Consider the following 140114-nt stretch of genomic DNA (forward strand, 5'->3'; position numbering starts at 1 on the left):
GTCTTCTCGGACAGAGCGCAAGGAGGGTCGTCGGTACGGGGTGAAGGCTGGCCTTTCAAGGCCAGGCGGTTGTCGGGGTGTCTGGGTCGGGCCGTATACAGATGCAGGAGAGGAAGCGGAAAGGGGAGAGGAAAGCGACGATGCTGAAGCCGACATATTTGAGGGGCTTTCCTTGGGTGTTGGCGTAGGTGAATTCTTGGGTGACTGGTCGATGCTTGTCGAGGGGTTTGGTGGAACAGTGTCGGTTCCGGATCTGTTGTCGATGGAAATATTCGGGGGTCTGATGGCAAGGGTTTGTCGCGGGGGAGGTGGAGTAGTGAGCTCTGGTGTGGAATCGCTGGGTTCTGTGGTTGCGGTGTCGTTCTTGTAGAGGAGCTATGGTGGTAGCAGATCAACAGTTGATGGCGATTGAAGCGATCTTGAGTCGCTTCTTATACGCCTTCAGCAGCTCCGCTGCGGACTTCAACTCCTTTTCGGGGAGCCACGTTCGTTCGGAGGGTGGGTAGCCTACCCATGACACGAGGTATCGGCGGCGCGCACCGGTACCCTTGTGTTGGAGGATAGCTTCCACTTCGTAGTGTTCCTCCCCGTCGATCAGGTCAGGGGGAGGTTCGGTGAAATTCGGGCCATGCACGTCCGTCTCCTGATAGGAGGAAAGTTCCGAGGCATGGAACGTGGGGTGGATACGCCAGCTGTCAGGCAACTTGAGCTGGAACGTGATGGGGGAGAGGACCTTCTGGATTGGGAAGGGTCCATAGCGTTTCGGGGCGAGTTTCCGAGAAGGGAACCCGGTGATCAGATTCGTGGCAGATAGCCAAACTTTATCACCAACGTTCCATGGCTTGTAACGCTGGCCAAAGGAACGATCAGCCATGCGCTGCTGTGCAAGGCTGTGGCATGCGAGGGCTTCCTCGCGGATCTTGGCAAGGGATTTGACACGTTCTTCGGCGGTCGGTAGGGTAGAGTCGGGGAAGAGATGGGGAATGCCTCGTGGCTCGTATCCCATCATCAGGAAGAAGGGGGAGGCGTTCCTGGCAGAGTGTCTTCGGGAGTTGTGGACAAACTCGGCCATAGGCAAGTGCTTTGCCCATTCGGAGGGGGTTGTCCGGCAGTAGATCCGGAGGTAGGTTTCTAGCTCTTGGTTGAGCCGTTCGGTCTGGCCATCCGTCTGAGGGTGATAGGCGGTGGAGAGTGCGACTTGGTAGTCGAGGAGTCGTCCTAGCTCTTTGCTAGCTTCGAGGCGAATTGGGGGCCTCGGTCCGAGATGATCTTGTCGTAGAGTCCAAAGCGCATGAACACTTTCTTGAAGAAAAGTTCAGCTACACCTTCTGCCGTGATGGTTTTTCTGCAAGGGCAGAGAATTACCCCCTTCGTAAGCCCATGGTCTACCACGACCATGACGGAATCGTAGCCGGCGCTCTCCGGGAGGTCGGTGATCAGGTCGACAGAGACCTGAGAGAAGGGCCGGAGGGAAGTCGAGGGTATGGGGGTCAGGGGGGGAGTCGTCGGGTGGGTGTTAACCTTCATTTGCTGGCACATGGCACAGCCATCCACGTATTTTCGAATAAAGGAGCCCATGCCGGGCCACCAGTAAGCCTTCTTGACGTTCCATTCAGTGACAGAACGGCCGGGATGACCCGAGGTGGGATGATCGTGGTGCAGCGCGAGCACCCGATGCCGGAGGTCGGGAGGGACGTAAGCACGGTCCTTGTAGAAGAGGACACCATCGGTGAACCTCCAATCAGAGAGTGCAGATTTCATGGGGGGTGCGCACACCCCGGAGAGAGCATCCAGAGCTGTTTTCACAGTCTGGTCGGAGGGGTCATCAGAGAGCCGCTGGAATTCGTCAGCGAGCTCTGTGTCGATGAGACGGGTGAAGAGGGTGTCCGGGAGGAGGATGCGATCTTCGTTATCATGGCCAGACTGGTCATGGTCCGGCCGACGGGACAAGGCGTCTGGTGCAGCGAGCTTCGTACCGGGAACATGATGAAGTTCCAGGTCGAAATTGGTGAGCATAAGGTGCCACCAGGCCTGACGTCGGGTGAGTCGCTGAGCAGAGCGGAAGTAGATCAGGTTCTTGTGATCCATGAACACAATGACCGGGTGGGCAGTTCCCTTCCAAGAAGTGCCTCCAGGCTTGGAGGGCACGAATGATGGCGAGGAGTTCCCGATCGTAGATCTCGTAGTTGCGTTCCGCCGCATTCAGAGACTGGAGAAGGTAGCCACAGGGGTGGTAATCCCCGTTGCTATCTGTCTGGAGCAAGTACTGCTCCGGTCGCGAAGAGGGATGCATCAGTTGCAAGCGCAAACTGACGCGAAGAGTCGGGGTTCCGCAGAACCGGTTCCGTGGTGAAGAGCGTCTTCAGATGCTGGAAGGACGCTTCGGTTGAGTCTGACCATGCGAAGGGGACTTCCTTCTTGGTGAGATCCAGAAGAGGTCGTGCGATGTCAGAGTAGTGGGGGATGAAGTGCCGGTAGAAATTGCAGAACCCGAGGAAGGATCGTACGTCCTTGACAGACGAGGGTTGCTGCCATTCGCTGATACCTTTCAGCTTGGCGGGGTCCATGGCGACCTGTCCTGGTCGGATGATCATACCGAGATATTCGACTTCTTGGGAGTCGAAGGTGCATTTCTCGGGTTTGAGGAACAGGGACTCCTTACGGAGTTTGTCCAACACACGACGTGTCCGTTGTCGGTGTTCGTCCAGGTTATCTGAAAAGATGAGGATGTCGTCCATATAGACGATTAACCATCCTTCGTTCAGTTCTTCTGCAAACGTCTGGTTCATGTAAGCTTGGAAAGTCGCAGGAGAGTTGCACAGTCCAAAGAACATTACCTTGGGCTCGAAGAGCCCATATGAGGTGGAGAACGCGGCTTTCCACCTGTCGTCAGGGTGTATCAGGATATTGTTGTATCCTGAGCGTACGTCGACCTTTGTGAACCACTGAGTGTTACAAGTAACATCGGTCATGTGGCCCCCCTTTCATTTTCCCCTCATCCTCGCCCTCACCACCTACCGGCTCGTCCTCCTTTACCGACTCTCCGTTGACCGGATCCTCGGGACCATTCCCATCCCTCGCATCGCCCGCCTCTATGCACGTGCACGCATGTTCCTCCATTGATTCGACCACCAATGTGGTCCCGCACCTATGACTCGGTCTGACTCATGCCACCAATGTGGCTTTCCTCTTTCTGTTTCCCCTGACTGCGGATTCCCGCACGTTGTATTCTTACCGTTGGTTCGTTCCAACGTTTCTCGGTCTCATTCCACATTCGACCATCCATCACTAATCCGGCTATGTTGCCAACGCACCTATACCATTCTTGTATCCCCTTTACCCTTACCTACTGCGTGGTAGCCTTGCCCTTAACCCTCTCCACTTAGTATAAGTAGTCGGTCACCCTGTACTAGATTCTCTAACTTGAATCTACTCAATCTTCCCTGGAACATACTTCCCTCTGAAGCCCCCTCAGCTTCAGTCTCTATTATCTTTTCTTAGTCGCTCATCGCGACTAAGTCTACCTCGATCGACCTCATCATACGGACAAGACTGTCCTTACCTTGAGTGACTTCACAGACATCCGTCTACAAAGTCACGTGACACGCGCGTACTGTGATCGCTGCCGACTCGTCATCGCCAGTCTCACTTGCTATACTGGATCCTTCCGGTTACGTCACGAACGTTAGTGGACGACACCCCTCTTAGGGCTCCGCCTAACAGATCTATTTGAGTGCGTAACACTGAGCCTTGTTGAGTTTCGCAAGCAAGGGTGGGATCAAAGGGAGTGGGTACGCGTTCTTGATTGTCCATTCGTTGATGTACCGATAGTCTTGACAAGGTCGCAGGGAACCGTCTTTCTTGCCGACAAAGAAGAATCCAGCAGCTTGAGGAGACTTCGAGGGCTGGATGAAGTCTTTGGCGAGATGTTCGTCCAAAAAGGCCTTGACTGCGTCGGTTTCCTTCGGGGAGAGCGGATATGCTCTGGAAGACTTCGGGATGAAGCCTTCCTTCATTTCGATTCTGTGGTCAACCCCCGGTCGTGAGGGAGGGAGCTTGTTGAGACCATCTTTCGCAAAGATGTCAGCGAAATCATGAAGATGGGAAGGTACCAGTTCTTCAAATGATTTCTTCTTTTTCTCTTGCGCGTCCTCCATGGCAAATTCTTGAGCCTTGTTGGAGGTCTTCGTGTATTCCTGCTGGCTAGCAAGGATCCACAGGTTCCGGAGGGGTTTCGCCTGTTTTCGCAGGGCTTTTCGGACCTCTTTTTCGGAGGTTCCGTCGAGGGTGAGAGGGAAGTCAAACATGACGTTCTCGATGATCCGGACGGAGGTTCCGTCGGGAGCATATTCCACTAAAATTTTGTCGTCAGCGAGAGGATAGGTGGAAACATCCTTAACTTCATCCGCTGGTTGGGTCTGTCCGACCCAGACATCGTCCATGGTGTCGAAGTTGATATCTTCGAAAGGCTCCGTTTGTGGTGCCGATTTTTTCTTGGCGCGTCTCTTGCGCTTCTTGATTTCCTCAAGGCAATGTTGAGTGCCTTCGGGGAGTCGTTTGAGGGGAGTAAAATCCTCCTCGTCGAGTTCTTCGAGTACGGCTTGCATTGAGATCTTTCTCCACCTCCTTTGACCGCTTGGTCGCAGGCAGGGAGCTCGTGTTCGCCTTCCAGTCGATTTCTGGAGTCATGGCGCTAAGCCAAGGTTTTCCAAAAAGTATATCGTCATGCTTGGAAAGTTTCGTTATGTTGAACTTTCCATACATAAGTCTCTTGTCGAGACGAATGAATAGCATGCAGTAGTGGGTAACCTGCCCTGCCAAGGACTGGCTCCCATCTACCGTAGTGATCCGGAAGGGTTTCTTGAGTAGGTGGGTTCGGATCCCATTTCGCTTGACAAAGTCATAGCTAATGAAGGTCCCACCTGCCCCAGAGTCGATGATCGCGGTCGTTGAAACGGTTTTGGCACTGCAAGAAGAGAATAGTGTCACCGGGACACGAAACTCGTTGGATTTCCCAACAGCTTTAGTATACAATGCGCAGATAGAGGAAATTGACCGTTCGACAATTCCTCGTTTTAAAAATCCTTCTGGTTGACTCGGTTGACCCCCAGGTCTTCCTCATCAGAAGACTCGTCAAGCTGGCGGACGCCAGACTTGCTTGGCTTCTTGCCAGTGTCTTCTTCGTCGTTCTTGTCTCCTCGGCGCACCTTCGGGTGGAACCGGGAGTCGTTCACTCGGTGGCCTTTCTTCTGGCATTTGAAGCAAAGGCCTTGGTCGAAGCAGTCTTGCTTCTCCTTCGGTGTGAGGGTACGATCCACGTCCATGGCGTTAGGGTCACGGTGCTGAACCTGAGGCCTGGGGACGTGCCGGTTACCCGTGGGACGCAGTGGTCAATTGTTGGCAGTAATTGCCTTGCCATGCTTGTAGTTGGACTCAAGCTGTGTGGCTGAAGCGTACCATTTGTCGATGGTGGTGGGGACGGTCTCCTTTGCATAGATAGCGGTGCGAAGGCCAGCCTTTAAACCTCGCTCAAAGAAATGGATGAGCGTGATCTCCTGCTTGATGCTAGCAGTGACGGCGTAGGTTTTGAAGGCTGCGATGTAGGGCGTGACGTCCCCAGTCTGTACGAGGCATTGGATCTTGGTCATGGCCTCGGTCTGTCGGTCGATGGCCTGGAAGGAGGCATTGAACTGGGTCTTGAAGTCCTTGAAGGTGCCGAAGTCCGCCGGCGTCTTTGAAAAGGCTTCCTGGTAGAAGTTGTCCGCCCAGATGCGTGCGTCTCCTCCAGTCATATATTGGAGGGCAACAGCGACTTTGACTTGGTCGGTGTTGTAGATCGTCGGGTTGATTAGGAAGTAGGTCTCCACAGAGTAGAGCCATCTCGCAGCATCATCGATGCTGCCTTCGAAATTCTGGGGCGATCCAGCCTTGATCTCAGGCTTGGTCGTCGTCGTAGTTGGGTGGGGCCTCCAGACATTCTTGTTCTGGGGTTCGAGTTGAGGTTGCCGTACGGATGTTCGTCGGGAAACTCGTCAGAGGACGTGTGGTCTGCTTCTGATTCTTCGGTTTCGGAGTCAGGAGTGTTGGGGTCGCGTTCCCAAGGGTACTTCCTGATCCAGGTAGTCGTGGTGTCTGTTGATCAATGGGGGGCCGCGCGGATGGCGGGGCTTCGAGGTGTAACTTGAATCTTTTGTTACGCACTCAAATAGATCTGTTAGGCGGAGCCCTAAGAGGGGCGTCGTCCGCTAACGTTCGTGACGTAACCGGAAGGATCCGGTATAGCAAGTGAGACTGGCGACGACGAGTCGGCAGCGATCACAGTACGCGCGTGTCACGTGACTTCGTAGACGGATGTCTTAGAAGTCACTCAAGGTCAGGACTGTCTTGTCCGGACGATGAGGTCGATCGAGGTAGACTTAGTCGCGATGAGCGACTAAGAAAAGATACTAGAGACTGAAGCTGAGGGGGCTTCAGAGAGAAGTATGTTCCAGGGAAGATTGAGTAGATTCAAGTTAGAGAATCTAGTACAAGGTGACCGACTACTTATACTAAGTGGAGAGGGTTAAGGGCAAGGCTACCGCACAGTAGGTAAGGGTAAAGGGGATACGAGAATGGTATAGGTGCGTTGGCAACAGAGCCGGATTAGTGGATGGGTGGTCGAATGCGGAATGAGACCGAGAAACGTTGGAACGGACCAACGGTAAGAATACAACGTGCGGGAATCCGCAGTCAGAGGGAACAGAAAGAGGAAACCCACATTGGTGGCACGAGTCAGACCGAGTCACAGGTGCGGGACCACATTGGTGGTCGAATCAGAGGAGGAACGTGCGTACACGTGCATAGAGGCGGGCGATGCGAGGGACGGGAACGGTCCCAAGGATCCGGTCAACGGAAAGTCGGTAAAGGAGGACGAGCCGGTCGATGGTGAGGGCGAGGATGAAGGGAAAATGATAGGGGGGCCACGTGACCGATGTTACTTGTAACAGGGACTGCTGGCTGGGAGTTAAGGTAGTTTTCGATTTCGAGGGCATGGGCTATGGAGAGGATAGTGGTTTCGACAATGATGTCATCCTCGATACTGACAACGTTGTCAGCAAAGGGGGAATCGCTGAGGCTAGTGGTGGAGGCTTTGGATTCAGTGGGAGAGGGGATCTGTTGGGAAGACATGTTTGTTTGTGAAGTGGGAACTGGTCGGCTTAGTTCAACTTGTGCCTCTTCTTATAGGCGGTGAGGAGGTCTACGGCATTTTCCATATTCTCCGCTGGAATCCATTCGTTGCTTCCGGAAGAGTATCCTTTCCAGGATATGAGATAGCATCTTCGTTTACCCGTGCCTTTTTGACTTAGGATGGCTTCGACTTCGTATTCTTCTGTCTGATTGACTATATCTGGCGGTGGTTCTTCGTAGTTCGGTCCGTGGATTTCCGTCTCCTGATAGGAGGATAGTTCGGAAGCGTGGAACGTGGGGTGGACTTTCCACTGTTCAGGAAGTTTCAACGTGAACGTGATTGGTGATAAGACTGCGGTTATGGGGAACGGCCCGTGTCGTTTGGGCGCAAGCTTCCTAGATGGGAGAGTGGTCATGAGATTAGCTGCGGATAGCCAGACCTTATCTCCTATCTTCCATGGCAGGTACTTCTTTTTATGCGTTCTTTCTGCCATTCGCTGCATAGCGATATTGTGACAAGAAATAGCTTCTTCCCTGATCTTCTGCAGGGCACGGACTCTTTCTTCTACGGCAGGTGTATCAGACGATGATAACACATGGGGAATACCGCGAGGTTCATATCCCATCATGAGGAAGAACAGGGATGCGTTCCTTGCTTCGTGTTTCCGATGATTGTGCACAAATTCAGCGAGAGGTAGGTGATCCGACCATTCGTAAGGATTACTCCTGCAGTATATCCTGAGATATGTTTCTATTTCTTGATTGAGTCGTTCCGTCTGTCCATCAGTCTGTGGGTGGTACACCGTGGAGGCGGCGATTTGGTATCCTAGAAGGCGTGCTAATTCTCTTGAGAACTTCGAGATGAATTGGGGACCTCGGTCCGAGATTACTTTCTCGTGAAGTCCGAAACGTTTGAACACGTTTTTGAAAAATAGTTTAGCCACTCCTTCGGAAGAGATGTTTTTGTTACAAGGAGAAATAATCACCCCCTTCGTAAGGCCATGGTCTACCACGACCATGAGGGAGTCAAAACCGTTGGAGACGGGCAGGTCGGTGACTAGGTCAACAGAGACCTGAGAAAAGGGGCGTGTGGCGGAGGAGGGGATGGGAACAAGGGGGGGAGTAACGGGGTGAGTGTCAGCCTTCATCTGCTGACAGAGGGCACACCCAGCGACGTAGGAGCGAATGAAGGTGCCCATGGCGGGCCACCAATAGTCGCGTTTGACGAGTTCTTCAGTTTTAAACTGACCGGGATGACCGGCCGTAGGGTGGTCGTAGTGCCGAAGCAACACCGCTGATCGGTGCGAAGGCAGGACGTAGGCGCGAGCTTTATAATATAGCACCCCGTCAGAGATTTTCCAGTCAGAGAGTGCTGATTTCATTGGCGGCAAACAAAGCCTGTCCAGGGCGTCGCTGGCGGTGGAGAAAACCGGGTCGTCTAGAGAGTTCGTGGCGATGGCAGTGGAAAGCTCATCGTCGAGCAGCCGTATGAACATGGAGTCGGGGAGGAGCACGCGATCTTCATTGTCATGGTCGCCTAGACCGTGATCCGGCTGTCGGGAAAGCGCGTCAGGTGCTGCGAGTTTAGTCCCGGGGACGTGGTGTAATTCTAAGTCATAATTGGACAGAACGAGCTGCCAACATGCTTGTCTACGAGAAAGTTTCTGTGCTTTCGAGAAGTAGAGGAGGTTCAAATGGTCAGTGAAGACAAGGATGGGATGAGGATTCCCTTCCAAATAATGACACCATTCATTGAGAGCGCGAATAATAGCAAGTAGTTCGCAGTCAAAGATCTCATAGTTCCGTTCGGCGGGGTTGAAGGATTGCGAAATGTATTCGCAAGGATGATAAACGCCGTTTTCATCCGTCTGGAGAAGTACTGCTCCAGTCGCTACAAGGGAAGTGTCTGTGGCAAGGGCAAACTGGCGCGTAGGGTCAGGGTTTCGTAGCACAGGCTTTGTCGTGAAACAGTGCTTGAGTTTATCGAAGGAGTCCTGAGATTCGGGAGTCCAAGCGAAGGTTTGATCTTTTCGAGTGAGATTGATAAGTGGCCGGGCGATGTCGGAGTAATGAGATATGAATGCTCTGTAAAAGTTGCAGAATCCAAGGAAAGAATGAACATCTTTTACGGAGGTCGGGGTCAGCCAGTCTTTTATTCCGTCAACCTTGGCGTGTTCCATGGCTACTTCTCCTGGGCGAATAACCATCCCGAGGTACTCCACTTCTTTTGCGTCGAAAGTACACTTTTCCGGTTTTACGAACAGCTGTTCCCTATGAAGAACCTCTAATACTCTTTTGGTTCGTTCGCGATGTTCCGTGAGATCCGAGGAAAAGATGAGTAGATCATCCATGTATATGACGATCCATCCTTCATTTATCTCATTCTGGAAGCGATTATTCATGTAGGACTGAAAAGTGGCAGGGGAGTTTGTTAGTCCGAAGAACATGACAGTTGGTTCGAACAGGCCTTCCTCGGTTGTGAAAGCGGCTTTCCATCTGTCCTCGGGATGAATTCTGATGTTGTTATAACCAGAACGTATATCGATTTTGGTGAAATACTGAGCTTTGTAGAGTCGTTCAATGAGGGTTTTTGGGAGAGGAAGCGGGTATTGGTTGCGCACGGTCCAGTCATTAAGGTATCAGTAGTCCTGGCAGGGGCGAAGTTCGCCGCTCTTCTTTCCTACAAAGAAGAATCCACTGGCTTGTGGGGACTTTGAGGGTATAATGAATCCTTTCTCTGTGTTCTCTTTGATAAATGTTTTCACTGCTTCTCTCTCCTTTCCTGACAGCGGGTAGATTTTGGATGTTCGTGGCAAGAATCCGGGTTTCAGATCAATCCGATGATCTATACCAGGTCGTTCCGGGGGTAGTTTGGGTGGGACGAGTTCTTCGAAAGTTTTCTTCATCTTTTCTTTCTCTCCGGCAACGGCAAATTCTTGAGCTTTATTGCTAGTTTTCGAGTAACTTTGTTCTTGCTTAGAGGTACCATCCCTCGTAAGAGGGGTGTCGAAAGAAATGTCGGAGATTACTCTGACTTGGGAACCATCCGGGGAGTATTTGATTAAGACGTCTTCGTCGTTCAAGGGATAGAGGGAGGGGTCGACGACCGGTGGTGCATAATTTTCCGACCATACGTCTTCCTTGGTATCATAGTCCGGTTCATCTTGATCCGGTACAAGGCGGGGGAGTTCTTCGTCAGTAATTTCCTCCACGGAAGCTCGAGGGTAAACAGGCGTTGCGGAGATTTTCTTCAATTTAGAATTCTTCCACTCGTGAGACGTTTCCTTTTCAATCGGAGTTGCATGAGAGGAAAATAGCGGGGAAAGGCCACGCCGTTTTCTGGATTGATCAATCTTCTCCTCAAGCTGAAGCGATCGCTCGTTCGATGGAAGAGACAGTTCTTTATTCATCCAGTTGATTGTTGGATTTAGTGCTTTTAACCAGGGGAATCTGAGCAAAATTTTATCTTTCTTCGCAAGTTTGGTTATGTTGAATTTCCCTATCATGGTTTGTTCGTCGATTTTGACAGTGAGGATGCAATAGCGGGATATTAGTCCTCCTTTTGCGTCTGATCCGTCAGCGGTTGTGACCGAAAAAGGTTTCGAGAGTTTATGGGTCCTGATCCCATGTAGTTTGCAGAACGCTTCACTGATGAAGGTTCCACTCGCTCCAGAGTCAACGACCATTGAGGTGTCGATGGTTTTCATACGCTTGGTTGAGATGATAGTAGCGGGAACGTGGAGTTCCTTCTTATTTCCAAGTGATTGTACAAGTCGTATAGGGACAGAAGGTTCTGACATTGATACAGTCTTCTGTTTTAAAAATCCATTTCCACGAAGCGTCGGTTGACTTCTTCTTCCTCATCACTGCTCTCCTCTTTTTCCACTTTTCTGCGGATGGGTATTTTCTTTTTATCTTCTCTTGGGTGGAACGTAGTGTCGTTTGCTCGATGACCTGTCTGGTGGCAGTTGAAGCAGCGTCCTTCTTTTAGGTGCCTCTTTACTTCGGACTCGGAGAGTCGGTCTACTTCCATAGCGTCGTTCCTGCGAGGAGTGAAGTGGCAATCACCGTACTTCTTCTTTTTCTGGTGGTAGTGGGCAGGGTTTTCTCGCTTCTGTATTGCTTTCAACCTTTGGAAGGCATTGTCCAGGTTGATGCATGTAGCGATGACGGTTTCGAAGTCATCTAGACTTTCTCCGGTGTGGTAGAGGTTGTTGCGAAGTCCTACATCAAGACCTTCGCAGAAGAACTCTACTTTGGTGACGTTCTCAGTTATCCCTGCTTTGTGGGCTAGGAGGCGATAATTGGAGATGTACGTGTGGAGGTCTCCTTTCATTCCAAGGGCTCGGACTTTAGCCATGGCTGTTCCAGCCGGGTCTATAGCTCCGAAGGCCTCTTTGAATGCGACTTTGAAGTCGTCCCAGGTGCCGTATCCGATGAGGTTTCCGGCAGTATTCTTTCTTTTGGAGTTCTGAGCAGTCTCCATAAAATCTTCTTTCCAAGCAGCTGCATTGCCCTTGGTCATGAACGAGAGTGCGAAGATTACTCTCTTCTTATCACTGTCGTAGATCTTGTCGTTGATGTCTAAGTACGCATTACAGTTCAACATGAACCTGTGCGATTCGTCGCGGTCTCCATCGAATTCGGGGGGAGAACCGATCTTGATTTCTACTTCTTTGGTAGTGGTTGTCATTGCGTTCAACGGTGGTATAGGCGGTAGCGTGCCTAGGTTCAGAGCTCCGATCAAAGGAGTTAACGAAGTCGTGATGTCTGATGACGTTGCAGGTGGCGGCGTCTATGATGGGACTTTAATCTTTTGTTACGACTGGGATATGTCGAGCTGTCTAAGTCCGAGTGGACTGAGATTCAGCGAGACAGACGTGGTTCTTCTCTCAATTGAGAGGTCAAAGGTTTCTGGCTAAGGCGAGTATCGGCGACTCCCTTAGAATAATGGTTCTTAGATAGAAAGGTTGGGGACCTTGCTAAAGGACTATGTTCCAGGTAGAACCCAGTAGATTAAAGTGAAGAATACAAGTGGTACGCTATGTGTCTATATAGCGAGTGTTCAAGCGGAGCTTGTAAATGGCGTATCAAGATAGAAGGCGGACAGCCCGCTTGATAAGAGATAACAGCTATGCATGGTGACGGTTACTGGAACGGAAGGTGAGCTTGGCGATAATATGAGTAAGGGTCTGGAAAGTAATCGGACGCTCAGTAGCAGATATAACAAAGGACCACTGTCTGGTAACAAAGGAAAAGTTAGGGGAATAAGTATACCGTAACAGATGTATGCCGATTGGCCATTGCTGCTTCTCGGATTCCTGGAGGTAGAGTTCGATATGGACTTTATATATGTGGGAACAAAGGGGGGTATTGCTTGTAGATGAACTGTAAATAGTTAGGGGACAGGATGAGGCGATCTTATTTTCATTCCTGGTAAAGGTGGTGAGGAAGAACATAAAAGACCCCCAGATATGTTACTTACTCGCATGGAATGCAAATGCGCTCGCCAGTGTCTGAGTTCTTCCTAAGAAACACTGGACATCAGAAGTAGACTTAAGGCCTCTTTTTCTCGTGGCAAAGGGATCGGTGAGGAGAGTACTAGTCGTTGTCTGTAGTGGGCTCGGGTGTGTGTGGGCATTGACTATGACTTCAGGTGGGTCATCTTCGTCTTCACCGCTGCTGACATTATTGAGGTCGATCCACTCGCTGTTACAGGCATCTGTAACACCTACAGGAGCCTCAGCTCTGCCTATGCCTGCCCCCGCTCTGCTAGACTCCCCGCACGGCGGTGCGCCGCCCGCGCCTAGAAAGACAGCGGTCTGGACCGCTGTGACACCGCCCCTGGCGCTATGACACCGCCCCTGGCCTAGACGGCCTTGTACCTGATCCATGGAGGCTGTACGCCTCATGGTCACCCTAGATCAGCGCATGCATACCGCATGTCGCTTCATGAAGATCCGGAGCGCTCTTGGCGCTTCCTGTACCTATGCACAGTCGCACTTGGCGCTGCATGCTTGATCAGAGGTTAAGCCTCATGTACTTATCTGAACCTCATGTCTTGTTATCATAGATCCTAGATATACTATAGATTACAGACTGAGCTTGAACACTTGTAGTTAGACCCTATAAGTAGACAGATTATTGTACTTGGACTTTACTTTAATCTACTAGGTTCATCCCAGAACTTGTTCAACTAAGCCTCTCAGCTTTCTTGCATAAGACCGCACTTCTAAGTCGCTCCCTTACGACTTAGCACGTATCCGCTAGCCCTGTATCTCGACGAGCGCCGTCTTACCAAGATCACCAGAGGAACCTTTGACGTTCTGTCAAGCCGAGAACCACCCTCAGCTTCAGTAGACTCACTCGAGTCGTCACTGAGAAGACCTATCCTAGTTCGCACACACCGACCGACGGTCAGCGTAACACTCGCCATCGTCCAGATGAGTAGCTGTGTCGTCCTGCCTAAATCTCTGGGGAAGCTTCTGTTGTCTCCTAGGGCGGTGAAGAGCAGTAGCAATTGCAGCAGCTGCAGTGGTAGTTGCAGCAGCAGCAGGAATGACAGGAATGGGAGTGGGAGCAGCAGGAGGGAGAGCAGCAGGAGCAGGGGCGACAGGCTCAGGAGCAGCTTCAACCTGGGGAATTTTAGTGTTTTGTCGACGACGGCCACGACGGTTCATGTTAGTAGCAGTAGTGCTGGAGATAGAACGAGAGACTTGCCTATGTAGTATATATACCTTTGTCCTGGGTCTCCCCAGGAAAATACCGATGTGTACGATGGCATGGAATCACCTGCGTTGCAGGGTCTAAACACGATGATTGATGGTGATACATAATGAAAAGGACATACACATACATTTTGCTTAGCGACTCTCCATAGCATCACAACTTGACCCTACTGTATCGGTCAGATCACAGTGACCGGTTCTTGGATGTAGGTGGGGATCTCCATGAGGAGAATGTGAGGGTTGAATCCTGGGTGAGATCAGTTCATACAGTCATACTTGTGATATTTAATAGTGATACTACCTGGTGTGTTTAGACGGCATTGATATAACCTTGAGTTCATATAGCTGCTAGCATCAGCCGTTGTGATGTAAGGGACAAAACACCTGTGTCTGGAACGTACAAAATAGCATGCTTTGGTGAGAATGCAGTGAGTATGAGGAGGACTTGCAGTGCATGCCAAGACTCTCCAGTTTGCAAGACATGCGTGAATGTATGCCTTAAATCCAGCCATTTCGAAAACTGGGAATATAGTGTTGAATGCTGGGTGCATGGTATGATCGAGATCAAAAATGGAAGAAATGAGGACATACATACATGTTGCTTAATGACTCTGCATAGCATCACAACCAATCCCTACTGTATTGGCCAAATCGCAGTGACCAGTTCTTGTTACAGGGATCTGTAACACCTACTAGAGCCCCAGCTCTCCCTACACCTGCCCCCGCTCTGCTAGATTCCCCGCGCGGCGGTGCGCCGCCTGCGCCTAGAAAGACAGCGGTCTGGACCGCTACGACTCCGCCTCATGGCGCTATGACCCCGCCTGATGCTATGACCCCGCCCCTGGCCTAGACAGCCTTGTACCTGTTCCATGGAGGCTGTACGCCTCATGGACACCCTAGATTAGCGCATGTATACAGCATGTCGCTTCATGAAGATCCGGAGCGCCCTTGGCGCCTCATGTATGAAGACCCGGAGCGCTTGGCGCTTCCTGTGCCTATGCGCAGCTGCCCTTGGCGCAGCATGTATGATCAGAGGTTAAGCCTCATGCACTCTATCTAAAACTCATGTCTGGTTATCTTAGATGTACGATATACTATAGATTACAGACTGAGCTTGAACACCTACATACACTATGTATAAGTAGGCACATTGTTGTAGATTATACTTCACTTTAATCTACTAGGTTCTACCACAGAACTTGCTCATCTAAGCCTAACCAGCTTCCTTGTGTGAGACCGCACTTCAAAGCCGCTCCCATACGACTTTGCACGTATCCGCTAGCCCTGCATCTCGACGAGCACCGTCTTACCGAGATCGCCGGAGGAACCTTGGACGTTCCGTCTAAGCTAGACCACGCTCAGCTTCAGTAGACTCACTCGAGTCGTCGCTGAGAAGACTCATCCTAGTTCGCACACGCCGACCTACAGTCGACGTAACAGTTCTTGAATGTAGGTGGGGATCTCCGTGAGAATGCGAGGGTTGAGTCCTGGGCAAGATCAGTTCATACAGTCGTACTTGTGATAATTAATGGTGATACTCATGAGGACATACATACATGTTTTGTTTAGGAACTCTCCATAGCCGTCCTTACTGTATCAGCCAGACCAGTGACCAGTTCTTGAATGTAGGTGGGGATCTCCATGAGGAGAACATGAGGGTTGGGTCCTGGGTAAGATCAGTCCATACAGTTGTAGCCGCAGAATGATCAAAGAGAAAAGATTGGGCGAAATTGGGGTGGTCATCACTGTGGTGTACTGATGAGAGGGCAGATCAAAGCGTGGGAATCAATATCCGGGAATTACACAGCATATGCACACAGACCATGTGCAATATATATTATATACGTAGATACTATTAAACAATGTCCAGCATGCACAGACGTAGTACAGAAAAAAGAAAAATAACTATACAACTCTTGTCTTTATCTGACACAAGGTGGGAGGTGCAGGCATTAGGGTATCATTGCGTGAATGTAAGCTTGAAAGCAATGAGGTCGTGAGTGCTGTGTGTAAGGATACATGAAATTACTTACAGACGAGTTGATCTGCGAAGAGGTGTTGCCTTTGGCAGACATAGCACTGATTCAGAGGCTTGAGGACGTTGAGGGGAAGGTGCTATGGGATAATCAAAATCCAGGGAGTAAGCAGCTGGTGCAGGCCCTGTGGTGCGAAGATGGTGAAGCAAAGAACGAAGATGATCGTAATCAGGATCCTCTGAGAACGAGAGAGAGCGTGAGTAGACAAGAATATTTGCGAACGCAGTAGGAATTCCATCACATAAATCAGTGATGGTGGTATCTACTTTACACTCGAGTATCCAGGAGCTGGAAAGCCTCTCTTGGTCACCATGTAGCCATGGAAGGGAGCCACGTAATAAATAGATTAACATATAAGCGAGTGATTCAAGATCGTCATGGCGACCCGGCTCCAATCCCAAGTGATTGTTGATTGAGGCAAAGGTGGGGGTGCCTGTGAGATGTCGACCTCGACGAAATAGGATGTGGGATTTGGTTGCAGTATTCCGGTATCTTTTCGTGATACCGAAGTCGATAATATAGGCAGTTTGCCTTGAACTGTCCATCAAAATGTTCTGCGGTTTCATATCACCATGAACATAGTCATGTAAATGAATGTACTCGAGACACGACAGCTGGAAAACAAGTTAGTAACTGCAGTGGCCCACAACAAATTTGAACAAAAATACCAGCTGGTCTCCTAAGTTAAGAATGGTTTGAAGACTAAATTTGTGGTTACATGCAATGAAGAGCTCATGCAACGATGGCCCAAGGAGGTCGAGAGCCAAGGCGTGATGCATTGACTCCCTGCCAAACCAAATGGCACGGGGAATCCCAACTCCACCTTCGAGTTGCTTGAGAATTTGGTGTTCGTGCTCCAGAGAAGATGAATTATTAGTGACTGGTTCAAGTTTGATAGCGACAATATCATCATTGAGGAAATTTTTTGCACGGTATACAACAGCTAGTAATATATATTGAAAACTTGAATGTGAATCCATTGATTATCGAACGTACCATATGAACCTGACCCCAAAATATCTTCCAGCCTGAATCTGCCGTCAATTCGAGTTGGTACCTTATGCATGCTAGAGGACTCAATGTTACAGGGAGAGATTTGACGGTAGGGCACACTGCATGGTGCCCACTGCACACAGTGTGCAGGGTTGTTTAACTCTCACGTGACTAAAGCCAACTGTAGCCAACTTGAACTGGCTTGAGTCAATGTTTCTGGATAAATGGCTCATAGCCGACTCATGCAGTTAACAAGTCGAACCAAGCTGGACAATGCGGTTCAACTTGCCAGTATAGCCAAACTACAGATGTAGCCGGTAAAAGCCGAGCCCGAGCTGGGCCGAGCCGAGCCATGACATAACTACTCACAATAGTATGCATACAGGCTTCTCTATATCAATACTATTGCCAGGGAGCTTCTCAGGATCCTTGTTCCCCCCATTGCACACTTCTTTTGAGAATAGCGCTTCTCACTGCTTATTTAGGATGTACCGCCGGCTTACGCTATCAGTGATGTGCCTTTGTGTACCTTGGTTCGGAATTCTCAGCTCTTGCCATTTACGGCCTTTCCCATCACTCCCTCTCACTACCACTTGACGCCTGGCCACCTTGTCAGGGCACCCTTCCTCGCCCTACAGCAGTTGTCTGCTTCCCTCAGGTATATGTCCTCTTCTCTCTTGCTCCTTTTCTATATACATACACTCACCACATTCGAAGGGGTCAGTGTTCTGTCCTCCATTGTTGGCAGGGGTGGACCTCCCTCTCCATGACCAGCATTGTACACTTCGCGTACTTCCGGTGCTCTCCCTAGCGACGGCATACATTATGCTTCATCCTTTTTTCTGTCCTAATGGTGAGTGGGAGCTGGACCTACAAAGGTGCCTATGCACACTCATTGCACGTTCGCATGGACAGGGTACTGCAAACACTGTATACGCTGTAGAAGGGCTTCACGGTGGTCAAGAAGATTCGTCAGTTTTCTACATTCTTGCAGTCCCGCTTTCCGTGAAAAAGTAAGTCGTCCATGACCAATTGTCTAAGCTCAACTTAAGTGTGCATTGCTCAGTGCATCATACATTCAGGACCACACCTTCTGCATCCACTGTTCCACTGCTTGCTTATGTATACCCTTACATCTATCCGCTCATGTATAGTTTTGTTTTGATGTCCCAGCACTAGTATAGCAATATATATTGATTTTTTTGAAGTACAAAATATCTGTCCTGAAGCGGTGGCTGTGTCGATGTGTGTTGACGTCTTATTCAACCAATATTTGGCTCAGTCTTGACTAGGACTCTCCTCAATCACATCATGTACACATCCTTTATATAAAACTTGAGCCATGGACACCATTACAAATCAATTGACAATGAATGTGCGTTAGTGTGGCCTTTTTTATTCACTCAAACTTACAAGTCCTGCAGCTTTTCAAACAGTTTTAATGTTTTGCTTGTAACACTAACTTTTGCAGAATTACAACTTCGGATGAATTCAATGCTTGTGCGGTGGGAGTGGGAGTGGGAGTTGGGGAGCCATGTACATGGTATGTCCGCCCATCTCAGCTTTAGCCATGCGCTCTGCCTCCCTAATTGCTGCTCATCTCTGCCTTGGTGCATTGTGCTTGCACCATTCACTCCTGGAGCCGTACTTGAGCCTGGAAGTGTTGTTCCTGCACCATTTGATGGTGAACCTCGACACATTGGACCTCCAGCATTTGCTCCTGGAGTTGTTGCTGAGCCTGGAGCTGTTGCCGAGCCTGTTGAGTGTGGGCATTCAACATATTTCCTGCATGGACTGCATGGGCTAATTGGTGTGTGAACTGGACCATATGCATTGGGCGCTTGAACTTGACTACTCCTCTCATTCTCGTGCCTTCTGGCATCATCCACACATTCGAGCCATGTCAACATCTGCTCGCTACCTAATGCTTCGCGGGATATGTTTTTTTCCCGTGATTTTCATGTTTTTTGTTATTATTATTTGATTTACATGTTGTATATTGAGCTATTAATGCAATAAACTAGTACCTAACTATTCCCAGTGGCATAGCGGACATGGGAGCCAAGCAAATGCATGTTTTTACAACTCTCTGTGTTTACCTAATGGAAGTATTTGATGGATGATTTGATGGACAGAAGGCCTGAAAATGATTCAGGGACAGGGAACAGTGAGATCTTTGCCCGATATGTGGGCTGAAAACTATACTAGCACTCCCCAGTTATGTATCAATAAAGAAGCACTTGGGAATCCCCACTGAGTATCAAAAACAGTACTGTTACTATGGCCAAAGAGTATGGATACTCCTGCCAGGGTGTGGTGGTAAGTACTCACCAGGTATTGAAAGGATATCACGTGCAAGTCGAGAGAGGTTCGGAAATTGTGCTTGGCGACCTGCCCACCATTGAATGGGGTCGCAAAGGTCAAAGTCCTCTTGTGGAAGCTTCAGATACTCCTTGAATTCGTCCACTGACAGATTCGACTGCTTCTTATACCTTGCTGTAAAGTTCACCTTTGATGGGGACATTCTGCCATCTGACACATCTGCATGGCGGCCTGTGCTGGTAGATGGTGTGCAGTCCTGTGCAACGGATGTAGCGATATAGTCAGCTTTATATAGGGCATGTAGGTCGTTCTTCAGCAAGTCAATTTGCAACCGTGTACTTTCATCATCGGCAGTGCAGTCGTCACAGAGACCTTCATAAGTGATGCGGGGATCGAGTACTTGAACTAGATTAGCTATCAAACTAGAAATACAAATTGTAGTACAAAACTTACTTGATGCCCAGACATAGTACAGTGAATCATTGATCTTGAAAAAGTAGTCGCTGAGCTTCCGATGTGCATTGATCAATGCCAGTCATATTTTCACTGGTGCTGAATCTGGAAGGTTCGCGAGATCATCCCGAAGTGATTCCTCGAGACCTCGAAATATAGCATGGGCCGAAGAGAGCATTGGGTGCTTGGTCGTTGACATTTGAGTAGTAGCTGACCGGAATGCCTTCAGCCACCCTGTTACTAGTTCAATCGACTGCCAATCGTCATCAGAAAGTTCATATTGGCATAGTTCATGCGTCTTCGCCACAAAGTCGTTGATAGCTTTTCGAAAATCCAATGCATGGCCTGCAAATTTGATTGACACTCAATCACAAATTATAAGACTGTACTTATGAAGCATCTGATGCATTGAAGACCAGCGAGTCTTGACGTCCAGAATAAGCATGAGTGCCACTTGATTGAGAGCATTCTCTGTTTTCTTGAGTGACATTGTCACCTCTGCAAGCCATGCCTTGCATCGCTGTGGGCTTGACTGAACAGAACAAATGATCTTTCGAAGCTGTTGGATGAAAGGATTCATTTGTTAGCGATGTGTTCATTGATTTTGAATGTCTCATTGTTTACCTTGTCAACAGCTGGGAGCAGTAACCGAGTCCTGGTATGCAGACTCTCCACACCTCGAATCTGGCTTGATAGCACCAATACCCTCAAGAAGTTGCATTGCTGATAGGTGTACAATATGGGGTAAGCAACGGATGCGTGCTTTCTTGTGTGAGAAATTGATTCCTTTGGCAGCGCATCGGTTTTCAAAAGATTCGAGCAGGGTATCATTGTTTGTAGCATTATCACATACAACACCCATGATCTACAATATCAGAATGAGTGAATAAATCGTGTAACATGCTGCTTTGTACCCAATCTTTGAGCCCATAAAGTTCAAGTGTATTCCAAACAGCTTCAGCAAGATTTACACTGCTGTGTTCACCAATAATTTCACGAAAATCGATCAAAAGCTCCTCTGGTTGAAATTGAGATGCTAGGTACACAAAATAATAGGACGAACATACCCAACTGCCAGTCGTTAGTCACATAATGCATGACAATTGCAAGGAACACAAATTGGTTGCTTGAGGTCCACGCATCGAGAGAAAGGCTTACTTTTGCCTCGAGTTCCTGTTAATATATGAGAAACGCGAATGCTTTTTTGAATGATTCAACCTACCTGAATCATGTTTTTGATTCCTTCAATAGTCTCATCACCCATCTTTATGATACGTCGCTTGATTGCCATTCGTCCAGGAATATGGAGTGAACCTCAGTGAGTGTACTCTACAAATGCTTTGAACTCTGGTTTTTCAACCTCTTCAAATGGTTGATCACATGCGATGAGCCATTTTGCAAGCAGGTCTTCGAATTTTTCTTGGCTCCAGTCTCCGAACACTTTGTTGACTTGCTTATTGAAGGCATCGACAATATTTGCAGACACTTGCTCGAGTTGCATCAAGTATGCTGCTGCTGTGTCCAGATCGAGAACTTTGTCACCTTGTGCTAATTTGAGCTCGTCTTCAGTTGGAGGTGTCCCACGAGACTTCATGACTAGGTATAACTGATACATAGGTGGAAAATGTGTCTTAAGATGCCCAATCAAACCTAATAGTTATATTGTATTAGCCAAAACATATGCTAGTGATGATACTACTTACCATTCAGACTGCTTTTCATTGCCCGTGTGATGGTGAGGACCTTTTGATTACCCAAATCACACTTATAGTGTTTGTCTCCTGCGTCACCAGCCTGACCCACAGCATTCAGCTGTACAACCTCATAGAAATAATATATTGGGTTCTGCTTGGCAGCCTGATGATATCGTAAGTAATGAACTCTACGGGACAGCAAATGACTATACCTTGGCAGTGAGGACAGCAGGTATGACATCTTCTTCAATGAGACTATCTTGTATAGCTGCTGTAGTGATAGCGGCTGAAACCCCACTGTTGGTGGGTGCCTGAGTGGTCTGAGTCGACCTTTTGGCCAAGAGCTTGCGCTTGTTGTGCCTGTTTGGGTGTTCCGGAACCGTTTTTGAAGGTAACAAGTGAGCGATCTTGTTTTGCATAAGGTTGAGCACACATAATGTTCTAGAGCCATATTGAACTTACCTCTTCATTTGTGATTTCGATGACATCACTTTCTTGATCAGAGTCTGATGTACTAGTATCTGACTGCGAGCTTGAAGGACTAGTATAGTCACCCCCTTCATCATCCAAGTCACCCTCAACGGTAAGACCATTGAAGCGATTCTGGGTGGTTTTTGACTTCTTGCTTCTCCGTGGCTTGGACTTCGCAGCAGGAACATCTTGACTACCTTCCAATTCCGCCATGATACTCTCAGTCAGGCATGCAGTATTTTTGACACGGTGCCCATGACCGAGGACAGTCTGGAATTGTGGCTCGTTGGCAGGTGAGGACATTGTGGGCAGAAAGGCGAGCTTAGGATACAAAAAACAAGTAGTAACTAGGAAAGTTTCAGTAAATATTGTAACAAACATACTGACAGTGATGCTTCCATTAGTGTAAAGCACATGCAGAAAGCCATCAGACTCATCGCTGTCATTGTCGTTGGTGGTGCAGGGCATGGCGGTTCAGGGCAAGAAGCTACCGGGTAAACCGGCACCCTGTTCCGACCGTATAAGCCATAAAGGTACCGTTGACAGCCATATGGAAGACAGTTTGTACAGTGTACGGCTTGGCCGTACACCGTACCTGTCTGCCTCCCTTTGCAGACCCGCCGGTATGGCAACCGTATCCGTCGACAGTCACCATACAAACCGTCTATTATGGTGACGGTGTGCAGCCCTAGTTTTACCGCAATCCAGACTGCGAGACATAGTGTGAGGACCTCCCAAAATATGTAGAGTATTTAAGTAACAGGATTGAGAACTAGGGTATCTCCTGTATAACCAATCGTGCACTGGTAGGTGCCGGAGAGAATGAGTTCCTCTGGTATCCATCAATGAGCCCTATGCATGTTCAGTTTCATCCATGATTAAGTGTACCTCCTGAAGTATGCATCGTCATCAGTACGACATTCACTCCATCATAAGTGTTGATCGCCAGGAAGGTGACAATGAGAAATATCAGTATCTTTCTGTCTCGTCGATACATGGCATGCAACCAAGTGATGATGATGACTTGCAGGATATCTTAGTCATTCCAATATCACTGAGGTCTCTCAGGTGCAAAGCTCACCCCACAGCATCGCAAATACCACAACACTTGTCCAATTCCATATAGTGTACATCATCCAGCCTGCACAACATCCTGTGGGAATAATGCATTACAATTGTAATTACAAGACACATGTATAATAATAACTATTAATTTTAGTTAGAGGTTGGGGGTTAGATGTTAGAGGTTTTCTTGGTTAGTTAGAGGTTAGAAGTTAGTGGTTAGTAGCTAGTAGTTAGCTAGTAGTTAGTTAGAGTTAGTTAGAGGTTAGTTAGGGTCAGCTATGATTATATTCTGTCTTGGAGAATGTCAAATATTAAATTAAATGTTAAATTAAAGGCACATTTAATTTAAAGGCTGGTGTACTGATAGTTACAATAGTTAATGCAATATCTTTGGATGATGCTCTTGACACCATTTGTGGGGAACTTATGTTAGATAAATTTGAATTCTATCCTCATGCAGAGTTTACAGGAGCGTAGGGATGATGGACTAAGACAACGGGTGAGAGCGCGAAGCGCTATCCGGCCCCGAATGAGGATCTGCCCAACAAGAGGTGAGCTGCGAATCCCCCGAGAATTTAGGAGTCCCCGACGACACATTGCAGCGAAGCCGAAGATCCCCAGTGTGGTAGGAGGAGGGAAGGACTCACGGCTTTGGTCAACGTTTAGTGCATCCTTGGCATTGAGAAGCGGAGAAAGTCTTCGTGCAGAGATGGAACAGCTTGCATGTATGGTGCCATTATTTGAGCGTGCTTGCGGAGGTACAATTGGAACGTGTCGCTGGCCCAGTGTCCTTTTGTCTTCATGACCTCGAATGGAATGTTTCGCAGCAGGTACTCGAGTGTCAAGCCAATGCGGATGCCATGGCCTTGAAGCGGATCTGAACCGGCAGCTCTGGCTGCTTATGCTAACCGACCTATGAATTTCTGTTTTGTTAAGGGCCTGTGGCCATTTTTGAAGCGGTACGAAAACAGTGCACTTCCGGGCAAAGGGTTGTTAATTCTAAGGTGATTGAGTAGAGCTTCTTCAGGGTCTGATGGCCCCATCTGACGAGCAAACGAAACATCTTCCCCTTCTCTGGAGGTTTTCGTCTTTGGGATGTGGAAAACCCTCATTACGAGGTTGTTGTGGTCGCGTTCGATCCGCATGTCTGATGGCTTGACGTGGGAGTCTGGGTCGAACGACGAAAGGGAGGGAATCGTGAATTCTCCGACCCGTGCAGTACAATAAAATGCTGCTGTGAGGCAGCTAAACACAGCAGCATCAAGAGGTGATTCTAAGTTAAGATGGTCGCATAGTGAACATAGGAAGTCGACAGTGTACGGACGGCGCTTCTTGCGCTTCGAGGAGTGTGGAGTGAGGTTCTCTGAGGCTTTCAGTAGCATGTCAATTTGAACGTTGTCTAGGGACCATTCCACACCATGGAGGATGTGCCATGCTCGCACGCCGAAAATGTAATTCGCGATGGTCTTACCAGAGTATGAACCGGCTGCGAAGGTGATGAATGCAGAAATGAGGATGGAGGATGCTGGGGCACGGTCTGATTCTGGGATTGCGCGGGCGTCACAGTAGACATGGAAGACAAGGAGACCCGAGCCGTAGGATTTGTGGGTGCTATTGGCTCAGGCGTGGCACATCACGTCTTGGATGCGTGCCATGTCACTTGCGGTTAAGGTGTTTGGTTTGGGACGAGCTGTGAGCGGGAGCCATAAGCGAAGGCATTGTTTGGCAGGACAGTGGGGATGCAGAGAGGAAGGTAGTGGACTGAGGTCAGCAGGGTAAGCTAAGAGATTGTCAGCGTGAGTCGCGGGACGTCTAAGGTAGAGGTAGCCATAGGGAACCTACTATATTTCCGACGCTTGATAGAGCTCCTCTCCTTGCCGTTCGAGAATCCAGTTCTCAAGGGCACAGTTGGTGTCGTCAAGTCTGGAACAGGTTTTTGGGGAACCGAGAACCGAGACTGACTTGGACAGCGCTCTGCACTCATTTGCATGAAGAGGGGCGTCAAAGTCGACAATGAAGTCCCGGATGCAGGAAGGGATAGGAATGGGGGGCAGTAAAGGGAGCGGTGAGGGTATTTCCCTCGTGATGCATCATCTGCGGGTGTTACAGTAACATGGCATGAGTCCCCCGCCAGCAGAGAGCCCTCTGCCACCCGCACGGCTATAGACGACACCAGAGCCTCACCAGCTCTATAGACGATACCGGAGCCTCACTAGCTCTGTGACGACAGATGATGATAGATGACGATAGATGACGATAGACGATAAGCGGCAACTGCCGGCTTAGATAAGCGGTCTGGACCGCACGTGACGATACATGACGACATAGGTCTAGAAGACCTATTAATGTTATCAAGATAGAAGGCAAGCCTTGTGTTGCCTCATGGACTGATAGAAGATAGAAGGCAAGCCTCGCGCTGCCTCATGTACTGATAGAAGGGTACCGCATGGACCCTATCTACGATAGAAGCCCGCCTCATGGACGCTATCTCTGACTCATGTAGATAAGCAGATTAGAACCCAGCTTTAGGCTGAGCTTAGATACGAAGAGTAGCCTTATATAAGGTCGAAGATTAAAGTAGACGTTCCTTACTTTAATCTTACTAGGTTTACCCTTGAACTCCTTGTCCCGCTAAAGCTACCTGCTCGACATCGACTCGTACCTTCAGTGACGCCTCTCACTGTCTGTAAACCCTGCTATCATCTCAGTGTAACCCCTCGTTAACCACCACGAGCTATGTTTGAGTACGCAACCTTTGCTTGTCTGTAAAGGCCGACGACTCTCAGCACTCGGTACCACTGTCGTGGTTGTCGCTGTTTAGATCATCCTAGTCGCACACGACCGTTTGTCATATCAGCGGGGTTAAGAGCGCTAGGGACATAGCATTGTAGGGATTCATTTCTGGCTGGGCTTGCAGAGACTGTTTTTACCTTAGTGTTATGTTTGCACTTTTGTAGCTTACATAATCAAGTTACCTTTTCACCAGTTACCAGTATGAGTCTGAGAATTCAGCAAGTTCCTATCATATTTCCTCTCCTCTGAGCCTTGAGCCTGGTCCAGAAACCCTTTAGGGTCGAATAGCAGCTAGGTTCTGCAAGACCCAACATTGTTCAGACTCACCATCTGAATTGTTGTACCTTCAGCATGTGAGGATGATGCAGGCAGCGGATTCAGCGGCACTGTGAATGCGCTTGAAGACAGCATTGGTGGGATGGTTGAGGCTGCGACCCTTCCACCAGCCTTCCACAACTCCTCGGTTGTCTCCGTAAACCTTGAAGCAAGGGAAAGGGCGGGGTTGGGAGTTTTGGATGATGCTGAGGATGAGGAACTTGAAGCCAATGGCTTTGGCCCAGCCAATGTCGCGGGTGTCTGCCTTCCATCCTGGGACGAGATGCCATGCGCGCCACCACCCATTGACCCAAATTGTGATTCCCATGCCTGAGCTAGCATCAGAGAAGGCATTTGCATCGACGATGGAGCATGGACCTGGGATGATTCTGCTAACGGATTGTTGGTGGAAGCATGCGGACCACCACCTGAGATCTGCAGCGCAGTTCTTAGGTGGGGTGTGAGGTACAAGAGGACGGTCACCAAAGATGGAGAGCATGGCTTCCAGCTCGGTGATGTAGGCTCGGCCAGCAGGAACCACGCGAGATGCATGCAGCAGCTTTCCATGTAGCTTTTGGACTTCGAGGAGGGAATGACGGCCTTGTGCTTCCCACGTTGCGATGGCTGCCAAATATTTCTCTTTCTTGCTCCTTGGGATCTCGAGCGTGCGAGAATCGAGGTTCCAAGTGAAGCCGGTAAAAGGCGGGTTATAGCAGAATTGGATGTCCTTGGAAAGTTGCCACGGAGTTCCGTTTTGGCGGGAGAGAGAGTCAATATCAGCCATGCAGTACAAAAACTTTTCGTCTTCGAGGGAGCGGGGGGAGTTCTGTGAGAGGTCGAGAAGGGGAAATGAACAGTCTTCATCATACTCCTCCGGCTGGTCGTCTGGTAGCGTCGCGCTGCGATACCATTTTCGGCCGCTGTCTTTTCGAAGACCACCCTGGTCTTGGATGCTGCTGGCCCAGTGTTTCCATTCCTCGTTGTACCTTTCCAGGTGTTCTCGCAGGATGCGAATGAAGAAATGGTCATCGACCCATTTTGATAATGGGCCGATGCCTTCACTGCGAAAGATATCAGCACCGGCGTCAGCAAGGCCTCCATAAGAGCCGGCTGCTGAAGAGCAGCCAAAGCAGAAGCTGGTGTCGATTGCGAAGAGGTCTTTGCCTGTATGCACGACGAGACCGGGATATTGGGAGGGGTGGAGAGGAATGGTGCGGTACATGTCTGCGACGTCCCGCGTAGCACCTTGCGATCCAGGAGGAAGTCGCCAGACAAGTAGACAGATGGTAGAAAAGGTGCCATAGGTGCACGGATAAAGATTCGAGTCGATGGAAGAATTGATGGAAGATATGGGGTGAATGAGCAACGAGGAGCTGTGGGACAGGTTTTGGATAAGGTGTTAAGAACGTGCTCAAGGGTCGGATCCGAAGGGCTTGGCTTCAGCTCATGCACTGCGCCCCTAACTTCCAAGGGCTGTTGGACGATGTCCGAAGGTTGTCAGACGAGTCCGGAGTCCGATGTCCGATGCGCGGGAATTCCGGCGGACGTTCAGGAACAAAGGATAAGACTAATCCGGACGATGTCCGAACTAGAAAGGAAACAGCGGAGGACTACCAGAGGTAGAGGCAGAGGTGAGAAGTCTATAGGAATCGATCCTAAGACTAGCGGAGGACGACGAGAGGAGAAACTCAAGTCGGACGGAGAAGGGAATGAGCAGAGTCTAAGATAATATTTGAACTAAGGAAGTACAAAGATTCTACAGGGTTTATATACTACTGAGGACTTAACAGAGAATCAGTCTGTGCAGTCTGAAGCTATGTGAGGCTGTGGACGGAGCATATAGAAAAGTCAAACACTAGTCTATCGGAAAATAGTAAATGAAGACGGAGATGAAGACATAGGAAAATAAGGGCGGAGATGAAACGAGGTATGGAAAATGAGTATAGTCTAACTGGAGAAGGAACGTACAAAGGGATAAGGCACAGAAGTTAGACGCGGGTCGGATCCGGACAATGGATAGACGTCGGCCGGATCCGGAAGTCCGGAAATGATGTGTGTGGTTGGTCCGGGTCCGGAACGCGGGATATGACATAAGGCGGAATTGTCCAGGCTTTCCAGGCTTCGGAATGATGGAAAGTGGAGCCATTTGGAATGGTCCGATGAGGCTTTCCATTTCGGCTTTTGATAAGGGTCCGAGGTAACGTCCTGTGCCAAATTCTCGATTAAGGATGGTGGTGAAAGTGTTGCTGTGCTCGTTGACAGAGGAACTATTAAAAGGGGTATACATGTAGGTAATGGGAGGGATACTTCCAGTGAAACCGAGCTGTAAAGATTGAGGTATGTGCGGGTAGATATGTATGAGTCCGGATTTATTAAGTAAATGGTGCCATATGTCGGCGTGATAAGGAGTGAGAGCATTACGCTTCCTGGCCTCGAGGACATTTTTGAGTGCCGTGATCTGTGATGCTGCATCCGGAACACTCATGGACGTGGTCCTTGCCAGTACTCGTGCAGCCATTTGGATGTTGCCAGTCGTAACAGAGCTGTAGCCCTTGTGCATTGATGAGTCGACTGTCGCTGTTCCTTTGGCATGATGCTGGAGTCTTGCTGTCCCATAAGAATTCGCTTTTGCACTTGTGGACGTTGTGTGTGAATCGGCCAAGGCATACAGCGCAGGCATGGAGGCCAGGTGATGCTGCCCTGTTCTGAAAAGGGCATTTTTCATTGGAGGAACGTTTAGGCTCATGGCGAGGCCAGTTGCGATTGGGAGACATGGTTCGAGGTGGCAATTGCCCTGGCAAATTTTGTGCAGGGGAACGCGAGCGAGAACGATTGGAGTGCATGGATGAATGGGCTTGGTTGCGTTGGGAAGGGGTCTGGGTTTCGCAGTTACTGCTCTTCAATGAGGTTGTGAGTTGGAGCTGAGTTTAGGGAAGAGGAAGCGTATGGGAGCAAGTAGCGAGTGGCGGGAGCGTAGTGATTTGGAAGCGGAAGCGAGTGGGTGGTAGCGTGGTAGCAGGAAGCATTTTATGGTGGTAGCGTGAAGCAAGTAAGGACACGAATTGAGACAGAATATTAGTATCAGGACGTTGCAGGTTAAGGGAGGAGAACAAACCTCGGCTAAGCTTTCAAAATGGACTTTGTTCCAAACTTCTTCAGCGAGGTTCTTTAAGAGCGTCGAATTGAAGATGCTGATGTCGAACGCATTGTCGAGGGTGAGAGTGTCATGCCAATCTCTGCGCACTCGTGCAGCATAGAGCAGAAGCGCTCGTTTGCCGAGGGGTTCAGCTCGTTGAGGATGGGATACAATGTTCATGAAGAACATTGTGATGGCGCGCTGGTGTTTCTCGGGCCAGCCTAATCTGTTGATTTGGAGGAGGAAGCAATTTTTGGCCATGTCGAATTGCCACCACTCAAGGCTATGGTCCTGGATTACTTTCCAGGAGGGTTTGAAGGAAGCTATTGGTTTCAAAGTGACGAAATCATCGACCTTTGTGAAGCTGTAGGTGTTGTCAGCCGAGGATTTTGCTTCGTCAGCCGTTTCCTTACAGCCGTCTGGACTGAAATACCATAGCTCTACGTACTTGTAGGACTTGAGCTTATGGATGGCATACTGGGAGGGGTGATGAGTAAGAGAGTCACCAACAGAAGTACCCGCCTTAAAATCATTGATTTTTGGCTTTTTCTTCTCTGTCTCCCATTGTTCTCTTGCTCGAGGTTGAGCCTTTCCTGTTATATCCGATTGTGTTCTGTCTGTGCTGCTTCAGCTGCCAGCTGCACTTCTTCGTTGGACTGCACGGTCCAAGCTGCTAAGTGGATGTCATGGTCTTGCCTCCAGCCGTCGGCCAGTTCGTTGGCTGCTTCTTTGTGGGTTAATTGTGAATTTCCAATGATTTGATTGCGAATTGCTTCGAAGGTAGCAGATGTAAAATTCAGTTCGATGTCCATTGCTGGATCTGATGCGATGCGAGCCATGTTGGTTTGAGAAGATGAATTAAATTTGTTTTAAAGTGAAATATAGTGTTACTGGGCTTTGAGAGATAGTGTGGGGTAGCGAGAGAAAGAAAAGAGGTTGACGCTGTACTCGTCGACGATCTTACTGGTGGAAGAGTGAGAAGAAGAAGCGCCGGCTTCTTCTGCTCTTCCAAAGACGAAACTCTAAGACTACGCTCATGCCTCACTGCATCATAGAGCGGCAACATTTGTCTTGTAACTATCATTCAATTAATGCATTAATATGACAGGATGGCCTGTGTGGCAGCCATTAGTGGACTGAGAAGTCAGCAAAGAAACACACCCACTGCTACAGATCACCACAGTTAATTTGAGGGGAATGGCAGGCATTTGTACAGAAGACTCACTGTATCTGTCAGCGAGATGGTCGGAACACCGCCTGAATACCGTTGATCAGAAGAAGTAAAGATAGTGAATGAACTAAGGAGACATACTCAGAATAGCCAGGCTGATTAAGAGACAGACGATTAGCACAACACCAATTGTTTAGCCTTCCGAACATACGCAGCAACTAGGATTCCAAGGTAGCGCACCTAGGATATTTTCAAGTCAGCACACAATGGCACCTACGACAAACAAGCTACATACACTGAGATACATCACTGTCATTAGGGACCAGTGTTGCCTCTGTAAATAAGTGTATTCTCATGCGTGTTCCCTCTGCCATGAGACTCTACTCACCCAGATGAGTTCGACCTATAAAAGGATTCTTAGCGAGATGGCTGCTCCGGTCGACTCATGGCCCATCGACATACCTCTTGTCCAATTGTGAGCACTGAAAATACTTGTAAGATATCAGCAGTCCTTTAATGTTATCATGCTCACCCCAATTGTATGTTACTCCAACAAGGGTGGCAACTGCAAAACTGTAGCCAAGGTCAGGTTGAGACATCAGCTTCAACATCCGACTGCTCCACAAACCTACAAAATAGCTGGAAAAACGATACGCACTGATGGACGGTGTAGCACTCGAGCTCACGCTAGGCTCGTATTCAGCTATTTTCCCATGCATGTCAAACACACGAATTACTTCCAATGTTATCCAACACTCATCCGCTCAATCTGATGTTTATCCGCTAAACCCGACGCTAATCTGATGGACCCGACGTTTCCCGCGCATCGGACCCGATATTTTCCCGCGCACTTGTCCTCCCTATGTCTTGTCCTGTCGTATCTATCCCCACTAGGTGCGCAGTTACTTGTTTTCACATTGCTAACATTGTAGAACGTGTTATTACATGTCCGCAGTACATCATGTCTTATTACATAGGACACCGGACCCGAAAATCAGCGCTACTACTTTTGCCTATAGCACTCCGAAATCCTACATAGATACTATATATTTCGCATACCTCCTACCTATTTACTTTACCTTTCTACCTCCGAGTAGGAGGAGGTCATTCGATATTCGTAGTTCTTAGTTGGATTCTGCAATATCATTCTTTCTTTATCCGAAACATCAGACAGTAACCCGCCGTTCACTACCCCCGACATTCGCTATATTCCCGATGCAAACCTGACGCAAACCCGATGCAACCCGACGCAAACCCGCTAACCTAAAAACATCGGACCCGACATTTTTGACATCGGACTCGTAATTATACCTTCGGACTTTGTTTCCCGCTGTAGGGATTCATTTCTGGCTGGGCTTGTAGAGACTGTTTTTACCTTACCTTATGTTGGCACTTTTGTAGCTTACATAATCAAGTTACCTTTTCACCAGTTACCAGTATGAGTCAGAGTACTCAGCAAGTTTCTATCATATTTCCTCTCCTCTGAGCCTTGAGTCTGGTCCAGAAACCCTTTAGGGTCGAATAGCAGCTAGGTTCTGCAAGACCCAACATTGTTCAGACTCACCATCTGAATTGTTGTACCTTCACCGCACTTCGGACTATCTTCCTTTTGATATAACTGATTATTCTAATACCATACAGCAAACCCCTTGGGTCGAACGCACTTGTCTTGCAAGTATAAGCAGACTAGGCTGTGCACAACCACAACATTTTTATATTGCTGAACACTTACTTCATGTGGTGTCTAGCAATTGTTGTATCTCTACAACGGCCACCAAGTGGGATCATTTGAGACTATAGTCATATTGTTAGAGAATGGGTGTGAGTGAGAGGTGAACTTAGTAAATGTATAGCGGTGACATCCGCGCTATATGTACGTATAGTGCTCACTATAGTTTGGTAACCAGGATATCAATAAGATCAGGGTGAATATTTGTGCACTCCATATAATAGAGTTAACTGGTTCTTGTATTCCTTATATAGAAAATTGATGAACTTTGTTCCCTGGAAGCTCCGTCTGTGGCTAGGTTGGGCTGTGCCTATAGAGTGTTACATGAATAGTTGACTCTTCGCAAGCAGACGACCCCGACATCAACAGGAACATTGAGTAGAAACCTCTGCTTACCTAATGAAGACCGCCATTTGTTTCCGCCATGCGCACCGGTACTCAATGTTCAACATTTAAAAAAATTACTACGCGCTGCTGGCTTTCTGCCGTCGAATAATACACACATTGCCATTCAAAATACGAGCCTCGCGTGTGATGAAGACTCAACCAACCAGTGACCAACAGAACACATTCAATTCTAATTAAGTTCAACACACTCCAAGTTCCAGCGGCTCATCTACTGCCATCCGTTACTGAATTTAATCACAATTTTGCTGTGTGTGACCCTCCCGTCAACAAAGCCCACATTTTCGAGGGGCTCTCTGAGTTGCGCTCATGGTTGACTCAAGGTGAGCCTGGGATGCTATTGGAGTGGCTGCTGTATTCTCTGAACGGACGCGGCTTCTCACCAATGGCCCTCCTCCACGCGGTCTACCTTCAATGGCACCTGTGAGTCATGCTGACCGTGGGCGCCCTTTCTGCTGAATGACTGGAGGGTCGTGGATAAGAGTGGAATGGGCCTCTTCAGCTTTGATTCTCCTGAGGGAAACATTTGATAAATTTAAATCAATGTACTGACAAAACATACTGCAGCTCATCAAGGTCCTGCAATAGCTCATCGAGGTCTTCCTTCGTGTGGATGCCATTTATGAGTGGCTTGAGTGCAGCATGAGTTTCGTGGTATACTTCACGTGCACCAATAGTCTGGGTGGGTGGTACAGCGCTTTGCTGTGTGGAGGAATCAAGTGGATTGGATTTGTGAGAAGACTTTGTTGTGAGAGATGTTGATCGAAGGGCAGAGTTATTCTGTGGTACATTTTCTAGAGAAACTGATGACACAGTCTGGATGTCCAAGTTATGATCTTGATACCATCTGCATGAAGGTTTGTCAGAGTCGAGGACTACGCTGTTGCACCACGCACCTTGCTCAGACGAGTCCAATATGAAACGATAAGGTTGGCATCCTGGTCAGTGCTTGAAAGTAGTGACGACAAGGAATGCCAAGGTTCATTCACATGCAGCAGTCACACAGATAACTGTCATTTTGAAGGATGGCGAGGAGGTGCGTCGTTTTTGTACCATGGTTGATTATCTTCAAGAGATGTTGTATCTCCAATCCTCGTGAACTTATCAGCCGGAGCAACCACTTGGTGGAAATATATGCCTTGTCATTCTTGAAGTTATTGATCATGTGCTGCGGCAACAGGAATCATTGCATGAGTTTTGATTGACTCTAGTAGAACAAAGCACAGACCTGTTCCTCATTATCACACCATGTATAACCACGTTCACCGCTGTCTGCCTGAATCACATACTCCATCTAATGATACAGATAGTATCTGTGTTCAAATCAATGATTCAAAGCAGATAGTTTGAAGGCACATACCCAATTTTTTACACCCAATGGTCGCTGGACAACCTCCGTTTCATAGAATAGACTCTCCTCCATCTCCTTGTGGCACTTTTGTAGTGCAAATGGACCAGTGTGCTGTCGTAACTGTGCAAGCAGTCCTGCAAAAAGTATTTCAAGGTTCTGAACATGTTGACGGCATGATGACTGAAAACTTATTAGGATTTGGCATTTGAATACTATCAAAGTGTCAGGCTCACCTCTCGAACTTTAACCATTTCCTGGATAGTTTGTCCATTTGTTCTTTCGTTGAGACTGTTGAATAGCTGAAGTAAGGTCTTTTTTGGTCCTCCGAAAACTTTGTTGATTCAATTCTCAACCTCAACCCAATCATTTGTTCGAATACCTGCTGTGAAGACATGGCTCACCCAGGCCCAGGCCCAACGTTCTCGGCAGTCGTAGATTTCTTCTAGATATTTCTGAGCCCTGGGGAACTTTGCTGTGATGTTAGTCCATAGCCTCTCGAACTCGGTTGGTGATACTGCTCGATATACCATCCAAAAGTCATGCATAAAGTCCTCCCACTGAGAACCAATAACAATATGAAGGTTTTGTGTGATGTTCCCGGTGAGATGATGAAGACAATACAAGTGACGCGAGAGAGGTATTGTCTGGGATGCTGCAGAGATAAGTGAACCATGTCGATCTGAAAGAAAAACTTTTGGTGGGCGCCGCGCAGCCTCCAAATGGCATTGGAAAATCCAACGGTGTGATTCCACATCTTCTGTTGCCTGAAAAGCATACCATGCATTCTGTGAGGCACCAAAATTGTCAATAATGATGCCAATGTTGAGCGAATAAAGGTACTGATTGCAGTTGTATGTGTTATCATTGATGAGAACATCAGAAAAGCGTTGAGCAAGATCAAGTTGAGTGGGACTGAGCCACCAAAGGCCAATGACAACCTGGCTTTCATCCAGCCGAAGTTTATACTGCCAACGTTCACCATCATCAATCCTGCCTTGTAGCACAGCAATGATTGCTGCAATATCACCACCAAGTGCCTGCACATCATCTCGAGCCTGACGACGTGCATTATTAATCATGTTTGATACTTGTTTAGGCTCAAGGGGGTGGTCCGTGAAATGGTTTGCAAGAATAGTGGATATGTGCTGTCGCTGGAAGCCATTGCTCATTGCAAACTCGGAGACAACCTGATGCTGTGCTGTGGTTGGTGGTCGGACAATGGTACCCCCAGGAGGGATTTCTCGCGGGTGATTATGGTCCCAGTTGGTAAGAGTAACCTGCCACAATGTCGACCCATGGATGAGATTGAGATTGACATGAGCATTACAACCTGTCTTGATAGTCTTGCCTCTGCGGTGGTCAGAAGAATCAATAGCCATTGAGTGAGTTGGTTCGTGTTGATGGTAATGGTTACATCGGAGGGTGAGTTTTTTCAACTGCACAGCACTATCCCCGACATGTTTACTTTGTCCTCGGCGCCAACGATGCCTGCAGTTTGCCTCACGAGCATAAATGCAACGTTGGGCCTCTTCAATGCTCTCAAACACTGATCCAACTGCAATGGGATGACCTATGGTGCTGATACTGCGATCTGCAGTTGATTCTTTGACAGGTGGTTTGAACTGTTTTGCAAGCAGCTGTAACTTGATTCCTGGATCGTCAGAGTCACTAAGTTCGATGATAGACCCAGATAACTCATTCTCCTTGTTGCTATGGCAACGGCGCTTTCTTGATTCAATGCGGCGAGGATGGGACATGATTATAGGACTATCAGGTGGTGTCTTGACATTATATCTTGGCAATGCACTTGTTGTGACGTGGAGTGGTGAAATGAGGTCGATAACCTCAATTTTCATAGTTTGAAGTGGAGTCCGTGGTTCTTGCATTGATGGCTCCAAAAATTGAGGAGGAGGAGATTGAAGTATGATGGGATTCACAATACTGTTCCCAGATGTCACGAAGTTGAGATTAGAAGTGGGATTGATGTTATTACTAGACATGTTCTGCAGCGACGAGTCCTGAATAAAAAATATCACAACTGTTAGCATGCACGTAATGACTTTTCAAGTTCTCTTACATTCAAGACCATCTGACGAGATAACAAATGTCGAAAGGGAGGGTAATTACAATTTCATTCGAAATTAGAGCCTTGAATTTATAGATTGGATGAGAAGCCTGGAGACTAGATGTTAGTAAGTGAGACTTGTATAGGCTGTAGATTACTACCAATGGTATATACAAGTTGAAGTCATTAAAGCTGACAAAGTCTTCCAAGCAATTAGATTGAACCTCATTGTTTAGACATGGGCGAACCCAGTCAAGAAAGACTGTGTCCTAAAGAGTTAAATGAATGTGAGCCTCATGAAGTTTTGTGAATCTGATGAATTGGACTTACTGAAGTTTGTACTGCCGCATCATGATAGATAATCATTTCTTGCAGTGCCTTTTTGCGAAATTCTAGTGACGAGACATTATCCCAATACAGAACACTCTCGTCAACAAGTGATTCGACAAAATTGTGAGCCACAATGCCACAGCTCCCTGATCCAGAAGACTGTAGTGCGAGTGCTCCCTTCTGGACAGAGTGTGGTGGTGGGTAGTTGCTGAGACCAGTAAGAATCCATGAAAAGATATTAAGAACATCAGAGGCTGGTTCTCATCCCATCAAGTCATTATGAAGAAGTTGTGTAGACTTGTTGTAGAAGTATGCTGCAAAATGATTATTATCCCAGACAATAAAGCCCATAGTCTGGACATCTGAACCACGCAGCCAGTCTCGTAATGCAGCTATATTTTGACTAAACACCTGTGGCTGCTGAGCATAGAGGTACCTTGCATCGTTAGAAAATGATGTTGGAAGAAAAAGAAAGTCAGAACAGCTGAATTTGGATGCTGATGCCAGCTGGAAATACAGCAATTCAGCCATTCCATTGAGGACATCCTCTTCTGCCCAGTTCTCGTCCAATAGACACCCAAGTTTCCACAAAGGGAACTCGGTAATATGAAATCCTCAGATGTGCTGTGTAATCGATAATGTAAGGAATTTCATTGCTGCTGTGCATGAAATTGGAAGGGTTGTTGAGACAAATTTATAGATTTGACATGCATAGAGTATTTTTGGATGGAAATTATTGATTCCTGTAAAAAGCCGTATCTAGTAGATAATAACAAGGTTAGGCTACAAGCATTTAAAAATCAAGAGTTTTGTACCTTTGTGAAGTGATATGTTCGTGAAATAGGTTGCCCATTGATTATTGCCTCTATAGACACAGACCATGCACCCTTACTAAAAGCCTCCTCCATTTGTTGGATTATGGGTTGTAGGTCATCCGAGTGAAGGGCAACTTCACTGGGGAGAATAACAGTAGCTATTGCTGAGCCTGGGACATCAAGATCAAAGCACCAGCGAGAAATGGAGCCAGCTGGAGCAATTTCAGGAAATTCAAGAGACAAAGCATTGTTGAAGGTAATGCTCCGAAAGTAATTCTTAGAGTAAGCTGAGAATGGATTAGGTGTTGAATAAGATTCGAAGGATTCACTGGAACTCATTCACGGTGACCAGACCCAGTGTCAGGCTGCAGTGACTGTACTAGTAAGTGAATCGTTGCAGGTTTGTCATTAAAAATGCAGCCACTATGTGAGAATATACTGAAAATTGGATACCAGGCAAGCAAACTTGGTCAAAACATAAGTCTTATTTCTGAATTATGCAGCAATTCCTAGCTCTATTACTACCCACCAGATAAATGGTGCTTTCGAGCTGATCTACTCACTTGCCCCTTTTAGCAGTACGGCGCTGGCAGTGGGCTCCGGCCGTCAGAAACCCTGCTACAGTATTGAAAGTCAAAAGGGTTTCTGATGACTAAGCAAGTACCCCCATGTAAGGGGGTTTCTCATTAGAATTATCCGTTGGTTGCATCCTTGCTTTTCAAGTTGACATTCTTTTCTTATTCCTCTGTTCAGGTAAGATCATCCTCCCCCCCCGCTATCAGCTCGATCGGACGAGTCGTATACTAGAATCATTCGGTTCTTAGCGTGCCGTCTTCAGCGGCTCTAGCATTGTTCGCATTACCATACGAAATACACTCAATTCTACATCTTGCCTCGGTGTGCTGACTGAGCAGTACGATGCAAGTCCAATTACTCTGAGACTCGCATGCCCCCTTCGACCTTAGCTCCTTAGCTGGCCAGTTTTTCTGAAGACTGGTTAAGACATTGTCTACTTTAGATTCTTCCGCTAATCCTGGTCGGTGATCTCCATTCCCAGTGTTTAGTGCAATCATACCAGCATCTATTATACTCCAGCCCTAGACAACATGGAAATACACGTGCAGCATGGCCTAAACACTCAACCTCTTCTCTCTCTCAGCCAAACTCCATCCACAGTCTGACTCATTCCACCCACCTCCGCCTTCTCCTACTGCTCATTCTGAATCTATCTCAATTTCAGATGCTGCGTGTCATTCGTCGTTTGTTTCGTCCCACAATCAAGCGTAGTGGCCTAGAAGAACGATATATTAGACTTGAAGGTGAGTCCCTCCGAACTACCTTCGTATCAGTCATCATCCTCACACTCTATCTACAGTCATCAACGGAAAGAATATTCGAATTCCTTCCGGGCGCATTCCCGCTGGCATCTACATATCCGTCAATGTCGACTCCCGGAGACGCTGGAAATCAGCCATCAGTGTCTCATTGTCTGATGAATTTGTAGTGTGGGAGAATTCTGTCGCTTTGTAAAGTCCATGGAGGCTTTCTGACGCTATGCAAGAACTGATCTTTGGTCTATAGATCGTCACATGCCTCACCTGTGTTGTCAGCGGAGATCAGAGCATTTTATGAGCTTGGTCGAATGCTTGGCGATGGTGAGGTCGTTGGAGGACTTCAAATGTCATGGGATGAACTACTCAATCATGGACATGAGCCATTCGGTGAGTGATTCGCTTCTTATTCATGCACATACAGTAATGTCCTGTAAATTTAGCCTTCCCACCTGTGCGTGGTGTTCACCGTTCCATCGAGCTGAAGGCTGGTATTGTACATGCTTGCGACGATCAGGATGACGCACTGTTTGATGTGAGTGACGCTGGTATCTGTCGTTCAGCTTTTGCTGGCAGAACGCAAACTGCAGTCCATCGTAGACTGCAAGATTGCTCGAGACACAGATGCGGGCCACATACAATTTACCGCATACGTGACGAGCAAGACAGTCTCTCACCTGAACGACGCTGTAGAGCATTGTCAGTTGGTTCTGGACCAGTGCCCGGTCAGCTATCCAGACCATACCATGGCTCTCACCAACCTCGCGTGGGCCCGCTTCATAGGCTACCTCCGAAATTATTTTCAAGACATCGATGCCACCACTTCCCTCTTCCATGACGCCCTTGCATAGCGTCTGCAGCCCCATCCCGATCATGCCTTAACCTCACTCAAGTGCTGAGTCAGCGCCACAACAAGAAAAGGACTGCTGCTGGCATCCGCGAAGCCACCCAACTGTATCATAAACTACTGTCTCTCTGTCCAGAGGACACCTACCTTCGTAGCATTGCGGCAGGCAATGGTGTCACTTATGTGATCGACGAATGCAACGATCTTCCAACAGACGCATCCGATGAAGGCATCCACCTTGGAAGAGTCATCTTCGAGCTCTGTCCTCTGGGCCATCAACTCCGTCCCACAGCCCTCAACGAGCTTGCACAAGCCCTTCAAACACGCTTTGATCAGCACGGCAGCATCGATGATCTTGACACGAGCATACAACTCGGTCGTGAAGCCGTATCTCTGTGCCTCGAGGGACATGCTGACCGCGATACCTACCTGAACAACTTGGCTTCTTCACTCACGTTGCGCTTCCATCCTCAAGGCAAAGCCAATGACCTCAATGAGGCCATCTCTTTGCACGAAGAGGCGCTGCGCCTGTGCCCTGTTAAGCACCAATATCGTGTTTACTCATTAAACACCCTAGGGCCTGCCCTCGTCGCCCGTTTCAACAAACGCGGCGACATTGATGACATCACCCGAGCTATCAGCCTCTATCGCGAGGCACTGACGTTGCACCCACCTTGGCATCCACGCTCGACACCAGACATCGCAAATCGCATGTTAGTGAGGATCTCAACGAGGCCATTGATTTGTGTCGCGAATCCCTTCGGTTAAGAAGGCTTGACCATCCACAGCGTCATGTAACTCTTCACAATTTGAGCTCGGTGCTCTGCTCTCATTTCACGCAAACTCAGAAGAATGAAGATGTCGAGGAGGCCATTACTCTTTGCCAACAATCATTGTCAGCTTTGTCTTCACTGCGCCCGGACAGGTATTTCAGCTACATGAGGCTGCAGGAAGCCTATTTGTCTCGTTACCGGATTCTACACAACCCTGCTGATTTGTCACTCGCTGTACAGAACTTGAGACTAGCATCAGGACATGCCACACAAGGCTTTCCAGAACGTCTCAAGGCAGCTTTCCGCTGGGTTGCTGCAGCAGAGGAGCACAACCATGCATCTGGACTGGAGGCCTACACAACATTTTTCAACCTTTTTGACGGTCACTTGGCAACGCGATCATTGACAATTTCACGACGCGAAACTGCCGCTGCCTTCTATTATGCCAGATCACTGCCCGTAGTTGCAGTCTCATGTACTATACGTCATATCAATCTACGACGGGCAGTTGAGCTCGTGGAGCAGGGCCGTGGCCAGAAGTGGTCTCTAGCTTCTCGACTCAGGACTCTAGTCGAAGACCTCGAGCCAGCAAATTCGACACTGGTGCACAATTATTTAGAGCTGAGCAAACTCATTTCCAATGCAGCCCAGAGTTCTGCAACCATCACCGACAGAGCTGCTGCTGATCGAGCAGCAACGGAATATAGAAGACTTACAAGGCAATGGGAAGCCGTGGTAGCTGAAATACGCGATCTTCCGGCGTTCTCGCGGTTCCTGCTCCCACCTTCATACGAAGACCTCCAACTCGCAGCGCGGCAAAGTCCGGTCATCATCCTCATTGTGAGTGAATACCCGTGCAGCACCATCATCGTCAGGAGATCCCATCTATGTTCCTTTGCTGTCCATCGCTCTCGCAGATCTCAAGATTTTCAAGGATCGCTTCACCGGGGCAATATGAGATTCATCTCGGATGAACCCAGGAGAGTCGAGGACAGATCTCATTGTGCTCTTGCGGATAATATGGGACCAGATCATGCTACCTATCGTTAATGTACTCGAGCACATTTTCAAACTAAAGCACCACTTGAATCTGGTTGTGTCCCACTGCAACTTTCACATCCATTCCTCTCCATGTAGCTCACCCGTTTCAAACAAAGGCGGATTGTCCTGGGAAGGTGCCATGCCTGGAAGATCTCTACATTTGCTCTTACACGCCAAGACTTTCCGCTCTGATCAGATCCAGACAGCTGATGAAGAAGCGCGTGCCTCCGTCCTTTGTGACGATCGGACAGGGTCAACCGGGTGCAGGGAAAGGCAAGGCGCTCTTGGCCGTCTACAGTGAGCTCGAGTTGGTCCACAAGCTAGCAGGACCCTACGCAGCCTTATAATTCGCATTTAGTCGTGAGAGACGAACATCTGACGCTGCTCGATATCATGAAGAAACATCTTCCGCAGGCTGAGTTCGCGTTCTTATTAGCCTGTCATACTACTGTAGGCGATGCAGTTCTATCTGTTCCGACCATCCCAAGAATTTTCCATCCTGCCCCACACTGGACTCTTTAGCCCACCTTCACCTGCCAGACGCGTCTCCTTCGCTTTTTGGAATGCTCAAGTTAACCGAAGCAATGTTGAAGTACGTGAGGAGGATGTCGAGGGCCTTGCCGCATGATCAACAAAGCCCGCAATCACCAGTCCGCCTATCCAGTAGTCTGTAGCAGACGTTCACAACTCATTCATGTACTACACCATGTCATCATTCAATTTCGACGTTCAACCTCCCATTCTCGACTCACGCTAACTGACTTACACGCGTGAACTACTGTCCGTGTCTGCGCTCATAAAGTCTGAAGTCAATATCCCGTAGTGCTTCCGATACCACGAGAGGTGGGTCACAGGTTGTCCTCAGAGATGAGAAGCAGGAGCAAATAGAAACTTGCATCTAACGTTCCGGCGACATCGCCTATGAATATCTCTCGCTCCTCGACTTTCCCGTTCCTTTCCTTCGTTGGTACAGTAGAGATAACCAGGACATTGATTGAAACATTGTCAATGTCAGGACCTATAGCAAATGATTCGAATAAATACTGCGACGAGAATATTGCCTATACCTATGTCTCCTTGACACCTATTTTGTGACACTAAATAACTACCAACAAAAATATATATTCCCGTGCTCCTTGCAAGCACTAGACGTCGACAACGGTTCGCGTCAACTCCATCGAGCATTACACACCACTGCCAGTCGATATATGCACACGTTCTTGGAAAGCGATCGAGGTCATGCCGGTGGCAGTGTCGGAGTGAGCCAGGAGTTTAGCATTATATTCTCGAAGGCCAAGGATCAGCCGTGGTCCTAGCACGAACATCTGCACCACTGAGATAATCAGATTCAAGCTCAACAAAGTCTGTTGTTGTAGGAGATCTAGGTTCTATAGAAATGATAGATCGTGGTCACTTGTAGAGGTAAGTGAAAGATTGACATACCGTTGATAATTCCATAAGGAGCTCTAAGCAAGAGACAGCAATAAAGCTATCATGTCCGACCCTTCAGTGGAAAAAAAGGACAATAATCAGAATATGAACTTACCTCGTAAAGTAAACCACGTGAGTTTTCATCAACACCGTAAAACAGTCCCCAATAATCCCTCCTGCCGAGTGTAATCGCAGTTCACGGAAGTGTTTCACAGTAATCCAGACTGCGAGACATAGTGCGAGGACCTCCCACACAATGTAGAGTACCCAAGTAGTAGAATCCATAACTAGGGCGTCTCCTGTATAGTAGTTAATCCTGCACTCGTAGGTGCCGGAGAGAATGAGTTCATCTGGTGTCCATCAATGAGCCTTATGTACGTTCGTTTTCATAATTAAGCGTACCTCCTGAAGTATGTGTCGTTGACATTACGGCTGTCGCTCCAGCAAAAATGTTGATCGCCAGGAAGGTGACAACGAGAAATATCAGGATCTTTCTGTCTCGTTGATACATGGCATGCAACCGAGTGATGATGATGACTTGCAGCATGTTTCAGTCACTCCAATATCACTGAAGTCTCGTAAGTGCAAAACTCACCCCACAGCATCGCAAATACCACAGCAACTGCCCAATCCCATATAATGTACAGCATCCAGCCTGACAAATCCGATCAGTGACCAGCCTCAGGTAGCACACACTCCAAACAGACTCACATCTTCGGTAGTATAGCGTGGCAGCAATTAGTGGACTGAGAAGTCAGCAAAAAACCACACCCACTGCTACAGAACACCGCGGTTAATTTGAGGGGAATGGCAGGCATTTATTCAGAAGACTCACTGTATCTGTCAGCGAGATGGTCGGAACACCGCCTGAATACCGTTGGTCAGAAGAAGAGAAGACAGTAGATGTACTAAGGAGACATACTCAGGGTAACAAGGCTGATTATGAGAAACAGACGATTAGCACAACACCGAATCTTTAGCCTTCCGAACTTACACAGCAGATAGGATTCCAAGGTAGCGCACCTAGGATACTTTCAAGTCAGCACATGGCAACTACGACAAACAAGCTACATACACAGATATACATCACTGTCATGAGCGACCAGGGTTGTCTCTGTGATTAAGTGTATTTTCATGTATGTTCCTCTGACATGAGACTGTACTCACCCAGACCAATTCGACCTACAAAAGGATTATTAGCAAGACGGGTTCCGGTGATAGTATTGACATACCTCTTGTCCAAATGTTAGTGCTGAAAATACTTGTAAGATATCGATATCAGCAGTCCTTTGATGTTATCATGCTCACCCCAATCATATGTTACTGCAACGAAGGCGGCAACTGCAAAACCATAGCCAAGGTCAGATCAGTGAGACATCAGCTTCAAGAATCAACATCCGACTGTTCTACGAACCTGCAAAATAGCTGCAAAAACGATACGCACTGATGGTCGGCCACCAAGTGGGATCATTTGAGATTGTTGACATATTGGTAGAGAATAGATGTGGGTGAGAGGTGAACGTTTGAACTTGGTAAACGTAGCGGTGACATCCACGCTAGATGTATGTATACCACCATCCGTGCTCACTATTGTTTGTTAGCCGAGATATCAATAAAATCACCAATAGAGTTGCGGTTCTTGTATTCCTGATATAGAAAACAATTGATGTCCCTGGAAACTCCGTCTGTTAGCTAGTTTCACAAGAGGTGAGGTGACTGATCATCGATCAGTACTAGTACTGAGTACTGATTCATCGCCACAGCCTCATGGCCAGAAATCATGAATCTTAATCAGTACTTCGTGTTACAAAATGTGTTCACATTTGGTGCCAATACTGCTTCTGCCAAAGATGGAATCTATGTGCTATCGATCGTCGCGTCCACACCTCAGAACAAAGCCGTGCTCAATTCTAAAACATCAAGTTCAGTTCGTTTCATTTGACGTTATTTATGCAGTAAACAGTTTCATTTCGGTTCCGTACATTAGTTCCGAGGCCGGAAAAAGGATCTGTCTCCCGGTCAAACATACTTATAGCGCTGGTGATGCTATGTCATGGTTAAGCCGGTTAAGTCCCACCGTGTTTCGGTCCTTCGGAGGTGACGCGATCACGTGCATGTGGTCACCTTTAATGTGTCCCGGATGAGAGTCTTGTCTTACTGTTCTTAACTTCTTCTACATACTCAAGTACTCATCGACGACTCACTGCAAACATCTATCAATTAAAACATGGCCGATATTACAGACGATTGGATTGTCGCTGACAGTGAAGACGAAGATACTTTACGACCTCTTTAAATTGCTGACCAAAGCGGCCTCTTGAGCGGAACCCCGTTTTCCACAGTCCCGGAAAACATACTACAGCGTTAGGAATTCATCACGCTTCATGTCCTATACCACATGCTAACTGGACACGGATTTGCAGCGTCGACAATTCAGACTGCTTCATTTATTATCAGTCAAGCACAGACTCCCCAGCGAGGACGCGAACCTCTCGACACAAGCAATGTATCTCTGTTTACACCACCTCCAGGGTACCGAGACTCTGAACCACCAAATCCTTCTCCGTTACTTCCTCGTGGCGCGGGAACACCTGTACCGAAGTCTAAACCGCGCCCACGTCCTGTGCCGCGAAAGTCTCGAACTACGAGTACCATATATGACGACTTCATCAAAGACGATGAACTTCGTTCCTCTGGTTCACTCATTGACTCTGCATCTGCAATTCCAGCCAGTACCTTGGCTGCAGACAGCATACGCCCTCCAACCACACCATCTGCGGTTTCAGATCTCATCGGGGAAGTCGATCCTGTGTTTAGCATTGCCGACCGGGCCAAGACGCGCACTCGGAAGACTCAGGTCAAGAAGCCGACTTACGTGCCCGTCAACCATGATGTGATAGAGTTAACATCCGACTCCGACCTCGACGAACTATCACTCAAGCCTCCACGGAAGCGGCAGAAATCCCAAGACAAGCCCGTCAAGCCCAAGCCGAGACCCAGGCCTAAACCGAAGCCTAAAGCTATTACATTGCCTCCACTCAAGGTTCCTGAAGAAAGCATCGTCGATACCCAGCCGAGCAACGTTGTCGTTCTTCTGACACCGCAAGAGCCAGCGCTTCCGTCTCAATCATCGTTTACAACATCACGCTTCCCGTCTTCTATTCCTGCTTTATCCGATGTGTCTTCTCCGCCCTCTTCTCCACCCAAGATAACTCGTAAACGGAAGAAGGTTTCCCCGCTTCAGTCAGAGGTTCATGGCGAAGAGATGGATGTAGACGTCCCCGATACTTCGTCGTCCCAGACATCGACAATTCGCACACACTTGAAGACGAAAACGGGGACGCAGACATCGTTGCTGCGAGCAAGGGTAAGAAAAAGGACACAAAGTTGTCTTCTCGGGCGAAGGGAAAGACAAAAGGTCGGAAGCAGGCTGACAGAGTCGAACCCGACGATCTTGCACACGAATCCCCCACGGATGAGCTAGCTGCAGGTAATAATTGCCTCGAAGACGACAATTTCGTTGAGGAAGAGGAACCGAAAGTTACATCGAAGAAGGCACTATCGAAACCCACCTCCGCTGCAAAATCGAAATTGAAATCCAAGGCAAAAGGCAGAGGGAAAGCAGTTCTCTCGGAAAGTGAAAATGAGGACGGCAACGACGACCCTCGTTCGAGGTCACCTAACCCAAGTAGGCATTTACCCGAGGACGAAGACTCGAGACGACGGTTCCAAGAATTCTGAAACCATTGTAATTCCTGAGGTAACCAAGGCACTACATCTCCATACTCTTTGATGTCCTTACTTACATTCTACCTAGAAGATTTGATTATTCATTGAACACCGTCGGCCCACCTTCACCTGCCAGACGCGTCTCCTTCGCTTTTTGGAATGCTTAAATTAACCGAAGCAATGTTGAAATACGTGAGGAGGATGTCGAGGGCCTTGCCGCATGATAAACAAAGCCCGCAATCACCACTCCGCCTATCTAGTGGTCTGTATCAGACGTCCATAACTCATTCATGTACTACACCATGCCATCATTCAATTTCGACGTTCAACCTCCCATTCTTGACTCACGCCAACTGGCTTACACGCGCGCACTACTGTCCGTGCCTGGGCTCATGAAGCCTGAAAAAGCATGATACCTATATATGCTACAAGACGGCCACACCATATTACGAAAGTCAATATCCCATAGTGCTTCCGATACGACGAGAGGTGGGTCACGAGTTGTCCTCGAAGATGAGAAGCGGGAGCAAATAGAAACTTGCATCTAACGTTCTGGTGACATCGCCTATAAACATCTCTTGCTCCTCGACTTTCCCGTTCTGTACACTGCTTTCCTTCGTTGGTACAGCAGAGATATCCAGGACATTAGTTGAAACCTTGTCAATGTCAAGACCTATAACAAATGATTCGAATAAATACTGCAATGAAAATATTGCCTAAACCTATGTCTCCTTGACATGACACTAAATAACTACTTGAGCACCGCAACGAGGCTTGGAATAGAAACAAAAAACAAATTTCCCGTGCTCCCTGCAAGCACTAGACAACGCGATTCGCATCAACTTCACCACACATTACACACCACTGCTAGTCGATATATGCACACGTTCTTGGAAAGCAATGGAGGTCATGCGGGATGCTGCGTCGGAGTCAGCCACTAGCTTAGCATTATATTCTCGGATGCCAAGGATCAGGCGTGGTCCCAGCACAAACATCTGCACCACTGAGAAAATCTGAACCAAGCCGAAAAAAGTCTGACTTTCTACGAGATTTTGGTCCTATAAAAATGATGAATCGTGGTTGCATGCAGAGTTAAGTGAAAAATTAACATACCATTAATAATGTTGGAGAGAAATCAAGGATGAGCTCGAAGCAAGAAACAGCAAGAAAGCTATCATGTTCTACCCTTCAGTGGAAAAGAGGACAATAATCACAATATGAACTTACCTCGCAAAGTAAACCACGTGAGTTTTCATCAACACCGTAAAACAGTCACCCATAATCCCTCCTGCCGAATGTAATCGCAGTTCACAGAAGTGTTTTACCGCAATCCAGACTGCGAGACATAGTGCGAGGACCTCCCACACAATGGTGAATATCCAAGCAACAGAATCCAGAACTAGGGTATGTCCTGTATAGCTAATCCTGCACTGGTAGGTGCCGGAGAGAATGAGTTCCTCTGGTATCCATCAATGAGCCCTATGCACGTTCGTTTCATCCATAATTAAGCGTACCTGCTGAAGTATACATCGTTGTCATTACGGCGTTCACTCCATCAAAAGTGTTGATCGCCAGGAAGGTGACAACGAGAGATATCAGGATCTTTCTGTCTCGTTGATACATGGCATGCAACCGAGTGATGATGATCACTTGCAGGATATCTCAGTCATTCCAATATCACTGAGGTCTCGCAAGTGAAAAGCTCACCCCACAGCATCGCAAATACCACAACAGCCATCCAATCCCATATGATGTAATCCAGCCTCACAAATCCAATCAGTGACCAGTCTCAGGTAGGACACACTCCAAACAGACTCACATCTTTGATAGTATAGCGTGGCAGCCATTAGTAGGACTGAGAAGTCAGCAAATAACCACACTTACCTGCTACATAACACCAGCGGTTAATTCGAGGGGAATGGCAGGCATTTATACAGAAGACTCACTGTATCTGTCAGCTGAGATGGTCGGAACACTTGCCTGAATGACGTTGGTCAGAAGAAGAGAAGCCATGTGAATGTACTAAGGAGACAGTACCGAACCATGTACAGACTGATTATAAGAGATAGACGATTAGCACAACATCAAATATTTAGTCTTCCGAACATACACAGCAGATAGGATTCCAAGGTAGCGCACCTAGGATACATTCAAGTCAGCACAAAAAACTACGACAAACAAGCTACATACACTGAGATACATCACTGTCATGAGCGACCAGCAGTTGTCTCTGTAATTAAGTGTACTTTCATGTATGTTCCTTCTGACATGAGACTGTACTCACCCAGATCAATTCGACCTACAAAAGGATTATTAGCAAGACGGGTTCCGGTGATAGTATTGACATACCTCTTGCCCAAATGTTAGTGCTGAAAAACACTTGTAAGATATCAGCAATCCTTTAATGTTATCATGCTCACCCCAATCATATGTTACTCCAACGAAGGCGGCAACTGCAAACCGCAGCCAAGATCAGATTGAGACATCAGCTTCGACATCCGACTGCTCTCCACGAACCTGCAAAATAGCTGCAAACACGATACGCACTGATGGCTGGCCACCAAGTGGGATCATTGGAGACTATGATCATATTGGTAGAGAATGGGTGTGGATGAGAGATGAACTTGGTAGACGTATGGTGATAGCATATAACCACCATCCAGCGCTTGGATTGCCAAAATGAGGTTGAAAGATAATGATCATCCCTGCCTTGGTCGACCAAAGATCCAGGAACTCAACGTAAATGTTGAACATGAAACATTTCGACAAGCGGAACCCTTCACATAACATCGTAAAAGTTAGCAAATTGTATCGGCAATGCTGCCAAGACCATAAACCATGACAAATACAGTGTACTACCCGGTACCTATTCACATTTGTCGAGTTCAGGACTGTACACATAATCTGAGAAAATCCAAGTACGTAGTATTATTGTTAGGCATCTAAATAGACACTTCCTCCGCAACATTTGTTTATTCTCGCAATGTTGAACACGCTGAATGACTTAAAACATGCAGTAGGTTTCCCAATGTGACAGCGTGTGACTAACCGTCGTTTTGCAACACTGGCCAAGACTGTCGTCCGCTCAACCGTGTTGGATGTTAGTACAAACCAAGAGGTGCGTGTTCGCAAAATCCCGAACATAGGGCTCAACTTTACATAAGCGAAAAATCTTAAATCACAGCCACCTGAAGCTTCATGAGTGCCATTTCTAAGCTTCTTAATACTGACTTCAAATCTATTGTTTGTTGTATACTGGAAGGGGGGTGTTTGTACTACACAAGAACATGTTTAGATAGTCTGTTCAATTGAAAATGTGTGTCGCTAAATCAGTCAAGACTAGACTGACTAGTGCCTCTGAAGTCCGGTTTGGTCAGGTTCATGGCCCTATATCTGTGAACCCTGAACTTGACCATTGGTCAGGTCCAGGTATGGTGGCCAAACCTTGGACCAGACGCCTTTGAACACATTCAGAAGGGTTCAGTTCAGGTTCAGAACATGTTCGAACTCTTGAACCATTGTTTGAATTACAAAAAAATCTTAAAATTAACAAAAAAATGAGAACAAAACTTGCTAGTACAAATAACTACTAAAACTCTTCCTTGACAACAATGCAGTTATTATAAGGAGCGGTGTAAAGAGTTGATTCTATGTGGGCGCTACAAAAGATGTTACCTTAAGACTCAGAGTGCGAGTGAGATGTTCATCCCAAAGAGACTGCCTATAGAAATGCTCCTTGATATAAAGCAAGGGATATTTTGTTAAGATAGAAGTGAGAGAAGGAAAGTTACCAAGAGTGCACTCGGTGTTCCAAGGATGTGTCTGAAGTACCGAAGTACTCGTCCAAAGTGGTCCGAAGGTGGTCCGACATCAAGAAATGAAGGTCCGGAGTTGCGCGAAGCGTCCGAAGAGTTTCCAATGAACAGCGATGGTTCTGAGGTAGAAGTATGGTGTGTATGTCGAAGTGTAAGACTTGCAAAGTAAAACTAAGCAAAGCCTGTCAGGAAAACTAAGAGATAGCGAGATGCGAAATGGCAGCGGTCAGGCCAAACAATTGTTCTGAATGAACAAGAAAGATCGATTGCGCGAAGTACGACTATCTGAAAGTGACTCTACTGACTATGACTCGTAGCAGGGAAAGTGAAGTCAAGTGTGAGTAGCTAGCGAGGCAGATTATATCCTACAGTGTGAAAGTCCGGAAACTGCGTAGGCGAAATCAGTAGCGAGATAAGACATCCGAAATGTAATAAGACTCAAGGCGAGCCACTACAGAGATATGCATGTAATAAGGTGCAAGGCATGTTGTTATATGTGTAACCGACGGGCCGACAACATATGTGCCCCTAGACCTAATCAATAACAGATAACCAAGTGAAAAACGCACCAGCGAAGTCAAACGGACATGGACGGGACATGGTATGGAGGATCAGAACTGTATACAGGCCTTGGAATTGGATGGACAACCTTTGGACAACTCGGACGAATGCACGGAACTCTCGGAAGGTAGATGGAGTGTCGAGGAATGTGTATGTGGAATACCTATGAGTTTGGCAGGATACGAGCCCAACGCCGATCCGAGTGCTACAGCGGCAAACTCAGCCTGGGATGTTGCAGAAATGTGGCCTTGACGGTATGCACTCTTGAGCAACTGGAGAGCCTCAAATGTTGCTGGCTGCAAACAGCTGCAATGTGTGGTCCCAGTAATGCTGCTGCTTGAAAATGCATGCTCAGATGCAACAGTGGATCCCTGGATGGCAAGGTAATCCTTCGTGATGCAGGAGATGGTTGGGTACTGGATAGAATGGTGCTTGAAAAGTTTTTTGATGGTATTAGTATGCAAGCAACATAAATCAAACAATAAGATGTACCCCCCACCAGCCCACTATGTTGTTGACATCCTCAAGTGGTGCATCTAGGTAGTCCTCAACTTCTTGACGAGGCCTTTGTGTGGTTGTGTCATTCACGACACATGATTTGACAGAGTTGTGCATCCAACTATGGCCATACAATCCTTGGCGAGTGAGTGAAGATGGCACGGTGGCAGATGGCTCTGCAGGAGCCTGTGAGACAGTACTGCAATGATGATATATATCAAACTATGTAAGATTAGTATACCATTGAGGTGCATGATGACAAGCGACATACCACTCTCTCAAGGGATTGCATCCCTGTTTCAAAAAAATGAGGGGCCCATTTGTCTTTGGCATATGCGACCTTGTAGTTGGGGTTGAGCGCTACATCAAAAAGGTCAGTGTCATTCAGAGGCATTAAAATAAATATGATACATACCAAGACAAATAAAATAGATGTCTGTGTCATCAGTCTTACCATACCACTTGCTGAGATTAACGACACCAGCTTCAATGGCTGTTGAGAAGTGGCTGAATTTTGAGGAGTTGGCCAGATTTTGCAACGTCTCTTGAAGATATTCGAGCACCAGAATAGTTCACCATACAGTTGGTTCATGAGTTGCCGAGAAACTCTGCTGAGCATCTGCAGGTTCCTGTATGCGCAGCACATAAGCATGCTTAAATGTAAAAGATGGAGGGAAATGACAAACCTGAAGGACTTCACGTGTTATGACACAAGGTCGTGTGCAACTTGGATAGTTCTAACAGCGACAACCACAACAGTGGTACCAAGTGCTGAGAGTTGTCAGCCTCTACAGAAGAGCAGAGGTTGCATACTCAAATATAGCTTGCTTAGGAAGCAAGGGATTACACAGAGATAATAGCGATACAGACAGAGAGAGGCATCTCTGAAGGTGCAAGGTCAATGTTGAGCAAGTAGCTTTAGCAAGACAAGGAGTTCAAGGGAAAACCAAGTAGGATTAAAGTAAGGAACATCTACTGTAATCCTCAACCTTATATAAGGCTACTCTATTGTAACTAAGCTCAGCTTGAAGCTGGGTTCTAATCTGCTTATATATAGCATCCATGAGGTAGGCTTCTATCTAAGATAGGATCCACAAGGTATCCTTCTATCAGTACATGAGGCAACACGAGGCTTGCCTTCTATCTTGATATCATAAATAGGTCTTCTAGACCTATGTCGTCATATGCGGTCCAGACCGCTTATCTAAGCTGGCAGTTGCTGCTTCTCTTCATCTATCTTCTATCATCTATCATCATAGGGCTGGTGAGACCCTAGTATCGTCTATAGCCGTGCAAGGTGGCAGAGGGCAGGGGTGGCAGAGGGGACTCGTGTAGTGTGTTGTAACATCACACATCAACTCCAGCTCCCCCCATTCTTGTGCTGAAAGCCTGAAATAAGCATACAATTTGTCCTTCAACTTCGGGATCTCATCACTGTCATCGGCGAGCTGGATGAATCTGTTCACTCCCTGACAAATCAAGTCAGTGATGTATTCATGTAGTCAGTAGTAGATGACTTACTTTGCACAATTGAAAAATGTGCTTCAGCATACTAAAAAGAGAGGCCCAACATGTATGGATCCATCTCAAAAGCTCCAATGAGGGCTTGTTCACCTCAGTGCAGCACTTTTGAAGGAAGATGTGAGCTTGAGGAGACTTCCGTACCTAAACAAAAGCATCATGTCAGTATACAATAGCAGATAGATGATTTAATAACTTACCTGCATGACAAATGCAAGCACTTTGCTGACAGTGTCACTGACTTCGAATTTAACACTTTCCTCATCCTCGTCATCTTCAGCCTGAGCCTGAGCCACCTCCTCGACGAAATGTTTTGCTGCTAAGTGGAGTACATGCTCCATACAACTGAATACTTGTCACTTGTCACTCATAACAGTCATCTTGAAGTCACAAGATATTGCATGATTGTGCATTATAAGACCGCATTGTTTGCAGCAGTCCTGATAAACTGGAAAATGGCACTTGGGATTGTGTGCGATGTGTGTTCGTTGAGTTAAGATACCACCCTTGAAAAAGCACTGGTGTAGTGCGATGTTGTTGGCCTTGCATACCTCACACCACCACCAATTTTCATGCTTCTGGGTATGGGGGTTGACATGACCTTTCTCAAAAGTAAAGACCATAGTCAAGTCAGTGCTATGTTTATCCTTCTTGAGAGATTTACAGTCTTCATGATCCTGGTCACCAAGCTCTTTTGTTCTCTGGTAAGCCTCCTCATTCTTGTTCTCTTCTTCATCATCCATGAAATCCTCCAGTGGTGGGGCTTCTTCATTGGTGTCCTCATCCTCATCCTCTTGGCTGCCAGTACCAGTGAATGCTTGCTTGGGTGCAGGGGCACCCCAAGGAGGTCCTGGAGCTGATTGTTTGGCTGAATTACTGCTGGCAGTCTCATGAACCTTCTCTGTAGGTTTGACAGCATGACCTGAATGACATATGAAAGAGCTAAGAGTGCCATTGTGTATAGGAGGGGAAGGGGGAGGGGGAGGGGGAGGAAGCATTGGAGAGTCATTGTCGGCATCATTGTACTAATTGATCTCGCTAGCGTCTTTCAGTGAACCGTCAATGCAATGTGCGAAGGACATGGTGGCAGTGGTAGCAGAGAGTGAAAATGTCCAACTTATACAACAAGTAAGTATATTTTAACTAAATTCAAAATGATTGTGCACCATAAAGCCCCAAAACACAAACATTCCATACCAGAAAATGCCGGAGTGTAAATGAATGCCAGAACAGCAGTGTGGTGAATCAAAAGTGTGGACAGTATGTCCTGAAATAAATGACATTAGAAGTTAGCAACAGTCAATTGTGACAAACAGAGAACTTGTTGTGAACGTACCGGCACCTTGATAAGTAGCATTGCTGAAGAGACCAAGAGAAGAATGCGGATGAGGGCAATGTAGTTACTGCAAGTAGGCTAGAAGGGGGGGAAGACAGTAAACCAATGGGCAAGCATGCTACTTAAACAGAAAACCTTACCAAAAACATGAGGCTTCATTGTTGGTTTGAGAATCTAAGTTGGATAAAAATACATCAGGTTCAAACCGGTCCGGATGTGTCTGGACTGGTTTACGTGCTCTAGGAAAATACCGAACTTCGAACCTATTAGGGGGTTTGGTCCAGCAGCAATACTGGACCTGTGACTAAACAAATGGTCCAGTCTGCAAAGGTTTGAGTTTGAACCTAGGTTTGGGACTGGACTTTGGAGGCACTACCAGCTTCATTCTCCCACTGCACCATGCCCTCATCCACAAGAAGGAAATCTTTGTACTCATCTAGCAAAGCTTCCTCAACAATACCTGAGTTTGCTTGAGCAGAGTCAGCAAGAGACTTGGGCCATGAGAATTTGAGCATCTGTAATTGTTCAAAGCGTTCAGCACCGAGATGAGAGCAATGGTCAGTGGCGGTCCTCGCACCACCTGAAAAAAGTCATTTGCAGGATACAGATGATGCAGGAATTGCACAGATGTCCATAGCGAGGAGCAATCCTAACCAGTCCTATGCAGTTATGGACTGGTTGCATCTGCAACCGACTGTGAACCTCATTGCTACTGCGCTTGACCGGTTTCCAAGAGTTCAGTCCAGGTTGCAGTACAAGGTTGAGTTTGCACAGACCGGTTTGGGTCCGGTGTAGAGATACAACTATTGCTGGACACTACATGAAGTAAGTAGCCAGCAATATAAAAATGTGTTGTGGTCGTGCACAGCCTAGTCTGCTATACTTGCAAGACAAGTGCGTTCGACCCGAGGGGTTTGCTGTAAGGTATTAGAACAATTAGTTATATGAAAAGGAAGATAGTCCAAAGCACAGGAAACAAAGTCCAAAGGTATAATTACGGTGTAGAGACTCATGCCTCTCATTGTGCAATATGGCAGTTTTCACTGGGGAGTACATGGCACGAACTTGTAGCATCACTCTGTGTGCTACCTGCAGCTATCTCTATATGAGGCGCAGCTTTCCCGTGCAACGCGCGCCATGCGCGCGTACCTTTCCTGCGCTTCACGATGTATATGCGCGCGCGCTTTCCCGCGCTGTAGCGCCCTATAGCGCCAGCCATCCAGAAGCATCCATCCACTGTCCACCAAGTTCCCTAGTGCGTATATTTCCATTTCTCACATTTGCATATCGTTCCATCTTTATTTTTATCATGGACCCTTACTTACATATATCTTTACATACCTTACTCGGTAGCGCTTCGGCTCCGCATGACAGCGCTTAGGCGCCATACTTAAGCGCCAGCAGTACATACTTACTTAAGAACTTACTCTCCCACCAGAACGACAGAGGACTTACTGGTTACTACCCACTATTCACCTAGCAGAACATAGTAGAAATCTATTTGTTTACACCTCGCATCTCTCTTCTCTTGTCTTACATCATATCATCACTTAAGCAAACTCACTCTTTCTCTCTCTCGTATCTGTATACACGCGCATGCTTTCCCGCGCTTCGCGCCATACACGCGCGCATTCCCGCGCCTTGCGCGCACCTGCGCTTTCTCGCGCTTCGCATTGGCCAACCAGTAGCGCTTTCAGCGCATACCTCTAGATCCTTGCTGCACTCGCTTCCCCTTTAGGGTCGAACGCACTTGTCGTCTCAAGTATAGCAGACTAGGCAATGCGCGACCTTACAACATTTATAGATACAGTCAGGAGCATTGTTCGTGCCTCGCTGTATCATTGAATCTTCAACGGGTCCGATGTTTTCGGGTTTCGGGTTAGCGGGTTTGCATCGGGTTAGCATCGGGTTTGCATTGGGAATATAGCGAATGTTGGGGATAGCGAATGGTGGGTTACTGTCTGATGTTTCAGATAAAGAAAGGATGATATTGCAGAATCCAACTAAGAACTATGAATATCAGATGACCTCCTCCTACTCAGAGGTAGAAAGGTAAAGTAAATAGGTAGGAGGTATGCGAAATATATAGTGTCTATGTAGAATTTCGGAGTGCTATAGGCGAAAGTAGTAGCGCTGATTTTCGGGTCTGATGTCCTATGTAATAAGACACGATGTACTGCGGACATGTAATAATGCGTTCTACAGTGTTAGCGACGTGAAAACTGATAACTGCGCACCTAGTGGGGATAGATATGACAGGACAAGACATAGGGAGGACAAGTGTGTGGGAAAACATTGGGTCCATCGGATTAGCATTGGGTTTAGCGGATAAACATTGGATTGAGCGGATGAGTGTCGGATAACATTGGAAGTGATTCATGTGTTTGACATGCATGGGAAAATAGCTGAATACGAGCCTAGCACGAGCTCAAGTGCTACATCGATCTCAGAGAGATTTGGCAGGCAAAGCACAGAGTTTCAATTTAGCAGGTGCCAGTCGTGCCAGTCGAAGTAATAGTGCTACATAGTTACTATCAACTATCAATCACTCAGAAAATTTTGTTTGTGCATGCTGCATAGAGTACCGCATCTTTCTTGCTTTTGTGCTGCATCACTAAAATTAAAATAGGATACTTCAAATGATACCATTTGCTCCATATTATACTCCCCCACTGCAGTATGCCCTGCCGCCTGAATCTTTAGCATGGACAGTGGACCCTCGCAGCCTCAGCAAGGAGGAAAATATTATCTCCTTGCTAAAATACTCTGTAGCATGCAGATGATGGTCGTGGACCTCCTGTTATACACCATCTCAGAAAATCAAACAACAGCTCAGTGCTATTTTGGGACAATATGCTATTGTGCTAGTTACTGACAAGGTTTGCACCGAGATGGAGAACCAATGTTGAAACTCATGGTCATAACATAGAGATGTAGCAAAACAGTATAGTACAATGTCTGGATGCAACGACACCCAGCACAACCGGTGTCTTGTTACTTAAGGGTCTTATATGAAAGTTGTGTATATATGTTCTGTGTTCTGGATAATTTGTTAGGTTTGTTTCAGCCTAGTAGGTCGTGTTTCAACCTATGAAAGTCTGTTTCAACTTTGTCGTCCTTAGATTTGTGTCTCACTTTCCATTGAAAGAGAGAGTCTTATGTATACACGTAAAGCTTAGAATGAGAGCTGTTCAGTAGTTATATAGTCAACCCCTGTAAGGTAGTATATAACCTAGAGTAAAATAATGATAACAAAAGTTATATAGTCAAACCCCTGTAAGGTAGTATATAACTTAGAGTAGATATTGATATCTTAGATGTTACCTCAAGGCACTTATGTTGGCCTGCACTTTGATTCTTAGTGATCTCACACGGTTTGAGACAAGAGTCAAGTGGGAGGATTGTTATTTCATGGAGAAAATGGGGTCCTTTTATACCTTTTGGGAACCCCCTTACTAAGCATGATTTATCAGATGGATTGGTAAGAATGTGGCTTACAAACCAGGTGATGAATCAGCTTATTACTAAGTACATTACAAATACAGTGTAATCTTACAAAGAATTTACAAAGCATGACAAATCATGACAAAACATGATGAGTCATGTGAATATTGTTACAAATCAGATTATTTCCCAGTCACATGATGTGCTGACAAACAAATCTGGTGGCTGAAAGAAGCCAAATAAAAATAAACAGTCAGAAATAAATAGAGAGATACAAAATTTTAACAAACAAATCTGTGGCTGAAAGAGGTCAAATAAAAATAAACAATGAGAAATAAACAGAAGGTCACATGTTCATAAAATTACAAGATAAAGCAAGTCTGAAAAGTGAGAAATAAAATATAAGACAATGAATCAAAGGAAAAATAGAGAGGTAACTCAGTGATAGAGGGCTAGACAGTCTCTCATACCTTCCTTATCACTCTCTATATATAACTGACATGGTATGAATCACATACCATGCATGACACCGGCACCTGCTAAAATTTGAACTCCATGCTTCACCTGCCAAATTTCTCCGAGATCAACCAGTCAAGGCTTTGGACGGAGAAGTGGGACAGGGGAGGACAAGGCCTCTTGTTGGGGAAGTTACAGATGTTGACTTTGACATTATTGAAGAAGATGTGTGATTAGGTAATTCATACAGACACATATATATTATCAAGCATAGTCCATGCACTTGGAACATGACAGTAAGATTGACTCATAAAAAATAGCAACCATTTTTTGTCCCGACGGACAGTGTGCTGCAGGCATATGGATATATAAATATTATGGTGTAATACTGTGAAAAAAAACTATAAGAACCACAAGCCCATCCTCACTTGTCCATCCTCACTTACTATGTCAAGTACCCCTCCAAGTCAGTCTGACACAGGCGATATTCACAATCTGCATCAGTATCCTCATCAGTATCCACAGCTGCCAGCATATCATCAGCAACCTTTCATACAACATTATCCACAAATGCTGCACGTACTGCAGCACTATCTGCCACCTTGGCAGCATCAGTATTATCCACCACACTTCATTCACACTGGCCAGCCTCCGTACCAACAGTATCTTCCAATGCGACCAGTGAGGACGCAACCAGAAGTTCCAGCTCCAGAGTACCCTCCAACCCCAGAACTGTCCTGGGCATCATCAAAAGCCCCAGTGTCGTCCTAAGTATCAGTGAGACTGCGACCAAATCCTGAACTGCACTGTAGAGATACAACAATTGCTGGGCACTACACGAAGCAAGTAACCAGCAATATAAAAATGTGTTGTGGTCATGCACAGCCTAGTCTGCTTTACTTGCAAGACAAGTGCATTTGACCTGAGGGGTTAGCTATTTGGAATGGTCTGTAGTTAGTGAAATGATAAAACGGTCAAAAGTTCGAGTGCAGGAAACAAAGTCCGAAGGTATATCTACGATGTCCGATGCCAAAGTGTCGGGTCTGATGTTTTTGGGTTTTGGGTTAGCAGGTTTTGGGTGCAGGTTCAGCGGTTTATTGGGGATGGCGATAAAGAGTGTCGGGAAAGCGAGCAGTATGCGGATAAACAATAATGACAGGTATTTCAGATAGAAAGAGCGGTAATATTCGCAATGTCAACTAAGAACTACAAAATATCGTGTTTGACCACTAAGTATTGGGAAACGGCTCCCTACTACTTGGATAATGAAAATACTTGTAGTCAGTCCAATATATATGTAAGTACGTAGAAATCCAGAACCCTATAGGTGAAAGTAGTGGCTGACGATTTTCGGACCCAAAGTACATGTAAACAAACATGAGGTACTGCAGACGATGGGAAAACATGTAATAGCGCTGGCTACAACGTGAGTAATGTGCGAAATAATCAACTACACACCTAGTGGGGCTAGCAAGACGGGACAGGACATGGATAGGACAAGTGCACAGGAAAATATCAGGTCTGATGTGGCCGAAACATCGGGTCCACTAGTCTTTGCGTCGGATTTGCATCGGGTTGTGCGGGTTACATTGGAAAGTGACGGGCATTGAACATGTATCAGGAAATCAGTGAATACGAGCCTAGCGTGAGCTCGAGTGCTACAGTGCCCTGGAGTTTTTAGTTTCAACATTGACATTATTACAGGTGACATGAAGCGCAGATTTCATGGCAAGACTGACATGCCTTGGGATAACTTCAAAAGTCACATTCTTGCATACCTCGATGCTCCTGAAGAAGTCCAGCTTGTGTATAAGTTCATGGGTGATAACGGTAAAGCTTCTCACCTAAATGATGCAGAAGCATTCAGTATCGCTATGGATTGACTTTGTCACAAAGTGTCCAATGCGCGTACATGAGTTGTTGCTTTAGAGGTAAAGAATGCAGCAGTAAGTGATTATTCGTGTCTCATCAATTGAAAATTACTTACAGTTACTCCAAGGCCAAACAGACTACCACCAAAGCGAAAAAGAGGACACATGAAGACGATATTCCCCCAGTGATTGAGGAGGATTCCACACAGCTCAAAGTGTACAAACAGCTTGAGTGCCACATTTGATGTGAACTTCACCGTGGCCATTGTTTCATAGATCACACCAGTGGCTATGATGACCATCATCGTCTTGATTACACTGTAAAGAGTTGATTCTGTGTAGGTGCTACAAATGTTGTTACCTTTGAACTCAATGTGCAAGTGTGATTCATCCCAAAGAGACTGCCTATAGAACTATCTCTTGATATCAAATTGCAAGGGATATCTTGTTAAGATCGAAGATAAAAGAAGGAAAAGTCACCCAAGGTGCGTCCAATATTCTGAGGATGTGTCCAAAGTACCTCAGTACTTGTCTGATATGAACGAAGGTCATCCAAAGTCAAGAATCAAAGGTCTGAGGTTGCACAAAGCATCCAAAGAGCTTCTGCTGAACAGCGAAGGTTCTGAGAGAGAAATACGGTGGGTATGTCAAAGTATAAGACTTGCAAAGTACAACTAAGCAAAGTCTATCAGAAGAACTCAGAGACGGCGAGATGCGAAATGGCAGTGGTCAAGCCAAACAATCGTTCCAAATGAACAAAAGGATTGATTGTGTGAAGTATGACTATCCGAAAGTGACTCTACTAACTATGACTCATAACAAGCGAAGTGAAGTGGAGTGCGAGTAACTAGTGAGCCAGATTATATCCTACAGCATGAAGGTCCAGAAACTGCATAGGCAAGAACAGTAGCGAGATAAGCTATCCGAAATATAATAAGACTTGAGGCGAGCTGCTACAGAGATATGTATGTAATAGTGCATGAGGCATGCAGCTATACATATTAATCAAGCTTTCTATGGGCCAATGATGTATGTGCCCCTGAGACATAATCAATAATAGATAAACAAAGTGAAAACGCACCAGCGAAGTCAAACAAACACGGACAGGACATGGTACGGAGGATCAAAAGTGTAAACAGGCCTCAGAAAGGGATGGACAACCTTCAGATGAATCAGGAGAACACGCAGAACCTTCAGAAGGTAAAAGGAATGTTGAGGAGTGCAATGTGAGATACCTGTGAGATTGGCAGGATATGTACCCAGCACCAACCCAAGTGCTACAATGCCAACTCTCTGGGCTAAAAAGATTGTAAGTTTCATGTCCATGCTTGCAGAAAAAAATAAAATACCCTTTAGGCTCTTGGTCATGCAATGATTACAACCTACCTCACTGCCTCAATTTCAACCATGGCCCAGCCAACAAAAAACCTCGTCACTCGAGGTTGGGATCATCACCTGAAGTCCATGTCACCATACAAAATATAACGGCCAATCCTACCATAGCTTCCACGTCCCAAATGCAGATCCCTACATCAAAGACTCCTAGTCCTCCACCACTTCTGCAACAGTGCCACTTCGAGTCTGCACCCCAGATCCCTAACACAACACTACCAGACTACCCAAAAATTGGGGTGTTGCTTGTGCTGATCAATGCCAAAAAAACCAGAACTGTGAATTCATGAGCTTGAAACATCCCTGCTAGATGCAGGGGTGGTTTTGTCGAGCCAAGTAATGCTTTTACCTGAGGATGTGTTGAGTGTCATTGGCGATATGGGGCAAAAGCAGGCCACAATCCTCCACAATTATGCTAAATGGATCATTCTGCTGCTCCTTGGACTTGTCAGTTTGTATGAGGAGCCAGAGATAGAGGAGCCAGAGGCACCTAGCTCAGGGACTCAGAATAAAGGGAAGGAGCATGCTATCGAGACTGTCAATCAGCGATACGAACTAACCACTTAGTAAAATAACACCACAGGTAGTTTCAACATGCCCACAAGGTACTTGCACAAAATCAATAAAAAGGGCAATCTCTATGCAATGTATTCACTATGCTTGTACCAGCCATGAGCCTTTTCACTTGTGACAATACTGTATACAGCTTCCAATATCAACATGTATGGATCACAAGCTGGACCCTCAGTTTCCCCAAGTAAATAGTCACGGTTTGACCAAAGCCATGCCTGTTACGCTGACCGTCGGTCAGCGTGTGCGAACTAGGATAGGTCTTCTCAGCGACGGCTCGAGTGAGCCTACTGAAGCTGAGGGTGGTTCTCGGCTTGACGGAATGTCAAGGATTCCTCCGGTGATCTCAGTAAGACGGCGCTCGTCAAGATACAGGGCTAGCGGATACGTGCTAAGTTGTATGGGGGTGACTTAGAAGTGTGGTCTTATGCAAGGAAGCTGGTAAGGCTTAGTTGAACAAGTTCTGGGATGAACCTAGTAGATTAAAGTAAAGTCTAAGTACAATAATCCTGTCTACTTATAGGGTTTTAGCTATAGGTATTCTAGCTCAGTCTGTAATCTATAGTATATCGAGGATCTATGATAACAAGACATGAGGTTCAGATAAGTACATGAGGCTTAACCTCTGATCAAGCATGCAGCGCCAAGTGCAACTGCGCATAAGTACATGAGGCGCCAAGGGCACTCCGGATCTTCATGAAGCGACATGTGGTATACATGCACTGATCTAGGGTGACCATGAGGCGCACAGCCTTCATGGATTAGGTACAAGGCCGTCTAGGCCAGGGGCGGGTCTTAGCGCCAGGGGCGGCGTCATAGCGGTCCAGACCGCTGTCTTTCTAAGTGCAGGCGGTGTTTCGCCGTGTTCAGAGTCTAGCAGGGCGGGGGCTGGCATAGGCAGAGCAGGGGCTCCAGTAGGTGTTACGGATGCCTGTAACATTACCCCGTTACTAAGGTTGAAGTCACCGACTTCAATTAATACTTCGTCCAATGTCTGGGAGGACGGTGCGGGTGTCGAGGGAGGTGCTGGCACAGGCGTCATGGGTATTGGCGTCACAGGCATAGGGGAAGGTGGAATGGGGAAGGCGAGCGCGAGGTCAGCGAGTGCCTTGTGGTTCTGCTCCCAGTCTAAGAGAGCTTCGAAAAACTTCTCTTCATCTGAAAACTCTTGGAGCACTAGGCGTCCTTTGAGTCCAGGGCAGTGGATTGATAGATGATCCGGTCCAATCTCGCTGCAGATGCAGCAGACGTAATCAGGACACTGTCTAAAAGTGTGCCCATATCCTCCGCAGCATCTACAAAGTGTGCGGGTACGATCCATCATGGCCGCTCTTTTCTTAGGTAGCAGGCGCACGGGTCTAATTTCTTCTTCGGCGCGAGGCTTTGACATGGCCTTCCTAACTGCGAGGTTTACGAGGTCAGGGAAGTCGAGCGGTAGGAGGTGAAGCACCATTGTGCGAATTCTTTTCTGAAGGTGGAGCACGGCGAGTGTCCTAGTACCTTCGTCTAGGTCTGTACAAAGTGCGGCGTCTTCTAGCAACTTCGTGGCCTTAATGATGTGCACGGCAAGGGAGGTGCCTGATGCAACGGTTGCGCTCATCTCACCGAGGATGTTGTCGATCTCTCAGGAGTACGCAGGGGTGGGGATGGCGGTTTCGCTGAACGCGCAATTCTCAATCATTCTGAGGATTCATCCGTAGTTGGAGTCCTTCAGAGTGACAATGGTAGGAGTTTTGGTAGGAGTGGTCATGATGTTGGGAGGTTCTGAGGAATATACGGCCGTAGGGAGAGTGTCTTATATGTTTCTCCAGGTCGTTCCAAGCTCCGCTTGAGTCAGACTTATCTTTCATTAAACTCTATCAAAGTTCAATCAGCGAGGGTGTGTCGCTCCTCGTGTTCTAATCTATCATCAGAGGGTGTTAATCATTGCCATGATGGGAGGGCGCGTTCCGTTATCTTTTGTTGGTAAAGTCTACAGTCGGCGGATCTAGAGGATCTTGCAGGCTTGCAGGAGTTTCCGAAAGGTTCGCCTCGTGATAGTTTAAGCGTCTTTTCCGGACGATCAGGGGAAGGTAAGGGCCGAAAGGCTTGCAGGAGTTTCTCTGGGGATTCCCTCGTCTTCACAGTCTTCTTGATCTTTTGTTAAGGGTATAACTGGGATGTCGAAGGGGGTCTAGTTTAAGCGTCATTCCGGACGTACGGTGTCATATCCTTTTGTTGTTATACTCGAGGTAGAGGACAGGGGGATCCAAGCATAGGGGGCTGGAGGGTGTCTGGGGTCGTCCAGCGAGGAAGGTAGTTTAATGTCATTTCAGACAGTCTTAGTTTAATGTCTTTCCGGACAATCGCGCAGTTTATAGTTGTGCTGGACTCAGGCCTAGTGTATAGTCATAGCGGACTTGGGTCCAGTTTAGCATCATAGTGGACGTGTCGGCGAGTTCGAAAGGGGTAGAGACCTATTAGATAGAAAAGGTGTGGAAAAGGTAAAAACAATGTGAATTTACCCCGTCACTAGGATGTTGATCTACCACGATTAACGAAATTAAAAGTCCAATTCGAGACTTGCGCAGTCAGGGTCTTCAGAAGGAGAGGCGGTAATGAAATCGCTGATCATCCGGATTAATGAAGATCTGGGGTTGTCTTCTTCGTCAGAGTCAGATTCATCAGAATCCTCATCAGCCGATAAGGCTGGTTCTGGAAGCATGGGGGGCATCAGAGGACACGCATTCAAGTGCTGGATCACCATGTCGAAATAGCTTTTGACTGGGTTCTGGTCGGGTTCGACCGACGACATTTGTACGTCAGTGACTAGGGGTGTCGCGGGGCTTACAGCATGGCCCAGTTTGGTGTCTTCGCTGTCGGACATAGGCATGTCCTGGTGACAGAGAGGGGTAGTTTCTTCATTATTGAACCGCAGTTTCTTGGCTGCCGGTTGATCTGCCATGAAGACGGCTCTTCCTTTTCCGAGAACGGATATCGGTTCTCTGGAAAACTCAAACTTCTTCTGAGTTGTCTCTGGTTCAGGGGCCAGTCTAGGGATCTTGGCAGGAGGTGCTTCTGCCATGACAATCGCGCGTCCTTTGCCAAGGACAGACACGGGTTCTGCCGAGAATTTCATACTCGGTTCGGAGGCGGGAGAGGGCCTCTTCTTTTCATTAAGAGTTGGGAAGGGGTTCTTCGGGACTGATGGGGGCGCCAAAGACGTAGATGTCTTGGTGGCTTGGTTCCTCACAGCTTCTTCGGGCTGTGGTGCGGGGTGCTGCGGCTGGGGAAGTGCAGCAGTCTGGGGTGTGGGTCCTTCTTCGGGGATTTCCACAATCTGGGCATAGGGCGTGGCAGCCGGTGTCGGTGCTAGTTTAGACTCTTTTCGGAGTTTCTTCTTTGTCAAGGAGCAGTCAGCGACTCGCTTATCTTTCTTCTGGAAGAGGGGCGTCAAGCTGTTCTTCTTCTGTTCTAGGTTAATCTCCCGTTCCATGTCTCTGGATTCAGGAGTGGCGGCAAGGGTCAGAGTGGTCGCCGTCCAATCTATGCTAGGGTTGTTGGCGATTAGCCATGGCTGCCCAAGCAGGAACTTATCTGAGTAGCTAAGTTCGGCCAGGTAAAACCTTATAGGTAATACCCGTTCATCGATCTGGACCGTGAGGGTGCAGTATCGGGAGATAGGCCCTCCGGCCATGTTAGATCCGTCCGCGTTGGTTACCGGGAGTGGTTTCCGCAGCGGGTGCGAGGAGATGCGGTGCTTCTTGCAATAATCCTTATTGATGAAGGATCGGCAGGCACCCAAGTAAACGACCATAGAAGTTGTTATTGGTGCTTCTCTTCTTTCTGAAATCAAGGTTACAGGGACCCTGAATTCTTTCTTCTTACCGATGGTCTTAATAGACCTAATCGGGTCTTCATTGACAATCTTTCTCCTATCTCGGCAGAGATTGTCAGTGGCGCGGTGGCCAGTCATATTACAGTTGAAGCATCGCCTGCTGTTAAGGCGAATGCGGATTTCTTTCTCGTTGAGGCGGGAGGCCGCGGCGATTTTCATGCGTATGGATGAGGGTTGGGCTTCATTCTTTTCTCGCCTGGCCAAGGCGGTCTTTGATTGATTCTTTTCTCGCCGATTCACGGCGGTCTTCTTCGTCAGCGCCTTCTTCGGGGACACTACGAGTGTGCGGCGCTCTTCTTTGGGAGTCGTCCGTCTACGGCGCTCTTCTGCGGGAGTCGTCCGTAATGAGGATGCTATGGTGTTTGGCATTCCTATCTATACAATGCTGGTCGGGGCAAGGTGTGTATCTGGGGGGTGCGTCGCGTAGATAGGCGACAATCAGATAGACTTTAATCTTTTGTTACGCTGACCGTCGGTCAGCGTGTGCGAACTAGGATAGGTCTTCTCAGCGACGACTCGAGTGAGTCTACTGAAGCTGAGGGTGGTTCTTGGCTTGACGGAACGTCAAGGGTTCCTCCGGTGATCTCGGTAAGACGGCGCTTGTCAAGATACAGGGCTAGCGGATACGTGCTAAGTCGTATGGGGGCGACTTAGAAGTGCGGTCTTATGCAAGGAAGCTGGTAAGGCTTAGTTGAACAAGTTCTGGGATGAACCTAGTAGATTAAAGTAAAGTCTAAGTACAATAATCTGTCTACTTATAGGGTCTAGCTACAAGTGTTCAAGCTCAGTCTGTAATCTATAGTATATCGAGGATCTATGATAACAAGACATGAGGTTCAGATAAGTACATGAGGCTTAACCTCTGATCAAGCATGCAGCGCCAAGTGCAACTGCGCATAAGTACATGAGGCGCCAAGGGCACTCCGGATCTTCATGAAGCGACATGTGGTATACATGCACTGATCTAGGGTGACCATGAGGCGCACAGCCTTCATGGATCAGGTACAAGGCCGCCTAGGCCAGGGGCGGGTCTTAGCGCCAGGGGCGGCGTCATAGCGGTCCAGACCGCTGTCTTTCTAAGTGCAGGCGGTGTTTCGCCGTGTTCAGAGTCTAGCAGGGCGGGGGCTGGCATAGGCAGAGCAGGGGCTCCAGTAGGTGTTACAGATGCCTGTAACAGCATGTGCTGGGCGCATGCGCTAGACACTGGTTGTTGCTGGAGTGGGGTAGTGGTTGCAGCAAGTGGTGGTGGTGGTGGCGGCATGGTTGCGGCATGGTTGACTCAATCAGTAAATAAAATGAAAACGGATATACAAATAACTACCTTGAGGACAGAGTCTTGAGAGTTGATTGATTAGTACTAATCTTCAAAAAGGCTAAAAGTAGCCTAATTAACCAATAGTGCAACTCCCGAAGACGACACTTTGACGTCGACATAGAGACTGATATTGTCGTAGTTGAAGTTGAAGTTGAAGTTGAAGTTGACAATGGGTTCGGGGTTCGGAATGGTTCGGGAAGGTCGAACCAGAACTGGACCATTTGGGAAGATCTAGAACCGAGAACCGTTTTCCGGTCCGGTTCTGGCTGGCGCGAGAACCATGGACCGAACCGCGGAGAACCGGACCAAAAGTCCGGTTCGAACCATGGTTCTGGACCGGACCGCGGCAGCACTATTCGGAGTTCATCCATAGTGACGCGATCACGTGCATGCCGCGTGGTAGGCTTGTCTTACTCTTCTTGACTACATACTCATCGACGACACCCAGTATAATCACTGCAGATATCTATCAATTAAAACATGGCCGATATTACAGACAACTGGATTGTCGCTGACAGCGAAGACGAAGATGCTTTACGACCTCTTCAAATTGCTGACCAAAGCGGCCTCTTGAGCGGAACGTTTTCTACAGGCCCGGAAAACATACTACAGCGTTAGGAATTCTTCAAGCTTCATGTCCTACACCGCATGCTAACTGGACACGGATTTGCAGCGTCAACAATTCAGACTGCTTCGTTCATTACCAGTCAAGCACAGACTCCCCAGCGAGGACGCGAACCTCTCGACACAAGTAATGTGTCTCTGTTTACACCACCTCCAGGTTACCAAGACTCTGAACCACCAAATACTTCTCCGTTACTTCCTCATGGCGCGGGAATACCTGTACCGAAGTCTAAACCCCGCCCACGTCCTGTGCCGCGAAAGTCTCGAACTACGAGTACCATATATGACGACTTCATCAAAGACGATGAACTTCGTTCCTCTGGCTCACTCATCGGCTCTGCATCTGAAATCCCAGCCAGTACCTTGGCTGTAGACAGCATCCGCCCTCCAACCACACCATCTGCGGTTTCAGATCTCATCGAGGAAGTCGATCCTGTGTTTAGCATTGCCGACCGGGCCAAGACGCGCACTCGAAAGACTCAGGTCAAGAAGCCGACTTACGTGCCTGTCAACCATGATGTGATAGAGTTAACATCCGACTCCGACCTCGACGAACTATCACTCAAGCCTCCACGGAAGCGGCAGAAATCCCAAGACAAGCCCGTCAAGCCCAAGCCGAGACCCAGGCCTAAAGCTAGGACATCGCCTTCACTGAAGGTTCCTGAAGAAAGCATCGTCGATACTCAGCCGAGCAACGTTGTCGTTCTTCCTGCACCGCAAGAGCCAGCGCTTCCGTCTCAACTATCTTCTACAACATCACGCCTCCCGTCTTATATTCCTGCTTTACCCGATTTGTCTTCTCCGCCCTCTTCTCCACCCGAGATAACTCGTAAACGGAAGAAGGTTTCCCTGCTTCAGTCAAAGGTTCATGGCGAAAAGATGGATGTAGACGTCGCCGATACTTCGTCATCCTCTATTATAGCACCTCCTCTATTTTCTGCACAACTGTCGCCCGTCGTCCCAGAAATGGACGATTCGCACACACTTGGAGATGAAAACGGGGACGCAGACATCATCGTTGCTACGAACAAGGGCAAGAAAAAGGACATAAAGTTGTCTTCTCGGGCGAAGGGGAAGAAAAAAGGTCGGAAGCAGGCTGACAGAGTTGAACTCGACGATCTTGCGCACAAATCCTCCATGGATGAACCAGCTGCAGGTAATAATGCCCTCGAAGACGACGATTTCGTTGAGGAAGAGGAAATGAAAGTTATATCGAAAAGGAAGGCACTATCGAAACCCACCTCCACTGCAAAATCGAAATCGAAATCGAAACCTAAGGCAAAAGGCAGAAGGAAGGCGGTTCTCTCGGAAAGTGAAAATGAGGACGGCAACGACGACCCTCCTCGTTCGAGGTCACCTAACCCAAGTAGGCATTTACCCGAGGACGAAGACTCTCGAGACCACAATCCCAAGGAATCCGAAATCATTGTAACCCCTGAGATAACCAAGGTACTACATTTCGTACTCTTTGATATCCTCACTTACATTCTACCTAAAAGATTCCCCCGAAGAACATAGCTCCCCCACCAAAGCAGACTCCGTCTGTCACTCTCCAGTCACGCGCCTTCAGCATCAAACCCAAGTCGACCCCGATGTCAGAGCTCATCCAGGCGTGTCAACTCACAACCAAATTCACCGTTCTCAAACGGTCGCTCCTACTCGCCATTGGTCAAGTCTTCGCGAACGATGCTTTCGCGGATTGCACCGCTCCACCCCAACCGACGGACCCCTCCACCACCATTACCGAGACCTCCCCCGCCGAAGAAGAGCAAGAAGCAACTAGAGATGGAGGAGCGTATCGAGGAGGAGTTGTCGGAGACTGTTGAGGGGTGGTCGTGTATGACTGACGAGGAGAGGAGGAACTTGCGCAGAGCGCGAATTGATGCTGAGTTGGGTTATGAATGATTGCGAGTCGCGTCAAGTGTATTTTTATTCCTTATCATGCCGTTTACTTTTTTATTACTATGTATTGTGCAACTTCATGGAGAGCTTGTATATTAGCCAATGGCCGGAGACTCATCATGATACTGACTCGCCATACAATTGTCCAATAGCGACGGTAGCTCTGTCACAGGGTGAAGAGTGACGCGGGCACAGTCTCAAGATCTCACCGACACCATCGGTCAACTCGTGCTCGGAGAACCCCTGTCGTTTTGTTTCAAATATTTTATCACTTCTGCAGATGTGCTTGAAATCTTCCTATAAATAATAGTAGTTATAGCCCTCCGTGTATATACTGATTCTTATGAAAATTCGCGCCCGGTTCAGAGATCATGAAACCTTCCCAAGCAGCGTACGCTCGACTCTTGCACTATTAATCTATTGCTGGTCCTAGTGCCTGCATATCCGCTCCTGGTCCGTCACCGTCACCGTTTGGAACCACGTCAACAAACCGTTTGATGGTTAGTGTGCTATTTCCAGACGTTAGCACTGTGGATCAAATTCCCCTGACTCCATAGAGGCACTGGGTCCCAGCTGAAGAATCATGGTCTTCATAGCAAAATGTCTATTAGCGTACATGTATCAGCCAGTAGTGTTTCAGTGGCAATCCGAGACAGTTCATATTCATATCCGTATTTCCGCCTCGTCGAACAAAAGTGAAAGGCAAACTCCTTCACCTCGTCAAAACCCATCAAGTATGCCTCGCATCATCAAGCTACGCATGCACGACCGTGCTTCGCGCACCTTGGAATCATCTTGATTGGATCTTCCGTAAGCCAGTCGAGTGAAAAACAGGAGCGGGACGTCGAATGAGGCGAGAAGATGAATCGAGGACGGATTACACACTACTGCCAGTCGATATGTCCACACGTTCCTGGAAAGCGATTGAGTTCATAACAATATATGTGTCGGGATCGGCCACGAGTCTAGCGCCATACTCTCGAACACTAAGGATCAGCTGTGGTCCCAGCACAAACAGCTGCATGGTCTGCAAAATCTGAAGCAACCCATAAAAAGTCTGGATTCCCAGAGAACTTTGGTACTATAGAGATGATGAATCATGGTAGCATGTATAGGTGAGTGAAAGATCGACATACCGTTGAGAATGTTGGAGAGAAATCAAGAATGAGCACGAAACACGAAACAGCGACAAAGCTACCAAGTCCGACCATTCAGTGGAAAAAGGGAACAAGCAATCACAATATAAGCTCACCTCGCAAAGTAAAGCACATGAGTTTTCATCAACACCGTGAAACAGTGCCCCATAACCCCTCCTGCCGAATGTCGGGGCAGTTCACGGAAGCGTTTTACCGCAATCCAGACTGCGAGGCACAGCGCGAAGACCTCCCACACAGTTGCAAGTATCCAAGTAACAGAATTCAGAAGTAGAAAATCTCCTGTGAAGGTAATCCAGCACTGATGAGAGCCGGAAAAAACGGCTTCCTCTGATATCCATCAGTGAGCCCCATGCACGTTCGTTTTCATCCATAATCAAGCGTACCTCCTGAAGCCTGCACCATTGCTATTACAGCTACGACTCCATTGAAAATGTTGACAACCAGGATGTTGACAACGAGAAACATCAGGATTTTTCTGGATCGTTGATACATGGCATGCAGCCGAGTGACGATGATGACTTGCAGCGTGTTTCAGTCAATATCACTGAGGTCTCCCAAGTGCCAAGCTCACCACACAGCATCGCAAATGCCACAACACCCGTCCAATTCCATAGGACGTACACGTTCCAGCCTGACGAATCCAGTCAGTGATCAACCTCAAATAGCACACTCCAAACAGACTCACATCTGTGGCAGTATAGCGTGGCAGTCAGTAGAGAACCAAGTAGTTAGTAAAGAACCACACCCACTCCTACAGGGAACCACAGTTAATTGGAGGGGAATAGCAGGCATCTGCGCAGAAGACTCACTGTATCTGTCAGCGAGATGGTCGGAATATGGACTCCATACCGTTTGTCAGAAGAATCGAAGACAGTAGATGTACTAAGAAGACATACACAGGATGACCAGGCTGATTACAAGAAACAGACGATCAACACAGCATGGATTGTTTGACTTTCCGGACATACACAGCATATAAGATTCCAAGGTAGCGCACCTAGGATACTTTCAAGTCAGCATAGCATGACAACCACGACAAACAAGCTACATACACCGAGATACAGAACTGTCATCAAGGACCAACGTTGCCTCTGTAATTAAGTGTATTTTCATGGTTATTCCTCTGACATGAGACTCTACTCACCCAGACCAATTCAACCTATAAAAGGATTCTTAGCAGGATGGCTACTCCGGTCATGGTATCGACATACCTCTTGTGCGAATGTAAGTGCTGAAAAACCTTTGTAAGATATCAGCAGTCCTTTAATGTTATCATGCTCACCCCAATTATATGTCACTACAACAAAGGCGGCAACTGCGAAACCGCTAAATTGAGATATCATCTTCAGAATCCGACTGCTCTTCACGAACTTGAAAAATAGCTGGAAAAACGATACGCATTGATGATCGGCCACCAAGCGGGATCATTTGAGAATATGGTCATATTGGTAGAGAATTGGAGTGAGGGTGAAAGGTGAACTTGGTAGACGTATTTATATACCACCGTCCAGTGCTTGGGTCACCAAAATGAAATTGAGGGACGATAACCATTCCTGCGTTGATTGCCCAAAGATCCAGGGGCTAGTAGCGCTCAACGTAAACATTGGTCATGAAACATTTCGACGGGCGGAACGCTTGCCAATATACTAACACAATGAAAGATAGAAGGCAAATTGTGTCGGCATGCCCAGAAATAAACCGTCAAAAGTAGGGAAGGTTCACACGAAGTCAACTCGTGCGCGAAGCATAGTACTATCTCAATGTTGAAGATTTCTGCACCTCGTTCTTGGGCCATCTGTCGCTTCGTGCGCACATCCAACAATGATGAGTGCAGAATCTTCAATCTGCATCGTGAAATTAATGCGGTGCTGACGGGCATCAGTTTGTCTAGCCATAGATAGCCTAGTTCAAAAACGCTGATTGACAGATAGTACGTACTAGTGACAATGTCATCACTAGATCTAAACAGCAATGAGACAGGACACGGAGAAAAGAAAACTCGGGCGCACTGATATGACCGTGACTGCATAAAACTTGATTTGTTGTTCTTCAAACCGTACTGACTCATATCATGAGAACGTCCGGGAAATGGCAAGGCGATGGACAGTCTGGGGGTTATAAGTCTGTCGCATGTATGGAATCGAGTCTGAGGGCATCATGATGTCAGCTGCTCCGAAGCTCGGCTCGAAATTTCCCACTCCTACCCGTGATCACGTGCATGTATACCTTTAATGTGTCATCGCGACTTCGACTTGATTTCATACATACAGTGCATAGCGTTAGTAATGTATAAATCTCATCTTGAATCAAATTTTGGCAGCTCCCATCGATCGTGGTATGCGGGCAGATGCCCACAAAATTGTATAATGTATAATGTATGGCCTTTGAAGGTCCGGTATACACTATGAGATATGGTCTGTACCGAGTAGGACTACTGCTAAGTTGCCGGAAGTTGATGCATGGCATAACAATGTTGTAAGATGATCATTGTCACTGACAGCGAAGACGAAGATGCTTTACGACCTCTCCAAATTGCTTCAAACCAAAGCGGCCTCTTGACACTTGAGTGGAACCCCGTTTTCTACAGGCCCGGAAAAGATACCACAGCGTCAGGAATTCTTCAAGCTTCATGCATCATGGGCTGTACCGCAGGCTGGCTGATCATGATTCTGCAGCGTCATTGATTCAGACTGCCTCATTTACTACCAGTCAAGTGCGGACTCCCCACTAGGATATGGTCCTCTCATAAGTAATGTGTCTTCACTTACGCCACCTCCAGGGTACCAGGACTCTGACCCACTAAATACTTAGATTCAGCGGCTCTCCCTATTGTTTTGTCCTCCTTAAATTCATGGGCTTTCCTTTCCATAATAGACTCTCCCCCAAGAAGGAATTTGAAATCATTGCAATCCCTGAATTAACCAAGCCTTGTGCTCGATTTCCATCAGAAGATTCCTCCCCAAAGCGTAGCTGCCTCATCAAAGCAACTCCAATATCACTGAGAGCTCATCCGGCGCAACCGAATCCACCGTTTTCAAATAGCCCCTTATATTCGTCATTGGTGAAGTCTTCGCGAACGATGCTTTCGTGGATTGCGCCGCTCCACCCTAACCGACGGACTACTATTACGGAGACCTCCCCCCGCTGAAGAAGAGCAAGAAGTAAATAGTGATGGAGGAACATATTGAGGAGGAGCTGTCGAAGACTTTTGAGGGGTGGTCGTGTATAACTGACGAGGAAGGGTGCAAGTTGATGTGGAGTTGTTATAAATGTGTATTTTTATGTAATACGTTATCATGCCTGTTACTTCTTTATTGCCATGTGTTGTGCAATTTTGTATCAACCCTTGCTCTCGAGACGTTCAATATGGATCCGCTCGCTCAATGGCCCGGGAGACTCACGATACTCGCTATGCAGTTGTCCAATAGCGACGGGCGCTGTGTCGCAGTGGTGTATTATCCAAACTCCGCTTGGCTAGGATAATCGATGATCCCAGACTCCACATACTTGGAGTCCGCCCAGACCGGCCATATCTTCTTGCAGTCAAGCCCAGCCGTATTCATGCAGTTCCACTACGGGCCAGCGAGGTGAAGACACTGCAAATTCTATGTGTCCCAGGAACACTGCGACTTGACTTGCAACTTGCTGTTTCGAATATCAAAAAGTCAGCCTCGCATCACTTTCAAATAACTCGGACGTCAGTGTGTTTCAACTCAGTCTAAATGCAAAACAGTGTGGGGAGAAAGTGGGGATCTGAGCCCGGATGATCATTGATCGGCGAGAGAATAACCTTGGTTAATTGGTTATTTTTCCCTATCATCGCCGTTATAAGTGTTGCTACTAGTACGTGCCTATATGATTGTGAGTACCCGCAAGAATCTGTCTACTACTGCTCTTTATTGATGCGATTGCTCGGCCATGGAGCCTAGCCAGGTACAGCATGCGTACAAGCCATCCGGGTCTTACATTCTCCCATTTCTATGCCAATGGGGCTCGGGTGATGATTATCCGGTGGCCGAGTTAAAAGAATGATGGCATCACATCACCAACTACGCACTTACTGCACAGCTTCGCAATACAGCTTCCCTATGTTTGGCATCGATGCGAAAACCCTGTGTTGACATTTGGTAGCCAAGTGAGTTGTCTATCTTGAACCTGCCCTACATTGCATTTCTCGATATATACTAGTAGGTGATATCTTGACAGACTTTGTGCGCGTTCTATGCCCGAGGAAACCGTCAGTGGCTCAGCGAAGTGGTAAGACTGCTTATACTTGTCGACGATGATTGGGACGGCAGGAATTCTCCATATGCTCAATTTTACTTCGGTGTGATCATATTACGGGTGACGAGGGTCGGGCCTTGTCCGATGGATCGCGCAAGTAGACTAAACTTCTCGCTAATATCTGGTATCTTGGGACAAGTTACCACGCTTACATCTACCAACAGTTGATTTATTCCATTTTTTTTTGCGGCGGAGTGCTTTTGACAGGGTTTCGCAACCAGCTTAGATTCGATCAAAGCGCGCTGAAACGGCTTCCCCTTTCTACTTGACTCCATGTGACATTACGTGCTTCTGTCAATTATGACAGTGCCTAAACCATAATGGCCTATAAAAGCACTGCATGATGGTATATTATCCAGTACTGAGCACAACGCGATCGTACGCATCCACTCTCTTGACATTCGTTACTCCCTCCTACCATCCTTGAGCACTATGACTTTAGTCTCAGACGATCCCGTTTGGTGGCCCTCCATTAATTCGTATCGTATCGCTAGCTATTTTATAGGTTCGTGAAAGCCAATCAGGTAGTAACTTCCTCGATCTAACCTTTTACAGTTGCGGCCTCTGCCGGGGTGATGTACGATTGGGGTGAGTAAGATAGCATTGAAGAACTACTGATGTCCTCATCGCATTCTTAGTATTGACATTCGGATATGAGGTAGGTTTATACCATTGCCGGAGCAGCCATGTCGCTAAGGATAGTTTGATAGGTTGAACTGATTTGGGTGAGCAGAATCCCACATCACAAAAACCAATATTTGATTTGCGGCAGAGGCAACACTGGTCCCTCATGACCGGTCTGTATCTCAGTGTATGTAGCTTGGGTTATACCTCGTGGTTGGCCGGCTAGTTGTACTGACTGGAATTTTTCTTCCTAGGCACGCTATCTTGGATTAGTATACGCAGCGTATGTTTAGAATGCTAAGTAATTGGTGTTGTGCTAATTCACCATATCTCATCAGCATCGGCTTGCTGAGTATGTCTCATATAAACCGTCGTATTTATTTCGCCTGATCAATGGCACATAGTATATGTTCCAACAATCTCTTTGACAGATGCGGTGAGTATTCCGCACCACTGCCGATCTTTCCCGTCTAATCCGCTGCATTGTCATATAGGGGTAAGTGCTTTACCATCCCCTTGGTTCCGTATAATGACTCCCATAGTTGTGAGTTTGTGCAGAATATGTGGTCTTCCGAGGCTAATCACGAATTGATTTTTCCAGGCCATATCATATATGTTGTATCAAATTCGATGATCACAGTCGTGAATGCAATATTAGGCGGTGAGTTAGCGATTCCCCAGTAATATTGACTTGGCTGAAATGCTATGCAAGTCATCATGGTCGCTCGGTTGCATGCCATGTATCAGCGCAAAAAGATGCTGATATTTCTCTCCGTCGTCCTCCTGGCTGTCACCATTGGCAATGGAGTATCCATAACAATAATAACTATGCGTATGTCAGAGGGTAAGCTATAATTACGGATGAAAGACTTAATCCCCTAGGCTCACTAGATAACAGAGGAACTTGTTCTCTCCGGCACCTACCAGTGCTTTGTTAACTTTGTGGACAACACAAATCTTGCTTATTCCATGTATTGGATGTTCATCACTGCATGGGAGGTCCTCGCACTGTGTCTCGCAATCTGGATTGCTGTAAAACACTTCCGTGAACTGAAACGACCATCGACCGGATGGGTTATCGGGGACTGTTTCACAGCGTTAACGAAGAGTCATGTGGTCTACTTCGTGAGGTGAGTTCATAATGTGAATCGGTTTCTTCTTTCCGCTAAAGTCTTGCATGTGCTAGCTTTGTTGCTGTCTCTTGTTTCAATTTCGGTTATTTGTCTCCAGCCGTCTCAGCGGTATGCCGATCTGTCTGATCTCTGCATGTAACCGCAGTTCATCATTTTTATAGGACCCATTTACACTCGCGAGTCAGATTTATCCGGGTCTTACTCAGATTTTCTTGCTCGTCCAGTTGTTTGTGCTGGGACCGCGCTTGATACTCAGTGTTCGAAAATACCATGCTAAGAGCACGGCCAATTCTGATACAGCAAGTGGCGTGACTTCAGTTTATTTCCAGGAGCTCGTGCATGTGTCGACTAGCAGTAGTGTGTAGCATAGGAAATAAGTGCGCTGTGATTTATATTTGTCGGGTACTCTGCAGAGCATTAGGTTTTAAGCCAAGTTTCATTGTGGCACTTCATAATTATACATAATATATTTCGCGAATCGGACAGTCGAGGACGAAAGACACCTTATATTCGTCTATCGCGTGTACAGCTACTGCTGAAGAGGCAATTTAAAATCCAACGGCCCGTCGTACGAAAAACCGCCTACAAAATTCTGCCAATTCGTCAAGAAACTCGAACCTCCTACGTAATCCCTGTATTGATTCAGACAGAGTGTAAGTATTTTGGATGTGATTTGTCCTAGATGCAAGTGATGATTGTGTGAGTCGAAGTCTCTGTTTTTGCCCGATCTGCAACGTAGAGGATAGTGTTGGGCCAAATACATTTCTCCATTACGTTTGATTCAACCTAACAATTGGTCAATCGTCCATTACTCAGCGTAGCGCTACATGAGATCTTTTTATGGCACCGCTTACCTTCAACCATGCCCGGGATGCCGTGGCATGTCCTGCATGGATGAGGGAGTGGGTCACACCAATAAAGCGGGCCAATATCTTTGGTTGAGTCAATACATCTTGTTTTTATTCTCTGAGACACCCCTTTCCTCGATAGCCTTGATGAGGAAGGTTTTGTACGCAATACGAAATCTAAGAAAATGAACAGGGCCTGTCAAGCGAACTTCTCGACCCCTAGATGTCAGATGAAGCGATAGCCTTCGCGGCCGGCGTTCTTAGGGAGTAAACAAGAATGTGTGGGCAATTCGATGAATACGCATTAGATCGCCAATCGACGCCTGGCTTCTTGCTGAAGCTAAGGTCGCATGTATCAATATTCATTGAGACCAGAAACAAAAACGAGCGAGTGCTTCTGACTATAACAAGACCCCTCGTCGATGCCACCGAACTTCCAGATGGCATGTGGAGACCCTTGATTTGAAGGAGAAAGAGATGAGCGAGGCAACGGATGGAAGTCGCATAAAAACTCCGAAGAATGCTAGTGAGCGAGTCCGACTCCTATCTATCACGAAACGACCGTGCTCCAGCCTGGCTCAAGTCCAGAGGTAGTATCTTCAAGTTCGTGGTATGATTCCTTTAATTCCTCCATGAACTCGTATGCAGAATGACGTAACATTCGATTATTCGTCTATATATCAAGCAAATTCGTGAAAATCTACAGTTTGTGCACCAAAATTTTCACGTGCTAACTGGAAGGCCGTCAAATTTTCACACGAATCTCACTCCTGGAGGGCGCGTTCAACGACATAGGTTTATACAACATTTTCGTCGCAGTATTTATCCGAATCATCTCCTATAGGTCTTGACATTGACAAGGTTTCAACCAATGTCCTGGATATCTCTACTGTACCAACGAAGGAAAGCAGTGCCCAGAACGGGAAAGTCGAGGAGCGAGAGATGTTTATAGGCGATCTCGCCGGAACGTTAGATGCAAGTTTCAATTTGCTCCTGCTTCTAGAACTAGTACTCATCTTTGAGACTCGTAATTTATCTCTCGTTGTATCAGAAGCACTATGGGATATTAACTTTTGTCGTATGATGTGGCTGCCTTGTAGTATAGGAACTGTCCATGTCTGCGGCGAATTTCATTTAGCATTCCCCACCATTTCAAGGACTCATCAATTCACTGACACTCATGCCGTGTCACGGTCATCCGATGATTCCACCAAGCAGGACCCTTTAACACCTGGTGGACGAAGAACACCAGGAGCATCCATCGATCTCAGTAGTGGGAATTTGAGATGTTGAATGATGGTGTTGTCGCAGGAAGAGCTAACGAGGAGAGCACAGTCAGAGTCAAAGTGACAGCTAGGTACAATGCCTTCTGTGGGTGAACGAAGAAGTACGGTTTCTCGCTGTTGTGTGATGAGTCCTAGTCATCCTTTGTGTTTCAGGTACTTGCACTCGCTTCGTCGCTCCCAATTGGCAATCACCAAACGTGCTGCTCAAACATTCAACCACGCTCATATTCAAGATGCACAAATATTGGACGAGAGTCAACCAATTTCGCATCGAGGACTATCAATCAATCCCATGTGACCATCGTGCAACCAACCATACCATCAACGACTCGTCTTCATACATCTAGACCATCTCCCCATCTACCACGCTACAGAACCTCGCCGACTCGCCTCCCCACAAATACTTTCTTCATTCTTGGGTTCGCCCCTCCAGAACACGACACAGTATCATTGTTCTGTTTCTATTTACAATCCTTTACAACAAACAAACAGTGACAGTTATTTAGTCCCCACCTTCCATCCTAGCAGCATGTAAGATACACGATGGATTAAGCATAGCGTGCGTTTACATCAGAGTGTCACTGCCCTTAATCCTGTGACATCGTTCTCACTCCTGTAACAGTAGGAACTCGGCTGCTGGCGCTCAGATCATCAATCTTTCATAGCACAAGTTGAAGGCTTCCAGATCCTGGTTGTAGTGATGGAGCTACTCTCTTAGCTTGTTCTTTTCTAACGACATGCTAATCTGTGCCAACATATTACACACAAGAGCCCCACGCTACTGAGCTCTTCCATCAACTTTTACGAAATCAGCGTCTCAGCGCTGTTTGAATCTAGAAATGCCATTGTATTTCTCAATCAGGGATTCTCAACTAGGCTATCTCTGGTTGCGCAAACTGATGTCCGCACTCCACGATGCAGATCGAAGATTCTGCACTCATCATTTTTGGCAACCTTATGATATGAAAGCCCGATGACCGAGCCAGAGAGCAAGAAGGTGCGCACGAAGCGACAAATGGCCTGAGGGCGAGGAGAAGGGATAGTAAGCATTGAGGTATGTGCTCAAGCGCCGCTCACATACGGGTAGAATGTGAGTTATCTCTATCATGGTTTATCTTTGATCTGGTCTCAGTGGCATGCAGATATAATTTGCTATCTTTTACGATGTTATGTAAAGGGTTCCGCTCGTCGGAATGTTTCATGTCCAGCATTTACGTTAAGTCCCTGGATCTTTGGTCGATAAAGGCAGGGATGATTATTATGTTTCAACCTCATTTTGGCGATCCAAGCGCTGGATGGTGGTTATATGCTACCACCATACGTCTACCAAGTTTGTCTCTCATCCACACCCATTCTCTACCAATATGACCGTAGTCTCCAATGATCCCACTTGGTGGCCAGCCATCAGTGCGTATAATTTTTCCAGCTATTTTGCAGGTTCGTGGAGAGCAGTCGGATCTTGAAGCTGATGTCTCAATCTGACCTTGGCTACGGTTTTGCAGTTGCCGCCTTCGTTGGAGTAACATATGATTGGGGTGAGCATGAGAACATCAAAGGACTGCTGATATCCTTACAAGTGTTTTTCAGCACTTACATTTGGACAAGAGGTATGTCAATACCATCACCGGAACCCATCTAGCTGATAACCCTTTTGTAGGTCGAATTGGTCTGGGTAAGTACAGTCTCGTGCCAGAGGAACATACATAAAAGTACACTTAATTACAGAGACAACGCTGGTCGCTCATGACAGTGCTGTATCTCAGTGTATGTAGCTTGTTTGTCGTAGTTGCCATTTTGTGCTGACTCGAAAGTATCCTAGGTGCGCTACCTTGGAATCCTATCTGCTGCGTATGTTCAGAAGGCTAAACATTCGGTGTTGTGCTAATCGTTTGTCTCTTATAATCAGTCTGTTCATGGTTGGTATGTCTCCTTAGTACATTAACTGTCTTCGCTTCTTCTGACCAACGGCATTCAGGCAATGTTCCGACCATCTCGCTGACGGATACAGTGAGTCTTCTGTATGAATGCCTGTCATTCCCCTCAAATTCACCGTAGTGTTCTGTAGCAGTGGGTGTGGTTCTTTGCTGACTTCTCAGTCCACTAATAACTGCCACGCTATACTACCAAAGATGTGAGTCTGTTTGGAGTGTGTGCTACTTGAGACTGGTCGCTGATCGGATTTGTCAGGCTGGATGGCATACACTGTATTCAGTTTGGATGGGTGTTGTGGCATTTGCGATGCTGTGGGGTGAGCTTTGCACTTGCGAGACCTCAGTGATATTGGAATGACTGAAACATGCTGCAAGTCATCATCATCACTCGGTTGCATGCCATGTATCAACGAGACAGAAAGATCCTGATATTTCTCGTTGTCACCTTCCTGGCGATCAACATTTTTGATGTAGTGACAACCTTAATGTCAACGATCCATATTTCAGTAGGTACGCTTAATTATGGATGAAAACGGACGTGCACAGGGCTCATTGATCGATACCAGAGGAACTCATTCTCTCCGGCACCTACCAGTGCAGGATTGGCTATGCAGGAGATACCCTAGTTCTGGGTTCTGTTGCTTGGATATTCACCATTGTGTGGGAGGTCCTCAGCACTATGTCTCGCAGTCTGGATTGTGGTAAAACACTTCCGTGAACTACGATTACATCGGACAGGAGGGATTATCGGGGACTGTTTTACAATGTTGATGAAAACTCATGTGCTTTACTTTGTGAGGTAAGTTCATATTGTAATTATTGTCTTTTTTTCCACTGAAGGGTAGAACATAATAGCTTTGTTACTGTTTCTTGCTTCGAGCTCATCCTTTGTTTCTCTCCAACGGTATGTTAATCTTTCACTTAACTCTGCATGCAACCACGAATCATCATTTTTATAGGACCAAAATGTCGTAGAAAGTGACACTTTTTATGGCTTGCTTCAGATTTTCTCAGTGGTGCAGATGTTTGTGCTGGGACCACGGCTGATCCTTGGCGTTCGAGAATATAATGCTAAACTAGTGGCTAACTCCGACGCAGCATCTCGCATGACCTCAATCGCTTTCCAAGAGCGTATGAATATATCGACTAGCAGTAGTGTGTGAAGTTGACGCGAACCGCGTTGTCTAGTGCTTGCAGGGAGCACGGGAAATTAGTTTTTTGTTTATATTCCAAGCCTCGTCATGCGGTGCTCAAGTAGTTATTTAGTGTCACAAAATAGATGAATCTATCGTGATCGACGAACTGTTGACTTACATAATTGACCCTCATGTCTTCAAGCATTTTACATATAACCCACCTTCGAGGATGCCTGAAACGTTCTCAATTCCCTTGGTCTTCCATTCTCTATCCGTCTGACTCAGCTCTGTCAGACGCAAGGCTTAGGCGACGTGTATGCTCAAGACCACTTTACAATCCTACGTCTCTCACATCCTCTTATTCTCACCTTTTCCGCGATTTCTCTCTCTGAGCTCTCTTTGTAAGAGCCATTGCATCTATCGTCTTCTCAATGTCCAGACACCCAAGGTCCTAGGCTGCGTGCGCCCCCATCATCTGCACGATCCCAAAGATGCATTCTTTACACCTGTTCTCGATGCCCATTTGGCAATACCCGTCTATTATATTGTACCATCGGAGGTGTTGATAGGGATCGTATCAAAGAGGAAGAGGAATGGGAATAAGGGTGGGAAGACGAAGATAAGACAATTGCCGTTGCCTCCCAGCTCATGAATCGACGGTTCTTTGATGTTGGATGGAGGTAAGACGAGGGATGGATTGGCGATGCGCTGGCAGCTATTGTTACCAGCCTGGGATCGGGCCCACTAATAATGACGACCTTACCTGGTCTACCGCTGTCGTAGCCGTATACGAGTATGAAAAAACTGTAAGTAGATCAAATCAAATCATGATCAAGTCGTTTGGATGATGCACCCAAGATCGAAGTACAATATGAGTTCCTGTTTGCGATTCACTTCAGGGACATCTCTAGATTTTTTCCATGCAGTGCCACGCGCCGCGTGTTGAAACGTTGATGGTCGATAATGCCATCAAAGCTCGACGTGGTCGAGTAGGCGACAAGTGCTTCTTAACCGACTTACTTTACCCGCTCAGAATACGCGATTCAGCCACATATCAATTTGTGCTATTCCTCCTCTTTTCGTCAGTCATACACAACGACCTCTCAACAATATTTTTCATCTCTTCGATATACGCCTTCCGGTTCTTGTTCGTTGGCAGCGGTACAACTTCGGCAAGGGTGAATGGACATATCAGGAGTATTGTGATTCATGACTGAGTTTTGCAACATTGTTCAGTTCGTGTTCAAACGTCGAATTTTCCATAACTCGCGAACTAATGTATGTCTTACCCTGTGTCGTACTTACGAACATCTAATGATGTGCTCAGCTCTCGGTGGGATGTCATGGATATACGACAGGCTGCTGCATCACCGTGTAGGTTTGTTGCATTCAACGAGTGACAAATGGTCCTACTCCAAACAAGCTGATCAGTCCTTGTTGCGAGTTGGCTTCGCAAGATGAAAATTTGTTCCACACCAAATTGCTGGTAGACATTGCTCCACAAGGTAGGTCTTATAGCTGGCAATATGCTTGGCATTGACCTTGCGTCGGGAGGTGACGTCTCATTCCACGTCAAATTGCCAATAGACCCGCTTCACGAGGTGGCAATCGGCTGGAATTGGAGGTACATCATTTCGAAAGGGATTTCAGGTGGACTTAGTACTTCGACATTGCCATAAAGGACAAGATTCAGCACATACATACAAGGCGCCTTCCTACGTTCCCTTCAGATATGAATCCCATATCCTCACGAACAATTCGTTTCCCCTTTGTACTCGTCGTTGCTGCTGCTTTGACAGCCTCGATATCTGCCACTGACGTTGTCAGTGAAAAATGTCCTGCCGTCTGCATTATTTCTAGCCAGTGCTGGGACTGCGCTGATGGGGCGCTGTGTGTAAGTATGAGTGAGTTATATTTGACCCAACAACTCACCTGCGTGGTAGCTCTTCTTTGTATGCTACTTCTAGTGTGGCAGTGAGTCACGTTTCTGTTTTCACGTCTGTCCAGTATAGTTGATGACACGACAGGTGAAGCGATGGGGTGCTCGATCATTGGGGTGGGATAAGGGTTCTGGGAGGGGTGAGGACAAGAGACCGGTGATTCGAGCGAGGGTTCTGTGGTTACGAAGAAGAGAATTGTCGATGCCTGCAGACAGGTTATGATTCAATTGTCGTTGTTAATTGAATACGCTCCCGCAGGTTCTGCCGAAATTTCTTCCATGTGGCAACAGTTCTGCCAAATCGATGAGAATCGTGCCCATAAGCATATGCAGGATATAAAAGCTGGTCGTCGTCCTACAGTGTTCCCTCATCCTCAGAGATATCCCCCTCAGAAGATCCCGTATCACCTCACACAGAAAATGCGTTTCTCCCTACTCGCCGTTGTCGTTGCTTTGACAGCATCTATGTTTGTCAGTGCATGTGTGACCGAGGGAATGCCATGCGAAGGAATAGACTGCTGTCATGACCTTTTTTGTGTGAGCAGGTCGCTGTGCAACAAGGATTCGACTACATGATTCACCTGTGCCTCTTAGAATAAGAACCTTGTCTGCGAGCCGTTTTAGCCTGCTGAAAATTACGCCGGCAGCCTGAGCGGCACGTCGCGACAGTGAGTGGCGGTAGAGGCGAGGTTTGGGGTGATCATGCAGCAGGGATGATATTCACTTTCTTTCTTTGAAGAAGTTGTCGAGGGTTGAGGAGTCCTGTGGTGTCAGGGTCTTCGCACTGAGCTAAAAGATTGTACGGATCCGGTTCTCTATGGACTTGCTTAGCGGAAAAAAAAACAGTTAAAAAGGGCGGGATGCTCACCGTAATAGATGTAGATTTGCTCAATTGGCCTCGGTTTGACTTTGAAAGACCGGGATGCCACAACACCTAGCTACTCAAGTCGGAGTACTGGGATAGGCTGATATGAAGGGACGGGATCGGGTAGAATATGCTGGTGTTCTGAGGGTTCGGCAACAGTAAGCACTAGTAGTCTAGTTGTAGCGTGCCTGCAGCCAGTTGCCAGCTACTGTGGGAAGGAATTTCAAATTCAATGTGGCCGTCATTGATTCGTCCGCGGGTTCCTCCCTCCGAGTCAGTCTCGCTCTCCGGGTGGGTCGCATTTCTCGAGCATCACATCGGTGTATACACCAAAGGTTCTGTTCTTGTCCTTTATAACTTCGGGCGGCCCATTCCTTGATCATTCTTTCTGTGTACAACTAACCTCCTCTTTTATATAACCGCCCCTTCTTTGTATGACTGCCTTCATCGCTACAGACATTAATCGCGTCATAATTACAGAGACAATGTCTGTCACTGGCGAGCAACCCACGAGGTCAACTTGGGTGCCGTTTAAGACTCAGTGTTAGATCAATGATCTGTATAGACACAGTGTTATTGATGAGCCGAGACCGAACCCTGTAATGTCACCAACGCCTTGAAGACCGCACCATTACATTGCCGAAATCACAGGCAGTTCTCTGATCTCTTACGGCGTTGGACACCCCGCGTGAGTCACTGCTTTGGGATTTATCAACTTCTACCGTGATCCCATCGATATCCCTGGATGCCCTTTGTTCTCTTACGTGGATTCATGCTGAAATACTTTCTTCGATCAATCAGATGTCATTCATTACAGCTATCTTCATATCGATAGACTTGAATCATCTAGCCGCTTTTGTTTATTGTTGGGGCGACACCAAACTTAGAGGCGCTCATACTAGCTACTTTTGTAAGTCATCATCATAACTTGGGGAGTACTCTAATAGTACGATTGTCATCATCATACACAGAAACCGTCGACATATATACTACTATCACCAACTATAAGGCAACCTTTGTTGTCAGACGTCAAGCAATGAAGCCCTCGCCGTGCAAGACACTACAATGCTGCCAAAGGTAAGTCGTTATACGAGGCTTCACTTACTAGTTTCTGTAACTCTGGCACTTTAGTCAGATCATTGCCTCCTCATTTACGTCAAAAAATACATGCGCAAACATATCTCACAGACTAGTATGTATACTCATGCAATCCATGCTTATTCATGCCGCGTGTGGATATGGCAACCCACTTGCTGTTTTTCAGCTGATCACTGCGCGCGCAGTGCGGTGGAGTCTAAGGTCACTTATTTGTACCGACCCGCCCAATCCCCATAAGTCGGGACTTACAAGTGCTAGATGGTCATTGTGGTAGTATATCAAGCACAAATGCAATCATTATACGTCCACTAAGATCTCCGCCCCCTCACTTCCAATCCTCCCATAGTATGACCGTAGTCTCGAATGATCCCACCTGGTGGCCATCCATCAATTCATATCGTGTTTCCAACTATTTCATAGGTTCGTGGAGAGTTAGCTGCATGATGTCTATGATGATTCAATTATCCTTGGGTGTGATGTTGCAGTTGCCGCCTATGTCGGGGTAATATACGATTGGGGTGAGCAAGGCCAAGTGCGAAAAAACCACTGACATCCTTACTCTGGTGTTTCCAGCACTCACGTTTGGACAAGAGGTAGGTCCATCATCCATTACTAGGGCAGCCATCTCACTCAGAGTGTTTTACAGGTTGAACTGATCTTGGTGAGCGGACGCCCGCATCATATAACAATATACCATGACTACTTCGCGGCAGAGGCAACGCTGGTCCCTGATGACCGTCCTGTATGTCATTGTATGTAACTTGTGTTTCAACTTGTGTTTAGCAAGTTGAGCTGACCTTAAAGCATCCTAGGTGCGCTATGGTGGAGTGTTTTATGCTGTGTACGTCAGGAAGGCTAAGCAATCACTGTTGCGCTCACTACCCATCTCTCATAATCAGGATGAACATATCGTGTATGTGTCCTCCCATTCGCCGTGTTTATTTCTTCTGATCGACAGCGTACAGTTGCTGTTCCAACATTTCAACGACAGATGCAGTGCGTATTCTACACTGATTCCTTCCATTCTCGTCCAAACAACTGAACTACCATGTAGGGGTGAATGAGATTCTCGAACAACCAGTCGGTTCGATATAACATTTGCCACAGTTGTGAGTCTATTTCAAGCTTGTGATTGATAATTAATGTTGCTCGATTATCAGGCCTTATGATAAACGATACATTTGCTTGGATGAATTATGTTGCAAAAGTAATACTGGGCGGTGAGCTATACATTTCCGTGATGTTAACTTAGTTGAAACATCATGCAAGTCATCATGATCTCTCGGTTACACGCAATGTATCAGCAATGTAGAAAGGTGCTAATATTTCTCGTTGTCATCTTTCTGGCCATCAGAATTGCCATTGCAGTGATGAACGCAATGATAATAATGAAGATTTCAGGGGGTGAGCTTTAATTATGTATGAAACGCTCGAGTGTATCAGGTTCATTGACAAATACCAGAGGAACTCGTTCTCTCTGGCACCTATCAGTGCATAATTGACTATGAGGGAGATTCCCTATTTCTGGCTTCCGTTACATGGATAATTGCTACTGTATGGGAGGTTCTTGCACTGTGTCTTGCGGTCTGGATTGCTGTCAAACACTTCCGTGAACTGCGACGAAACCCAACAAGAAGTATCATCGGGGACTGTTACACGGTGTTAATGCAAACTCACGTTAGTTACTTTGCGAGGTGAGTTCATAATGTGAACATGGTTCTCTTGTTCTTTGCTGAAGTTCTGTACGTGTAAGCTTTGTTGCAGTTTCTTCGTTTCAAATGAGTCATTTTCTCCCAACAATCTTCACGGTATGCTGATCTGTCACCAACCTCTACATGCGGTCGTGATTCATCATTCCTATAGAACGGATATTCCCTGGAAGATCAGCTTTATACTGGTTTCGTTCAAATCTTAGAACCCGTGCAGATATTTATACTGGGACCACGCCTCATCCTTAACATTCGAGAATATCATGCTAAGCTAGTGGCTGACTCTGATGCAGCAACCGCTATGACCTCAATTGCTTTCGAAGAGCGTGTCCATGTGGAAACTAGCTATGGCGTATAGTATGGGAGATGCTCGATGTGATTTACAATCAGCGGGCAGTCTGTAGGGAGCGTGTTCTATCTTAATTTATTCCCAAGTTTCGTCATGGTACTTATTTCAGGTTATTTCAGGTTGCAAAATATATTTGAAAGAAACATATCCCTAGACAATGTTGCCGCTGGCGTCAGCTGCCTGCCTACACTCGTACCACATGGCATGCTGAAACGTCTAATAGATTTACCTGAAAACAGTCATTCCCTTTCATTAGTGTGGCGATTTATTCCTGACTTATAGATTTGTTAGAATAAGCAAGTTAAACGCTGGGCGACATTACATACCCAAAGGACCAGGTCAGTAAGCCTGAGGTAAGTTGTTATATACTCTGTGATAATGGACGCATTTGCGTCATCATTCCATCTTACCTCCATTCCCCTCCAAAAACACTTGACGAGCTGCAAGGGAGTAGCAATATGCCGATCGTGATATTCCTATTCCCATTCTCCTCCAGTGGGCAGGCCTCAGATGGTACGACGGACGCAAAAATAATAGTCGAGTTCTCTCCATTTACTGTTGGAAACCGCTCAAGTACTGGAAGTGTTTAGGTATGATGGAGACGCACGCAGGGAGGTAAGGCTGTCCGAGTGATATCGCAAGATCAGCCTTTGGGACATATGTTTCCTAGTAGCAAGTTCGGCTTGAAAGAGACTGTTAAGTGGAATTCGACGGACTCGAGAGTTGGAGGCGTCGGGTAAGATATATGGGGGTTCCAGAGCCAGGGAAGATTAGATGGAAGCAGGAGACAGGCTCGCCAATATGTGAGCGGGAGGGGAGTTTTCACATAGCAGTGTGGGCGGAGAATCGCGTTGGAAAATCTACGTGTATCCAAGTCAGCTTTCTAGGCATTCTAAAAGACGCACCATGAGCACGGAGGAACTTCCTGGCGACCTGTACTGACGATACAGTATTAGGGGGTCCGAGAGTTCAATAATTCTGCTAAGAAATTATCTGATGTGCAGGGATCGACAGAGATCAAAGCGTCTAGTAGCTCGCCGGATGATGAGACGTAAAGTTCACAACAAATTCATCGTCTGAGGGCCCCCGGAATAACCCGGCACCATCTTCTAATTTATTCCCGCCCATTACTTATTTGCAATTCAGACCTCAATAGCTCCTTCTATGTAATGTAATCAGGCATCCATATAGCATGTTGGTGGCTGTTTCAGGTCATCCTATGTGGTGAGTATAATCTTATTTCTGTTTGGAGCTCTGAGCTCTCGAAGGGATCAAAGGCATTTCCATTCCAGCGGCTCTACCTGCTTGCGTTCACCCCGAGTTAACGGTCCAGTTCAACCTATTAGATCATTACCATCACGTCAGCTCAGTGCGGTGCGTTTTCCATCCGATTTGAGCTAGTAGACTCACCACTGCCATGTGGCATCGTTATGATATGGTTGCCCAATGCACGAGGCAGAGAAGGAATTTGAGAGGCTGACGACAAATTGGAGCAGGGTGATTAGGCATCGAGACGTGTGATTGGAGGGGTGAGTTGTGTTCAGGCTGCTCTCGTTCTTCCATTTAAATCTCATTACTAGTATCGTAGCGGCGCGTGCGCCAATCCCCGACTCGGCTGACAAACACCGTTACTCAGTACTCAGTGAGTATTGGTTTCCCTTTCTTTGTTGACACCGTACTCGGACTTCCGATTTTAACAATACCACTCGAATCCTGGCCTCTCATGCCTTCTGATCTGCTCGTCTGGCCTGAGCGTCACCAATTACGACTAAACGCTTTGTTTGACAAGCCGTCTGAGGTCAGGACGCCTGAAGGTAAGATAGACAAACTTGAAGGATTCAATATTCAATGGGTGAATCATGCACTTCAACTTGTCAACACATAGAGAATGCGAATGAGGTAATAAGTTCCCGCGCTTGCAGATTTTCTTGTAGGTGCCTGGACGTTTTCATCTGACATAACCCTCTCTCTACTCCGTAGAGTCGGGGACCGACAGAACGTAACCTTGTTCAAGCCACCTTCGAGTGCCGATAGGCTTATTGAGCATCATCGAGACGGTAGCTTTGATGATGGTCACACGCCTAGGCCTGTATTATTTCAGTGTTATTATGCACATGTTGCAACAATACTCCGAGAGTCGAGAATGACATAGCAGAAAAAATTTACTAAAATTACGAACAGTTCTTTGGGAAACACTCTGCTTGTTTCACAACCAAAATCCATTTTATGTGATTCCCCTTTCTATTTGACATCGTGAGATAACCCTACTATCGCCTCCATCAATCGCAGCAGTGATATCATCTTTCGTTTTAGCAATAAAAGCGCGTGGTTGCTATCGTCCTTAATTCGCTACTTATTTACCCCCCGTTCTCGAGCAGTATGACCCTAGTCTCAAATGATCCCATTTGGTGGCCAAGCATCAATGCAGCTCGTATTAGCAGCTATTTTATAGGTTCGTGGTGAGCTGGTCGGGTCATAACAGTGACGTTTGAGCTTACCTTGGCTATGGTTTCGCAGTTTTTGGCTGTGTTGGGTCAATATACGATTGGGGTAAGCAAGTTAGTATTGACGAACTGCTGATATTCTCATCCCATTTCTAGTATTGACATTCGGACATGAAGTAGGTTGTTATTACCGGAGCAGCCATCTCGCTAAGAATTACTTTACAGGTTGAGCTGGTCTGGGTAAGCAAGGTCCCGCATCATGATAATAGGATTGATTTACGGCAGAGGCAACGGTGGTCCCTCATGACTGGCCTGTATCTCAGCGTATGTAGCTTAAGTGTGGTTTGAAAATGGGGCTGACTTAACAACCAACTAGACGCGCTATCTCGGAATAATATATGCTGTGTAGGTTTGGAATGCTAAGTAATTGGCACTGTGCTGATTAGTCGTATCTCACATCAGCAATACGTTGTGGAGTACGTCACCTTGACCTCATATACACGTGTTTGCATCTTCTGATTGATGGCGTACAGTTAGTCTTCCGACAATCCCAACCACAGACTCAGTCAGTATTCTCCACCAATACTTGTCATGTCCTTCCAATTAACAGTATTTCCATGTAGGAGTGAGTGATTCTTGATCTTGATCAACTTGTTGGCTCAAGATAGCGATTGCCACAGGTGTGAGTTTGGGTGGAGTATGCGGTCCGCAGGAGTCATAAATCACTGACTGGATATACAAGGTCGTATTTTATTTTTTGTACAGAATTGGTTGTACACGGCTATAAACACAATGCTAGGCGGTAAGTAGAATTACTTCAGCGACATTGACTTGACTGCAACATTAAGCAAGTCATCATGGCCACTCGGTTATATGCCATGTATCAGTGCAGAAATATGCTGATATTTCTCTTCATCATCTTCCTGGGTGTCACTATTGCCGAGTGTTTGGCCACCGTGATGTATCTGAGGCAATTGACGTCTGGTAAGCTATAATCACGGATGAAATGCTTAATACATCAGACTCATTGATGAATACCAGATTTGTATGTTCTCTCTGGCACCTATCAGTGCATTTTTGATGTAGGGAACAATGCAACCCTCTATTTTTCCATTTGTTGGGGGTTTCTCACTCTATGGGAGGTCCTCGCAATGGGTCTCGCCCTCTGGGTTGCTGTGAAACATTTCCGGGAACTGCGATGGCTATCATCAGGAGGGTTTATCGGGGATTGTTTCACAGTGTTGATGCGAAGTCACTTGGTTTACTTTGCCAGGTGAGTTCATAATGCGAACGTGGTCATCTTTTACTGCTGAAATTCTACATGTGCTAGTTTTGTTGCTGTGTCTTGCTCCTCTTTCGGTTCTCTGGCTCCGGCGATCTCGATGGTATGTCGATCTGTCACTGATCTCTGCATGCGACCACAGTTCATGATGTCTATAGGGCGACAGATGGTCACCGCGGTTCGAGATGTATGATGGTTTTTTTCAAATTATATCACTTGTCTGGTTGTTTGTGCTGGGGCCTCGCCTGATTCTTAGCATTCGTGAGTATCACGCTAAGGTCATGGCCGACTCCGAAGCAGCAACCGACATGAGTTCAATCGCTTTCCAGGAGCGCGTGCATGTGTCAACTAGCAGCAGTGTCTAGCGTGAGAAATGCTCGACATGATTCACATACTCATGTCGGGTACTCGGTTGGGGGCAGTGGATTTTCCCACTCTATTACGTAGCGAGGCACGAGCGAAGAGTTAGAGTTTTGTCTTTGGGCGAGCGGAAAACGCCGGCGTCTCTTGTTTCCGCTCCTCCTCTAGTAGAATCCTCGACGCAGCCCTCGTCGAGCTATTTCTTTTCTTACACACACCGTAATATTCCCTTACTTTCACAATATCTCCAAACTCTTCCAATCTTTCGAAATTTCACCCTTTCTACTTATCCCACAATGGCATGCATCGCCTCCAACCCTGCCCTCGATGTCGAACCGGACTTCGCATCCCCGACTTTTGAAGGACTGAGGAACCGCATCATTGGAAACTCGCAGACAACTCACGCAGAAGCAGCCAACGAACTGACCGTAGGTTGGCAGCAAGACCGCGACATTCGTGTTGCTGCTTGGAACCAGCAAGTCATTGAAGACGCCAGGCTCGTGGCTGAACAAGCTCAAACCGCATGGGAACTGCTTGAACAGGAAGAACGAACCTGGGAGCAGGAAGCTGAGAATGAGCGTCGGGAGACCGAGAAAAAGAAGCCAAAGATAAACGACTTCATGGTAGGTACCTCTGTCGGTGACACGCTCACTCCTCGTCCATCCCAGTACGCCATCCACAAACTCAAATCATTCGAGTACGTGGAACTCTGGTACTTCAGCCCTGATGGTTGCAAGGAAACTGCGGATGAAGCCAAATCATCGGCAGATGGTACCTTTGGCTTCACGAAAGTGGAAGACTTTGTTGCGCTAAAGCCTGTCGCGTCCTTCAAACCTTCGCGCAAGGCCATCCAAGACCACAACTTAGAATGGCGGCAATTCGACATGGCGAAGAACAGCTTCCTCCTGTACATCAACAAGTTGAACTGGCCCGAGAAACACCAACGTGCCATCACGATGTTCTTCATGAATATTGTGTCTCACCCACAATGCGCAGAGCCATTCGGCGAACGCGCTCTCCTTCTCTACGCTGCTCGTGTTCGTCGAGACTGGCATGATACTCTCACTCTCGACAATGCCTTCGACATCAGCGTGTTTAACCCCACGCTCCTGAAGAATATGGCAGAGGAAGTCTGGAACAAACTGCGTCTCGAGAGCTTAAACGAGGTTCGTCGTTTCCACCCTAAAAAATTTCAATACAACAACATCTAATTGGTTTTCTTTTCGCTTCCTCTTCCTGCTACTACCTTGCCTCCGCTACCGCTCCCTCTTCTGCTTCCACCATTGCTTCCACCTCGCTGCCGCTGCCGCTACCACGTCACGAATATAATTGTGCCTCTCCCCCCGCTACCTACACCTGACGGGATCTCACACAGATCCAACAGGCTGTAACCGCTCGTCAGTCGACTCGCGAAACCCAATCGTCATCTCACCGCAACCAAGCCAAAAACCAACCTCGGTCCACACGCTCTCGCTCCCGCTCCCCTGACCGCAACCCATCAGGACAGCTACCCCCTCGCACTACGTCTCCAAGCCAGAAGCAAGCTAAACATGAGCGTAAGCGCTCTACCCGTGACCGGCAGCCTTTTCAGAGCAGCGCAGCATCAACAGGCCTACATGCCTGCGCTCTCTGTCTCGGCCGCTTCGCCCACAACGTCCACAAGTGCAAGAGCGAGTTCCTATGGGACAACAAGACTCCAACTCACTGCCGGAGAAGCCCAGAAGGCCGTCTTGTCAATGCCCAAGGCCTCCAACTCTGTTACGATTGGCAGAGGCCCAATGGATGTACAAGCAGCAGCAAAGACCATATCCACGAGTGTTCCGGCTGTGGGAACTCGGATCATGGAGCTCAAAGCTGTCCTCGAGGCCAGGAAGCTTAAAGCCGTCACCCCTTATCATGCAAACGCATGGCTCTTCTTACTTAATAAATCTGGTCTTATACGTACATATTCGCACGTTCCGCAATCATTACAATATGGTTTTTATGGTAGCATCCCACCCATCTCGTCTATGTATACTCCTCCTAATAGCCCTTCCGTCTACGAACACATCGAAGTCTTTAGAGCGATTCTCGCGCGAGAATTCGCCGCCGGCAGATACCTGGGACCACTTTCGCAGAAGGAGGTGGAAGCTCTTATCGGACCGTTTCAAACAGCACCGCTCTCAATCATTCCCAAACCAGGCAAGCCTGGAAAGTTCCGCCTCATCCAAAATCTATCGCATAGTTTCTCGTCTATCACCCGTTCCATTCCTTCCATTAACTCTTCCATTGACTCAAACATTTACCCTTGCACATACAGTACATTTTCTACGATTTGCTTACTTATTTGGCGCCTCCCCCCAGGTTCCCAAGGTGCGACACGCGATGTCGCAGAAGTGTACAGAACCGTTCCCCTCCACCCTTCCCAATACCCAGGACTTGTCGTCCGCATCGACGACGAGTCCTTCGCTATCAATACCAGCTTTTGCTTCGGTTGCTCCTCCGCAGCCAGGTCTTATGGCGGTCTTGCCGATGCCGGAGCAGACATATTTTGCAGCGAAGAAATCGGACCATTGTCCAAGTGGGTCGACGACCACTTGTTCTTCCGGATCCTGCTCGAGCACCTTGAGGAATACAACAACCAACGGAAACTCTGGGCTCAGAGCATCCGAGATGAGGGCGGGCTCCGCATTGATGGCGGTCGAAAATGGTACCGGGGCTGCACATCTGCTAACGACCAGCCGGAAGAGTATGACGAAGACTGTGTCTTCCCCATTCTCGACCTCTCCAAACGATCCCCTCAATCTGCCGAAGACGCAAAATTCTTGTACTGCATGGCTGATATCGACGCGCTCTCCCTCCAGACAGGTAACCCCTGGGAGGTATCCAAAGATGTTCCCTTCAGCTCCCAGCCTCCTTTCACCGGTTTCTCGTGGAGCCTTGACCTGCATTCAGTCGAGATCCCGCCCTCCAAAAAGGAGAAATACCTCGCAGCGATATCAGTGTGGGAAGCCCGTCCTCGCCATACCCTCCTTGAAGTCCAACGACTTCACGGAAAACTTCTCCACGCTGCTCTCATCATCCCAGAAAAACGAGCGTATCTCGTCGAACTGGAGGCCATGCTCCCCTTATTTGGTGATCGCCCGTTCGTGCCACATTCCCCACCCAAGAACTGCACCGCAGACCTCAGGTGGTGGACTGCAACCTTGCACCAACCCTGCGTCAGCCGACCCATCCCAGGACCATGCGTCGTCACCGACCTCAATGCCTTCTCAGATGCTAGCTCGGGCATGGGAATTGCAATCTGGGTTAATGGGTGGTGGCGGGCCTGGCGTCTCATCCCAGGTTGGAAAACCGACAACCGTGACATCGGATGGGCCGAAGCCATCGGTTTCGAGTTTCTCATCCTCAGCATCATCCAAACCGCCTGGCCAGACTCACCCTCTTGTTTCAAGGTTTACGGAGATAACAGAGGAGTTGTGGAAGGATGGTGGAAGGGGCGCAGCCGCAATCGTGCAACCAACGCCGTCTTTAAGCGCATTCACCATGCCATTAAATCCGCTGCCTGTGTCGTCCTCACACGCTATGTCCCTAGCGCTCTCAACCCTGCAGACGACCCATCACACGGAAAATTCCCTCCTCGCTCCCTCCTTCTGCCCCCCATTTCTATCCCTCCCCCTCTCAGGGAGTTCATTGTCGACTTCGACTTCCCTCTACATCGCAACGAGCCCAAGTCTTCCTTCGCGGTTCCCGCTGACCCCAAAGCCCGTTCCCCACGTAGGGACGCTGAATGCGCCCTCGCAAACCGAGTCCTCGAACGACAAGGTGAGGAGCTCCTCCAAGCGTCGCAAGCCTAGTATGTGGTCATTTGCGTAGCCAGCGCCAGAACCAACCAACTGACCTTCATTCAGCTTACCCTGCTAGTCTCCATATGCTACCATCATCACTGCACCCGCATTGCACAGCCAAAGAACGCCTCCGTTTATGGCTCCCAGCTGCATCAAGATCGAAAGCACATTCCCTGCCAACCAACGACCTGACACGCATTCAAGATGTAATGTGCCACGCCTGGGCTGCAAGTACTCACGAATCATATGGATCCGGTCTACTCGTCTACCATGTTTTCTGCGACTCCCGCGCAATCCCCGAAACCGACCGAGCCCCAGCATCCTCCATTCTCATCTCCGCCTTCATCGCGGCTGCAGCAGGCTCGTACTCTGGAAAAACGATAGCAAACTACATATTTGGTGTACGTGCTTGGCACATTTTGCACGGACTAGATTGGTCGCTTGACGACGTCCAGATTGATGCGCTCCTCAAGGCATCAGAAAATCTTGCTCCCATAACTTCAAAACGCAAGAAATGGCGCCCATTCACAGTCGAATTCATCTGTTCCCTGCGCGAACACCTTAACCTCGACTCCCCCCTAGACGCAGCCGTCTATGGCTGTCTTGTCACAACATTCTATTGCACGGCGTGCGTTGGCGAATTCACCGTTCCTAATCTCTCCGCCTTCGATCCAAAGGTCCACGTCAAAATCTCGGACATGCGGATTGATCAGGACCATAACAACCTCCAGATGCGAGTGTTCCACATTCCTTGCACCAAGACAGCGGCGGAAGGCCAAGAAGTATCATTCGCGCAACAAAACGGCCCCTCGGATCCTGAGGGCGCATTTCTGCATCACTTGAGAGTTAATGAGCCCCCGCCAGGCGGTGCTCTTTTCGCTTATCGATTCAAGAACGGCCATCGTCTGCTAACAAAACAGAAATTTATAGCACGTCTTGCTCAAGCAGCTCGAGCAGCAGGAATGGACCCTTTGCAAGGACATGGAATCCGCATAGGGTCCACCCTTGAGTGTTACAGGCATCTGTAACACCTACAAGAGCCCCTGCTCTGCCTACACCTGCCCCCGCTCTGCTAGACTCCCCGCGCGGCGGTGCGCCGCCCGCGCCTAGAAAGATAGCGGTCTGGACCGCTGTGACCCCGCCCCTGGTGCTATGACCCTGCCCCTGGCCTAGACGGCCTTGTGCCTGATCCATGGAGGCTGTACGCCTCATGGTCACCCTAGATCAGCGCATGCATACCGCATGTCGCTTCATGAAGATCCGGAGCGCCCTTGGCGCAGCATGCTTGATCAGAGGTTAAGCCTCATGTATCTTATCTGAACCTCATGTCTTGTTATCATAGATCCTAGATATACTATTGATTACAGACTGAGCTAGAATACTTGTAGTACTTCCCTATAAGTAGACACAGATTATTGTACTTAGACTTTACTTTAATCTACTAGGTTCATCCCCAGAACTTGCTCATCTAAGCCTTACCAGCTTCCTTGTGTGAGACCGCACTTCTAAGTCGCCCCCTTACGACTTAGCACGTATCCGCTAGCCCTGCATCTCGACGAGCGCCGCCTTACCGAGATCGCCGGAGGAACCCTTGACGTTCCGTCAAGTCCAGAACCACCTTCAGCTTCAGTAGACTCATTCGAGTCGTCGCTGAGAAGACCTATCCTAGTTCGCACACGCCGACCGACGGTCAGCGTAACATCGAGTACTTATTACGGAATGTTCCCTTTGAGGTTGTCAAAGTGAAAGGACGATGGAGCAGTGATGCGTTTCTGTTGTACCTTCGGAAACACGCACAAATCATGGCACCGTATATGCAGGCCGTTCCCGCATTCCACGAGAACTTCGTAAGGTTCGTGCTGCCAAGAACTATTCAACCATCTTCCCTCCCGTGAGTAGTCCTCTCCTCCTACCGTTTTGGGGTTCTACGGCGTCGCTGCGATGCGTCGTCATGGACTCCTACTGTTCAAGGGATTCGCAGCTCACACCACCCTGGCAGATCTTCGATTGGGGCCGGTTAGCGCTTCGCGCTATCGCCCATTGTCTTAGTGCTTCACTACCTATCCAAACTGTATCGTAGCTACGCACCCAATACATTTGAACGGTCTCTTCTCTCAGACGTTAGAGCATCCCCCAAAGATCTTCTTTTTGTTACAAGTCGTAGTACTGATTTGATTTATTGATTGGTGTTCTGAAATAGGTTTGGAGTCATAGGCAGATATCTTGTAACGTTATCGGAATAGAGGAAAGCTGTCTTCGAACTTTAGGTTTCAGCACGTGCATTTCGCTTCTTGTTTCTGTGCTGCGACGAGTGCCCACCTCACATTCATCATCGTTTGTTTTCCGGACATGGACAACATTGTGCTCAGTGGGCAGCTACGAGCACAGGACAGTAGCACCTGCACACACCATGCAGTCCCGAAACCAATCAGTCGCCGCTACAAGTCCCATAATGAAGGAGGAAACACACGAGCTGATAGCGCACTGGTCGCTGCAGTCTCCTCCCCGTTGATTCAAAGATAAAATCGTGCTCTAAAATTCGTACTAAGACCAACACTGCCAGAGTATTCGCATGTTAAGAGGTACGAAAAAAAGACCCGCTCATTGATACTCATAACGAAGGTCTCAGTGAGGTCAACTCAATGATATATTGAAGGTTTTGTTATACTTCTGCCAAGGGATGGTATCAGAGAGAGAGCACGAAGGGCCGTTGAAGGCTTGTGACTGTCCCATGCAAGTGCGTGCAAGTCGTTCATCGGCTTCCTTGTCAAAATCTGGGGTGAAAAGTTCCTCGTGAGGGCCTTGCTTTTATCGCTGTACGTCTCGGAAATGTCCTAGGTAGGACCCTGTAAGCATATCAGCGACTGGAAGATCACACTGCGAGGGATAGTGGCCTTTAGACTTGCTTTCCTCACCTTCTGAATCCCCCAACCCGGAAATACCTCAGTGGGAGGCCGTCTTTGTTGTAAATCTCGATGCATACATCAAAAACTCAACAGAAAGCAGCGGCAGAGCCAAAGTCGAAGTCTACGAAAGTCAAAGATGTCACTGAAAAGAAACACTTCGACTGGTCCTGAGCTGTAAATGAAGTAAACCTTGTTCCGATTTTCGAACATCGGCTCCGAATGGACAAATCAATGTGCTCTCATCTTTCGCAGCTTCCACACCGACTCGAAATATCAGCATTTCCAGGTCTGAAGCTGTCTCGGCAATATGGTTCGTGAAGATGGCACGTCATTAATTCATTCTTCATCTCGCTGGAGAGCACGACCAGAGATACCGATACCCTTAGGTGTGGCTGAAATGTAGCTTTTCAGTATGCAGGGTGCAAAAAAGTGTATGTACAGATACGCACCACAGCCACCGTGCTCGTGATTCCCGCTGTAGCTCGCCATGTCTTGACATCGAGTAAATGGCAGATACTTGCGACAGATCATCTGCAAGACAAGTATGTGAACTGTTAAATCTGGGGAGAATCAATGTGCGTGACCACCGTGGCGGTATGCTGAAGCGCTCCATGTATGCCAAAGCTTGCGCTTAATGCTTACCAGGTCCTAAATCGGACGTTTGCGAGACGCAAGGTCAACTTTTGCGTGTAGTACACATGGTTTTGCAATCAGCTGTGTAACAACGTAGTCACTTGGGTGGCCCCCGGAATAACCCGGTATCACCATCACAAAAATTGCTCAACCGTGAGATTACCCGATATGGACGGTAGGGTGGCTGAACATATGACCAAACAAGTACGTGTGATGTCATCAACACCCCGACATGACATTTGAATGCAGCAATTAACTCAGAATGAGACCTCCCACCTCGCGATACTATCATAACGACATTAAGTAGATGATTCTTGTATCTACATGATATATCCTAGACACTACAATACATACATAATGTTGTATAGATACTGTAATCGAAGTCTTTGCGCAACAAAACATGAAAAATGAAAAATTGATGCGCCGGTCGTTCGATCGATTGAGAAGCATACTAAATACATCAAAGCGTGCCATATCCTTCCTCTGCAAGCACGTCATCGTCGAGCTCCTCTCCTTCGTCAGCCATGACTCTATCCTCATCATCACCTTCGACGTCATCATCACTCTCATTGTCAGCATCCTCGTCCTCGATATCTTCCCACCCTTCATCTATATCTGCGTCTGATACGTCGTTAGTGATTTCTTCGAGTTGATCGTCCTCAAGTTCCTCTTCTTCAGGCTCCATGTTTCTCTTGTTGGAGAACATCATCCCAGTCTCTGGTAACTTTATGACCGATTCCGCCACCACGGAACCTCATGAACATGTCTCGATCGACAAATCTGTACATGTAGTGTAAATATGTCAGCCTTAGTAGCAAGAATTAAAAAAACTGATGCGCACATGTTCACATATTGAAAACGGCATTCAGACTTGGGATCTTGAGGATCTATGCAATGTTGAAAACTGGGAATCAAGTGCACCCCACGAATGACGGAATCTGGATCTAAAAATCCATATGCATCAGGGCTGTCTTCATCAAAGAATTCAAGGTGTTGAAGTCTTTTTGCAGCCCAACCTGCAGCTGAACCATCCCGTCGGAACCATCGGACAAATAAGAAGTCCATCCGCATTGGACAGTGAGTATGTGCGTGTGTCATCCTGACGGTATTCCACATTGACATGGAATATTCCCATCACACGAGGGTACCAGTATGGGTGAGTCTTCTCATCTTCGTGGGAGAGAACCATTATATTGGCACGAGTGCGAGGATTGATGGTGTCCTGTTCACTGTCGTAGATCGTATGTCGTATAGTTGATGCTGTAAAATGCTATGATGGTATATCTTGTTGTCAGTGAACAGGACTGAGGCGCGGTCAGCATCGGAAAATTCGTGCTCATCTCCATCATATGCAAGATTGCGAAGTCGAGCGAGCAGATGGTCCTTGAGTCGTGGAATAAAGTCCTAATAAAATAAAATGAAATCATGAATATAAATATCAAAAAGAAGCTTACCTCGATAGCAGGTATCACACAAGTCTCCAGTATCTCGGCGTTCAATCAACCAAGAAGTGATGTCATCGTTCAGTCCGAGCATGTTTGGAAATGAAGTAATGATCCAAGGGGGACATCCGGGCACGCTGTGGTCTTGGATTGCGTTTGGCTGCAAGTGCAGCAATCACCTTCTCAATGAGTCGTTCTTGAGCTTCTTGAGAAGTGATACTGAGAAGCATTTGATCTTTCTTCTTGCCTGTGCGAGGGTATCGGCGCTTTGATCGACGATGTTCGAGTTCTCCCTGTAGAATTCATATTAGATATTGTGCAAATAACATTGCAAAAAAATCACTTACTGGTTGTGTTGAGTAACTATCTGAAGTACCGACTCGCCAGATAGTATTTGGGTAGTCACCGAGCGTGTGATATTTGTAGGTGAAAAGATTTAAGGTTTTCACCTTTGGGTTTGCGTTAGACCTGCCTTTCTGCAACGTGTTTGCAGATGCCAGTTGTTTTGATGCCAATGCAGCCTCACTGGCGTCCGCAGTGCAGCGTACTCATTTGGCAGTTCGGTCGTGTGGTAGTATGCACAAATAGTGCATTGAAATTTGCGAACTGATTGTCTGAGGATGACAGTAATGGAGTCGAAAAATGCAAGGGTGTCGTCAGTGTGTATGCGAAGTTTTGCATAAGCGTGCCACGTAGCGAGGTCGAAAAGGAGGTCAAGAACGATTGTATCCTGTTCGGGAGGGAGGAGTCCTTCGAATACTGGAATAGCACACTGGAAATGAAAGGCGCATCAAGAACATCATCAAATTCTGATATGAAAGTCTGATCTGATCAAACTTACCTGTAACAAGTCTTCGAAATCACAGGCTGCAAGACGCTTCATTGCAGATGCATTCTTATGGAAGCGTCTGATTGTTCCTCTGCCAAATGTAGGAACTTGGCGGTACCTGTATGTAGTCCTGTAAGCAAGGTGTAGTATTGCCACAAATGCATCATGACGTACCTAGAGTTAAGATCCTTGACTGCTGTGCCACCTGCAGCCAAAAGGATGCGCATTAGGTGTATGAAAATGGCCTTCCATACACCCAACTCGAACTCATGAAGCAAATCGACGACGAACATTGAAAAAAAATTGAATATATATTTGAGGAATCGTGTAGAGAATGCGTTCTGATATGAAGGATTAAGATATAAATATAAGATTCATACATACATTACTCACCCTGAGTTGGAACTAGTGACTCGTCTTGTAAAATCCTCTTGATGCATTGGCCATTGATACTGACACCATGTTTAAAAATAAACCTTCGGGCTTTCTCAACTTTGTGATGACATCGTTCATCATCAGCGCCCCGAGTTACTTGGCGCTTCTCAAGATCAATCTTCATTCCCATATTGGGGATGTCTTCTTTCTTGACGAGGCAGCGGGGGCAAGGGCATTCGCCGAGGAATTTGATACAAGCAAGTAGAATCCTGTAACAATAGACATAGTAGGATGAGACATAAGTATAAGAATTAATATTAAAACACGCACTTTTCGGGATAGTCTGCAGAGTAAGTAAAGAAGCGGGGGAAAACACGTCGAGTGATCCCATCACCACATCGAATGACAATACCATTTTTGTAGGCGTCCATGAACTCTTCGTCCAGTAGAAGCGCCCATATGGCCTGCATGAGTTCACGTTTGCAGTGAGTATAGACATCACTGGATGATGCCTCGCCAAAGAGACGGCCGTAATGGTCTTGGAAGTCATCAGGAAGCTTAATACATCACTGGAATGAGTATAATCAAATTAATAGATCGATGGAACTTACATTAGGAATGTATGCAACATGATGACAGGCAGATGCTGTCGGCTTGCCTCGCGTGTACTTAGATTGATTTCCGAAACAGAGATAGAAGGGCCAGAGAGATGCATCTCCAAAGCTGGCAAGATGAGTGCTGTCAGACCACATCATCAGTGAGGCCACAACTCGCTCGAGATTATCGTCTGGATCTCGGGGAAGTGCATTAATCTCCTCGTAGGCTTCCAGAAAAGAAGGCGAGGAATATGCCTCGCTATATACATTGACAGTGTGACCTTCGGAGATCTCCCATTGCTGACGGAAAGGTGTTAAATGGAATGTTGATATAATACTGTCCTCAAAGACCGATCTAATGATGTCAGTGAGGGAGCGGTGATGAACGCCCGTGATCTCTAGTTCTGGAGCTTCTTCTTCTGATGCAAACTTGACCTTTTCTTTGGGCAGACATATCTTTACTGAGGAGCAGCGCCAGCCATTTTCCACGTGGAATGGATTAGATCTGTCTTGGAGATATGCATTCATAAGCCTCTTCTCACGTACATCGTCGAATAGACGCATGTCTTCTCTTTCATATTCGTCATTATCAAGAAAAAACTGTGTGAGGCATTTCATTTCGGTGCTCGATTTGGAGTTCATGCCAGAATACTGCCAGCACATGAGAAGACCTGCGGTCGGGCTGCTGAAGGGGGAGAAGATATCTTCAGGCCGAATGTCTTGGGAGGGAAGTCCAGGAACAATCTGGGATCTCTCCAGATGAGGGCTGCACCATGTTTCGAAGGTTGGGGCATCGGCGATCACATCAAGGCCTTCGATGGGTATGAGAGTCGGTTGTTGTGCATAGACACGGAAAAGACCCAGTACGTCTGGTGCAGTCCGGTAGGGGACAAGTAAGGGCTGGTGGTCAGGGAGATTGTCGATGACGCGGTTGGGAGGGCTGTCTGGCGGAGGAGGTGGTATATGTGCTAGATCAGTAGGTCCAGCTGGGACAAAGTCTGCATAACGAGCAGGCATGCGGATTCGTCGGCCAGACCAGGCAGAGGTTATGGCAGGCGCATCAGGGATTGGTGGAATTGGTGCGCCGACGTCAGTAGAAGCTCCAGCAGTATTTTCATCCTATTAGTTGTAAAATTAGACAAACCGATCATCCAATATAAAATGACTTACCTCGTGCATATGATCATGATCGAGCCATTGATCATTGTTGACATCCATCCGGTCTTCAGGACTTAGTCGACGAGCATTGCAGCTCGTATCTCTGCCTTCTGGTGAGGAAGATGCGTCAGGAGCTGTGACACGTTGCCTTTTTTTCTTCTGGTGCATTTGCTTCTCCAGATGGCGCTGCTGTTTATAGACGTCAGCATCCAGGCTCTTACTGGCATCACACTGAGCCTCATGATTACTGAGGCTTTTCTGAGTCGTGAAAACCTTTGCACACCCAAGGCAGGTGAGGCCGTCCATGGGATGCACACTCAGCCCAACATGAACACAAACTTTAGATTTTATATTGCATCATAGATAGAATAACAAATTAATAAGACTTAGCAGGAATATGTATTAGATCTAGATGATCCTGCTTCCTGCAACTCTTCTCCAAATGAGTCTACTAACTCCCAGTCTAAGTCCTTGAAGTTGCCTGCGCCATTTCGCCGCATGGCTCAGCTATCACCACCTGCATGGTATGTGAGCATCCTTAAGGTATGACAGACACACCTATTCCAGTCTGTGGATGAAGCAATCAATGCTTCTGATCAAGCAATCGGTTCATGATCATGATTGTCGACTCAGATATGACGAAGAGATATGTTTGACTTAGAGAATTGAGCCGATACAAGGTGGGTCATGTGATTTCGGAGATTGAAATTTGCCTTTGTTGATCAGATTCTGATCACACGACTTCTTCTACTGATATCATTGCATCACATCTTAAGCATGCTGCACAAACGTCATTCCGGATCCCCCTCAGCTTCAGAGAGCGACACCAGCAGCGACTCTTCTATTTCCTCAATGGAACACTTGCAACCTCACCCTAAGAAGTCATCTAAAAAACGCGGGCGCAAATCTGATAAAGGTGACCTGAGAAGTAAAGTAAGTTTTCTATTCAAATTCCTTGCGCCGAGATCACTAATATAATCTATGATCAGGAAAACTAAGATCTCGAAAGAGAACAACTCCGAACTCGAAGTTCAAGAGGAGTATCTTGCGGCAGCACGTGCCATGGCACGTTGCACCGATCTATTTTGCAACGTGGAGAAACTCCTAAGGGTAGGTCTACTCCTACAGCAAGAGCAGGCCACAGAGAATGGAGAATTGGAAGAGTCGGAGGCCGAGCGCGAATCCCGTCAGAAAAGGCTTGCAAGTCTGTAAGTCCAAATTTTCATCTTGCAAAGTCTACACTAAGATGTCCATTTTTTTTAGTTCAACCAATACCCTCGATTGGTACAAGCAGCAACTATCAGCAGTTGCTTCAACTGCCTCCGGGACTCCGATCACTTATTACTGATCGTGTGAAGTCCAAGGAACTCACTCAGATCGCACGAAAGGTGAGTATATGCTGCTTATATGCGCATATACTGTGTACTGATATACTATTTAGATGACTGCTGTTATTAGTGGAACACGTTCGGACGATGCAACTCGCTTGAAGGTCCAAATCGGCCACTATGTGGCGCCTGAACCATTAAAAGAAGGTTTGAAGCCTACAATTTATAATGGCGGCTCACTGTCCAGGGCGCATATGGGCATCAATCACCCTGTGCTTGCTTCTTTTCTTTGTCTGATATCAGCACTCACTGATTTCAACCTGAGATCCCGCATTGTAAGTACTCGATTTATGACATCCGATCATCTGATGTTCTTTGACTTAGGGCCCGAAAATGGATGGAGATCGGATGTATTCGTATGACCTCAATCGACTTTCTGGTGTTTCTGTGGGCCAGAAATCCTCCTGGCAGCAGGTACGACAAGGATGCCATGCACGAGGGCCTGTTCCAGGGCTATCTCATTGAGCGTGTAAGTCTTTTAGTTGATTATATGCGTGTATCTTACTAATATTTTGTATTACTAGATAATGTGTCATATTTTTACAGGTCCGTCCACTGCATTAGGTGACGACTCACGCGCTACGTGTTCGTGCAACGCGTCCCTGCATGATATGACTACTGTCGAGGCAGAGCATATAGCATATGCTTGCGTTCAGGTGAGTTTTATTTTAATTGACGTACTTAACACAACTGACTTATTGTTGTCATATACTACTACTACTGCCAGGCACGCTTCGCCATCAGCAACAAGAACAAATGGTCTGAAGCGGACGGCGAATTCAACAACCGAGCCTTTTACTACAACATCATCGACTTCATTCGCGAGTGCGAGGACAGAGATTGGGCAGAGGGACTTCTCAAATGGTGGAACAGGTATGTTTTTATCTTCTCTCACATTTTACCTAACTAATCATTACTTTTGCCTTAAGGGCATTGTTTAAGAATGAAAACGGGCGCGAAGGTGGAACGACTATAACTGACGACAACGGACCAGGCAACGCGGCTGGCTCTTCCTCGGCTCCAATCAACAGCCTAGCCAAGATGCGAGCGCAGATGGCCGCTCGTGCCAGCACTGCCAAACAACCCGCAGCACCTGAACTCACTCCGACTATCCCAACACCGCCTCAAAGCTCTGTCACCCCGGAACCGGAACTCCCCCCACTGCCAATTGCTTCTGTCACCCCGCAACCGGAACTCCCCCCACCGCCAATCGTTCGATCTCCAAGGCTCATGCAGATGGCCCCCATCCCACCAAAATCACCTGCACTGAGTGAACTCACGCCAGATGATGTTCCATCTGACAACAATGAGGACCTGGAGGACGTCAGCACCAACAAAAAGAGGAAAAAGAAGGCACCGAAAACCAGCCGGGGTAAGACCAAGCACCGCGTGATAGAGGAATCCGATGATGAGGACCAGGAACTGGCCAAGCCAACCAAAGGTCGCACCAAACGCGCAGCACGCAGAAAATAGATGGTATCGGTATGTTCATTTTGCCTTATACTTACTATGTCATCACTCGATTTTCCTTGATCGGTTTTAGATTTTTCACTTCATCGCTCGTTCGGACTTGGCAGCCGCTTCTCGAATCACCGCATTTTCACACTGGACTTTGCCTCGTTGCACTCATATTCTCACGCTGGGACTTTTGGCGTTGTGCTCTTGTTACCTCCGACATTGCTTTCTATGTTATCTCTGGGTTCTCTCATTCAGTGATATCCTGCTAGTGCAGTAGGTTCCTTACATTGTAGCGCCTTACAATACATTGTACTATCATGATGATAATGAATATCTGACTTTAACTGAATATCTCTGTGTGATTTACAATGTCTGAATAATCTAATTGAGATAATAATATATTTGCCTGGAACACGTTGTACACGCTCAGTCCATTGGACATTTCAGGTTCCAAGTCTGCTCAGACATACTAAACCCTAACCCTGATATTATTGACAGTATTGATACCGTATATATATCTATGTACATCAGTGAACCCGTGAGGAAAGTAGATAGCAATAAATAACAATATATAGTACATAATCACAAGAACTAGCATAATTTTGCTATTGACAATCACATTGTTATGTTTGGCCTTATAGAGGAAAGACGCGTCCCTGATTATCATATAAAATTTTATGAAATGCCATAACGAAAGGGAGGTTCACAACTCCGAAGCATCAAATAATTGACATGAAAATATAAAGCTTTACAATGCTTTATCTAATTGCAAAATTTACATGATATCTGTCAGAATGATACTACCTGGAGTAAGTTAGACAGAACTACCGAAAGCGCCAGCATGACAGATTGCCTGCAACAACCTGCCATTTTGTCACCAGCACCAAATTATTCTCATCCTCAGCACTCATTTTGTGAAGCAAATTAATTTTATTTATATTTAAATACTACATATGTAGTTACAGGATAAAAAGAAAACAGGGAAAGATAGCGGAGAGATGAATGAAAGGAGGGACCAAGGCCAGGAAGGAGCCACGAGGAAAGGAAAGGGAAGGACCACCACGAACGGCCAGAGGAAGGAACCATAAGGAAAGGACGGACCACCACGAACGGCCAGGAAGGAACCACGAGGAAAGGAAGGGCCACCACGAACAGCCAGGAAGGAACCACGAGGAAAGGCCAGGGAGGAACCACCACGAACGGCCAAGGAGGTACCACAAGGAAAAGGCCCGAACGGCCAGGAAGGAACCACAAGGAAAGGCCAGGGAGGAACCACCACGAACAGCCAAGGAGGTACCACAAGGAAAAGGCCAGGGAGGGACCACCACAAATGGGAGGAACGAAGATGCTGAGTCAAGAGGTGGTGGTAGTAGCGGTGAAAGAAGGATTGAAAGGAACTTGCGTGAAAATTTCCGTCCTGCGCAAACAATGACAAATCAATTTCAACCACTTGCACTGGTCACATGATTTGAGGTTGTCCGAAAATTCTAAGGTAAAATTTGAGGCTAAGGTGATAGTCACGTGCATGATCTTGGATGACATTGTAATTCACGCAATATTTGAACCGATCTATATAGTTTTGTAAGTCAAACATAAATGAGGTAATATGATGTTGCTCAACAAACAGTACCTAATTACACTATCATACCTCGCTGGTTGAAACTCTCATAAGAATATAAATTAGGTTACAAGTGCTAACGGTTCTTTCCATGATAAAGTCTTATATCACTTGGTAGTTTAAAACATAAATGAAGGGATATGGTATGAGTCAACAAATATAACTTAACTATGCTATTGCATATTGATTGCTGCAACGGCGCAATGTTGTAATCTTGTTGCGAACTTCCCATGGTAAAATGAATTTTCAGATATTCATGGCTATGTACCGATAACTAATATTTATTGCCGTATACATAGGTATATTCAGCCGTAGCATAATGATATCATCTTATACTTCCCACAGCTACAAAATCAAGGACTCATGAATTCACTGATGTATTGTTAGGTCTAGTATGAGCAATTTTTGTGATGACAGTCTTTTGATTTATTCCCGCCCAATTACTCTTGTAATTTACACCGAAAGTTATACTCAATAGTTTCTTTGAATCAGGCATGCATATAGAATACTGGCGGCTGTTTCAAGCCATCACATGCAGGTGATTATAGTCATACTTCTGTTTTAAGCTACTCAAAAGAGATCAATTCACAAGCAGGATCCCACCCTCCCAGCGGCTCCACCTGCTTGTGTCCACCCCGAGCTAACACTCGGTCCAGCACAACCGTTAGACCACACAGCCGTACACGCTACATGTGCATCCAAATCTTGGCTTTACAGCTGGTGCCTTATTATTCCTATTGTAATCTGAATATGCGGTGCTGTCTATATATATTTCGACAGATATCAATCACAGGTTGAGACTGAGTCTGATACATCACCATCGCGTCGGTTCAGTGCGGTGCGTTTTCCATCAGATTCGAACCAATACTCACCACTGCCATTTGGCATCGTTATGATGTGATTGCTCGATGCATGAGGCAGAGAAAAAGAAGGAGTTTCAGACTCTGAAGAACAAATCGGAGCAGGGAGAAGTGTGATCGGAGGGGTAATTTGCGTTCAAGCTGTTCTCATTTTTCCATTTGGATCTCATGTCCTTATACCCACAGAATATGACCTTGTTTGAGCCTTCGAGTGCTGATCGGCTCATCGAGTATTATTGAGACAGCAGCTTCGATGGTCACATCATACCTAGGCATGTGTTAGATGGATGAAATCTCACTGATATTACTATGCAAGGGTAGCAATTATATTTCGAGAATGGCATAGCAGAAGAAAGTTGCTGAAATTATGAACAGTTTATTGAGAAACACTATTTCACAGCAACATCTACTTTATGTGATTCCCCTTTCTACTCGACATCGTGAGATAACCCTACTATCGCCTCCATCAATCACAGCAGTGATATCATCTTTCATTTCAGCAATAAAAGCGCGTGGTTTCTATCGTCCTTAATCCGCTACTTATTTACCCCCCGTTCTCGAACAGTATGACCCTAATCTCGAATGATCCCATTTGGTGGTCAAGCATCAATGCAGCTCGTATTAGCAGCTATTTTATAGGTTCATGGTGAACTAGTCGGGTCATGACAATGACGTTTGGACCTAGCCTTGGCTATGATTTCACCTGCTGCTGTCATTCTGATGTATTAAAACTGACCTTATCACAGAAACCGTGATACATAAACTCGATGGTGTGTCGCTGGTACTACAGCCTAGCGACCGCTGCCAATGATACATCATATCCCACTCGGCGTGATGTATCACTTCCAAGTTCCCGTTGATACATCATATCCCTCTCGGCTTCCCACTTGGCTTGATGTATCACATCCGAGTTCCTGTGTAATACATCACATCCGAAATCCCGTAGACGCTCAGCATTATCACATTGGCAATGATACATACGATACATTAGGTCAGTGATACATCAGATGTCAGTGCCCTCTTTGTCATCTGCAGGTGAGCCCTCTTTGTCGTCTGCAGGTGGGCCCTCTATGGTCAGTAATACATCAGCCGTCTCCGCAGTGTCATCTTCGTCGTCTGGAAGGAGCTGAGACTGTACAATTGAGGGAACAGCTACCCAAAGCTCTTGAACGTGCTTAACCATTGTGAGCCGTATATGAGCTTGCCGTGCTGCATATGCAAGACCCCCTTCCTGATGAGCAGGTTTCACAAAGATGGCTGCAGTTCCACGATCTTTCCACCATTTTGCCTGCCACTTAAAAAACTCAATGACCCTTCGCATTTCCTCGAGGAGCAGTAATACTTCTTTGGACCACCGTCCTTCGCGTGCACGTGCTTTGCACCATTCAATCCATAGACCTGGAACACAGTGAGATAATGTCAGATCACAATATAGGTCACATACAATCTTGCAGGCCTGCGTTGTCATTATCCAAGGCACCCAGCACCTTCCAGATCCATGATATGTCTCTCGTGCCCTCCGACTGACCAGGTCCGATATCACCTAATGTACGCAGGTCTGCAACATGCAGAACCCGTAATTTCCCCTCCCAAGCGACCTTACCCAGAATTGGACCGAGAACAATCAGCGCAGCATGAGCCATGTCGTATTTGAGCTTGCTTGCTGTTTTTCTCATATCCGCAACGTCTAACATGCTGCGAGCACGGGTCGATGCTCGTTATCCACAAATGTGAGTCCGTTTGAATGTCTTGAGATGAGATGAGAGGTGAATGCTCTGGCGCACTTTATTTAAGGCATCGTGTGCTTGAGCGAAGCAGAGGTCCCATTCGAGCTCTTGCAGCTTGCGGTCGCAGGAATATTCTGTACCTAGCGAGGAAGGGAGCCAGAGCAGTAAATTTTCTGGTCTGTCTGCATTGTTACTTGCCTCCCGCGTGAGTTCTGATGCTGAGCGAAGTAAGGAAACTGTAGGCATGTATAGTGTCTGGATTGTTGTCCACAATTCGATCTTGCGTAGGAGTGCGTTACTTCGGGTGCAAATCTTGGCTTTCTGGATTTCAGTGGCGTGAACTCCGAGTGTAGTGGCATCTGCGCATAGACGACGCCTAAAGCAGACATAAGCTTATGAGAGGGTCTCGTGAATTGTGGACTAACTGTTGGTCTTCTAGATCTAAGCCGGTAGAAATAAGTATGAACAGTGATACTTCGTCATGTAGAGATACATTTATGCCAGCTTGTAAGTCGTGAGCCTCATTCTCGGCCAGTTGAAGTCGAACGGTCATTTGTGTCATTGCTTGAGCGAGAATCAGAACAAGGACATGTGGAAGTACAGATACATTCACTCACGCGCTATGCGGCTCTCAAATGGGTTGGGCTGCGAACTATCATCTTCCCAAGCCTCAACTTCGGATTTCCATGCATTCAGGGACACATCATCTATCGTGCTCTGCAGCTCCGCTAGCTCGTCACCATGAATCTTGGCACTCCTCACAGATTCCTTCAGTTTGTGTAGTAGAACATGACCTGTTGCATTTTTAACACATACTAGCGGTAGCAGCGGTAAAAGAAACTTACTGAATGTCGTCACTTTTTTCCAGTTCCAATCGCCAAAATTATTGTCCAGGGTGTCGCGACGAGCCCCGGGACCCATCTCCTTAGTGCTGGTAGCCACCCTGTTCACGTTCACCCAACCTCTCTCTGGTGCCTCTCCATCTGTGCAACCGACACCCTTAGAGTAATTGAACAAAAAGTTTGTCTGGCAGGCGGGGATGTGTGCATTGATGTGGAACTTTGGCACGAAAAATCGCACTGTCTTGTTCTTGCGGTCGAACTGTAGCCTATCAGGCATTGAGGCCAAGCGTGCCCATAACTTTTTGTGCCATTGGCAGGCTATATCATAAGACAAATTAAGGACAGCTGCACCACTGCCAACGATGACGGAAAATACGAGATAATCCATATTTATGTATCTGTGTGAAAAGTCAGACTGGCGAGTCAATGAATCAAGTCCAATACTTACTTCTCCCCCTTTTGGAGATCGCCTACTCCACTTGCGAGCTTCATCTCGTGGCGAGCACAATCTATGGTCCCTACACCAGTCGCAGCAAGGCCTCTTGAAGACTTCGTGTCCGCCATATTGACTGCGTTATGACTAATGCACGCGCTTCGCTGAAAGAATATTGAGCACAATGACATCATTATGGTGAAATCGAACCTCTTGTGGCAGTGTGACTCGCTCAGCCAGGTAAGATTTGTAGTGTTTTTCTTCTACAAAATAAGATGACCCATTATTGAGGCTGGGGTCACGCTTGTCACTCGACACTGCTTTCCGTTTCAAACGAAAATTAGCATCAATCGAGAGAAAAAGTGCGTATACCCATCTGCAGTGAGTAGTAGTTAGTAGTAGGAAAATGTGTGAAGAAACAGATATTACTTTGACCTGGGCTCCGCCTTCTCCCATCCCTCTGGAAGGTTTATCCCTGGTTGCGGGCATGCAGGACAAAGGACGACGCAGTCACCTTCTTGTGTAGTACCAATGCCATTGGGGTGGTGTCCCCTCCCTGAGCGTTTGAGAAGTTTCAGGTTCCGCCACTCCCGCACCATGCGAAGGAACGCGGAATAACGATCCTACCGTGCTGGGGTAAGTTACACCTCATGGATATTGCAGTCATACATACCTTGATTGGTGTAATCCTGGTATTATCTGTGCGGCGGGAAAGACTATGGTAAAATTCATAAGGTGAAACTTTAGATTCAAATGAGAGTAAATGAAAAAACTCCATAACAGCAAATGTAGCGGCTGTTTGAGGTTTGGAGGACGTGGCAGAGAACCAGCGAGCACAGAGGAGTTGGATGTGATGGATCTGTGCCGTCTCGCAGCCACAGAAATCGAGGCCGATTTCATGGATCTCGTGGGCATCAACAACGGTAAAGTTGTCCCCATTCGCCCTCTGTTTGTTCAAACAGACCTCGCCAGGGTTGTGACCAAGTTGAATGCGGAGACCAAGGGACTTGAGTGAGACGCACTTGAAGAAGTCTTGCATCCATTCCTCTATTCGATGCAGTGGATTGCATCTATAACATTCAACCACGCAGCTCTGACAAACCATCTCTATCCCAAAACAGTCCCTGCACCTGTAAATGGGCAGGTCCTCGCCTCCGCAACGACATAGAGAGCAGGCTGCTTTGTTTCCACGACCTTCTAGCTGAATCATTTTGTCTAGATATGTTGAATGCTCTGTAAGCCACAATAACAATGGATTGTCCTAAGAGATATTATTATGAGTTGACGAACATCAATGCGAAAAAAACATACCCCTGGAGTCCGTTTCTTTTTAGATTTTTGAGAGGATGGTAGCTGGTCTGCCGATGGCAGCTCAAGCTGTGCTGTCTGGTCTATGTTGAGACTGGGAAGAGGCTCGTCCCAAAGGCTTGTGAAGTCAGGGGGCTCATTCTCATCAGACGAGAGTTCGGGCAATGAACGAGATACTGGAGATGAAGAAACGAATTGGGTGGATTGAAGGATGACCCCACCATCTCGAATTCCATAGACACGATGTTGTTGGTACTCAGTCTCCTCCTCCTGTACATCCACATATCGCACGAGCTTTGGACGCTTGCTTGGTCGGGGCATTGAATGTTAGCATGCGAAGAGAAGGGGATGGGCATCTTACCAGGCACTAACACCAGGCATGGTCATTCCAATGGAAACCTAAAGCCGCAACCAGTTTACCATTAAAGGGCATTGCCGAAGCTTCCAGGAGCTTCACCTTGCTTGCAAGGTCATATGCCAACCCGTTAATTCTGTGAATCGTCCACAACCGTCAACAACGGCAAGTACCGTTCCAAAAGCCGTCTATCTGGCTCTACTCAATCAGCTCAGACAGGTCATGTGATGTGAACGTCTCATTTGGTTCATGCCCTCTCACTGGTGCACCCATTGCTAGTAACACATCACACATGTAACACATGACTTCCCAAACATGTGGAAAGGCCAAATGTTCATATTCAGTATGTGTCCTAGTCGCTTCAGAGTTGCTCCCCTGCTCATCCCTGCCTCCCCTAGTTAATCGTGGTAGCCAGCGCGCTGCTCAATTTCATGTTGTCCCGAGTGCTGATATTCGCGATTCACCCTCTCGATCATCCACCCATCACCCTTCAGTGACCATTCTGGTCATTGCTCGTGGTATCTTTGTACATTCTGCCTCGCTCGCTCGTAAGTCAAACAAATAGCTGTCCTTGGTGTATCTGACGTCCGCAGGTGTCGTGCACTCCATCGCCTATGATCCCGCGGTCCACATTGTATGTGTGGAGGGTCTCACTCTTGCCGAGCTCTTGGCTAGTGATGCGAGGCTGACCTTGGCCATCAATCATTCGGAGGGTCACCTTGAAAATGTCTCTCATTACATGGACCCACAACTCAGCTCATCCTATACTTCTCTCCCATGACCCGACACTTTTGTCTGCATACACAACAGATGTTGCAGGATCGTGCGCAATCAGGTTAGCGATGCCTGTCAATGTTTGAGTGACTAACATAATCATCGCAAAATTTAGCTCGCACGTTTGAACTCTGTGGGATCATCGTACAAAGCATTGCTTGCTATGATGGATGGTGATTCTGTGTATATTATCCCATCCCCACTAGCCTCAAATATACTGCTTGTCCCATTAGTATGAAATCCGATATTATTCGGAAGCGCTCCCCAAGTGCATCTAACACGCCTGGCACTCCTTCCATTATGGAGGAGACAGTTTCAGAACGGGTTCTGGTGCAACAAGCACAGGTATTTCTTCATCTTCGCGGCACCTTGCTTTACACTTCCTCATTGTCGTGTCTCTCATGTTGTATTACTATTAATTTTACTGTTATTGCTCGTTCTAAACTGCTTGAAGCATACTGAGTTCATTGTGTGCAAGGAACAACAAAATAAGTAGCTGGAATGGGTGCAGTATTGTACGCACGGTTTGAATACAAGTGCTTCAGGACAAAATCCCTGATGACATGAGATGTGTTGATGATCCCCACATAATTTGTAGGGTTTTCATCCGACTGAAGTGGGTTTTCGTCTGATCAATTTCATTGGAGCATTCAAGTTACTAGTACATTGAATCATCCAGCTGTAATACAATGAGACCATGTTTGCGAAGTAGATACATTCTATATAAATACCAACTAAGACCCTTGCATGAAGGGACTTAACATTCATGTAGTAGCTATGAATTGGCACGAGTTATCGTCCGACCACACTCCAAAAGCAATCTGTACTTCTTTTCAACCAAAAGATCCCCAACCTCCCAACCAACACCATCATGGCACGTCCTCCCATTTACAAGACAGATCAGGCCAAACTAGAGGCATCTCGTGAAAGACGCTGACATCACTATGCAAAGTAAGTTATTATACATTTTATGGCCTCGCTAGTTCCTGACCAAGTAAATAAAAGAAACAGGGACAGTATACTGCAAAGGTGGCGAGAGCTTCGCATCATCAAGCCATCACAGGAGATATTGGAAATTCAAAAAGCTCTTGCCGAGGCCTTGGGCTATGAAGATGATGCTACTGCATCCGAGACGGAGGCAGACGATGATGAGAATGACCAACTGTATGTGTCGACATTGTATTTTATAAATAGATGAAATGAAGCATAATCAATGACCCACAGATTCAATCTCCCAGAGTGCCTCCTTGATATAAAAAACGTCAAGGACGAGATGCTGGCATTAGTCCCAGAACCCTGCGCATTTACGGAGGGCGTCCTCCTTCAATATGTCAAAAGCCTTCCGGATGATGGGAATGCCAAGGGTGATACCTTGATCGTCAACACTCCAAAACTTCAGGTTGAAGCCTTACTCCACCGTGCAATTTTTGCGCAGGACCAGATCATGAATTTCTGTGGAGTGTCAGCTGAGTCTCGCGCTGCTGAATCAGTCTCACATTACTTAAACACCGTGCTTGGTTATCTGGAGGACATTCAGTATTATTTGGACATTGAAGGGATTTCCGAGTTGACAATTGCCCACTCAATGGGTGAGTTAATGTATCAGAAGGGCATTCATCTCTAGATTTATGTATTTCTTGATTCATTCGGTTCATACTTGTAATGCAGAATACAGTTTGTTCATGCGAGATATCCACGCTGCCCTTAACGCACTTGAGGATCTTCGTACAGATGCCCGTGCTGTTCGAGATCAATGTCATATTTTTTAGTTAGATCAAAGGTCGATTGGCTTTGTCATGCAAGAACGCAAACACCGCATGACCTTCTGAAATAAAAAAATCTTTCTCATCCTATCCTTATGCACCAAAAGTTTACACCAACCTGCTAAAAAGTACACAACATATTAATAAAATATCTCCGAGAGTGCCGCTAACCTCATTTCAGATGGCTCCTCGACGATGGGCATCACCAGAGGAGGAGGAATTTGTGTACATGTTCTACGAGCAGTATCAACAGTGTCAAGCAAGGAGGGACTACAGTACCTTCTGGAAGCCCTTCTATGAGGCTTGGGGTGCCAAATTTCCCGAGTGGCTTGTTGTCTTTCCCGATATTCCTTTAGATGAAGATCTAAATGGGGAACAAAAGCAAATTGTTAGTAAAGTGTACGAAGAGCGGAAGCTGGTACGTACATCAGATACTTGCCTGCCGTCACCATATACTGACACGTTCCCGGCATTAGCAACTCATGCACAAGCTTCGTAATGACTGGGGTTCATCAAAGGCATTGTGCAAAGCAAAGAATAACAGAGAAAAAACTTGCGCAAGCTTGATCGCCAGTATCACAGCCCCACAGAGAGCCTGTGCTTTGCAATCCCACGAAGCCTATTCTAAGCTGTATTTTGCGACCCGCGGGAAGCCCACTGTAGATGCTGAGATGCAATGTCTTCAACATGTTGCAAATCTGGCGAAGTTAGGTAACAGAATGGACAAGAGGGGGGAAAAGGATATCAATGACACCACTGCTGACGATCCAACGAGTAGCTCCATGGAGAAAGGTCAGCTTCCCAAGAGGATTGCTGTCATAAAGCGAGTAACACGGGAATTATACGATCACGAGACCCCAGAAGTCAAAGCTGAAGTGGCAGCATATATCGAGCAGCTCAACGAGAAGAAAAGTCAGGACTCAGAGGCTGCGAAGACGGGGGAAGATATAGATCATCAAGTGTAACTCACCTTCCTCGAATGTCGATAACTTGACGGCAGCTGACTTTCATGTGCAGGACCATTGATCAGCTTGTCGACATCCTGGCAGAGTTCTTTCAAGAGCTTGAGCGACTCACAGGGTGGTCCTTCTCTGTCCTCATGGGTGGGCCCACACCTGCATTAGGAGGAAAGATTGATGTCAGCAGCTTCCATGTTGGATGTACCGAGATGGGGAACCTCTTTTCAGAAGCATATCCTCACTTCAATAGCACGATAATGAAACCTTGGGTAGAGTTTGTTAATCGCGCACATCGTAAGTGTGAAACTAACTTACCTCGCATATAAAACTGATGTTCTTCGCAGCAACTGCTGCAGCAAAAGGACTTCGGAAAGATGGTGGCGTAGAGTCGATGAATGACACCAAGACTGTCGGCGTCGAATCAATTGATCCGAGTCACACGGTTATGAATCACCATGTGACAAATACGTCGGAGCAGAATCCCGCAATGTCCGACTCATCCAACTTGGACACCACCGCCCTTCTTCCACCCCTTGATGAGTCAGACGAACTCAATATTCTCGCCGATGCCTTCTTAGCATCGCCCGAATATTCCCAACATCAAGCTTCAGCTTCATCTTCCAATACATATTCCTCCATCAATCCATATGATGATTTTTCTTGGATGCCGCTAGCATCACAGCCGTCAGCAGAAACCTCTGAACAGGGCAAGACATACGCACCTGGGCTCTTTCTACCCCAGCCTTCGCCTCAGCTACCCCAGCCTTCGCCTCAGCTACCCCAGCCTTCGCCTCAGCTATCCCAGCCTTCACCTCAGCTACCCCAGCCTTCGCCTCAGCTATCCCAGCCTTCACCTCAGACATGCCCTTCTACACTGCCATTCCCTCCCCTGTCAACCATGAACTCTACAAGTCCCACCGCAGTCAGCATCTTGATGCCGTCGCCTGTTGATCAATCTGTGGACTCGCCTGATGCAAGTCTTAGTGTCCCTCCTCCCCACACTTCCAAACGACGCAGACACCACGATAGCAACAAGAGTGAAATCTCTGATGCTCTGGTCGCTGGCCACTCTAAGCGGGTCCGCATGGGATCAAAGTGCAATGATATTGCGAATAGCATCGGGCAAGACACTACTAAGTTGGCTACCCAAAGGTGAGCCTTGTTTTGTTACAGAATCTGATCACTAACATGTTTAACAGGAAAAGGGCCTGACCTGATTAGATAGTTGTTGCATACAATGTATTCAATATGTAGCTTGTTTCAATGAATATCATTTCTTGTCATGCACGTAACATTTTGAGACCTCAAAACAAAAGGTTCAACACCAGCAACTGCGCATGAAGACTTAAGTTTCATGATACCAGGTGTGATGTATTAGCTATAATTGTGGTAGCGAGGTGATACATCACACCTCGGTACTTGAAAAAATGCTATGTACGCTGGGGTGTATGATTGCGGTAGCGAGGTGTGATACATCACACCTCGGTACTTGAAAAAAAAACTGCCAAGTACACTAGTACTGGAATGACATCATTGCGGTACTGAGGTGTGATACATCACACCTTGGTACTTGAAAAAAAAAATGCCATGTACGCTGGAGTAATACATCAGTGTGTCTGCAGCGCTGAGGATTCTTATTGATGTATCAGCCCTAGTACTCACATAATACAGCAACATTCACCCATCTCAGACGGACAGCCAAGTGTGACAATGTACCGTTGGGAACGGGCCATCCCATGTGGGCCCATGAACATAATTGTACCATGATATACGAGTGGGCTGGGTGAATGTGTGTACCCAAGACACACGGATGGGCTGAGGGTACATTATATAGACAGTGGTATAGGAATGTATTAGTATATAGGATATTATCAATGCTAATTCCTGTTTACATTGGAGACGAGTGGGCCGGCCGGATGTGTGTACCCAAGGTAAACGGATGGGCCGACCATATGAGTGGGCTGAGTGAATTTGTGTACCCGAAGCATACGGATGGGCCGAGAGCATTCAATATAGATAGTGATATAAGAATTTACTAGTATACATGACATTATGAATACCAAATCCTGTTTACGATGGAGACGAGTGGGCCGGCCGGATGTGTGTACCCAAGGTAAACGGATGGGCCAACCATATGAGTGGGCTGAGTGAATTGGTCTACCCGAGACATACGAATGGGCCGAGAGCATACATTATAAATAGTGATATAGGAATCTACTAGGATACATGACATTATGAATACCAAATCCTGTTTACGATGGAGACAAGTGGGCCGGCCGGATGTGTGTACCCAAGGTAAACGGATGGGCCGGGGTATATAGTATAGACTGGTACAGGAATCTACTCGAATAGCGAATCCGGTGTAAAATGGAAACGACCGAGCCGGACGAATAATATACACCGGAGATCCGGTCAGATTATCATCCGGCAGGTGCATCAATAATCTCACTGCCCTATGATCCGGTACAGGCAAATATACAATCCGGTAGGTGATAATCCGGTGTATCTGTCATCTCACAAGCCTGTCGTCCGGCACATCCACTATCATATGCTAAAAACATTGCACAAGTGAATATCAATCGGAGTAGACTAAAATATGAATCATCACTTGTCTAAACATCTTTCTTCTCAACCGGGTCACTGCGTTGTACATTGCCATATTTTGCATAGTCTGTCCTTGGAGTTCCAACAAAATTATGGATACTATCTCGCATGTACCATGCAGTGACAATCCGGCTACCCTGTTGAACATGCATGTGATGTCTGACAAGGCGACATGATGAGGCCAACATTGACCCGGAGTCATATAGAAACTTGATGCCGAGATTCATGAAATCCATTATGACCGGATGATAAACGCCTGTGGATGTCATAATATCAAATGCCTCTGGTCAACATTTCGGATCTCTATGAGGTGGTGACCAGCAATTGCAAATGACTGACACTACATTGAAGACAGATGCCCAATGTTTGAGATGATGGCACATGTCTTCTAACTGATACTGGGTCGCCCATTCACCGAGCCAGACTTGAGTTTTGATTCCAGCCCTATATAGATCTGGGTGCATGACCCAAAGTGCAGCAGAGACAAGGATACCGGACCTTTGAAGGGAGGTTGTGATATTGCGACCAGCATCACCTTTCAATGCAGCGGATACCTGAGGTGAGAAGCTGTCTTCCGGATCAAGTTTTGGGAAACCATGTTTCTACAATACTTTAGACTAGCAGCACCAATTGATGTGAACTGGACATACCTCTCTGCCTTGCTGAAACCAGGCGGGTGATATATTTATGCAACTGGGTGTGATCTTCCCATCCGGACTCGGATAGAAATTGGACTCATGGGTCCTCCATTCAGTAGCCTTCCTGGTGGTGATGCTATCGTTCAACAGATGTCCTATGGAATTCGTGGCGCATTGCATGTCTGTCTGTGAATATTGTCATATACATCAGGATGAGATGAAATAAAAAATGAATGTGGATATAAAACAAACCATTATCATGCCAGTCATGGCTCCGGGCAAATACCAGACAATTATTCTGCCTCCGGAATCAATGATGACACTCGGTGTTCTTAGGACAACCTGTTCTGCAGGAGGGAATTTGTCTAAAAGAGTTTGCTCTCATTTCTCACTTCGTCCTGGATTCATATTTTTCCAGAGATTCATTGTATCTAACCATGTCAATTTTGAGATGAACTGTTGGCAAGTTACTCGACCGGCACAGATATATATGCGAGAATGCATACCAGGATTGAAGTAAGCAACGGCCAGGACATTGGCAAGCTGCTCCAAAGCAATACAAGTGTCGACATCTAAAAGTCCAACACTCATTGGCTTTACCGGTTGTCGATGAATTTTGGACATGAAGGTGTCATAAACCAATTCACCGGCAAGGTAGGTCTGGTATAATGCCCAGTCCGGTGGAATTGTTGTCATGTGTTAGAGGAAATAAATGAGTGGTTAAAGTATGAGGAAAGACAAGAAGTGTTTGATGAATCCGTAACCGGGGATTTCGTTTTGAAAATTTACATTGCATTTTAATATACATGGGTATAACATATCTACTGAAGGCTTCCAGATGTCAAATTGGGCTTGACCGTACAGATGCACTGTCATCTGTATTCAACTGGTCCATGAGTGATTGTGAGGACGCCACGGCCCTAGTGAGTTCAGCAACCGGCCCAACTACTCCGGCCAACTTATCACTTGAACGTAAAAAGTTTGTCATCCTTCTCTGCAAAATTTCCAACAGCTCTCTACCGATTGTCGTCTGACGGCACTGCTCAAGAGATGCTGATCCGACCATTTCCGGTTGACGAACCGGGCCAAGTGTGAGCATATAAGGGAGGAGGTCGGTTTCCACATGATCCGGCTATTACAATGCAAGTAAGATTTAGTGAGAAACCAGTGAAGGAGGTCAAGATCTCATGGACTCACGAGTTCTGAAAAATGGCCCTCAACCAACTCCATCACATCTTGGACAGATGATTTTGGCAACATGTCTGGCACCCTGCAGGAGCCCAGGTTCTCCTTCCACCAGGCATTGAAGTAGTCTGGCATACGAGCAATGTCATATTGATCTGATGCGGCGGAATGGACAGAAAGAGGCAATGCTTTGATTTCCATGAGGACCTCATTCACATCCGGTTGCCGGTCCACCAATTTATGGACAACCAAAATTGCAATCACATCGTGGAGAAGTTTTGGAATGGTAGCGGAGCACCTGCTCAGGAAGGATATGTTGATGAATAGAGTTACAAAAGTCTATGTGACAGGCGACATTATTTGAGTGCAAGGGAAGAAGAATTGTCCGGTTGACTGGACAGCCGGACAGCTGGACAACCGGACAACTGGATGCTTACCTCCATTTCCCATTGCATGAGTGTGTAAAAATTTTCTGCATAACCGGGCATGGCTGTGGCAAAGCTCTTGTCAACATACAGGTGCATGGCCAACAAGCGAGAATTGGCGTAGAACAAAGCGCGAGAAATCTCTCCAGCGGTGATTTCACCATCCGAGTAGGCCACAATGATTTGATCAGAGGGAACCAGGGTGACGGCGTTGTTCATGGTGAGTGTATGACAATGATGTGATGGTGAGACTGACAAAGTTTGTTTTATTCCCACATTTTCAATACAACTACATATTAGCTAATCCGGGAACTATGTAACCGGTACTGGTACTACGATCTAACAACCAGTACTTCCAGCTGAGAGACCGGAATCACTTTTTGAAATGACTCCGCTGCATGTGCAGCCAGTTGTTGATATATGTGACATTGTCGGACAGCATAACACGCATGTCCGGTCAGCCCAGTGGAAGTGGCATTGTCTATGAGACTGAGCCATTGCTTGGCCTTGTAGGTAAAGAAATTGACAGACCACTGCATTTCATGTTTGACAAGAATGACCTCTTCATTCCAATGATCGCACAGGGCCTTTGTCTGGAGCCAATTGACTCTATAGACTGTTGTTGCAATATGTGAGACCGGATCACCCAATATCACCGGATGTGCTGGGTACTCACATTCTGTCATCCAGTCATTTCCGGATGTATCACCCTGAACATTGATTGACCAGAACCATGCGAGAGTAGTGTCCCTCTGACCACGTGCATTTGGATCTGCAACTGCAGCGTTTGCTTTCAGGTGTTCTTTCTTTAGTGGAAGATAGGATTTGATACAGTTTAGTGATCGTGCACTGCTGACGTCGGTGGAGTGTTGAACCGCCTACTGCTACGTTCTTACCCAGCTTCAATCTACTGATTATATTGTTTAACATGCCGGTATAACAGAACGACTCGGCCCTGTGGATCAAATACTATGTGTTTGCGCGCAGCACCCCCAGGCCAAAACTTTCTCCGACTCTCTTTAGCGATGCGATATGATTTACTCCACCCGCAGTAGACACGGGAACTTAGAATGGTTTTTCATGATGGAAGATCCCGTGGTGCGCAAATGAGTCGGGATGAATGATGAAAACAAGTTAGTCGCCGAAATCAGGATGTTCACTTTTTTCTTTGTTTTGAACGTTCCAACTTGCATTGTAGATTCTGGATCAGTTCAGTCTTTCCAGTGCGTGGCTGTGAGTCATAACAAAAACCCCTGCTTCAGAACAACCAAGTGATGAATGGGTGTTATACATATGATGCTTATGTTGGAAATAAAAGGTGATATAAACTGGTACGAATTTCATCGTCATTCGTTCACAAAGTTTGCCGCTCACTCACTCACATCCTCTAATAGTATGACCATAATCTCAAATGATCCCAGCTGGTGGCCACTCATCAATTCACATGTTCTTTTCAGCTATTTTATGGGTACGTACTAGTAGAGAGCCGGTCTGGTGACGATGGTGATATATCCTTCGCTGCATTTTCACAGTTGCTGTCTCGACTGGCGTAATATACGATTGGGGTGAGCAGGATTGTATGAAACAGTTATTGATATCCTGATGGTTCTCCAGCACTTGCATTTGGACAAGAGGTAGGTTGATGCCATCACCGGAACAACCATCTCTCTAAGGATGATTTCATAGGTCGAATTGATTTGGGTGAGCAGAGTCTCATGTTTAGAGAACAACATAAGATACTATCAATTCGCGACAGAGGCAATGCTGGTCCCTGATGACTGTCATGTATCTTGCTGTATGTAACTCGTGCTATAGGTGTGCTTAACAAGTTGAGCTGATGTGATAATATCCTAGGTGCGATACGTTGGAATGATATATGCTATGTATGTCCAGAAAGCTAAGATCTAGTATTGTGCTGATCGACCATCTCTCACCATCAGATTGAACATAGAGAGTGCATCTCTTCACATGCATTGTTTGTTGCTTCTGACCAGCAGCACGCAGTGGCTGTTCAGATAAGACCTCTGAAAGATGCAGTGAGCATTCCGTACTAATGTTTTCCCTTCCATACCCGTCTAATCAACTATCATGTAGGGGTGAGTGACATTCTTGGACAGCTTTCTGATCCATAATAATGATTGCTACAGTTGTGAGTTCCTTTGGAGCGTGTGATCCTCTGAAGCTTATCGCTGACCAGATGTCTCAGGCTATTACATGTACTTTGTGCTATATTGGACGCAGGAGGTCGTGATCAGGGAGTTTAGCTAGCTGCAACCGACATTTTGAATATATCCTGGCATTGAGATTGACTACCATTTCCACCAAGCGAACCTGAGTCCATGCCCTGGTGGAGGAGGCTTGTGACTTGGCTGACCAGATAGTATTCCGGAATATAACAGCTTTGTCTCCCAAATGAACTCTAATTGCATGAAGGGCGTCATTGGCCTGACCTTCACGAAGGGCAGTTTCTTCTTTCATGAGATCGGTGAGACCCAATTCATTGCATTTCACTATACCGAGGTTGGATGGCAAAGGTAAGAGTGTGAGCTCAGGTTGAAAGATGGAGCCATGATGTGTTTCCGGATCTGGATCTGGATTGTGATCGTCATTGAGATCGGAATAATCTTCATCCGGTAAATTATGAACCCTGTCTACCGGAGAATCCGGTTCATTGCCATCAACCGCAAATCCGAGATAGGTATGTGCCATCTCAAGAAAGCTTGTAATGCGATTTTGCAGCTTATCTCTGAGTCTGGCTACTGTCAACAATTGAATGTCTGTAGGATGCCTTCCGAGCCTTTTCACATCTCTAGAGAGAGAGAGAGAGATTTGGGATTCTTCTATGCTGAGACCAGTTGCAAGCCAAGTGGCTGCTCCTCGTCGACTGAGGGAATTGGTAGCCAGATGATCTGGGCGATTTTGAGCCTCCAGCAGGCGCAACTCCTGCTGCTTTCTAGTTGGAGCTGTAGATCATGCCATCCGGATAATAATCAGTATGTGATCGGGCCCGGATGAGTAGTAGTAGAATTTGACACTTGCCTTTTTCCAACTGGACCTCATAAATGTCCATGGCTGTTGGATCCTCCAGTCTGTTTGCCTGAGCAAGAGCCTCCTCTGCTTCCCAAAGAATTACCATGGCAGGCTGAACTGTCTCGTTAAGATTTTGGAATGAGAGTGCGCTCTCTGCAGCACCCTGAGCAGCCTCTTTAAACTTTCTGCAAAGAAATTTGGCTGAGGGGCAGGTCAGCCGGGAATGACTTATATGAGACCTGGACATATTTGTACATCCGGATATTGGCAACTCACTTATGCGAATCATCTTCATGAAGTTGGAATCATTCATCTGATAATCCAATACCTCCTTGCGATGAGGAGTTCCCATGCCCCTGGCTGACGGGGAGATTATGTTTAAAGATGCCCAGAGTGTTTCCATGATCTCTCCGTCTATCCTGCCGGTCCCATGGATAAAATTCGATGCATACCGGACATAGCAGCTGTCCTGATGGCCATGCACATGCCACAAACCTATTCCGGGAATGATATCCATGCCAATGGGGATGGACAGATACATGCTTGATGCGATCCGGTCCTTGAGAAACTTATTATACTGACAATTTATATCATAGAACATTATTGCTCGTGAGATTCCATCTGTATTGTAGTTGAGTGCTTGACTCAAGGCATAGTCCATGTTCATCTGCCTGATTATTTTCGAGATCAGTAAGACCGGAAATGCATGTAACCAGATGCAATGTCTATTTACCTTTCACCCTTCTGAAAATCCACCATGGAATGTGGGACAAAACATCCATGCCATGCACATGCACATCCTCCTATACCCATGGCCTCTAGCTTTTGTCGGGAGGCATTTGCTTGATTGACTGCGTGGTGATTGTTACAATCTGACTTTTGGACACGGTCTTGGGCAACAGCCAAATGACTCTTGTATCTTTCATCTCCGACCATGAATGCAAGACCATCCATCAATGATACTTCATCTGATGGATTCACCGGATGGAGGTGCTCGGCTTTAAAATTACCATCCATGACCAAAGTCCTGGTGAAGAGCCAGGAAGGGGTGTCGTCTGGCTGAGTGGCCGTACCGGTTGACCGGTCCAAATTTATCCCCGGTTGAGGACATGCCGGACAAAATAGGGCGAGGTCACCGGTCTTAGGCTCATCATTTTTATGGGCAAACCCATGCCACTTGTAGAGCTTACATTGACGCCATTGTCTGGCAGTCCTCATGAGCTCTCTGTAGCGATCCTGTAAATATTATTGTTCAATGACTGGCTGAAGTGCAGACAATGAAAACCGACTTACCGGAACCATCAATGGAAAGATGCTGGAGGTTAGCCTCCGGATCTTACTGTAATAATTCATGGCTGATGTACCACATTCAAGGTTGTCTAGCAGAAAGTCGTCCAAGACGGAGAATGTGAATGCAGTTTTTGGTCTGGTGAAGGATGCTGGAAATAAGCCTGCTTGAAAGAGCTGCATATCCCGGTCGAGAGCACCGGGGCAGTGGCAATACCATATGGATAGGGAGTGAACACCGGATTTGTCCACTATGGTTGTAGCCGGATGATCTGAGTCTGCGACAAGTGGAATGGAAGTTCCCTCCGGATAATCATTATGGTCTATATGTTCATCGGTATCTGACCATTCAAAGAGGTCTGATGAGTATTCAGTGCTGCTGGGACATGGAGTGCCATCATGAGCAAGGTGAATGTGCAGGCCGACTTTCATAAGTGAAGTTTCTTGAAAAAATGATCCGGTCCATTGACTGATGCGATGGAAAGGATGTCTTTGATGCTGGGTTCTGCAGCACTCTGTGCAAAACAGGGGCTCGTTGAAACACCCGTGGCATTTATAAACCCCATCCTTCTTGCAAACTTCACAAAGCCGGTCCAAGGGAGGGGATTCTCGGACCATGAGTAAATTTATGTAGTCCTTGAACTTGCGCTTCCATTGCCGGAGATATTCATTCTGACTCTGCATGATCCGGTCAGATGAAGACTGCAGATATCAGAAGAACTTCTGCTTGCCAGAGATTTTGGTAATTTAGGCTGAGGCATGTAGCCTTGGTCAAAGTCAAAGTCAGCACCGTCATAGAGCATCTGAGAGAACCCAGCTGTTTGCTTTGAGGGAGATTTTGTTGGTGACGATGTCACCGACTTTGCTTTCGGGGACCATGAATCTTTCACCCAAGATGACCTGGTTCCTCTGGAAGTAGTTTTCTCCTTCAGTTTATATAGCTGAGGCAATCGTTTCTTCATCGGAGGAGTGTATGTGATTCCCTTTTGTTTAGTATTTGCCATGATTGATACCAAGACCTAAAGGATTGTTGGGCTGGGGAGTGCACTTAAGCTTGATGATCGGCAGGCATATAACTTTACACCTGTGCCTTCCTTCAACTCCAGGCCTCTGAGTGATTTGAATCACCGGATTACCATTCCTGTTTGTCATTGAGGTACCAACTCCGGCCTTTGAGTGATTTGAATCACCGGATTACTACATTTTCTGTTCCTGTGTGTCAGTGAGGTTACCAGGCGATCAGAAATCTTAGAACATCATCTCTATTTAGGATATATTAAGGTCAGAGCAACCGAGTTTGCCATAAGTTTCGTCATTTCCGAGTTAGTTAATCAGACACATCGTAATCCTGCCATCATCCCAATTCCCATGGATTTCTTCCGGTATACATGTGTCTCCCTATGCTGTATGGCATATTTGAGAGTATTACTGTATGCTGCCTGTATACTATATGATAAACTTGGTCTAAGTTTGTGTGTTTTGCAGTCCTAAATTCTATGAACTGGAAACACAGGGCATGTTAAGCCTGAGAGTATCATGTTGGCAGACAATCTCTTGTTCGGTTTACTATCGGATACATGGTGGCGATTGGCTATGTAAGATTATACTGTATCCTTTCTTCTACCAAGACCTCAACTGCTTTGCAATGGCCCGATCCAACTCATCAGTACACAGCCCCCAAAAGACCAAGCAGAAATTGACTGAGGAAGAGCTGCTGGTCTTACAATCTCACTTAGAAGAATGGAAGGAAGCAACCGGTAAGGATAGGAAAACAATTTTGAAGGCGGTCATAAAAGAGGCCAAGATGCAAGCCCCTAAGATGGATGCCCGGCTGTTGAAGAAAAGGAAATCTGTAAGCAGCCCATCTTCTAATTTCATAAATGCTCATGATGGGTGAAGATGTACCGGGACTGGTTATATAACTGGAGAGCTGAAAAGACACTCAAAAAACAAAGCAAGTTCAGTAAGAAATGGACTACCCAGTTGGTGATAGAACACCAGTACAAGAAGGAGATCCTTGAAAAGACCGGAGCAAGGCCAGGAGGGAAGGAAATGATTAAACTCTACCAGGGTGCGGTCAATGCAATTATGGCCGGTTTATCTGAAGAGCAGCTGGAGGAAGCAAATAAGACTGCGATAGAATGGTCTAGCAGTGCTCCTCCTACAGATGTCCAGGCTGAGTTCGCTCAGAAGAAAGCTCCTGGTATGATGAAGGATCTTGTGACTCAGTTATGGAGGCAGGCTGGTATGAGGATATTCATATTGTCTGCATGGAAAACCGAGGAAGGCGAAGTGAGGATCAATGGGTGAGTGACATTTTCATTCTCTCAACCGGTAAAGATGGCCTGATCTCGTCATAAGAATTGACTTCAATGAAAAGTTAGATGGCAATAGTTTCACAAATACAAAGGACTGGAAGTCCATGTTACCAGAGTGGAATGCCTATGTCGGAGAAGAGTTTGGTGAGCTTTTTGTGCAATGTTGATGCATCCGGTCAAGTACTTACACCATGTGATGCCAGCAATTGACCGGAATGATGATGACGATGGCAATGAGGATGGAGATGCCAAGGAGAGCAGAAACCAAAGGAGAAAGAGGGAGGAGTTCACTTTAGAGGTCGATGCCTATGGGCTTCCGGTCATACCGGATATTGAGCCACTCAACTTAGAAAACAAAAAGTCTCTTATCCGGACATTCCTCACAAAACACTACAGTAAGTTTCACAAATCAAATATCTGGAGGGTTGATAAAGGAGTGACTTATTTTGCAGGGTTTTGCAGTCAGAAGCCAAAGGCGTCTGTTCCTTGGTCTGCAGTGATGGAGGCTCAAGAGAATTTCATCGAGCCCAAGTTTTTACCTACCAGTGGAAAGATCAAGGACCCATCCAAGCTTCAGCTTCATGAAGCTGACCGGCTCTTGCAGTTCTGGCATCAGAGACAAAAGGACAAGGTTCGGCCAACATTTGAATTCAAAGGCTGGCAAGACCATGAGAAGGAGATGAGGGAACCGGTGGAGAAGATCTCAGAGAGCGACTCTAGCACAACATGCAGTCCAGTAACATCAAGGACTAGAGTTCCGGTTCAAAAACCAACCGGCAGGTCGACCGGAAAGTCATCTGGCAAGTCAACCAACAGGGTGGAACCGGAGTCAAGCAGTGAGGGCGAGGATGGTGAAGGTGAAGGTGAAAACGATGAAGCCCAATTACCGCCTTCCAAGCTGAAATCGACCGGAAAGCCTCGCAAAGCTGTCCAATCCATTCCGGTTAAAAAACTACCTGCCAAGTCAACCTGGAAAGTCATCTGGGAAGCCGACCGGAAGAGTGGAACCGGAGTCAAGTGGTGAGGATGAGAATGGGGATGAAGAAGGCGATGCTGAAGTCCAATCACCGCCCCCTGGAGCGTCAATCTATTGGAAAGCGAAGCAGAGCAGTCAGATTTCATTCGGAGGAAGATTCCGGCCCATCGGTCAAGAAATCTAAATCAAATGTCATTGGGCGCAACATACCACTGCAGGACGATGCTGGCACTCCTTCAGCAGAATCATCCAGCAATCATTCTACAGCCCCACTGCCTCCCAAAACTGCATCGAGAAGTAGCTTTGTTGGTCCTGCATCAGCCGGTCGATTGAAGAAGTCCGGTCAGAAGCAGAAGTCCGGTCAGAAGATACCTGCATCTAAATCAACGGCTCCTGCCACAACACAGGGCACTGGTAAGAAAACTCAAACAGATAGAGCTCACATTGATAAGCCCGAGCCAAAGCGCTCCACTAGAGCTTCAAAGGTGTCTTATAAAGTGAATTACATGCAAAGAGCGTAATAATCACATTTCATTGAATGTACTATACAAGGGGTTGGAAAGTATCAATGGTATATATATAGATGTCATGTCGACAGTCGGTATATTGATATAAGTTGAAATGCCAACAATAACTCACTAGTGGACTGAAGAACTTCCTCGCTGACAAGTGCTTCTTCCGGCGACATTGTACCATGAGCCCTTTCCATCTCCAACCAGTGTATTGCCAAGCGCAAGTCACCTTCAGCGCGCTGAATCACAAATCCCATAGGTTCCGGTTCTGAATGTACATGACACAATGTAACTCAATAAAATGATAAAACTCACCTGCCTGATCCGGAATATCAACCGGATCAATGCCGGAAGGCCTCTGGTCCGGATAATCATGAACCACAGGCGAATCAAAACCCATGTCTAAAGACCTCTGGTCCGGATCACGATGTTGAACCGGAGGTGAATCAAAGCCCATGTCCAAAGACATCTGGTCCGGATCACAATGTGGAACCGGTAAATCAAAGCCCATGTCCAAAGGTGTTTGGTCCGGATGACTATGTTGAACCGGTGAATGAAAGCCCATGTCCAAATCCAGATGACCGTGGTGAACCGGAGGTGAATTGAAACCCATGTCCAAAGGGCTGTCTTTCACCGAAATATCATTGACTGAATGATGATCATGAGTAATTCTGTTCCTTGCATAGTGATTCAACCAACATACCTGAGCCACCGGCCAGTCGATCGTTTGCCAGGAAGTTCGGAGAGCCGGTCGCCGGGTCCAGGAAATCATTGGTATTGAATGATGAATGGCCAGGTGGAAATCCCATGTCCAACTCGGATATAGGTGTGGCAATTGATGACTGGTTGGTATTGGACGAAGGAGGGAACCCCATATCCAATGGGTCTGACACCGGTTGACTTGGGAACCTGGTCGAAACCCATGTCTAATGACCGGCTGTCCTCCCACCAGTCCTGAGCCAATGCAACATCTAGGTCTAGAAGGCATCAATAATTAGGTGTATAGGTCAGCATGAGAGAACTTACAGTCGCCAATGTTTGGGCGATTCATCCCAAGGCTGTCGTGGTATGATTGGTCTGCACGTCCCGGTTCCAATTTGTCAAACACTGCCGGATGATGTGAGGCACCTTCCGGACAGGCAGTTAATTTATTACCTTTGGCCTCGCTAGATAGGTGTAAATAATCTGAGGACGAAATTCTTTTCCTCCTGCTGAATGAGTTGTCTAAATCTCACATGAATTTTTCAGCGATGCCGTGGCGACAATAGCATTCGCACAAGGACACATGGCAACTCCGGAGAAAAGAGAACCGGTACATTAATTGTTCATTCGGCAATATCCGAAATCACCCAAACATCCGGCAATTTTCAATTCTCAATTTCCTCATTCCCTTCCAGATCTCTTTTGAAAGCCAACCTGCTACCGTCGTTGTCTTACTGCTGATATGTCTTCCAACATTAGTCCTGCTGCTGCCACCACTGCCAACCAGGCACTCATTGCCCTTCTTGGCAGGTTGAATGAGATGGTTGAAGAGGTTCTCCGGTCCCGGTCAGAAGATGAGAGGATGAGGTTGAGCAGAGTCATTGCATCTCAAATGGTGCATTTGTCATTTTTTATGTATTGTGTCCATTAATATTATTAGAATGATGCCATTCACTCCTACCGGACGACGGCTACCTACATCTCCCTTCGCCTACTCTCTATGGCAGCTGAGATTCATAGAGCTCAGAGGGGTGCCACGCGATTGGTGCAAGTACCGGATTGGACTCGCGTTGGCAACAATGAGGACATTTGCCGAGGACATCCATTATACCCCAAGACATTGGGTCCTCCTCCCACTCATACAACCCCTACCTCCGCACCAGCACTTCCATCTGGCCCTCCACCGGCCCCGGTACTACCGGCTCCCAGCACAATCCGCATTCCTGGCAATGCAACATCTGGTGCCATCGCAGGCCCATCAAAACCATGTAAACGACAATTCAGCGCGAGTCCCCCACATCAGGTCAAGAGGGCCCAGAAGGCTATCCCCAAGTCGAAGCCACTGTTGACAGACACCGACACTGATGGCGATACAGTTCACATCAGCAAAGATAAGCCCAAGGCGAAGGGAAAAGGAAAGGCGAAGGCGAAGGCAAGGGCAGCATCACCGGATAGCGAAATCCGGCAAATGACGATGGAAGATGGCGATCATGATCAGGAAGTCATTGTAAGTTTCCGTTTCATACTTTAAACGCAACTCACAATAGCGGTCAGCTCCGTAATCCCAAACCAAATGTGGTCAAAAAGGTATGTTCATTTTTTCAATATCAAAACCGGCAATGTTATTGAGTTGTACAGAATTTACCTACCATTGTCATCACCACTAGGCCAAAGCCCCCTCCAGATGAGAAGAAGAAGGCCACTGATTCGGAGGAATACGAACCGGAGGAGGAGGAGGAGGAGGATGAAGACGATGCAATTGCGCCTTCTGGGACACGGGTCAAACCGGGCGAGGGATGATTACCAGTAAGTTTTTATATTATTTCACCTATCGTGAGTATGGCTAATATAATTATTATAATAGTCCAAGTCCGGTACAGATCATACCAAAACAGCCAAGGACAAGGCAAAGACCAGGGGCAAGCGTCCACAGCCGGTAAGACATCTGGTAACTCTCCACCGGTAGTGCTATACTAATCCTTCATAGAAACCCATTGGTGCGCCTCTCCTGCCATGCAGGAGATGCACAATTATGAAGGTGCAATGCGAAAGCTGGTTGACCAAAAGGGGCGAGGTCGCCCATACTTGCATTCTTTGCAGCAAGTAGGAGGATGAAATGCATCCAGCCGGATGATCCGGTCATACCGGCCACAGCCATAGTCACTCGCTCCAAGACGACCTGGAAAAACTAAGACCGTTGGGCAGTCCAAGAGGAAAGGCAAAGGCAAAGGCAAGTATCTTATTTCCGGTAGCATGTCTACTAATTGTATTCTTCTAGTCATCGAAACTCAGTGTCCCAGTCCTATTCCTGGAGGAACCGGATGTCGATGTTGATATGCCTGATGCCCCTGCACTCACCGGCACCGGTCATCCTGGCACTGCTACAGATGCAACCCCTGAGGTATCTGTTGATGATCTTTCGACGGATCGATGGATTCGAAGCCGCAGGATGACACCACCCTGCCCCCAGCACCATTTATAGAGACACCAGATGACATCCGGTACTCGCCGGTCTATCCTTCTCATACTCGAAGACCCGCCTCTCCTGTCGACATTTCTGTACCTCGTCAGACTCCCCAGCCCCGTTCTTTGACCAATGTGGAGATGGATGCCCTCCTGGCACAAATTCAGATCGACATGGATCAGCTCCGGACACGTGACGACATTATTCATGACGAGCTGTCCCATCGTATCGACCAGCTGCAAGCCAGCTTTACAAACGAATTTGCCTCCCAGAAGGGAGTGGTAGATCAGTTGACCTTTCAGGTCAGCGGTATCGCCCGGTACCTGAGGGACAACCACAGGGCCACCACAGCAGCCTGGTTCAACTCCACCAGCATTCAATCCGCCACCCATTGTCATCCCCGATACCCCCACATTCCCTGACTTTGGCTCAATCAGTGCCTTGGGTCATGCCATCACCAACAATGTCTTCACTCCGGATGTGTTTTCGACCAACACGTGTCCTGTCGGAGATGGCTCACCAGTCACCAGGCATGAGCAGGTACCAACACCCTCCACGTCTACCATCAACCCTGTCCCCACCATGGGGGAATCCGGTCCACACAGTCATCCGGTTAGTGCACTTCCAGTACCGGCCCCTACTGTCACAATGGCATCTATGCCCTCCAATACTACCCTTCGCACCATGCTCACCGGGCCACCACATCTGCTGGAAGATGGTCAGTCCCTTTCGGCTCCTTTGCCGACCTGGTCATTTGCACCTCAATCACGGCAACAAGGTCGGTCGGTGAGTGCTAGGCATGATAAGAACCCTTCTGGTGGTAGGGCCAAGTAATACCAGTACATGTAGTGTTTATTTTGTTGATAAGGACAATCTAATGTCATGGTAGAATGTACTAGATGGTGTATTCGATTGACCGGTTGATGTATGTAGTATACCGGCTGATGTGCTTGTGAAATGATGCATCGACCGGATAATGTAGCTACCGGATCATAGGCCAGTGAGATTATTGATGCACCTGCCGGATGATAATATGACCGGATCTCCGGTGTATATCATTCGTCTGGCTCGGTCGTTTCCATTTTACACCGGATTCGCTATTCGAGTAATTCCTGTAAGTCTATACTATATACCCCCGGCCCATCCGTTTACCTTGGGTACACATCTGGCCGGCCCACTCGTCTCCATCGTACACAGGATTTGATATTCATAATGTTATGTATACTAGTAAATTCATATATCACTATATATACTGTATGCTCTCGGCCCATTCGTATGTCTCGGGTACACAAATTCACTCAGCCCACTCATATGGTCGGCCCATCCGTTTACCTTGGGTACACACATCCGGCCGGCCCACTCGTCTCCATCATAAACAGGATTTGGTATTCATAATGTCATATATACTAGTATATTCCTATATCACTATCTATATTGAATGCTCTCAGCCCATCCGTATGCTTCGGGTACACAAATTCACTCAGCCCACTCATATGGTCGGCCCATCCATTTACCTTGGGTACACACATCCGGCCGGCCCACTCGTCTCCAATGTAAACAGGAATTAGCATTTATAATGTCTTATATTCTAATACATTCCTATACCACTGTCTATATAATGTACCCTCAGCCCATCCGTGTGTCTTGGGTACACACATTCACCCGGCCCACTCATATATCATGGTACAATTATGTCCATGGGCCCACATGGGATGGCCTGTTCCCAACAGTACATTGTCACACTCGGCTGTCCATCTGAGACGGAGTGAATTCACTGAAGGGGCTCTGAGAACTCACACATCACGGCAATTTGACCAGTATTCTCCATGAGCCATGTGACTCAAATCAATATCCAGGCCACTGGGTATCATCAATGCAGTCCCAGGGGAATAAAATAGTTGTTCTCAAGAAGCGGGCGGTACCCAGAAAAGTAGCCAATGATAGGCTCCTGTCATCCATCCATCTTTCGGCATGACAGGTTTCGCATTAAGTTGAGAGGTGTCCTCGAGTAGCTTAGTAGGGTCTTGTAGTGCATGTTCTGAGCTTGATGCGAAGAAAATGGTGCGATTGTTCCAAGTATTGGTTGACATGATAGTTTCACATTTGCAAGGTGCGGTGGGACGTCTGTCCAAAGAGAATGCGGAGGAGTAGATCTCATTGTGGTTCTGAAATTGCTGCTCTGTCACTGAATTCCACAGCCGAACAGTGGAATCGTATGAACTGGACACGATGTGAGATCCATCGAGTGAGAACGAGACAGACGAAACCGGATCAGTGTGCCCCACGAAGGGCTCACCCAATGGTAGCCCCATTGCTGCATCCCACAGCTGGACAGTGGAATCCCAAGACCCAGACACGATGCAAGCGCCATCAGGCGAGAATGAGACTGACAAAACCGAACTAGTGTGCCCTCGGAAGGGCTCACCCAATGGCAGCCCCATTGCTGCATCCCACAGCTGGATAGTGGAATCTTCTGAACCAGACACGATGTAAGTGCCATCGGGCGAGAACGAGACTGACAAAACCGGATCAGTGTGCCCTCGGAAGGGCTCACCCAATGGCAGCCCCGTTGCAGCATCCCACAGCTGGATAGTCGAATCTTCTGAACCAGACACGATGCGAGCGCCATCCGGCGAGAATGACAATGAGATTGATGAAACCGGACCAGTGTGCCCAGTTCACAAGACGTCCATGCATCAGACGAAGAGTATTCGGAAACCTTGCAGTAAACTTTGTAGCTATCGTGGACTTGATGGGGCAAAATGGCAATGCTGATACATACAGATGCGGCGTACTGTGCAAAATCATGCCACCAAAGACCTGAACGAATCTCTGCACATCCATCGCAGCAGACAAGACGCTTTCATATCCAGATTGGACCTGTGTTCGCGTGTAAGCACTTTGCCTGACACCACCAGGTGACTCTGTTCTCACCTTCAGCCACTGGGTAATGAGTGGAAGTACAGCGACTGCGCTGCTGAGTGCATTGAGGAGGCTGAGTGCTTCAATCCAGAAGAGTAGTCGCTCATTATCGAGGAATGATCCTATTTCCTTGGCGAGCTCGGGGTCAAAGTCCGTTGCTCGGACGTGCGTAGCCCAAAATCGACAGGAATATGACAGATGCAAGGGAATGCATGTAGTGATGTGCCGGGCCTGGCCCCAGGCCCTCAGGCCCTGGCCCACAGGCCCCCATAGGCCAGGCCCAAGCCAGGCCTACTTGATGGGCCTCATGAGGGCTTGGGCCTGGCCTGGGTGTCTCATAGGCCATGGCCTAGGGCTCAGGCCAGGGCTTCTACATAGTGAAGGAAAGTTCCGAAATGTACTGTACAATACTTAGATTACATAAACTTTGCAACAACCACATCCGCTGGAAGAAGTTGGCTGAACAACATACCCAGCCCAAGGATGACTCTCACAGTCATTTCTGATGATGACACAATTGCTGCCGTCACAGTCCGTTCTAAACGAACAATTATACCTTCTTCTCGACTTCTCGATTCCAATAATAGCGCAACACCCGAGTTAACTAGCCACAAGCAGGTACAGCGGTTGGTCCAACCAAACACCACTCTCATGACAAATCCGCGCAACGCCAAACGAAATGCAGACGACGCTGGCTGGAGTTCAACTCTCTCAAACCAGGATGAGGATTTGGACAATGAAGATGCCAACAAATCAGTATCCAAGGGTAAGTACTATCAATTTTTGTGCTGGTATGCTCACTGTCTGATTTTTGTAGCCAAGCGCCTTCGTCGAGCTGGTGAGCCATCCTTCACAGATGACGCTCGTTCGACGCATTCATTAAGCATGCACACAGGTAAGCACGCAAATCATTTCACTATTAAATTCTAATGCTACTACTAACTTCTTACTCTAGCGCACACAGGTACACATGAGGACTCCATAGATTGTGACATCAATGGCGATGGCGATGACGACAATGACAGCGACAACGGCTTCCTACAAGACCTCAATGTACAAGATATTGCTATTCTCGGAACAATTCGACGTGAGGAGAAAAGTCGGGACGTCAATGCATTCTTCGGCAAGTCCTATGCGCATAAGGCAAAGGATGGGAAGACACGGAATGTCCGAGACTGCAAAACTTGCAAGTACGTCCTTTTTTTTATTCTTCAAATCTTAACTCACAGAATTATAGGAAGAAGGGGTCACCCTCGCAAATAGTTAGCGACACGTCAACGTGTCGCCGTCACCTTGCATTTCGCCATGTGGTAAGTTTATTTCTTATCTGTTCTTGACATTTTCATCACACTTGCCATCAGGATGCTTACCGCAAGTGGTGCAAGGCCAATGAATTCGCGTCAATGCTACCTCAAGATATCAAGGAGCACAAGACTGCTGCCGCTATCGCAAATGCGCAGCAAACCAGTCTTGACAGCCACCTCAAAGAGATTCCCCCTCACAAGGCTGTTGTACCTTACACTGACGCACTATTTCACGATGCTGCCATTGAGTGGCTAATATCTACCAGTCAGGTATGTATTTATCGTGTGCGCTATGTGATTTAACATCTGTTTTGCAGCCTATACAAGCTGTAGACCACCCGAGCTTCAAGAACATGATTGATGTAGCTGCTCGTGCTACAAATGGTGTTATTTTACCGAATCGCAATGCTACACGCTGCGAAATTATGAATTTATTCAAGAAGCAGATGTCGAAATTAAAAGAATGCCTCAATGTAAGCTTCGCTTTTGATATCTTTAGTTAATCTCCCATACTAATGTTGCAAATAGAGCAAAATTGTGTCAGGTTTCATCAACTTAACATGTGATGCATGGCAGGCAAGTAATGTAGACGGCTATTTTGCTGTTACTGGTCACTGGATCAAAGAAGCATTGCCTGGTATCTGGCAGCTTGAATGTGCCGTTCTTGGCTTCACGCAACTCAACAACTCCCACAATGGCCAACGCCTTGGGCAAGCATTGTTCAAAATTGTGGATTGGGTAGGCATTGCTCATAAGGTAAGATATAGTCTTAGTATCGTGTCGCGTCGTGCTCATGCAGTGTTAGATTGGCCATGTTACATGCGATAATGCTTCTAACAATGATACTATGCTTGATGAATTTGCATTTCGGATCAAGCAAGGGACAGGGAGAACATGGATCTCCAAAAAGCAACGCATCAGGTATAGTTGTCTCATTTTTTACTTTGTTCTGTGTACTGACTTGAACTCATAGGTGTTTAGCTCACATCATTCATCTCGCAACAAGGGCTGTCATCTCCACATATAGCAGTGCACCATACTACACTCCCGAGCACCCTGACTTGTGCATTCCCCAAGAATATGGCTGCCGTGATGAAGTTGGCCTCGTGCGAGCCATTGCAGTCAAGGTTCATCATGTGTAGATGTCAAGTTTGTGTCGCTAACTATACTAGGCTCGATCATCTGCTCAATGAAAGCAACTTTGGCAGGACATTCAGACTCGTCTGCCTAATCCAAGCCCTGTTGTCTCACAACTATTGCTCGACATGCCCATTCGATGGTCCTCGACTTATGTCATGCTTGATCGTGCTGAGAAGAAGCGGCCAGTGAGTATTATAAGATATAATTGCAAGCCATTGCTAACCATCCTCTAGTATGTTGATACCTTTGTATATGAGCTTGGCCTTCGTGAGGCTAACCTCACGAAATGGGCTAAAATTGATCAGTTGAAGCTGCGTGAAGATGAGTGGACTCATATTACATCATTTACATCCCTTCTGGCTGTTCATAGTTTGAGTTTGATTTATTTCATTGATGAAGCTGACTACTACGACATTACTTTAGCATGCTGATAGAGCTCAGCAAAGCTTTTCATCAGATAGAGGAGCATCTCTTCATCTTGCTTTGCCAGCTCTCAAGGCGCTACACAAGGCATGGACGACACGTTCAGAGAGTCCCAAGTACGAGCCGTTTCACCATGCCTTGCGGCAAGGTGTTGCGAAAATTAAGGAGTATTATGAGCGAAGTGCCGATAGTGATGCATACATAATGGCTATGTGTACGTGACAACCATCCTCACTGACTTAAATTCACAGTTGTCTTTAGTGCTTGACCCGTCGCAGAAGGACTCTCACATCAACCGCTTCTGGGGTAAACAGATGCATGCCATGGCTCTCAAGGAAGCAGAACGAATGGTGAGTCTTCTGTGTTTTCAAGAGAATACGTGCAATATACTTATACATAGTCTAGTTTAAGGAGGAACATATCAAGTTGTATGGCGAGCATGGAGTCCCAGTATCATCAAAGAAGAAGTCTACTAGTAAGGTACTGTTACTGTTTTGAGAGCTTTCTAGTGATGAGGAGAGTGGTGATGATGTGGTGGAAGAGTCGGAGGTGGATCCACAGTCACAGTTGCCATGGTTGAGGGAGTTTTACCTCTACCTTAACTCGCTCACTTCAGTTCCAAATAACATGTCTATTATCCAATGGTGGGGGGTAAGGTATCATTTTATGTGAACTGAACCATAACTGATGCTGCTTCACACTATAGGTCAATGCCCAACAGTATCCTGTATGGGCTTCACTTGCTCGTGATCATTTGTCTGTTATGGCCACTTTGGTTTCAAGTGAGCGAGCATTCTCTGCAGCAGCTCTGACAATTACGAAGCGCCGCAACCGCTTGAAGGGTGACATTGTTGAGGCAACTCAGGTGCTTCGTATGATGTATCAACGTGATCTAATCTTCCGAGAGGCTGCTCCTTCTTCAGCTCTAGAGTTAGCATTGGAGGAACTTGATGAAGGAGAGGAGAATGGTGGTGATAGCAATATCTTGCTGTCCGAGGAATCAGATGTAGAGGAATGAGTTTCTAATTCATTAGGGTAGTATCATAATAAAACTGTTTACACATTTTTACACCTGAGGCCCTGGCTCAGGCCCAGGCCAAGCCCAAGCCCTCCAG

At 47.0% G+C, this 140114-nt stretch overlaps 26 protein-coding genes across 26 annotated transcripts; 11 read left to right on the top strand and 15 right to left on the bottom strand.

Annotated features, from left to right (window-relative positions):
- Nucleotides 1–12565: 12565 nt before the first annotated feature.
- F5147DRAFT_779158 (uncharacterized protein) lies at nucleotides 12566–13061 on the bottom strand (the record flags this gene model as incomplete). The annotated part of the gene is made up of 2 exons (XM_041442250.1): nucleotides 12566–12600; nucleotides 12653–13061. The coding sequence occupies 2 exons, from the start codon at nucleotides 13059–13061 to the stop codon at nucleotides 12566–12568; spliced, it is 444 nt and encodes a 147-aa protein (XP_041287325.1).
- Nucleotides 13062–13433: 372 nt separating this feature from the next.
- F5147DRAFT_779159 (uncharacterized protein) lies at nucleotides 13434–13847 on the bottom strand (the record flags this gene model as incomplete). The annotated part of the gene is made up of 2 exons (XM_041442251.1): nucleotides 13434–13493; nucleotides 13575–13847. 2 exons carry the CDS (start codon nucleotides 13845–13847, stop codon nucleotides 13434–13436), a joined length of 333 nt encoding a protein of 110 aa, XP_041287326.1.
- A 2077-nt stretch (nucleotides 13848–15924) lies between these two features.
- F5147DRAFT_779160 (kinase-like protein) lies at nucleotides 15925–16997 on the bottom strand (the record flags this gene model as incomplete). The annotated part of the gene is made up of 3 exons (XM_041442252.1): nucleotides 15925–16545; nucleotides 16600–16874; nucleotides 16928–16997. 3 exons carry the CDS (start codon nucleotides 16995–16997, stop codon nucleotides 15925–15927), a joined length of 966 nt encoding a protein of 321 aa, XP_041287327.1.
- Nucleotides 16998–34839: 17842 nt separating this feature from the next.
- F5147DRAFT_525064 (uncharacterized protein) lies at nucleotides 34840–35391 on the bottom strand (the record flags this gene model as incomplete). The annotated part of the gene is made up of 1 exon (XM_041429974.1): nucleotides 34840–35391. A coding segment is annotated over one exon (552 nt), but the record flags the coding sequence as incomplete, so codon positions are not given.
- A 4042-nt stretch (nucleotides 35392–39433) lies between these two features.
- F5147DRAFT_720328 (uncharacterized protein) lies at nucleotides 39434–39612 on the top strand (the record flags this gene model as incomplete). The annotated part of the gene is made up of 1 exon (XM_041438812.1): nucleotides 39434–39612. A coding segment is annotated over one exon (179 nt), but the record flags the coding sequence as incomplete, so codon positions are not given.
- A 543-nt stretch (nucleotides 39613–40155) lies between these two features.
- F5147DRAFT_720329 (uncharacterized protein) lies at nucleotides 40156–40810 on the top strand (the record flags this gene model as incomplete). The annotated part of the gene is made up of 1 exon (XM_041438813.1): nucleotides 40156–40810. A coding segment is annotated over one exon (655 nt), but the record flags the coding sequence as incomplete, so codon positions are not given.
- Nucleotides 40811–42215: 1405 nt separating this feature from the next.
- F5147DRAFT_779167 (uncharacterized protein) lies at nucleotides 42216–43949 on the bottom strand (the record flags this gene model as incomplete). The annotated part of the gene is made up of 12 exons (XM_041442253.1): nucleotides 42216–42419; nucleotides 42475–42520; nucleotides 42578–42812; nucleotides 42865–42999; nucleotides 43058–43117; nucleotides 43385–43398; nucleotides 43457–43485; nucleotides 43538–43576; nucleotides 43630–43644; nucleotides 43695–43714; nucleotides 43771–43803; nucleotides 43877–43949. 12 exons carry the CDS (start codon nucleotides 43947–43949, stop codon nucleotides 42216–42218), a joined length of 903 nt encoding a protein of 300 aa, XP_041287331.1.
- A 911-nt stretch (nucleotides 43950–44860) lies between these two features.
- F5147DRAFT_779168 (uncharacterized protein) lies at nucleotides 44861–46203 on the top strand (the record flags this gene model as incomplete). Its single annotated transcript, XM_041442254.1, has 2 exons — nucleotides 44861–45829; nucleotides 45889–46203. 2 exons carry the CDS (start codon nucleotides 44861–44863, stop codon nucleotides 46201–46203), a joined length of 1284 nt encoding a protein of 427 aa, XP_041287332.1.
- A 482-nt stretch (nucleotides 46204–46685) lies between these two features.
- Nucleotides 46686–49335, bottom strand: F5147DRAFT_657300 (uncharacterized protein; the record flags this gene model as incomplete). Its single annotated transcript, XM_041434251.1, has 16 exons — nucleotides 46686–46864; nucleotides 47054–47249; nucleotides 47305–47377; nucleotides 47419–47602; nucleotides 47706–47840; nucleotides 47899–47954; nucleotides 48011–48012; nucleotides 48138–48171; nucleotides 48302–48330; nucleotides 48476–48490; nucleotides 48541–48560; nucleotides 48612–48644; nucleotides 48709–48771; nucleotides 48816–48968; nucleotides 49066–49082; nucleotides 49241–49335. 16 exons carry the CDS (start codon nucleotides 49333–49335, stop codon nucleotides 46686–46688), a joined length of 1284 nt encoding a protein of 427 aa, XP_041287333.1.
- Nucleotides 49336–52981: 3646 nt separating this feature from the next.
- On the bottom strand, nucleotides 52982–53377 carry F5147DRAFT_526448 (uncharacterized protein; the record flags this gene model as incomplete). Its single annotated transcript, XM_041430001.1, has 1 exon — nucleotides 52982–53377. A coding segment is annotated over one exon (396 nt), but the record flags the coding sequence as incomplete, so codon positions are not given.
- Nucleotides 53378–59489: 6112 nt separating this feature from the next.
- F5147DRAFT_585238 (uncharacterized protein) lies at nucleotides 59490–59705 on the top strand (the record flags this gene model as incomplete). Its single annotated transcript, XM_041431851.1, has 1 exon — nucleotides 59490–59705. A coding segment is annotated over one exon (216 nt), but the record flags the coding sequence as incomplete, so codon positions are not given.
- A 2018-nt stretch (nucleotides 59706–61723) lies between these two features.
- F5147DRAFT_585248 (uncharacterized protein) lies at nucleotides 61724–61876 on the bottom strand (the record flags this gene model as incomplete). The annotated part of the gene is made up of 1 exon (XM_041431853.1): nucleotides 61724–61876. A coding segment is annotated over one exon (153 nt), but the record flags the coding sequence as incomplete, so codon positions are not given.
- A 533-nt stretch (nucleotides 61877–62409) lies between these two features.
- F5147DRAFT_779172 (uncharacterized protein) lies at nucleotides 62410–63255 on the bottom strand (the record flags this gene model as incomplete). The annotated part of the gene is made up of 1 exon (XM_041442255.1): nucleotides 62410–63255. One exon carries the CDS (start codon nucleotides 63253–63255, stop codon nucleotides 62410–62412), a length of 846 nt encoding a protein of 281 aa, XP_041287337.1.
- A 5824-nt stretch (nucleotides 63256–69079) lies between these two features.
- Nucleotides 69080–69376, top strand: F5147DRAFT_585264 (uncharacterized protein; the record flags this gene model as incomplete). Its single annotated transcript, XM_041431855.1, has 1 exon — nucleotides 69080–69376. A coding segment is annotated over one exon (297 nt), but the record flags the coding sequence as incomplete, so codon positions are not given.
- Nucleotides 69377–78457: 9081 nt separating this feature from the next.
- On the bottom strand, nucleotides 78458–79264 carry F5147DRAFT_720383 (uncharacterized protein). The gene is made up of 2 exons (XM_041438814.1): nucleotides 78859–79264; nucleotides 78458–78806 (listed from the first exon to the last, which is right to left on the bottom strand). The coding sequence occupies exons 1-2, from the start codon at nucleotides 78974–78976 to the stop codon at nucleotides 78598–78600; spliced, it is 327 nt and encodes a 108-aa protein (XP_041287339.1). The 5' UTR covers nucleotides 78977–79264; the 3' UTR covers nucleotides 78458–78597.
- Nucleotides 79265–80069: 805 nt separating this feature from the next.
- F5147DRAFT_840412 (uncharacterized protein) lies at nucleotides 80070–81850 on the top strand (the record flags this gene model as incomplete). The annotated part of the gene is made up of 15 exons (XM_041444290.1): nucleotides 80070–80142; nucleotides 80208–80240; nucleotides 80293–80312; nucleotides 80363–80377; nucleotides 80431–80469; nucleotides 80525–80553; nucleotides 80612–80625; nucleotides 80681–80712; nucleotides 80893–80953; nucleotides 81012–81146; nucleotides 81203–81325; nucleotides 81375–81435; nucleotides 81492–81540; nucleotides 81596–81767; nucleotides 81825–81850. 15 exons carry the CDS (start codon nucleotides 80070–80072, stop codon nucleotides 81848–81850), a joined length of 882 nt encoding a protein of 293 aa, XP_041287340.1.
- A 22511-nt stretch (nucleotides 81851–104361) lies between these two features.
- Nucleotides 104362–106781, top strand: F5147DRAFT_820813 (uncharacterized protein; the record flags this gene model as incomplete). The annotated part of the gene is made up of 10 exons (XM_041443677.1): nucleotides 104362–104517; nucleotides 104584–104792; nucleotides 104848–104890; nucleotides 104943–104972; nucleotides 105026–105119; nucleotides 105238–105247; nucleotides 105297–105441; nucleotides 105497–105628; nucleotides 105700–105845; nucleotides 105902–106781. 10 exons carry the CDS (start codon nucleotides 104362–104364, stop codon nucleotides 106443–106445), a joined length of 1509 nt encoding a protein of 502 aa, XP_041287341.1. The 3' UTR covers nucleotides 106446–106781.
- Nucleotides 106782–107340: 559 nt separating this feature from the next.
- On the bottom strand, nucleotides 107341–107777 carry F5147DRAFT_720433 (uncharacterized protein; the record flags this gene model as incomplete). The annotated part of the gene is made up of 1 exon (XM_041438815.1): nucleotides 107341–107777. A coding segment is annotated over one exon (417 nt), but the record flags the coding sequence as incomplete, so codon positions are not given.
- Nucleotides 107778–109911: 2134 nt separating this feature from the next.
- On the bottom strand, nucleotides 109912–113120 carry F5147DRAFT_747869 (uncharacterized protein; the record flags this gene model as incomplete). The annotated part of the gene is made up of 10 exons (XM_041439989.1): nucleotides 109912–110306; nucleotides 110353–110563; nucleotides 110693–111011; nucleotides 111061–111199; nucleotides 111253–111429; nucleotides 111481–111875; nucleotides 111926–112074; nucleotides 112121–112286; nucleotides 112346–112533; nucleotides 112584–113120. 10 exons carry the CDS (start codon nucleotides 113118–113120, stop codon nucleotides 109912–109914), a joined length of 2676 nt encoding a protein of 891 aa, XP_041287343.1.
- Nucleotides 113121–115218: 2098 nt separating this feature from the next.
- Nucleotides 115219–118281, top strand: F5147DRAFT_779188 (uncharacterized protein; the record flags this gene model as incomplete). Its single annotated transcript, XM_041442256.1, has 9 exons — nucleotides 115219–115270; nucleotides 115331–115511; nucleotides 115572–115936; nucleotides 116016–116089; nucleotides 116292–116528; nucleotides 116587–117071; nucleotides 117128–117363; nucleotides 117414–118221; nucleotides 118269–118281. The coding sequence occupies 9 exons, from the start codon at nucleotides 115219–115221 to the stop codon at nucleotides 118279–118281; spliced, it is 2451 nt and encodes an 816-aa protein (XP_041287344.1).
- Nucleotides 118282–119681: 1400 nt separating this feature from the next.
- F5147DRAFT_657310 (uncharacterized protein) lies at nucleotides 119682–122140 on the bottom strand (the record flags this gene model as incomplete). The annotated part of the gene is made up of 8 exons (XM_041434252.1): nucleotides 119682–119810; nucleotides 120018–120275; nucleotides 120324–120497; nucleotides 120564–120658; nucleotides 120818–120971; nucleotides 121174–121443; nucleotides 121509–121835; nucleotides 121934–122140. The coding sequence occupies 8 exons, from the start codon at nucleotides 122138–122140 to the stop codon at nucleotides 119682–119684; spliced, it is 1614 nt and encodes a 537-aa protein (XP_041287345.1).
- Nucleotides 122141–122253: 113 nt separating this feature from the next.
- On the bottom strand, nucleotides 122254–126922 carry F5147DRAFT_585262 (uncharacterized protein; the record flags this gene model as incomplete). The annotated part of the gene is given in 8 exon segments (XM_041431854.1): nucleotides 122254–122537; nucleotides 122598–122799; nucleotides 122818–122821; nucleotides 124197–124874; nucleotides 124957–125152; nucleotides 125228–125622; nucleotides 125685–126187; nucleotides 126245–126922. The coding sequence occupies 8 exon segments, from the start codon at nucleotides 126920–126922 to the stop codon at nucleotides 122254–122256; spliced, it is 2940 nt and encodes a 979-aa protein (XP_041287346.1).
- A 961-nt stretch (nucleotides 126923–127883) lies between these two features.
- F5147DRAFT_779192 (uncharacterized protein) lies at nucleotides 127884–129580 on the top strand (the record flags this gene model as incomplete). The annotated part of the gene is made up of 5 exons (XM_041442257.1): nucleotides 127884–128090; nucleotides 128138–128544; nucleotides 128600–128700; nucleotides 128760–128951; nucleotides 129009–129580. The coding sequence occupies 5 exons, from the start codon at nucleotides 127884–127886 to the stop codon at nucleotides 129578–129580; spliced, it is 1479 nt and encodes a 492-aa protein (XP_041287347.1).
- Nucleotides 129581–129910: 330 nt separating this feature from the next.
- On the bottom strand, nucleotides 129911–131095 carry F5147DRAFT_657313 (uncharacterized protein; the record flags this gene model as incomplete). Its single annotated transcript, XM_041434253.1, has 8 exons — nucleotides 129911–129943; nucleotides 129976–130009; nucleotides 130039–130075; nucleotides 130172–130312; nucleotides 130360–130692; nucleotides 130748–130953; nucleotides 130979–131021; nucleotides 131071–131095. 8 exons carry the CDS (start codon nucleotides 131093–131095, stop codon nucleotides 129911–129913), a joined length of 852 nt encoding a protein of 283 aa, XP_041287348.1.
- Nucleotides 131096–131488: 393 nt separating this feature from the next.
- On the top strand, nucleotides 131489–134969 carry F5147DRAFT_657314 (uncharacterized protein; the record flags this gene model as incomplete). Its single annotated transcript, XM_041434254.1, has 11 exons — nucleotides 131489–131641; nucleotides 131687–132253; nucleotides 132301–132333; nucleotides 132385–132525; nucleotides 132611–132682; nucleotides 133025–133147; nucleotides 133189–133512; nucleotides 133562–133996; nucleotides 134193–134324; nucleotides 134659–134763; nucleotides 134841–134969. The coding sequence occupies 11 exons, from the start codon at nucleotides 131489–131491 to the stop codon at nucleotides 134967–134969; spliced, it is 2214 nt and encodes a 737-aa protein (XP_041287349.1).
- Nucleotides 134970–137391: 2422 nt separating this feature from the next.
- On the top strand, nucleotides 137392–137939 carry F5147DRAFT_585239 (uncharacterized protein; the record flags this gene model as incomplete). Its single annotated transcript, XM_041431852.1, has 3 exons — nucleotides 137392–137442; nucleotides 137494–137706; nucleotides 137754–137939. Coding segments are annotated over 3 exons (450 nt in total), but the record flags the coding sequence as incomplete, so codon positions are not given.
- Nucleotides 137940–140114: the final 2175 nt, after the last annotated feature.

Source organism: Suillus discolor (genome assembly GCF_016758755.1).
Source record: "Suillus discolor strain FC423 chromosome Unknown F5147scaffold_82, whole genome shotgun sequence".
In the NCBI taxonomy this organism is placed as follows: domain Eukaryota; kingdom Fungi; phylum Basidiomycota; class Agaricomycetes; order Boletales; family Suillaceae; genus Suillus; species Suillus discolor.

Bases quoted from the DNA above. Each gene is read 5' to 3' on its own strand.
- F5147DRAFT_720383 (XM_041438814.1), bottom strand. From the start codon at position 78,976: ATGCGAAATTGGTTGACTCTCGTCCAATATTTGTGCATCTTGAATATG. The intron at 78,807-78,858 runs CTGAAACACAAA...GAGAAACCGTAC, and splicing joins GACGAAGCGAGTGCAAGTAC to TTCTTCGTTCACCCACAGAA.